At 45.9% G+C, this 144,179-nt stretch overlaps 2 protein-coding genes and 1 non-coding gene across 6 annotated transcripts; 2 read left to right on the top strand and 1 right to left on the bottom strand.

The window, feature by feature from the left end:
* The first annotated feature begins 15,822 nt into the window (after window positions 1–15,822).
* TRNAV-UAC (transfer RNA valine (anticodon UAC)) lies at window positions 15,823–15,895 on the top strand. The gene has a single exon. It is a non-coding gene; the product is annotated as a tRNA-Val (tRNA).
* A 34,902-nt stretch (window positions 15,896–50,797) lies between these two features.
* On the top strand, window positions 50,798–53,930 carry LOC138649585 (transmembrane emp24 domain-containing protein 10-like). The gene is made up of 5 exons (XM_069740108.1): window positions 50,798–51,029; window positions 51,741–51,861; window positions 51,956–52,029; window positions 52,207–52,333; window positions 53,788–53,930. The coding sequence occupies exons 1-5, from the start codon at window positions 50,826–50,828 to the stop codon at window positions 53,907–53,909; spliced, it is 648 nt and encodes a 215-aa protein (XP_069596209.1). The 5' UTR covers window positions 50,798–50,825; the 3' UTR covers window positions 53,910–53,930.
* Window positions 53,931–64,767: 10,837 nt separating this feature from the next.
* On the bottom strand, window positions 64,768–129,623 carry LOC138649584 (USP6 N-terminal-like protein). Of its 4 annotated transcripts, XM_069740106.1 has the most exons (16): window positions 129,487–129,586; window positions 123,941–123,994; window positions 99,371–99,454; window positions 87,355–87,428; window positions 85,810–85,895; window positions 84,653–84,692; window positions 81,973–82,053; window positions 81,691–81,798; window positions 80,735–80,844; window positions 80,342–80,390; window positions 77,510–77,630; window positions 71,858–71,952; window positions 70,716–70,781; window positions 70,352–70,451; window positions 69,972–70,124; window positions 64,768–66,383 (listed from the first exon to the last, which is right to left on the bottom strand). In XM_069740106.1, the coding sequence occupies exons 4-16, from the start codon at window positions 87,418–87,420 to the stop codon at window positions 64,933–64,935; spliced, it is 2,526 nt and encodes an 841-aa protein (XP_069596207.1). In that variant the 5' UTR covers window positions 87,421–87,428; window positions 99,371–99,454; window positions 123,941–123,994; window positions 129,487–129,586; the 3' UTR covers window positions 64,768–64,932. The 4 variants fall into 4 exon arrangements, with proteins under 4 accessions (XP_069596207.1, XP_069596206.1, XP_069596204.1 ...); XM_069740105.1 differs by lacking the exon at window positions 123,941–123,994 and having other exon boundaries at window positions 129,487–129,623; XM_069740103.1 differs by lacking the exon at window positions 99,371–99,454 and having other exon boundaries at window positions 129,487–129,604.
* Window positions 129,624–144,179: the final 14,556 nt, after the last annotated feature.

Below are 144,179 nucleotides of genomic sequence, written 5' to 3'. Positions count from 1 at the left end.
CGGCGTCCCGGTGTCCGTCCGGCCGTCTTCTCCCTGGGCGCCGCCATCTTGCAAAATGGCGGGCGCATGCGCAGTGCGCCCGCCGAATCTGCCGGCCGGCAGATTCGTTCCAAAGTGCATTTTGATCACTGAGATATAACCTATCTCAGTGATCAAAATAAAAAAATAGTAAATGACACCCCCCCCCCCCTTTGTCACCCCCATAGGTAGGGACAATAAAAAAAATAAAGAATTTTTTTTTTTTTTTTTCACTAAGGTTAGAATAGGGGTAGGGGTAGGGTTAGGGGTAGGGTTAGGGGTAGGGTTAGGGTTAGGGGTAGGGTTAGGGTTAGGGTTAGGGTTAGGGGTAGGGTTAGGGGTAGGGTTAGGGGTAGGGTTAGGGTTAGGGGTAGGGGTAGGGTTAGGGTATTTTCAGCCATTTTAACCCTAAAAAAATTCCTAGAAAACACACAGACTCTGGCTAGAAAACTGCATCAAAAAAACGCATCAAAAAACGCATCAAAAAACGCATCAAAAACGGACCAAAAAAGGACCAAAAAAAGGACCTGCGTTTTCTGCCAAGAGCTGCAGTTTTTTAAAAAACAGTCAGGAAAAAAAAAGGATGGAAATCCTGAACGTGTGAACATACCCTTAACATAACAATCTGGTTTAAGCATTAGGTGATTTTTTTGATTCTACTTTCCCTTCAATGACCGGACATTTCTTTTTGTAGGTTTTGCACATGGTGATTTGGGGAAAATCCCTTTACTCATCATACAGGTCTGAGTCATTACTCACTTACATGGCTTATGTTGTACAGATGCTGAGTTACAGCCTGCACCCTAGTCTAGAGCTACATTCACAATTCTGGTGACTTCAGAGCTGAAATCTCCCATTATTCCTGTTTACACTGGAAATTGAATAGAAATCTGGTGAAGGAGAAACTCACCATGGATTATAGGGGTTCAGCTAATCATGTGTCTGCTGACAAGCTTGTGGACTGTTTCCAATAACAACTAGCTGAATTATGAATTCAGCTCCGGGCTATAATATTGCTGTAATGGATTAACTAAACTTCCGTGTAGATTTTGTCTATATTTATGACCTGTAAAATGGAGTCCACATGTGAATATAGACTTTATGTTGAGTCCTGCACCCTGGATCACTGGGGGTCCCAGCGTTTGGACCCTGGACATTCCGTATGTATATTTCAGATCTAGAGCCGCCATCACATGGTTGTGTTTCTGCGCTTATAACAAGAACGTCAAATCCTACAAGGAGCAGGAAAGTGAACTAACGATCCTTCCAATTTTCATTGATTATTTGTTAATGATTTGACATTTGCTGGAAAGAAAGTGAAAAAACTCTCGTAATTGCTTGTGTATAACTAGAAAAAACAGCCGAAAACTGCACTATCCTGAAATGCTGGGAAATACACACAACTAATAACCATCACGTACACATTCCTAAGTCATTCTCTGCCTCGGGAGCCCTCAGTGCTCGCCCCAGGGGGTCTTATTTAGTGCTGTTACTGACACACCTAGCCGCATACTACCCTGCTCCTACTGTATGTACTGTCTAGGTTATCATACAGCCTACAGTCACGGCCAAAAGTCTTGGCACTCTTTAAATTGTTTCAGAAAATTAAGTATTTCTCCCAGAAAATTATTACAATTACCCATGTTTTGTTACAGACGTGTTTATTTCCTTTGTGTGTATTGGAACAACACAAAAAAATACCCCGAAAAAAGGCAAATCGGACATAATTTCACACAAACCTCCAAAAATGGGCCCGATAAAATTGTTGGATCCCTCAACGTAATATTTAGTTGCACACTCCTTGGAATAAAAAACTGCAATCAATCGCTCCCTATAACCATCAACAAGCTTCTTACACCTCTCAACTGGAATTATTAATTATTATTATTATTATTATTATTATTATTATTATTATTGTTATTATTATTATTATTATTATTATTATTATTATTATTATTATTTTTGTTATTATTATTATTATTATTTTTATTACTCATTATTATTATTATTATTTATATTGTATTTTTAATTTATTATAATTATTATTTTATATTACTATTAATGCTATTTGTTTTATTATTTGCTATTATTATTATTTATTATTATTATTATTATATTTTTAATTTATTATAATTATTATTTTATATTACTATTAATGCTATTTGTTTTATTATTTGCTATTATTATTATTATTATTTATTATTATTGTTATTCCTGTTTATTTAATATTATTTATTATGTTCTTCCGATGTACACCACAAGACACTGACCAGTCAGAGTAATTGTCGAAAAGATCGGACCTGTGATCTATGGGATGTTCAATCTCTTACCAAAACTGAGATTAAGGCCGGATTTACACATCATTTTTTTTTTCTTACATGTCAAGAAAAAAATGCAGATTTTTTTTTCAGGGTGCTGGACCCAATTTTTGGTCCATGGGTCACTGATTGCAATTCCAATGACATCTGTTTTTCTTATATGAAGAATATAAATATTTTTTAGCTTTTCCTGCCCATTAAACAGTAAAATACAGATAGCACATAGATGACATTTGCCTGCCATCCGCCTTTTTTTCATGGTGCCATTGACTTGCATTGGCGATTTTGATCGGTAGCACGGATCGAAGTAGGACAGGTCTCCGCCAATCTGTCCACAATCTGCAAAAAGGTGCAATCATTATAATGGGTCCAGCAACTATCTGTAATAATAAAAATAATAATAAAAAAAAATACAAAATAAAAAAATGGATGTGTGAAGGAGCCTTAGGTGTCAGCTATCAGCGCTTGCATCATCCATGTACAGCTATAATACATAGTCAAGTATTGACTGACGTCTCGGACTCTGGCCCCACTGGCCATGATTTTGATGTGCCGCCTCCCTTTTCTCCCCTTAGGCGTGGGCCTCATGTGTCAATAAAAAAAATATGTCTCTCATATAAAAACTCAAATGAAGTTAAAGTATTCTAATCTTGACTCATCCTAATGTGCCACATCTTTCACTGCCTAAAAATGTGCCATGCAAATTGAACTTTTGGCCCATCTGCCACCAAGTACCAAAAGGCACTTTGTGGTGGCATGGTGTAGCCAGGATGGCTGCAATTCTTTAAAGGAGTTGTCATACAACAACCCTGTATAAGATAACAGATCTGTACAATCCACACTCTGTCACCTCCCCCCACTACACATCCATCTCTCCTTTCACATGGATGCTCATTTCCAATTAATGCGCACGTGTTCTGTAGGGGGAGAGTGAAGCCCCCTATACATGTTAAGTTAAAGTTGATTTCGCTGGGACCAGGCACTAGCAGGTGATGTCTGGGGATATAAGGATAAGGCGGTGTATATGGGGAGGGGGCTCCAGAGAGTTAGCGAGAGTACGGTGCATGGACTCCAGCAGTGGGTCATCTCCAAGGAGCACAAAAAGATCAGAGGACTAAACCCTTCTCCCTTCTGACTTCATCTAGCAGGGAAAACTTGGATGGTCGCCATGCACATTGGATGGTCAGCTGGCCCATGCTGAAATTGACCGGCTCGGCTGACTTCACGGTTTGCTTTAATGGCTGTCCTCCTATGGCTGTGGCTAGACAGTGACACCGGTTAGGCCACCAGAGATCACTCTGTTCAGCGGCTACTTCACAGTGTAATGTAGATGAATGGGGTCGCATTGTGACCTAAGGCCGGGCTGGCCAGTCGGGTGGCAATTGCCAGACTATATAGGGGGCTGTTGGGTGGACCATCATACTATATAGGGGACTGTTGGGTGGACCATCATACTATATAGGGGACTGTTGGGTGGACCATCATACTATATAGGGGGCTGTTGGGTGGTCCATCATACTATATAGGGGCTGTTTGGTGGACCATCATACTATATAGGGGCTGTTTGGTGGACCATCATACTATATAGGGGACTGTTGTGGGGACCATTCTACCATATAAGGGGCTGTTGGGTAGACCACCATACTATATAGGAGGCTGTTGTGGGACCATTCTACCATATAGGGGGCTGTTGGGTGGGCCATCATACTACATAGGGAGCTGTTGGGTGGACCATCATACTATATAGGGGGCTGTTGGGGGGACCATCATACTATATAGGGGGCTGTTGGGTGGGCCATCATACTATATAGGGAACTGTTGGGTGGACCATCATACTACATAGGGAGCTGTTGGGTGGACCATCATACTATATAGGGGACTGTTGGGTGGACCATCATACTATATAGGGGGCTGTTGGGTGGACCATCATACTATATAGGGGGCTGTTGGATGGACCATCATACTATACAGGGAGCTGTTGGGTAGACCATCATACTATATAGGGGGCTGTTGAGTGGATCATCATACTATATAGGGAGCTGTTGGGTGGACCATCATACTATATAGGGGACTGTTGTGGGAACCATTCTACTATATAGGGACTGTTAGGTAGACCATCATACTATATAGGGAGCTGTTGGATGGACCATCATACTATATAGGGGCTGTTGGGTGGACCATCATACTATATAGGGGGCTGTTGGATGGACCATTATACTATATAGGGAGCTGTTGGATGGACCATCATACTATATAGGGGCTGTTGGATGGACCATCATACTATATAGGGGGCTGTTGGGTGGACCATCATACTATATAGGGGGCTGTTGGGTGGACCATCATACTATATAGGGGGCTGTTGGGTGGACCATCATACTATATAGGGGGCTGTCGGGTGCACCATCATACTATATAGGGGGTTGTCGGGTGGACCATCATACTATATAGGGGGCTGTTGGGTAAACCATCATACTATATAGGGGGCTGTTGGGTGGAGCATCATACTATATAGGGGGCTGTTGTGGAGATCATTCTACTATGCAAGGGCTGTTGGGTGGACTATCATACTACATAGGGGGCTGTTGGGTGAACCATCATACTACATAGGGGGCTGTGGGGTGGACTATCATACTATATAGGGGGCTGTTTGGTGGACCATCATACTATATAGGGTGCTGTTGAATGGACCATCATACTATATATGGGGCTGTTGGGTGGACTATCATACTACATAGGGGGCTGGTGGGTGAACCATCATACTATATAGGGGGCTGTTTGGTGGACCATCATACTATATAGGGGGCTGTCGGATGGACCATCATATTATATAGGGGGCTGTTGGGTGGACCACCATACTATATAGAGAGCTGTTGGGTGAAACATCTTACTATATAGGGGGCTGTTGGGTGGACCATCATACTATATAGGGGCTGTTGGGTGAACCATCTTACTATATAGGGGGCTGTTGGGTGGACCATCATACTATATAGGGGGTTGTTGGGTGGACCATCATACTATATAGGGAGCTGTTGGGTGGACCATCATACTATATAGGAGACTGTGGGGTGGACCAACATACTATATAGGGGACTGTTGGGTGGACCATCATACTATATAGGGGACTGTTGGGTGGACCATCATACTATATAGGGGGCTGTTGGGTGGTCCATCATACTATATAGGGGCTGTTTGGTGGACCATCATACTATATAGGGAACTGTTGGGTGGACCATCATACTATATAGGGGGCTGTTGGGTGGACCATCATACTATATAGGGAGCTGTTGGGTGGTCCATCATACTATATAGGGGCTGTTTGGTGGACCATCATACTATATAGGGGACTGTTGTGGGGACCATTCTACCATATAAGGGGCTGTTGGGTAGACCACCATACTATATAGGAGGCTGTTGTGGGACCATTCTACCATATAGGGGGCTGTTGGGTAGGCCATCATACTACATATGGAGCTGTTGGGTGGACCATCATACTATATAGGGGGCTGTTGGGTGGACCATCATACTATATAGGGGGCTGTTGGGTGGGCCATCATACTATATAGGGAGCTGTTGGGTGGACCATCATACTACATAGGGAGCTGTTGGGTGGACCATCATACTATATAGGGGACTGTTGGGTGGACCATCATACTATATAGGGGACTGTTGGGTGGACCATCATACTATATAGGGGGCTGTTGGGTGGGCCATCATACTATATAGGGGGCTGTTGAGTGGGCCATCATACTATATAGGGAGCTGTTGGGTGGACCATCATACTATATAGGGGACTGTTGTGGGAACCATTCTACTATATAGGGACTGTTAGGTAGACCATCATACTATATAGGGAGCTGTTGGATGGACCATCATACTATATAGGGGCTGTTGGGTGGACCATCATACTATATAGGGGGCTGTTGGATTGACCATTATACTATATAGGGAGCTGTTGGATGGACCATCATACTATATAGGGGCTGTTGGATGGACCATCATACTATATAGGGGGCTGTTGGGTGGACCATCATACTATATAGGGGGCTGTTGGGTGGACCATCATACTATATAGGGGGCTGTTGGGTGGACCATCATACTATATAGGGGGCTATCGGGTGGACCATCATACTATATAGGGGGTTGTCGGGTGGACCATCATACTATATAGGGGGCTGTTGGGTAAACCATCATACTATATAGGGGGCTGTTGGGTGGAGCATCATACTACATAGGGGGCTGTTGTGGAGATCATTCTACTATGCAAGGGCTGTTGGGTGGACTATCATACTACATAGGGGGCTGTTGGGTGAACCATCATACTACATAGGGGGCTGTGGGGTGGACTATCATACTATATAGGGGGCTGTTTGGTGGACCATCATACTATATAGGGTGCTGTTGAATGGACCATCATACTATATATGGGGCTGTTGGGTGGACTATCATACTACATAGGGGGCTGGTGGGTGAACCATCATACTATATAGGGGGCTGTTTGGTGGACCATCATACTATATAGGGGGCTGTCGGATGGACCATCATACTATATAGGGGGCTGTTGGGTGGACCACCATACTATATAGAGAGCTGTTGGGTGAAACATCTTACTATATAGGGGGCTGTTGGGTGGACCATCATACTATATAGGGGCTGTTGGGTGAACCATCTTACTATATAGGGGGCTGTTGGGTGGACCATCATACTATATAGGAGGTTGTTGGGTGGACCATCATACTATATAGGGAGCTGTTGGGTGGACCATCATACTATATAGGAGACTGTGGGGTGGACCAACATACTATATAGGGGACTGTTGGGTGGACCATCATACTATATAGGGGACTGTTGGGTGGACCATCATACTATATAGGGGGCTGTTGGGTGGTCCATCATACTATATAGGGGCTGTTTGGTGGACCATCATACTATATAGGGAACTGTTGGGTGGACCATCATACTATATAGGGGACTGTTGGGTGGACCATCATACTATATAGGGGGCTGTTGGGTGGACCATCATACTATATAGGGAGCTGTTGGGTGGTCCATCATACTATATAGGGGCTGTTTGGTGGACCATCATACTATATAGGGGACTGTTGTGGGGACCATTCTACCATATAAGGGGCTGTTGGGTAGACCACCATACTATATAGGAGGTTATTGTGGGACCATTCTACCATATAGGGGGCTGTTGGGTGGGCCATCATACTACATAGGGAGCGGTTGGGTGGACCATCATACTATATAGGGGGCTGTTGGGTGGACCATCATACTATATAGGGGGCTGTTGGGTGGGCCATCATACTATATAGGGAGCTGTTGGGTGGACCATCATACTACATAGGGAGCTGTTGGGTGGACCATCATACTATATAGGGGGCTGTTGGGTGGACCATCATACTATATAGGGGGCTGTTGGATGGACCATCATACTATATAGGGAGCTGTTGGGTAGACCATCATACTATATAGGGGGCTGTTGAGTGGACCATCATACTATATAGGGAGCTGTTGGGTGGACCATCATACTATATAGGGGACTGTTGTGGGAACCATTCTACTATATAGGGACTGTTAGGTAGACCATCATACTATATAGGGAGCTGTTGGATGGACCATCATACTATATAGGGGCTGTTGGGTGGACGATCATACTATATAGGGGGCTGTTGGATGGACCATTATACTATATAGGGAGCTGTTGGATGGACCATCATACTATATAGGGGCTGTTGGATGGACCATCATACTATATAGGGGGCTGTTGAGTGGATCATCATACTATATAGGGGGCTGTTGGGTGGACCATCATACTATATAGGGGGCTGTTGGGTGGACCATCATACTATGTAGGGGGCTGTCGGGTGGACCATCATACTATATAGGGGGTTGTCGGGTGGACCATCATACTATATAGGGGGCTGTTGGGTAAACCATCATACTATATAGCGGGCTGTTGGGTGGAGCATCATACTACATAGGGGGCTGTTGTGGAGATCATTCTACTATGCAAGGGCTGTTGGGTGGACTATCATACTACATAGGGGGCTGTTGGGTGAACCATCATACTACATAGGGGGCTGTGGGGTGGACTATCATACTATATAGGGGGCTGTTTGGTGGACCATCATACTATATAGGGTGCTGTTGAATGGACCATCGTACTATATATGGGGCTGTTGGGTGGACTATCATACTACATAGGGGGCTGGTGGGTGAACCATCATACTATATAGGGGGCTGTTTGGTGGACCATCATACTATATAGGGGGCTGTCGGATGGACCATCATACTATATAGGGGGCTGTTGGGTGGACCACCATACTATATAGAGAGCTGTTGGGTGAAACATCTTACTATATAGGGGGCTGTTGGGTGGACCATCATACTATATAGGGGCTGTTGGGTGAACCATCTTACTATATAGGGGGCTGTTGGGTGGACCATCATACTATCTAGGGGGTTGTTGGGTGGACCATCATACAATATAGGGAGCTGTTGGGTGGACCATCATGCTATATAGGGGGTTGTCGGGTGGACATCATACTATATAGGGGGCTTTTGGGTGGACCATCATACTATATAGGGAGCTGTTGGGTGGACAATCATACTATATAGGGGCTGTTGGGTGAACCATCTTACTATATAGGGGGCTGTTGGGTGGACCATCATACTATATAGGGGGTTGTTGGGTGGACAATCATACTATATAGGGGCTGTTGGGTGAACCATCTTACTATATAGGGGGCTGTTGGGTGAACCATCTTACTATATAGGGGGCTGTTGGGTGGACCATCATACTATATAGGGAGCTGTTGGGTGGACCATCATACTATATAGGGGGCTGTTGGGTGGACTATCATACTATATAGGGGGCTGTTTGGTGGACCATCATACTATATAGGGTGCTGTTGAATGGACCATCATACTATATAGGGGGCTGTTGAGTGGACTATCATACTACATAGGGGGCTGGTGGGTGAACCATCATACTATATAGGGGGCTGTTTGGTGGACCATCATACTATATAGGGTGCTGTTGGATGGACCATCATACTATATAGGGGGCTGTTGGTTGGACTATCATACTACATAGGGAGCTGTTGGGTGAACCATCATACTATATAGGGGGCTGTTGGGTGGACCATCATACTATATATGGGCCTGTTGGGTGGACCATCATACTATATAGGGGGCTGTTGGGTGGACCATCATACTATATAGGGGGCTGTTGGGTGGACCATCATACTATATAGGGGGCTGTTGGGTGGACCATCATACTATATAGGGGGCTGTTGGGTGGACCATCATACTATATAGGGGGTTGTCGGGTGGACATCATACTATATAGGGGGCTGTTGGGTGGACCATCATACTATATAGGGAGCTGTTGGGTGGACAATCATACTGTATAGGGGGCTGTTGGGTGGAGCATCATACTATATAGGGGGCTGTTGTGGAAACCATTCTACTATGCAAGGGCTGTTGGGTGGACTATCATACTACATAGGGGGCTGTTGGGTGAACCATCATACTACATAGGGGGCTGTTGGATGGACTATCATACTATATAGGGGGCTGTTTGGTGGACCATCATACTATATAGGGTGCTGTTGAATGGACCATCATACTATATAGGGGGCTGTTGGGTGGACTAACATACTACATAGGGGGCTGGTGGGTGGACTAACATACTACATAGGGGGCTGGTGGGTGAACCATCATACTATATAGGGGGCTGTTTGGTGGACCATCATACTATATAGTGTGCTGTTGGATGGACCATCATACTATATAGGGGCTGTTGGTTAGACCATCATACTACATAGGGAGCTGTTGGGTGAACCATCATACTATATAGTGGGCTGTTGGGTGAACCATCATACTATATAGGGGGTTGTTGGATGGACTATCATACTACATAGGGGGCTGTTGGGTGAACCATCATACTACATAGGGGGCTGTTGGATGGACTATCATACTATATAGGGGGCTGTTTGGTGGACCATCATACTATATAGGGTGCTGTTGAATGGACCATCATACTATATAGGGGGCTGTTGGGTGGACTAACATACTACATAGGGGGCTGGTGGGTGAACCATCATACTATATAGGGGGCTGTTTGGTGGACCATCATACTATATAGGTGTAACAGCAAAACGTAATGGTGACCACTCTCTGCTCATTCTTCTCGACCTTTCTGCAGCTTTTGACACTGTTGACCACCCTCTCCTGCTCTCTAGGCTCCAGTCACTAGGCATTAAGGACACTGCTCTCTCCTGGTTCTCCTCCTATCTTTCCGACCGCTCCTTCAGTGTTCTGTTCTCTGGCTCCACTTCATCTCCTCTTCCTCTCACTGTTGGGGTACCTCAGGGCTCAGTCCTTGGCCCCCTTCTGTTCTCTCTCTACACGGCCCCAATTGGACAGACCATCAGCAGATTTGGCTTTCAGTACCATCTTTATGCCGACGACATACAACTATATACGTCATCCCCTGACCTTACCCCCGCTGTACTACAGAATGCCACTGACTGTCTGTCCGCAGTCTCCAACATCATGTCCGCTCTCTATCTGAAACTCAACCTCTCCAAAACTGAACTTCTTCTGCTCCCACCATCTACTAACCTCCCTAAATCTGACATTTCCCTCTCCGTGGGTGGCACCATAATAACACCCCGGCAGCAGGCGCGCTGTCTGGGTGTTATGTTTGACTCCGATCTCTCCTTCACCTCCCATATGCAATCTCTTGCCCGCTCGTGCCGCTTACACCTAAAGAACATCTCTAGAATCCGCCCTTTTCTCACCATGGAGACAGCTAAAACCCTCACGGTCGCCCTGATCCACTCCCGCCTGGACTACTGTAACGCTCTATTAATTGGCCTCCCCCTCACTCGACTTTCCCCTCTCCAGTCCATCCTTAATGCAGCAGCCAGGGTCGTCCATCTGGCTAATCGTTACTCGGACGCGTCCGCTCTTCGCCAGTCGTTACACTGGCTACCCATTCATTACAGGATACAATTCAAAGTACTTGTTCTCACCCACAAAGCTCTCCACAGTGCGGCACCCCCTTACATCTCCTCTCTCATTTCTGTCTATCAGCCTAACAGACCACTGCGCTCTGCAAATGACTTTCGGCTAACCTCTGCACTAATCCGTACCTCCCACTCCCGACTCCAAGACTTCTCCCGTGCTGCGCCAATCCTCTGGAATGCTCTACCCCAAGATATTAGGACCATCCATAATTTGCATAGTTTTAGGCGCTCGCTCAAAACACATTTGTTCAGAGCGGCCTATCACGTTCACTAATCAAAGTTATGTTATGTTTGTGTGTGTGTGTAGCCCATTCACTATCCCCATCTATTCCCCAACCCCTGAAGATGGCTGGACCATGATTGTAAATACATCATTGTAAATACACACCTGTACCTTGTATCTCCCCCACCTCATTGTAGATTGTAAGCTCTCACGAGCAGGGTCGTCTTATTTTGCTTTAATTATTGTATTGTTAACGTTGTTACTTATGACTTTTGTGTTTGAAACTGTTAAACTGTAAAGCGCTGCGGAATATGTTGGCGCTATATAAATAAAGATTATTATTATTATAGGGTGCTGTTGGATGGACCATCATACTATATAGGGGGCTGTTGGTTAGACCATCATACTACATAGGGAGCTGTTGGGTGAACCATCATACTATATAGAGGGCTGTTGGGTGGACTAACATACTACATAGGGGGCTGGTGGGTGAACCATCATACTATATAGGGGGCTGTTTGGTGGACCATCATACTATATAGGGTGCTGTTGGATGGACCATCATACTATATAGGGGGCTGTTGGTTAGACCATCATACTCCATAGGGAGCTGTTGGATGAACCATCATACTATATAGGGTGCTGTTGGATGGACCATCATACTATATAGGGGGCTGTTGGATGGACCATCATACTATATAGGGGGCTGTTGGATGGACCATCATACTATATAGGGTGCTGTTGGGTAGACCATCATACTACATAGGGAGCTGTTGGGTGAACCATCATACTACATAGGGAGCTGTTGGGTGAACCATCATACTATATAGGGGGCTGTTGGGTGGACCATCATACTATATAGGGGGCTGTGAGGTGGAATGGTGGGATTATCAATGCTGCAAATATTTGGTTATGGTTTGTTGTGATTTATTGCTATATTATTATTATGTATTGCTGTTCAATCTTTTATAGAAGCTTAGGTCTATTAGTAAATCTTGATTACCTCCAGGCAGGGTGATACTAGTAATATATAATCCCATTTAAGGTTCGTGGGTGGGCAGCGTGGGCCTGTGTGCTGTCAAATGCCAGGGCTAAATTTCAGTCCAAGTCCATCCAATTTTTTTTGCAACTTGTTAACTTTCCTGCCATTTTTCTTTTATTATTATTGCTTATTTACTATTAAAAAATGTATTTTTATTGTATTTTTTTATTTATTTTATTTGTAGAATATTTTTGTTTTTACTTTTTTAATCCTTTAATGAGATTTTTCTCTTGGTGTCTGGTATTAAAAACATTCTCATTCTAGGTTTCCTCCATTGAGTTGTAGAGATGAGAAGGGATACAAGGAAAGTTCCTCTCTGTGCATTACACAACAGCACATTGATTTGAATGGGCAGTGACATTTTTCACTTTTCCTGTTGTGGTCCCGAAAGTACGGTAAATTAAGCATGGGTTGTCATGTAGACTGATCTTAAAGTGCCCCTTTAATAATAATAATTATTATTATTATTATTATTATATCCCTGTATAAATGATGCTGAGTGGTGGGGCTATGGATCCTGAGACCCTTGAAGGATCTCTAAATAAAAACAAACAAAAACAAAAAACAGCTCACGAAGCTAAAACACTGCATGCAAAATGCACATGTGTACAGGGGGCACTGTATGGACTCCGTGAGCCAGTGCACAGAAAGTCATTATAGATATATACAGGGTGGGCCATTTATATGGATACACCTAGGTGAGCCGTATATATATAGTTGGATCCAAAATGGCCGACTACAAAATGGCCGCCATGGTCAACACCCATCTGGAAAAGTTTCCCCTTCCCGTATACTAATGTGCCACAAACAGGAAGTTGATATCATCACCCATTCCCATTTTATTTAGGTGTATCCATATACATGGCCCACCCTGTATATATATATTGGTATAAATCGGGGGCGGACATAACATTGGTGCAACCTGTGCGTCCCATTTCAACCCCAAAAGCAGGTACAATTTTGCATTTTTAGGAGCTCTTGTGCTGCAAAGGGCAAACATATTGTTCTTGCACAGGGGCCTTTCCTGTCTGTGTCTGCCAGGGGTATTCATGGTATACAGTATACATATATATATAGTACATATTGTCTTCTGGAAGTCACTAGACCAGGACTCATCCATCGGGTGCCATATACAGAATTATGATCCGTCCCTCCACGGGACATTCTAGTTTTTGCCTTAACTGTTTTCGGACTTTTTAGTACAAATAGTGATTCGTTGCAAAAATGTCACACATATGGGGGGGGGCACGTTTACACAAAAATGTGAACTAATTAGCCGTAAACATCTTGAAGTCCTCAAACCGACCTCCTCCATAATGACGAACTTAGAAGAAAAAAAAAGAGAAAAGGGGGTGAAGCCAGGGCTGCTTATGGTTAGAACGCAATATATAAAGTGCACATGCACATATTGATTTCTAACTGTATTTCAAAATGAGACATTTAGCAAACAATTGATCAGTTCTTTGAGCCACCCCGCCACGTCAAGGCATTCTCATAATGGGGCAGTCCTACTCTATACGTTTTTTAACTTGCCCTTTCTGCCACCATGGGAGTAATTCAGAAACGCTTCAGGTACAGTTTGCATTTAATGTTGTCTTTTAATACATTATCAAAAAACGTAGTGTAGGACTGCCCCATTACGAGAATGCCTTGGCGTGGCGGGGTGGCTCAAAGAATTGATCAATTGTTTGCTAAATGTCTCATTTTGAAATACAGTTAGAAATCGATATGTGCATGTGCACTTTATGTATTGCGTTCTGACCATAAGCAGCGCTGGCATCTCCCCGTTTTTAGAAAAAAAAGAGGGAAATCCATATAAAATAGATTAAAAAAAAAAAAAGATGAAGCTTTAAAAAAGAAAAGGCGCACATGAAAAACAGGCAAAAAAAAAAAACACTGAAAATTACACCAAAAAAAGTGAAAAAATGTAATAATGAATAAACTTGATTTTTTGGTTTATTTGTTGCAAAAGAGAAAAAAGATCTGAGTGTGCGCAAGGGGCAGAGTGCTGTGAGCTGAGCGCTGCATTGTTCCTGGAGGTGGACCCGGCTTTGTGTGACGTGGAAGCTTCTGGACTGTTCGGCACAGATACTCTTCCGAATTTCCAAGCATCCAATATGTCGGTCTGTCCTTCCCCTCGGACTGCGCAGGTCGCGTTTCCTCGCTCACGATTCCCAGGCCCCTTCCTCCCCCTCTCGGCTCCACCACTCCCAGCTGTCTATTTCTGCTGTCTCACCGTCACGTGCGTCTCTCTAATTTCCCGTAATTGTGACTCAGCTCGCTGTCACCTCTGAGGGTTCTTTGTCTTAAAGTGGCAGAGGCGAGAGTGGCGCAGGCGGGAGCGGCCGGCCGGGTGCCTGTAACTGCCAGCTGTCGTTTGGGATAAAGGGAAGGTTTATTGGAAATGTTATACGGGGGAATATAAGCGGGAAACGTCCCATAGTCCTAGAGAATCCTCCCGAATATTTGCATTTCTAATTATTGCTTGCATCGGGATTCGGTTTATTGATGATAATTAGAAATAAGGAGTCAGAGTTTCAGTTTGTTGTAATTATATATTAGATTCTATGGGACTTTTCACACTTTGTTTTTTTTTGCAGGCAAATAGTTTAAAAAACAAAACAAACAAAAACAAAACGTAAAGACATCTTGCTTGTTGCTCGCCTATTTAAAACTGGTGAACAAAAAACGACGGAGAGCATCTGTACGATGTCCGTTTTTTTGAGGGCTGATCGGAAAGGGACACTTAGGAAGTAGCCATCCAATTTTTATTTTATTTTTATTTTTTTGCACATAGGGAACATTGGATGACACACGGAATGTTGAAAGTGACGGAATGCTAACACATGAAGAAAAGAAATGTAATGTTAAAAAACAAGGTCCTGGGAGCATCTAAAGTTAGAGATTAGTGATGAGTGAATGTGCTGGGATAAGGTGTTATCTGAGCATGCTCGGGTGCTAACAGAGTGTCTTCGGCGTGCTTGAAAAATATGTTTGAGTCCCCGCGGCTGCATGTCTCGCGGCTGCTTGACAAACCGGCTAGCACTGCATGTCGCAGTGTAAGTTTTCCAATACATTGAACGGTAAAATGAATGGTGTCATTCAAAACTGCAACTTGTCCTAGAAATATAACGTGCCCTCGTACTGTTATGTAGAAGGAAAGTAAAAAAAAAAAAATGTCAAGGTTTCATAGTGTAGTGGTTATCACGTCTGCTTTACACGCAGAAGGTCCTGGGTTCGATCCCCAGTGAAACCAATTTTTTTTTTTTTGTAGTTTATCCAATAAAATGCTACCAGCGATGGCGTCCTGCAGACTCATTCACAGGGGGATTCTGCATTTCATTTGTAACTTACAGAACAACAACATGCTGATTGGCCTTGTTCACACAGTGCACTATTGGTGGAGGGTTTGTTTATTTTACTGACCTCTCTTCATGGGTATGGCATTCCTTGGTGACTATGGCCTCCACAAGAATCCTGATCAAAGATAATACGGGACAAGAAAGTAAAGGGTTAAAATACCTTTATTAGCAGAAGTGGTAAGGAGTAGCACCACATACAAGAGGTGCCGGCACCATAAAAATGGACAACAAAACAGTATATATAATAAAAAAAATCAATAAAAAAGAGAGACAACTTCCCATGTAACAATACAGATAATCTACTTTCACTGGAATCTATCAAAAAATGAAAACATTTATACCCCAATAAAAAATTTACCAGTGAATGACAAAAAATATGAATCAATTTTTTGAAAAAAAATAAATAAATAAATAAATATATATATATATATATATATATATGTATATATACATATATATACACACACACACATATATATATATATATATATATTTTTTTTTTTTTTTTTCAAAAAATTGATTCATATTTTTTGTCATTCACTGGTAAATTTATATATATATATATATATATATATATATATATAAATATAAATTTATAGATATATATATACACACACATATGCATAACCATGTGCAAAAGAAATACATTACTGTGAACCATAAGAGACATGTCCCATAATAGAGATAAAAAAATAATACCAAACATATATTGTAGGGGATGTATTTCTTTCAAAAGTGCAAAAAAGTGCAAGTAAAAATATATAAAAAGGCTATACAAGATTCACTTGATTCATACTGAGTAAAATTTACTTACACCAAAACTGAACTGACAAGTGTCACTAATAGTGAACACAAAAAAAACAGTGAATGAAGTGTTAAAAAGAAGAAAAAGACACCAGGGAAGGAAGTAAATGTGGCTCCTGTGGGGACAATGGCTGCCATATATCTAAATAATGCCCAAATGAAAGAGGTATGCTACCTGATAGGGAATGCGCTCCGATGCGGCGCACACCCCGACGCGCGTTTTGGACTGCGTCTTTCGTCAGGGGTATATGACAAAGATTGTAAAATGTGTTTCCCTCCAAATTCCCTAGATCTCACTCTGATCAAGTATTTGCGGCTGTCCTGGAAAAACAAGTCTGATCCACGGAGGTCGCACCTCACAACTTATAGGATCTGTGGTGCCAGATACCACAGGAACCTTCAGACATCTTGTGGAGTCCATGCCTCCATAGAGCAGAGCTCTTTGGGGGCACAAGTAAGGCCTACACAAAATTAGGCAGGTTTTTATAACGTTCTGGCTCATCAAGTTGTGGGTGGAGATTCATAATGAGGACAATAGTATTTGGCCCCACATCTTACTAATTGACTTCAAGGTTTACTTTCAGTCCCATTGCCCCAGTATATATCACCTAGCCCCTCATCCCCCAGTGTGTAACATCCGGCCCCTCATCCCCCTGTGTATAACATCCGGCCCCTCGCCCCAGCTGTATGACATTGGAGTCTTTGTGTATAATATCCAATCCCTCACCCCCGGTAAATAACATCTAGCCCCTCGCCCCACCCCCTGTGCATAATATCAGGTCCTCGTCTCCAGGTGTATAACCTCCAACCCCTCACCCCGTGTATAACCTCCGGCCTCTCGCTCCTGGTGTCTAACACCCGTCCTCATTTCCCCTAGTGTATAATATTCACATCCGGACTCTCGCCCCTCGGTATATAACATCCAAACTCCCACCCCTGGTGTATAATATCCAGACCCTCTCTGTGCCGTCTGTCTTTACTACCATGTGACAGTACGGCCGGTGGTGCAGAGCTCACTGATACCAGCACGGTCCTGTAATAGGAGCCACCGGGGTAACACGTCCATTCATGACATTTCTTTCTCCTAAATCTTCCCCCTTCACCTGTGAGTGATATTATTGAGAAGTGGAAGCAACAGCAGCAACTCAGCCACAAAGTAGAGACCACATAATGTTACAGAGCGGGGGGCCGAGTGCTGACGAGCAGAGGGCAGAAAAGTCACCAACGCTCTGATGACCCCATAACTGCAGAGTCCAGACCTCCTATTAACATCAGCACAAACACTGCGCCCCCACCAGTAATTTCATTGCCGAGCAGCTGCAGGCAGCTTTACATCACCAAGCACAATGATGAGCGTCAGATGGAGTGATGTAAAGTCGCCACCGCTGGACTTTGGAGGAAGCGTGTTCTGTGCAGTGATGGATCACACTTCTCGATCTGATGTCTGGGTTTGGTGAACGTTTCCCTCTGATTGCATTGTACAGTTTGGTGAAGGAGGATAATGCTACGGGCTTGTTTTCAGGAGTCGCCGACTAATTCCAGTGAAGACAAATCTTAATTCTTCAGCTCAATATATTTTGTACAATTATAGCTTCTACCTTTGTCTGAACATTTTGGAGAAGACCCTTTTTCGTTCCCCATCACCGTGCCCAGTGCACAAGGTCCATACAGCCATGGTTGGGGGAGTTGTGTGGAAGAACAGGACGCACATAGGGAATTGGGTGGAAGACCATGATGCACGAGGGGAGTTGGGTGGAAGACCATGATACACGTGGGGAGTTGGGTGGAAGACCATGATGCACAAGGGGAGTTGGGTGGAAGACCATGATGCACGTGGGGAGTTGGGTGGAAGACCATGGTGCACGAGGGGAGTTGGGTGGAAGACCATGATGCACGTGGGGAGTTGGGTGGAAGACCATCACGCACGTGTGGAATTGGGTGGAAGACCATGATGCACGAGGGGAGTTGGGTGGAAGACCATGATGCACGTGTGGAATTGGGTGGAAGACCATGATGCACGAGGGGAGTTGGGTGGAAGACCATGATGCACGAGGAGAGTTGGGTGGAAGACCATGATGCACGTGATAGTTGGGTGGAAGACCATGATGCACATGGGGAGTTGGGTGGAAGACCATGATGCACGTGGGGAGTTGGGTGGAAGACCATGATGCACTTGGGGAGTTGGGTGGAAGACCATGATGCAGGTGGGGAGTTGGGTGGAAGACCATGATGCACGTGGGGAGTTGGGTGGAAGACCATGATGCACGTGGGGAGTTGGGTGGAAGACCATGATGCACGTGGGGAGTTGGGTGGAAGACCATGACGCACGTGGGGAGTTGGGTGGAAGACCATGATGCACGTGGGAAGTTGGGTGGGAGACCATGATGCACAACCACGTGAACCAGATCGGAGATTGTGAGCCCGGCCTCCCTTCTGGATGAATGGGCAAAAAAGTGTCATGTGGAGGGGGGTCCTTATACTTCGATGTACGAGGTGTGACCGTACAGTAAAGCCGCACCGCTGGTCATATTCCAGATCTGTAACTGACTTGTGGTTTCTGGATTCACTTTAGCACGTTGAATTATGGTCTGTTACACATTCCAGTGGTGTTTTTATAGACCGGTGTAAAAATCCCCTTTGTGCTCCTGGATAAGAAACGCATTCCACTACGATGAGGGTCCCGCTTCCCTCACAGCAGAGGAATCCTCTATATCCTTATGATTATTTAATCCTGTGCCAAGGAAAATGACTAAAAACGAGGGGAAACCAGAGAAAGGAAGGGAAATCTGGCAACAAGACCACAAGGCAATGAGCTGGAAGAGCAACGGCCTCTTTAACGGCATTGGGTCACAGTTTCTCTAATGAGATTTCATGGTGTTGGGTTTTACTGGGAGAACGTTAAAGGCATCACTTCTGGTAGGGTTGAAGTCAGACCCGGCTGCACTTTCCTCCATTGATCCCCTCAGTACACGTACCAAATGCATGTGTGCACATACATTAGATTTTTTAAAATTAATATTTTTATGGGATCGATAACATGTCTGATATGAAAAATGCAAAGAAGTACATTTCACAAAGGCAGGAAATGTGATAAAATGAAAAGTATAGCTCCAGTGCCACCACTATGGTGGTCAGTCTTCGACCTGTCCTGCAGATATGACGTGCAACATAGCTTACAATGAGCCTTGTCCCAACCTAACCATCACCACTGAGCAGTGATTGACTGCAGCGGTCACGTGTGTATGAGTAGCATATCATCATTACAAGACAAGTGAGAGATCCAAGTGTCCACCAGAGAGGTAGCACTGGAATTAACATGCACAAGTTTTTATTTTTTTTTAACTTTAGCATGTTTCATGCCTAAGTACATTTTTTTTTTTGTTTTAGCCCCGACAGCCCTTTAAGACTGAAATCATGCCTTTAGTAATTTTTTGTTTTAGTCCCAACAGCCCTTTAAGACTGAAATCATACATCTCTATTATAAGGTCCATGCTCTGGCTCCAATTCCCAGACTGCACACGGGTCTACAAACCTGAACTAAAAGTCTAAGGGCTTGTTTAGACAAGTGTATTACAAGGATCTGTCACTTGCTAAAAAAAAAGAGTGAAATACCTTGTAAAAAAAAACCCTGAGCTCTCCTAATTTTGCAACTTTTTTTCCATTTTGTGCTGCGTCGCTCTATTGCAGAAAAATTTGCACTTGTTGCTTTTGGAGCTCAGTATGTGAAATCTCTGCATGCAGTCCAACTAGGTGTTTCTTCAGAGTCTTCTGTGTAGGCGTGCACCTTCACACCTACAATCACAACTGATCAAGCACTCTGTAGATGTGATTGGCAGCATCTGGTAGGTGTGAAAGCGCACACCTCCAGAGAAGACTCTGAAGAAATGCCCAGTTGATCTGCAAGCAGAGATTTCACATGTTGAGCTACAAAAGGAACAAATGTGAATATCTCTGCAATAAAGCGGCGTAGCGCAAAACGGAAAAGCCCGGCAGAATCAGGACAGCTCGGGGATTTTTACAATCTATTTAGCTCAATGTTTTTAGCAATTGATGGGTCTCTTTTCATACGATCATGTGCAGTCAGTATGTAAAATAGGTAAAGTACGGGCAATGCAATTCAACATGGTCATTCAAATGAACGTTTTCACACATGGACTGATAGTCTGCGTGTAAAAAATTTTTTTGCAGCGTGAGCTACTGTGATCTGTATTCTTGATCAGACTAAGTCAATGGGTGTGCAAAAACGGATCACATATGGGATACCATCAGTACGTCACGTGTTTTTACGGATTTGCATACAGACAGCACATGGAGATTTAATACTTGCTTTGGTGGAAGAGGATCCTTCGCAGTTTTTGCTCTTTTGTTTTTTTCAGCGCAGATGCGGACGTTGATTTTCCGTGTTTTCGCATCTCCTCTGCTGGCAGCTAGACAATGCATCAAACATTATCCTACTCTGTGCATGAGTAACGCACACCTACTCCTACATAGATAATGGAGGGAGAAGCTGCGGCGACTGCCTCCACCTGTCATGGTCTATCATTTCATCAGTACCGGAGAGGACATGGGGCACAATGGCATTTATTTCTACGCCGCATTGTTGAGCTCTGAGTAATCTTCCTTCATTCACTTTTTATGAGTCACTTCCACAAAGTGAAAGTTTGAAACCAATAAAAGAAGAAGTGAAAGATTCAATCACTCGTACAGATCCGCACGCTGCTTATTGAAACGAAAAGAAACAATGTTCGGTATGCAGATCTGTTCATGGTAAATTCCTGAAATTCTGCATCTGATCATCCAGAAAGACTGATAATCCAGCATCTGACAACAAGACCGAGCAAAGACAACCAATCAGAAGACTGCCTTATATACTTTTTCATGACCAACTAATAATCCAGAATATTTGATGATCTGACATTTATCAAGTCCCAATTAGGCCGGCTTCACACTTGCGAGTTTTACGGACTTAAGAGCGCAGAAACTACGTCCGTAAAACTCGCAAAACATACGGCACAATTATTCTCTATGCCCCTGCTCCTATCTGCCGTATTAAACTGATCAGTATTATACGGGTTTCTACGGCAGTAGAAAATCGCAGCATGCTGCGTTTGTCACCGTATTGCGCAAATAAAACGTCAATGAAAGTCTATGGAAGCCCCAAAAATACGGATTACACACGGACCAGCAGTGTGACTTGCGAGAAATACGCAGCGGTGTTAGCGAGAAAAGCCGGTAATTCATTGCGGTGTACGGTAAAATCACACTGACAGCTTACAGTAGAATAGGTAGAATAAATGTGTACACATAGAATAGGTATATATATATATATATATATATGTCAGTGAGACACAGATATGTATATATATTATTACTTCATATAGCGCTAGATAGCTTTAAAGCCGGTAATTCAATTACCGGCTTTTGCTTTCTCCTTCCTAAAACCCGACATGATATGAGACCTGGTTTACATACAGTAAACCATCTCATATCACCATTTTTTTTGCATATTCCACACTACTAATGTTAGTAGTGTGTCTATGCAAAATTTGACCGTTCTAGCTAGTAAATTAAGGGGCTAAATGGCGGAAAAAATTGGCATGGGCTCCCGCACAATTTTCTCCGCCAGAGTAGTAAAGCCAGTGACTGAGGGCAGATATTAATAGCCTGGAGAGGGTCCACGGTTATTGGCCCCCCCTGGCTAAAAACATCTGCCCCCAGCCACCCCAGAAAAGGCACATCTGGAAGATGCGCCTATTCTGGCACTTGGCCACTCTCTTCCCATTCCCGTGTAGCAGTGGGATATGGGGTAATGAAGGGTTAATGTCACCTTGCTATTGTAAGGTGACATTAAGCCAGATTAATAATGGAGAGGCGTCAATTATGACACCTATCCATTATTAATCCAATACTAGTAAAGGGTTAAAAAAAAACCACACACACATTATTAAAAATTATTTTAATGAAATAAAAACAAAGGTTGTTGTAATATTTTATTGAACGCCCAATCCAATCACTGAAGACCCTCGTTCTGTAACAAAAAATATAATAATAAAACATAATAAACCAACAATAGCCTTACCTTCCGCAGATCTGTAAAGTCCAACTATGTAAATCCATCTGAAGGGGTTAAAATATTTTGCAGGCACGAGCTTTGCTAATGCAACGTTGCTCATGTCTGCAAAACCCCGGAGAATGTAGGTAAAGTAGGTCAATGACCTATATTTACCTGCATTTGCGGTGAGGCGCCCTCTGCTGGCTGTTCCTAGATCGTGGGAACTTTCCTAGAAAGCTCCCAGGCTCAAGATCATAAGAGGCGCCCTCTGCTGGTTGTCCTCATATGAACTCGAGCCAGGGAGCTTTCTAGGAAAGTTCCCACGATCTAGGAACAGCCAGCAGAGGGCGCCTCACCGCAAATGCAGGTAAATATAGGCCATTGACCTACTTTACCTACATTCTCCGGGGTTTTGCAGACATGAGCAACGTTGCATTAGCAAAGCTTGTGGCTGCAAAATATTTCAACCCCTTCAGATGGATTTACATCGCTGGACTTTACAGATCTGCGGAAGGTAAGGATATTGTTGGTTTATTATGTTTTTTTTGTTACAGAACGAGGGTCTTCAGTGATTGGATTGGGCGTTCAATAAAATATTACAACAACCTTTGTTTTTATTTCATTAAAATAATTTTTAATAATGTGTGTGTGTTTTTTTAACCCTTTACTAGTATTGGATTAATAATGGATAGGTGTCATAATTGACGCCTCTCCATTATTAATCTGGCTTAATGTCACCTTACAATAGCAAGGTGGCATTAACCCTTCATTACCCCATATCCGACCGCTACACGGGAATGGGAAGAGAGTGGCCAAGTGCCAGAATAGGCGCATCTTCCAGATGTGCCTTTTCTGGGGTGGCTGGGGGCAGGTGTTTTTAGCCAGGGGGGGGGCAATAACCGTGGACCCTCTCCAGGCTATTAATATCTGCCCTCAGTCACTGGCTTTACTACTCTGGCGGAGAAAATTGTGCGGGAGCCCACGCCAATTTTTTCCGCCATTTAACCCCTTAATTTACTAGCTAGAACGGCCAAATTTTGCATAGACACACTACTAACATTAGTAGTGTGGAATATGCAAAAAAAATGGTGATATGAGATGGTTTACTGTATGTAATCATGTCTCATATCATGTCGGGTTTAGGAAGGAGAAAGCAAAAGCCGGTAATTGAATTACCGGCTTTCTGCTATATCGCGCTGGATGAAATATTAATATATATACATATATGTGTCTACTGATATGTATATATATATACTGTATAGACAGTATATATGTTTTTTTTTTTTTTTTTACACATGGATCCCTTGTATAGCCGTATGTCGGTTTTGCAAGCCTGCGAGAAAAACACGCAGTACGGATTACATACGGAGGATGCCATGCGCAAAAAAACCCTGAAACACCCTGCCTACGGAGGAGCTACGGACCACTATTTTCGGGACTTTTCAGCGTATTACGGCCGTAATATACGGACCGTATTTTCATACGCTGAGTGTGAAGCCGGCCTTAGGCTGAGGTTTACATAGTGATTTTCTTTACATTTTTGGTGCACAGATCCAAGACTTGTGCAGGACCTTTTACTCCAGAAGGTCCTGCAGCCATGAGACCACATGACTGTATCCGTGTAGGTCCCCAAGCCTGGGAATAAAGCTGAGAAGGACATTGGGGCCATTCCATGTGTCTTTAGGAAGGTCTCTAACATCCACCAGCTCCGTGATGTCGTCATGGAAGAGGATTCCAGTGGCCACCTTTGAAGCTCTAGTGACCTCCAAGCCCAAGAGAGTTAAAGGAGTGCTCGAAAATAATGGTGGTCACACAAAATGTCCACACTTTGGGCACCCTCTGGCCATTTTCACTGGAATTTGATGACACTACTCAAAACTTTCTGTCCATGTAGCAGGAACCCTGCACCCTCATATATACTTGTAGAGCACTGATCAGAATGTTAGGGTACATCCTATTGAGATGTGACAAGGTAGAAATGCCCCTGGTTCCACCAGCTGACGAACATTCTATGTGCACAGAACGATCATTAATAGGATAGATCAGTGCACATAGACTGTCCTTGTTCTCGGCAGCACATTTCCTGTTTACACAGAGCAATGTGCTGCCGAGAATGATGATTTTTAAATCATCACACCTGAAGAATGAGCGTTTTCTCATATTGGAAGGATTTTGCAGGCCTGGTCCCCAATTATTGGATCGGCTAAATGGTCCATTAGAAGTTATTGTGCTTAGGGAGAATTCAGTCTTTCCCCGGCAGCAAGAATGCAATTAATTTGACTTTTTCTGCACGGCGGACTTGTTGCTGTCTGTAAATTTTTCAAAACTGATGCACAAATACACACAAATGACCTGAGAGAACGTTGTATAACCGATCTGACAGATTCCTTATCGTCACTGAATATAGAGCTTATATACTGTATCTGTGAACACAGCCTCAGACAATTACCAGTCTATAATTGCCTTTCATGCCCTTTCCCCGACTGCTGATAAACAGGTTAGGGGAATTGAGTTACACATTTAGAAGGCCGCCTTGTGGTTGTTTGTAGCCACAGGTCACGGAAATGGCACAGCTCAAAGCAGTCAGAATAAAAGGACGGAAACATGCAAATGTAATCAACACCAGAGAAAGGAAAGCATAAAAACAAAGCAAAACAATCAGTGTTCACATACAGTATATATTAAGATTTTCTTTTGGCCATAGTGGTAAATACGAAACTACATTATATGGATCAAGATCAATATTAAATAACTATGTCAGCCGGTATATGGAAATTGATTGGGAACAGCTTGTGGATCCAAACGACGTTTTATCCCGATGTCAATCAGCAGAAGCACAGGTGTAATAGCCATGCCGGTACCGGTCTCATCTGTTTCCGCTTCGGAAGTCCTCTTTATTCCAGGGACTTGTATTGTGGCCCAGTTAGGGAGCTTTGGAGTGAATTCCTGGCTACAAATACGGTAGGTGTAAAAACTGCTATTTACATGGTTCACACCTCAGTGCTCAGCTCCTTGAGTTCTAGACGTCATTACTGTTTTTTTTACTTTTGCCTGTTTTCTGATGTTTCTAATGTTCCATCATTTTGCCCATTTTCTGCCCTTCTGATTCTGACTGATTGTATATGCTTCTGACTCCTGTGATGTATATGCTCCAGCACCAGTGTCTCCTATTCTATATAATCCATCTCCAGTGCCTTTTGGGATGTATATGCTCCAGCCCCAGTGTCTCCTATGTGATGTATATGCTCCAGCCCCAATGTCTCCTATGTGATGTATGTGCTCCAACCCCAGTGTCTCCTATGTGATGTATGTGCTCCAGTCCCAATTACTTCTATGTGATTTACATGCTCCAGCCCCAGTGTCTCCTATGTGACGTATGTGCTCCAGCCCCAGTGTCTCCTATGTGATTTACATGCTCCAGCCCCAGTGTCTCCTATGTGATTTACATGCTCCAGCCCGTGTCTCCTATGTGATTTACATGCTCCAGCCCCAGTGTCTCCTATGTGACGTATGTGCTCCAGCCCCAGTGTCTCCTATGTGATGTATATGCTCCAGCCCCAATGTCTCCTATGTGATTTACATGCTCCAGCCCCAGTGTCTCCTATGTGATTTACATGCTCCAGCGCCAGTGTCTCCTATTCTATATAATCCATCTCCAGTGCCTTTTGGGATGTATATGCTCCAGCCCGAGTGTCTCCTATGTGATGTATGTGCTCCAGCCCCAGTGTCTCCTATGTGATGTATGTGCTCCAGCCCCAGTGTCTCCTATGTGATGTATGTGCTCCAGTCCCAATTACTTCTATCTGCAGACTGTGAGCCCTCGCGGGCAGGGTCCTCCCTCCTTATGTACTCGTGTGCCTTGTTATCTGCTCATGTTTAATGTATTTGTCTATATTTGCCCCGTATTCACATGTAAAGCGCCATGGAATAAATGGCGCTATAAAAATGTATAATAATAATAATAATAATAATAATGTGATTTACATGCTCCAGCCCGTGTCTCCTATGTGTTGTATGTGCTCCAGCCCCAGTGTCTCCTATGTGATTTACATGCTCCAGTCCCAGTGTCTCCTATGTGATGCATATGCACCAGTCCCACGTAAGCAGTGATGAATTTCCCACTGTGAGGAGACAAGCAGTGCAACATACATCTGTCTTCAGAATAAGTTACTGCTGCAAGTTCTTTACAAAACCTATCACCAAGAGTCAACTGTGCTCAAGACCGATGCAAATCTCATCCAACACTCTGAAGAGATTAGTGCGTGCTGTAATTTTTTTGACATGAAGGTTCAATCCATGTGAAAAAAGCCTGTAATCTGAACAGCCCTATTGAGTTACATTGATTAGTCTGATTTTTACCGTATCATACGCTCATCTGAATGAGCCCTAATTCTGAGACTAGAGTAGTAATTAAAAGTTGTATTTTAGTATGAATTTAGAGAAACCACTTGTTATATTAGTTGTGTTGTGCTATTATTCTTGTTTGTGTCACACTGGTAACTTGCATGCTTTCTTAGTGCCATCCTACTCACTGCACTCACCGCTCTGCTCCTACCAGTGTCAGGCCATCATGCTGAACTACCTCTAGCAGCACTCCCAGCACTGCTGCATCCTCATGTGACTGGAGAGTCTCCACCTGGGTATAGGGAGGCTCGGTCAGACTCTGCAGGGATTTAAACCGCTGTGTCCTGCCTAGTTTTGCCTCCCTGGCCTATGCTATGCCAGCAGGGGATATATTAAGGCAGCTCCTCCCTCCACACCTTGCCTGAACTTAGGTTTCTAGTTTTAGTCAATCTCAAGTAATCTGTCAAAGTGCATGTTTGTTTTGACTTTCCTATAACCGACCCAGCTTGTTCACCCGTTTTGTCTGACCTCTCCGCTCCTGACACCAGGTTCGTATTTTGATCCTGTGCTGCCCGTCCTGACCTTGGACTGTCTGATCACATCTCTGTCTTTGCCCTTGTCACTTCATGTTGTGCCTCTGACTCTTCGGTCAGCTGCTGCCGGCCCGAGCATTGGCCTAGAGTGGTACCTGGTGGCTATCCTAATGGCCCAAGCCTATCCTCACTATCAGAGGCCCTAGTGAAGACCAGGTAGCCACTTATTTACACTCTTTCTGGGTAAGCCTAGCCAGTGGCGCAGTGGGTCCACACCCACCGCCATTACAGTTTGTTTTTTTTAAACTGAAGAAAATGTTGTACATTTTGGAATAAGGTTGAAAAAGAATATTTATAATATAACTTTTTTTTAATGAGATGTATAATATTCCTAAAATCGAGTTTCACGTAGGTTAGGATGACTTAGCAATATAGTTGGCATTTGTAAAAGGGAAACCTCACCCTGCCAGGCTTTTATTAGAGATTAATTATGACTCATAGTCAATGTTGTAATAAGTGGAAATCAGTAATAGTCTCAGGTAACACGCGCCACTCACACGGTATGCACAGTATATGAGTTTCAGGTTTAGCACTATAGGGGACTATGTACGAATTCATAGTTGCAGGGGGCTATACGGAGGCTCATATTGTGTATAGGGGGTATGAGTAGTTACCCCAAGTGTTCTTCTTTTTGAGACGTCTCTCCATATTCCCCTTTAATGTTTTGCAGAAGAAGGGGGAACGTTGGCTTTACTAGAGAGGTTAGAGGTCACCTACTGGGGTGTTTCAGGACCCGCTCATCCTCATGGTATTAGGACACCTTGACGCAGAAAATATTTGCTTTTCATCGCACATCCCAAAAACTAGGGGTATAAGGCGTAAAGACAGATCTGACCTTGTGGATTGTGAGCCGTCGCGGGCAGGGTCCTCTCTCCTCCTGAACCCGTTGTGACTTGTATTGTTCAAGATTATTGTACTTGTTTTTATTATGAAGACCCCTCCTCACATGTAAAGCACCATGGAATAAATGGCGCTATAATAATAAATAATGATAATAATCTGACACAGTGACACAAAGCCAGCATTATACAAGCCTGGGAATAATCCGGCCGCAGCTGATACATACAGACCAGGGTGTGTAATAAGGTGAAGGGAAGCGTCTTCCTCGCAAAGTTCAAGGCAGTTCGTGAAAAAGGACGTTACAGAAAAGTTACATCATTATCGTGACTCATAATTAAACTCGCATTTCCCTTCCAAATGATGAGTGACAGTACCGGGTAACTACTAGAGCTCAGGGCGGATTTATAACCAGGTTTTGGTTTCTTTAATAAGTTGGAATAACGTGGACATCTGGTGCTGATCGGGTGACCCGCTAGTAGCATCTTTCATCCTGCTCTACAAGACGTTCAATGCGGACAACCCCCTCTATGTTGAGAGGATCCCCCCATATTTGGTCCCTACATAGCATGGGTCAACTGACCCATGCTATGTAGCTCAGTAATTTAGCAGTTCTGGCGGCCGTCGACACCGGGAACAGCTGATCGGCGGAGGTGCCCTGTGTCGAACCTCCACCGTTCAGACACTGGTGACCTATCCTAAGGATTGTCCATCAATGTCCAAGTCCCGGACAACCCCTTTAATAAAGGTTTTCATACCTTGTAATGTTTTTACGAATGATCCGTGGGATAGGAAATAAGTTCCCGATCGCTGGGATCCGAACATGGCGAGCCACACCGATTCTGAGATCCAGAGCTCCGTATGAATGGAGCAGTGGTCGATTGGTTGATGCTCCATTTACTCTCATGGGAATTCCCGAAGTCCAGCCAAGCGCGGCACTCGGCAATCTCAAGAACAAATGGAATGGAAGTGCTCTTGATCGACCCCCGATCAATTCACACGGAGGTCTTCAGAGCCCCAGTTCTCAGGATCGTAGAGGTTGGACCTGCAGCAATCGGGAAGTTATCCCCAATCAATTGGACAGTGGAAAACTTTCAGATTTTGAGAATACCCCCTTAAAGAAAGCATTGGGTGCTGCAGCCACCTGTCACCGCGCTTATTAGCCATAGCCATTTTTAAGGATAAGTTCACAAGTTACATATTTGGAGCAGATTTTCTGTGTTAATTTGCATGCTGAACAGGATGACCTGTTGAAGCGCAATGTAAGCGTGAAACGATCGTCGTCTGTATTTGCTCCACTGTTTTATCTGCCTGCTCTTGGTATGATGATGCCACAATAAAGGATTTTGTTGCACAGGACGGTATGTGCCAATCTGCTTTCTTTTATGGACATACAGATTCTTTTTCTTTGGAAGTGGCACCCGGAATCCCTGGAGTATGTGCAGCTTCATCAATCCGAGGTCATACAGCTGTGCCTTCATCCTGCTTCTCTTCCCAATTTTTGTGCAGTGCATCATGTCTGTTATGCGGAGAGTTGGAGCACCAGAGACCGGAGCAGAGCGCCAGAGGAACGGGAGGGAGGTATGTGTATATATATATATATGTATGGGATGTGTACCTGTACATAGGTGGCTATGTGAGGGCTCATACTGTATATAGGGGACTATGTGAGGGCTCATACTGTATATAGGGGACTATGTAAGGGCTCATACTGTATATAAGGGACTATGTGAGGGCTCATACTGTATATAGGGGACTATGTGAGGGCTCATACTGTATATAGGGGACTATGTGAGGGCTCATACTGTATATAGGGGACTATGTGAGGGCTCATACTGTATATAGGGGACTATGTGAGGGCTCATACTGTATATAGGGGACTATGTGAGGGCTCATTCTGTATATAGGGGACTATGTGAGGGCTCATACTGTATATAGGGGACTATGTGAGGGCTTATACTGTATATAGGGGACTATGTGAGGGCTTATACTGTATATAGGGGACTATGTGAGGGCTTATACTGTATATAGGGGACTATGTGAGGGCTCATACTGTATATAGGGGACTATGTGAGGGCTTATACTGTATATAGGGGACTATGTGAGGGCTTATACTGTATATAGTGGACTATGTGAGGGCTTATACTGTATATAGGGAGGCTAGAAGGGAGCTCATATTGTATGTAGGGGGCTGTATGGGCACTCATACTGTTTGTAGAGGGCAATATGGATTCTCATACTTTATATATGTGAGGGCTCCTACTGAATATAGGGGGTATATTTGAGCACTCATACTGTTTATAGGGGCTATATGGGGGCTCATACTGTATATAAGGGGATGTTTTGGTGGCTCATTCTGTATATAGAGGTTATGTGAGTACTAATACTGTACATCAGGTGACTGTGTGGGCTCATACTGTACATAGGGGACTATGTGAGGGCTCATACTGTATATAGGGGCTAGTTGCAGTCTTATGTTGTATATAGAAGAGGAGCTCATACTGTATTTTTGGGGCTATGCGGGCTAATACTGTATATAGGGAAGCTATGGGGGACTCATACTGTATGTAGGGGGCTATATGCAGGCTCAAACTTTATATAGAGGGTCTTTGGGTGCTTATAATGTGTCTAGGGGCTGTGTGGGCTCATACTGTACACAGGACATATGGGGCTGTGTGTGGGCTCATATTGTATATGGAGGTGTCAGCATACTTACAGTAATTCTATTAAGTGATACAATTAAAATAAATATTTGTAATTAATATGTTAATATTAATATTGAGTATAATTAATTTCAGCCTATTAGTTCGGCCCTCCACAACAGTCACGGTCCGTCATGTGGCCCCTCAGGTAAATGAATTGCCCACCCCTGATATAAGGTGATGATATTCTCATGTTACCTGATCGGATGTGAGATTGTGTTACACAATCCGCCTCTGTAATTAACCAACTGGGTGGGTATGGAAGATTGGCAGGATATCGTCACGTCTGGCGTGCGTACAATGTACACTAAGGAGCGCTATCCACGCAATAAACTTAGTTGAACTTGGCATTTAGTGATTCATTTCATTGCACAATCTCATCGGAATTAGGTCACATGCTCGAGTAATCAAATTTTCTAATGGTATCATTTAGTCTACCATATAACAAAATATGGGGCGGTAAAATGGTTAAAAAAAAAAACAAAAAAACAGCAATTCTGTTCACCGTGCGGGATTAACAAGTAATTATTTTTATAGTTTGGTCTTTTCCGGACGCTTAAAGTGAAGTTTATTATTTTTATGGTTAGAATTAATTTAATTTAGCAAAAATGAAAACGTGAGTGATTAAAACTTTAATATATTGATTTATTTAACATCCTCCTACTAAGCCTTGACTACCCGTCGGCAACTCACAATCACGCTGCTGAGAGAAGTTACAGAAGACCCTAGTCTAAATTTTTAGATGCCGTGTTTCGCTAGTGACTGTGGTCAACACTTAAAGGGTTTCTCCAAGAATGTAATAAAATAGCCTTTTTTAATGTACTTCAAAAGGCATTCCCGACATGTGATGTACATGTACTATCTCATACATAGGGTTCTCCATCAATGTAGTAAAATGGCCCCCATCACATAATTCAAACATCAGCCAGTCCTAGAAACGCGGCTCCCGAGACTTGTGTCTCAATGACAGAGGAGCTAAATTGTCAGCACACATATTGGTGAGAAGCCGGAGGATGGTTGTGACTAAGAAAATAAATAAATCTTCTCGGCTGACTTTGGAGGACTGAGGCTGAAAAAAAAAATCCTTTGTGCTCAATCAGCCGAGGAGAAGATTTATTTCTTCTCCTGTCACAGCTTTTCTCCAGCAGCTAGTGCTTATGATACAGCTTCTCTGTCAGTTGAGACATCGGCCTGAGAACTGTGCTTCTTCAAACTGCAGCCCATCCTGACATGGGACTACAACAGGCTGCCGTTTCGGGGGACATTTTATTATATTTTTAGAGAACTCCTTTAACATGTAGGAGATAGTACATGTACATCACATGTTGGGAAAAGAGTTAAACGTAGCCGGTCATGAAACCGTGGTCATCATGATTTAGTAGCAAGTGCCATAATTCTATTGAACAATGTTTTACTCTAATGCATTGCTGTTCCCAGTTAGTGTCACATGCTTTTTTCATAATTCAATAGTATACTTGGAAATAAGAAAATTTTTAATATATCTTATCAGACAAATTTGCTTCTTTCTCCTCCTGGATCAATCACTTATTCTCAATTCAAAAGGTAAAATCTATCTTCACTGAATACAGATTTTACAAATTTAATTCATGAATTGGGAGTGAAAGATCAGTCCAGGAGAAAGAAGGTCATTTCTCTGATAAGATATTACTTTCTTGTGCACTATTGATTTATGAAATAAAAATTAAAAACAGTGACTCTTAAAGGGGTTTTACAGTCTTATGATATTGATGACCAATCCAAAGGATATAGAATGAATATCATCTGTTTTCACAACCAGCAATGACTGGATATAAACAGTGTATGGAGCCAGGACAGCTCTGTATACTGCTTAATGGCTGTGGTCCAGAGCGGTGGTTCTGCTCTGGTTCACTTCAATAGGAGATGAGCTGCAGTTCTTGACAATGGCCAGTGCAGTGCATGATAGCTGGAGCTGTGCTGTTTGGCTCCATTCACTCTTTACATCTGACCATCGGTGACGCCAACAGATCTGATGAGGAAGACGTATTGACATCACTCTTGCGGCCTTCTCACCCAGTTACAGAGTTTCAGTCCTTTATTCTCAGGCTCCGGGCTGCATCTGGTATCACAATGCACAATATCATTGCCCTGTTTCAGATAATCTTTGACTTTAGCCCCCATTCACACATTTCTGTGTCACGGCCCGAGTATGGATCGTGATGCATGGATCGGCCACGGGTCTCCTGACCTGAACTTGACGGCCTCATATATCCCTTTGGGGCTGTCAATTAAGGGGTAAGTAGATCTGTAATTACAATATGCACTCGGACTGTGACACATGGATGTGTGAATGTGACCTAATATTGGGTGCACTCTTCAGTCACAGGAATAAGCCTCCTCTATTCCCCTTGGTGATGGTCTTAGGCAGGTGGACACTTCTTCAACTGCAGCTGAAGCTGGAGCCTTCTTATGCTTCTCTATGGCCTCTCTGCTGCACCATAATAGTGAGTGCTACTCACCCCCACTTGCTAGCTAGCTGTGGCGCAAGTGCTGTTCTGCTGATGCAGAGCTCTCCTCACTGTATTATTTAAAACAAAGGAACTTTCTGCTTTCTGGGACGCTACTAGGTGACATGGAAGCACTTACAGCGCTGATCTCAAGCACTCGAAAAGAGGCTTGTGACAAGCTTACATCTTGTACTTTATTGCATTTTTTATGGAACCATGAAGAAACAAGCCTGATTTTGGAGAATGCTGATGTACTTTTGCAATTTGCTGGATATTAGAGACTGGATGAGACTGACCCGGAAGGACTATCAGCTGTATTCCATGGGAAACCTTAGGACCATGTGTTCTATTTACAACTGCAATTTAAGCATGTGCACATGGCTATTACTTCCATAGACTTCCATGAAGAAATCCTTGTACTTGTGCCATTTCTCCATATGGTCTCCTTATTTCTCCATATGGTCTCCTTATTTCTCCATATGGTCTCCTTCTATATGTATCACTGGCCAGTTGTCATTACGTAAGGAAACCGCCATGTACAGTATTAGACTTTGTAGCATTTGTATATTATATTCTGGTGCTCAGGACATGAATCAAACATGTCTAAATATAATGTAGGAATCCATTAGACGGCGCGTGAGAAACGGAGCCTTTTTTGTAATTAGCTTATGTATCATTGTGAAATAAACTGTGATGAGCAAGTGGAAAGGAATTCTGCTCTAAACATCCAGAGCCTGTGTAATGCAACACATTATTCATTCATGTCTCCCCCCTGGTGGTTGATCACTTTCATCAGTAAATTACATTGTACTGGAGCTACTGTCACCGCATGTTGTCATGTCTGCTGTTGTGGATTCTGTTTTTGGGCTCCCTCTGGTGGTTACAGATGGTACTGGGTGACTTGTGTTCTCTGCGGTCTCTGGTGTCCACCTGTTCTATCAGGATATGGGAGTTTCCTATTTAACCTGGCTTTCTTGTCATTTCCTCGCCGGCTATCAATGTAATCAGTGTGTCTTGTTACCTCTGCTTCCCGCTTCTGTATTCTTCAGGACAAGCTAAGTTTTTGATTTTCCTGTTCCACGTTTTGCTTAATTTTTGTCTTAGTCCAGCTTGCAGATATGTGATTCCTTTTTGCTGGTTGCTCTAGTGGGCTGATATTACTCCTCATCTTCCATGAGTTGGAACATGAGTTCAAGTAATTTCAGGATGTTTTTTTGTAGGGTTTTTCGCTGACCGCGCAGTTCACTTTTGTATCCTCTGCTATCTAGTTTTAGCGGGCCTCATTTTGCTGAATCTGTTTTCATAACTACGTATGTGCCTTCCTCTCATTTCACCGTCATTACATGTGGGGGGGCTGCTATTTCTGTGGGGTGTTTCTCTGGAGGCAAGAGAGGTCTGTGTTTCTTCTAATAGGGAAAGTTAGTTCTTCGGCTGGCGCGAGACGTCTAGGAATCATCGTAGGCACGTTCCCCGGCTACAGCTAGTTGTGTTTTGAGGTTCAGGATCGCGGTCAGCTCAGTTTCCATCACCCTAGAGCTTGTTTTGTTTTTTGTGCTTGTCCTTTTGTGATCCCCTGCCATTGGGATCATGACAGTATAGCCGGCCAAAAAGTGGTAATCGTATTGGCTGAAGTAGGAGGAAAAGTAGTCTGAGGAAGTTTTTTTTTTTTTTTTTTTTCCCCCCCTCAGAGTTTGCTGCATAGCCTAAATTGCAGCCTGGCTGCGTCTTACCTCCTCTTAATCCTTGAATGGCTCTGACCTCAGCTGTTTATCATGGACGTCCAGAGTTTGGCTTCCAGCCTGAATAATCTTGCTGCTAAGGTTCAAAATATACAAGATTTTGTTGTACATGCTCCTATGTCTGAACCTAGAATTCCTATCCCAGAGTTTTTTTCTGGAGATAGATCTAGTTTTCTGAATTTTAGGAACAATTGTAAGTTGTTTCTTTCTTTGAAATCTCGCTCTTCTGGAGACCCTGCTCAGCAAGTCAAGATTGTTATATCTTTCCTGCGGGGTGACCCTCAGAATTGGGCATTTGCATTGGCACCAGGGGATCCTGCGTTGCTCAATGTGGATGCGTTTTTTCTGGCATTGGGTTTGCTCTATGAGGAACCTAACCTAGAGATTCAGGCTGAAAAAGCTTTATTGGCTCTCTCTCAGGGGCAAGATGAAGCAGAAATATATTGTCAGAAATTTCGGAAATGGTCGGTGCTTACTCAGTGGAATGAGTGCGCCCTGGCTGCAAGATTCAGAGATGGCCTTTCTGAGGCCATTAAAGATGTCATGGTGGGGTTCCCTGCGCCTACAGGTCTGAATGAGTCTATGACTATGGCTATTCAGATTGATCGGCGTTTACGGGAGTGCAAACCTGTGCACCATTTGGCGGTGTCTTCTGAACAGGCACCTGAGACAATGCAATGTGATAGAATTCAGTCCAGAAGTGAACGGCAAAACTATAGGCGGAAAAATGGGTTGTGTTTTTATTGTGGTGATTCAGCTCATGTTATATCAGCATGCTCTAAACGCACAAAAAAGGTTGATAAGTCTGTTGCCATTAGTACGTTACAGTCTAAGTTCATTCTGTCTGTGACTCTGATTTGTTCATTATCAGCCATTTCCGTCGATGCCTATGTGGATTCAGGCGCTGCCCTGAGTCTTATGGATTGGTCATTTGCCAACCGCTGTGGGTTTAGTCTGGAGCCTCTGGAAGTCCCTATTCCTTTGAAAGGAATTGACTCTACACCTTTGGCTATGAATAAACCTCAGTACTGGACACAAGTGACCATGCGTATGACTCCCGTTCATCAGGAGGTGATTCGCTTCCTGGTACTGTATAATTTACATGATGTCTTAGTGCTTGGTCTGCCATGGTTACAAACTCATAACCCAGTCTTGGACTGGAAAACGATGTCTGTGTTAAGCTGGGGATGTCAGGGGGTTCATGATGATGCACCTCCGATTTCTATCGCTTCATCTACTCCTTCTGAGGTTCCGGTATTTTTGTCTGATTATCGGGATGTTTTTGAGGAGCCTAAGCTCAATTCGCTTCCTTCTCACAGGGATTGCGATTGTGCTATAGATTTGATTCCTGGCAGTAAATTTCCTAAAGGACGTTTGTTCAATCTGTCAGTGCCAGAGCATACTGTTATGCGGGATTATGTTAAGGAGTCCTTGGAAAAGGGACATATCCGTCCATCTTCGTCCCCTTTGGGAGCAGGTTTTTTTTTGTGGCCAAAAAAGATGGTTCCTTGAGGCCTTGTATAGATTACCGTCTTTTGAATAAGATTACAGTTAAATATCAGTATCCTTTGCCATTGTTGACTGATTTGTTCGCTCGCATTAAGGGGGCTAAATGGTTCACTAAGATTGATCTTCGGGGTGCGTATAATCTTGTGCGGATAAAGCAGGGTGATGAGTGGAAAACCGCATTTAATACGCCTGAGGGCCATTTTGAGTATTTGGTGATGCCTTTTGGACTTTCTAATGCTCCTTCTGTCTTCCAGTCCTTTATGCACGATATTTTCCGTGAATATCTGGATAAATTTATGATTGTGTATTTGGATGATGTTTTGGTTTTTTCGGATGACTGGGAGTCCCATGTTCAGCAGGTCAGGAAGGTGTTTCAGGTCCTGCGGGCCAATTCTTTGTTTGTAAAAGGTTCAAAGTGTCTCTTTGGAGTCCAGAAGATTTCTTTTTTGGGGTATATTTTTTCCCCTTCTACTATTGAGATGGATCCCGTCAAGGTTCAGGCTATTTGTGACTGGACGCAGCCTACATCTCTTAAGAGTCTACAGAAGTTCTTGGGCTTTGCTAATTTTTATCGTCGTTTCATAACTAATTTTTCTAGTGTTGTTAAGCCTTTGACGGATTTGACTAAGAAGGGTGCTGATGTTGCTGATTGGTCTCCTGCGGCTGTGGAGGCCTTTCAGGAACTTAAGCGCCGGTTTTCTTCTGCTCCTGTGTTGCGTCAGCCAGATGTTTCGCTTCCTTTTCAGGTTGAGGTTGATGCTTCCGAGATTGGAGCGGGGGCGGTTTTGTCACAGAGAAGCTCCGATTGCTCAGTGATGAAGCCATGTGCGTTCTTTTCTAGAAAGTTTTCGCCCACTGAGCGGAATTATGATGTTGGTAATCGGGAGCTTTTGGCCATGAAGTGGGCATTTGAGTAGTGGCGTCATTGGCTTGAGGGTGCTAGACATCGTGTGGTGGTCTTGACTGATCACAAAAATCTGATTTACCTTGAGTCTGCCAAGCGTCTGAATCCTAGACAGGCTCGTTGGTCACTGTTTTTCTCCCGTTTCGATTTTGTGGTTTCATACCTGCCAGGTTCAAAGAATGTGAAGGCGGATGCTCTTTCTAGGAGTTTTGTGCCTGACTCCCCTGGAAATTCTGAGCCCACTGGTATCCTTAGGGATGGGGTGATTTTGTCGGCTGTCTCCCCAGACTTGCGACGTGCTTTGCAGGAGTTTCAGGCGGATAAACCTGATCGTTGTCCGCTTGAAAGACTGTTTGTTCCGGATAATTGGACCAGTAGAGTCATCTCCGAGGTCCATTCTTCTGCGTTGGCACGTCATCCTGGAATATTTGGTACTAGAGACTTGGTGGCCAGGTCTTTTTGGTGGCCTTCCTTGTCGAGGGATGTGCGTTCTTTTGTGCAGTCTTGTGAAGTTTGCGCTCGGGCTAAGCCTTGCTGTTCTCGGGCCAGTGGATTGTTGTCACCTTTGCCTATCCCGAAGAGGCCTTGGACGCACATTTCCATGGACTTTATTTCGGATCTCCCTGTCTCTCAAAAAATGTCCGTCATCTGGGTTGTGTGTGACCGCTTTCCTAAGATGGTTCATCTGGTACCCTTGCCTAAGTTACCTTCCTCCTCTGAGTTGGTCCCTCTGTTTTTTCAGAACGTGGTTCATTTGCATGGGATTCCGGAGAACATCGTTTCTGACAGGGGATCCCAGTTTGTGTCTAGATTTTGGCGGACGTTCTGTGCTAAGATGGGCATTGATTTGTCCTTTTCGTCTGCATTCCATCCTCAGACGAATGGCCAGACGGAACGAACTAATCAGACCTTGGAAACTTATTTAAGGTGTTTTGTTTCTGCTGATCAAGATGACTGGGTTACCTTTTTGCCGCTTGCCGAATTTGCCCTTAATAATCGGGCTAGTTCTGCTACCTTGGTTTCTCCTTTCTTTTGTAATTCGGGGTTTCATCCTCGTTTTTCCTCTGGTCAGGTGGAGCCTTCTGATTGTCCTGGAGTGGACATGGTGGTGGATAGGTTGCATCAGATTTGGAGTCATGTGGTGGACAATTTGAAGTTGTCCCAGGAGAGGGCTCAGCAGTTTGCTAATCGCCGTCGCCGCGTGGGTCCTCGACTTCGTGTTGGGGACTTGGTGTGGTTGTCTTCTCGTTTTGTTCCTATGAAGGTCTCTTCTCCTAAGTTCAAGCCTCGGTTCATCGGTCCCTATAGGATCTTGGAAATTCTTAACCCTGTGTCGTTTCGTTTGGATCTCCCGGCATCGTTTGCTATTCATAATGTGTTCCATCGGTCGTTGTTGCGGAAGTATGAGGTACCTGTTGTTCCTTCGCTTGAGCCTCCTGCTCCGGTGCTGGTGGAGGGAGAATTGGAGTATGTTGTGGAGAAGATCTTGGATTCTCGTGTTTCCAGACGGAAACTCCAATATTTGGTCAAGTGGAAGGGTTATGGTCAGGAGGATAATTCTTGGGTGGTTGCCTCTGATGTTCATGCTGCTGATTTGGTCCGTGCATTTCATAGGGCTCATCCTGGTCGCCCTGGTGGTTCTCGTGAGGGTTCGGCGACCCCTCCTCAAGGGGGGGGTACTGTTGTGGATTCTGTTTTTGGGCTCCCTCTGGTGGTTACAGATGGTACTGGGTGACTTGTGTTCTCTGCGGTCTCTGGTGTCCACCTGTTCTATCAGGATATGGGAGTTTCCTATTTAACCTGGCTTTCTTGTCATTTCCTCGCCGGCTATCAATGTAATCAGTGTGTCTTGTTACCTCTGCTTCCCGCTTCTGTATTCTTCAGGACAAGCTAAGTTTTTGATTTTCCTGTTCCACGTTTTGCTTAATTTTTGTCTTAGTCCAGCTTGCAGATATGTGATTCCTTTTTGCTGGTTGCTCTAGTGGGCTGATATTACTCCTCATCTTCCATGAGTTGGAACATGAGTTCAAGTAATTTCAGGATGGTTTTTTGTAGGGTTTTTCGCTGACCGCGCAGTTCACTTTTGTATCCTCTGCTATCTAGTTTTAGCGGGCCTCATTTTGCTGAATCTGTTTTCATAACTACGTATGTGCCTTCCTCTCATTTCACCGTCATTAAATGTGGGGGGCTGCTTTTTCTGTGGGGTGTTTCTCTGGAGGCAAGAGAGGTCTGTGTTTCTTCTAATAGGGAAAGTTAGTTCTTCGGCTGGCGCGAGACGTCTAGGAATCATCGTAGGCACGTTCCCCGGCTACAGCTAGTTGTGTGTTGAGGTTCAGGATCGCGGTCAGCTCAGTTTCCATCACCCTAGAGCTTGTTTTGTTTTTTGTGCTTGTCCTTTTGTGATCCCCTGCCATTGGGATCATGACAGTCTGCCACCGATATAACAAAGGTGCAGTCATCTGTCACACTGCACTGTGCTGGGCCGCACACTACACTGTGCTGGGCGGTATACTACACTGTGCTGGGCAGTATACTACACTGTGCTGGGCAGTATACTACACTGCATTGTGCTGGGCGGTATACTACACTGTGCTGGGCGGTATACTACACTGTGCTGGGCGGTATACTACACTGTGCTGGGCGGTATACTACACTGTGCTGGGCGGTACACTGCATTGTGCTGGGTGGTATACTGCACTGTGCTGGGCGGTACACTGCACTGTGCTTGGCGGTATACTACACTGTGCTGGGCGGTACATTACACTGTGCTGGGCGGTATACTACACTGTGCTGGGCGGTATACTACACTGCTGGGCGGTACACTGCATTGTGCTGGGCGGTATACTACACAGTGCTGGGCGGTATACTACACTGTGCTGGGCGGTATACTACACTGTGCTGGGCGGTACACTGCATTGTGCTGGGCGGTATACTACACTGTGCTCGGCGGTATACTACACTGGTGGGCGGTACACTGCATTGTGCTGGGCGGTATACTACACTGTGCTGGGCGGTACACTGCATTGTGCTGGGTGGTATACTGCACTGTGCTGGGCGGTACACTGCACTGTGCTTGGCGGTATACTACACTGTGCTGGGCGGTACACTGCATTGTGCTGAGCGGTATACTACACTGTGCTGGGCGGTATACCACACTGTGCTGGGCGGTATACTACACTGTGCTGGGCGGTACACTGCATTGTGCTGGGCGGTATACTATACTGTGCTGGGCGGTATACTACACTGTGCTGGGCGGTATACTACACTGTGCTGGGCGGTATACTACACTGTGCTGGGCGGTACACTACACTATGCTGGGCGGTACACTGCATTGTGCTGGGCGGTATACTACACTGTGCTCGGCGGTATACTACACTGGTGGGCGGTACACTGCATTGTGCTGGGCGGTATACTACACTGTGCTGGGCGGTACACTGCATTGTGCTGGGCGGTATACTATACTGTGCTGGGCGGTATACTACACTGTGCTGGGCGGTATACTACACTGTGCTGGGCGGTATACTACACTGTGCTGGGCGGTACACTACACTGTGCTGGGCGGTACACTGCATTGTGCTGGGCGGTATACTACACTGTGCTGGGCGGTATACTACACTGCTGGGCGGTACACTGCATTGTGCTGGGCGGTATACTACACTGTGCTGGGCGGTATACTACACTGTGCTGGGCGGTATACTACACTGTGCTGGGCAGTATACTACACTGTGCTGGGCGGTACACTACACTGTGCTGGGCGGTACACTGCATTGTGCTGGGCGGTATACTACACTGTGCTCGGCGGTATACTACACTGCATTGTGCTGGGCGGTATACTACACTGTGCTGGGCGGTACACTGCATTGTGCTGGGTGGTATAGTGCACTGTGCTGGGCGGTACACTGCATTGTGCTTGGCGGTATACTACACTGTGCTGGGCGGTACACTGCATTGTGCTGAGCGGTATACTACACTGTGCTGGGCGGTATACCACACTGTGCTGGGCGGTATACTACACTGTGCTGGGCGGTACACTGCATTGTGCTGGGCGGTATACTATACTGTGCTGGGCGGTATACTACACTGTGCTGGGCGGTACACTACACTGTGCTGGGCGGTACACTGCATTGTGCTGGGTGGTATACTGCACTGTGCTGGGCGGTATACTACACTGTGCTGGGCGGTACACTGCACTGTGCTTGGCGGTATACTGCACTGTGCTGGGCGGTATACTATACTGTGCTGGGCGGTATACTACACTGTGCTGGGTGGTACACTACACTGTGCTGGGCGGTACACTGCATTGTGCTTGGCGGTATACTGCACTGTGCTGAGCGGTATACTACACTGTGCTGGGCGGTATACCACACTGTGCTGGGCGGTATACTACACTGTGCTGGGCGGTACACTGCATTGTGCTGGGCGGTATACTATACTGTGCTGGGCGGTATACTACACTGTGCTGGGCGGTACACTACACTGTGCTGGGCGGTACACTGCATTGTGCTGGGTGGTATACTGCACTGTGCTGGGCGGTATACTACACTGTGCTGGGCGGTACACTGCACTGTGCTTGGCGGTATACTGCACTGTGCTGGGCGGTATACTGCACTGTGCTGGGCAGTATACTGAACTGTGCTGGGTGGTATACTTCACTGTGCTGGGCGGTATACTGCACTGTGCTGGGCAGTATACTTCACTGTGCTTGGCGGTATACTACACTGTGCTGGGCGGTACACTACATTGTGCCGGGCGGTATACTACACTGTGCTGGGCGGTACACTACGTTGTGCTGGGCGGTATACTACACTGTGCTGGGCAGTACACTGCATTGTGCTGGGCAGTATACTACACTGCTGGGCGGTATACTGCACTGTGCTGGGCGGTATACTACACTGTGCTGGGCGGTATACTACACTGTGCTGGGCGGTATACTACACTGTGCTGGGCGGTACACTGCACTGTGCTTGGCGGTATACTTCACTGTGCTGGGCGGTATACTGCACTGTGCTGGGCAGTACACTGCACTGTGCTGGGCGGTACATTGCACTGTGCTGGGCGGTACACTGCACTGTACTGGGCGGTATACTACACTGTGCTTGGCGGTATACTACACTGTGCTGGGTGGTACACTGTATTGTGCTGGGCAGTATACCTCACTGTGCTGGGCGGTATACTACACTGCTGGGCGGTAACTACACTGTGCTGGGCGGTAACTACACTGTGCTGGGCGGTAACTACACTGTGCTGGGCGGTACACTGCACTGTAACAAGGGATACACTGCACTGTGATGGACGGCATACTGCACTGTGCTGGGCGGTATACTGCACTGTGCTGGGCGGTATACTGCACTGTGCTGGGCGGTACACTACACTGTGCTGTGCGGTAACTACACTGTGCTGGGCGGTACACTGCACTGTGCTGGGCGGTATACTGCACTGTGCTGGGCGGTATACTACACTGCTGGGCGGTAACTACACTGTGCTGGGCGGTACACTGCATTGTGCTGGGCGGTATACTACACTGTTCTGGGCGGTATACTACACTCTGCTGGGCGGTACACTGCACTGTGCTGTACACTGCATTGTGCTGGGCGGTATACTGCACTGTGCTAGGCGGTATACTACACTGCTGGGCGGTATACTGCACTGTGCTGGGCGGTACACTGCACTGTGCTGGGCGGTATACTACACTGTGCTGGGCGGTACACTGCACTGTGCTGGGCGGTACACTTCACTGTGCTGGGCGGTATACTACACTGTGCTGTGCGGTAACTACACTGTGCTGGGTGGTACACTGCACTGTGCTGGGCGGTATACTGCACTGTGCTGGGCGGTATACTACACTGCTGGGCGGTAACTACACTGTGCTGGGCGGTAACTACACTGTGCTGGGCGGTAACTACACTGTGCTGGGCGGTACACTGCACTGTAACAAGGGATACACTGCACTGTGATGGACGGCATACTGCACTGTGCTGGGCGGTATACTGCACTGTGCTGGGCGGTATACTGCACTGTGCTGGGCGGTACACTACACTGTGCTGTGCGGTAACTACACTGTGCTGGGCGGTACACTGCACTGTGCTGGGCGGTATACTGCACTGTGCTGGGCGGTATACTACACTGCTGGGCGGTAACTACACTGTGCTGGGCGGTAACTACACTGTGCTGGGCGGTAACTACACTGTGCTGGGCAGTACACTGCACTGTGCTGGGCGGTAACTACACTGTGCTGGGCGGTACACTGCACTGTAACAAGGGATACACTGCACTGTGATGGACGGCATACTGCACTGTGCTGGGCGGTATACTGCACTGTGCTGGGCGGTATACTGCACTGTGCTGGGCGGTACACTACACTGTGCTGGGCGGTATAATACACTGTGCTGGGCGGTACACTGCATTGTGATGAGGAACGCACTGCACTGTGACGAGGGATGTACTGAGCGGTGATATGTAATACACCATGCTGTGATGGACGGTACACTGTATTGTGATGAGTGATACACTGCACTTTGCCGCAATGCACAATGCTGTTATGGATGATACACTGAACAAGTTATGGCTCCTAGATTTTTGCAGATGGGATATTGATCCCGGCATTGATTCTGGTTATCAGCCTCAGTAATGATGCATAATCGCCCTCCATAGAATGTCACCTGCTCATCACGTGGCAGCGTTATTGGGCGCTCTGTGATGCATTACACTTGCTGTATATGATAGTATTATTTGGCATTAGATGGCGCCAGTATCATATAGTGGTGAGCAGTTTATTCCAAAAAACCCAACTTCCATTTTGCAAATAAACTCATACAATAAAGTGCCTTCAGTGACACCGGCACCGCTACTGTCCGTTGTTATCAGCTCTGGCAGTGGATGGAGCAGAAAAGCTGCAGACAATCTATTGAAGAGTATAGGAGCTGAGCTGCAGTTCTGGGCAATGGGAAAACCAGTGGATCTAACAGCACCCGATGCCACCAGGTGTCAAATCTATACCGATCTGATACTGACAACCTGTCCTAAGAAAAGGTCATCAATATTTTATGTCCAGACAACCCCTTTAACTAATATTGCTGTATAATGATGATCAGACAGATGCCCCAACATAACAAGATCTGTGATAGGGACTTGAAAAAGAAAGTTATGAAAACCAGAGCAAAGGAAAAGTTGGCAAAAATCACCAATCAGATCTGTTCTACATAGAGCACAAAAAGCTGCCACATAGACTAGTATTGTACTGCAGTGCCACCTGGTGCTCAGTAGTGGTGTGACATTCCTTGTTACAGCTTTATTCCCTATACAATCCCTGATCACTGAGGACGATCCTGTCTGCTCCCGACAAACTCTATTTAAAGGGATTGTCTGATGACAACAAGTTGGATATGTGATAACTTGCTGATCACTGGGAGTCCCACCAACGTGACCAGCAGAATGGAGAATTTTATTCCAGTGGCATAACTAAATTCCGATCGGCCCCAGTGCAAAATTTGGCCCTGGGCCCCCACCTGCATGTAAGTCAGCTTTATGGGCCCTTGTAGTGTTCTCGATCCTATAAATACATGCGTGTTCACTCCACATGTAATAAAGCCCCCCCGTCCTGGCTCCTTCCAGTAATAATATCCCAATCATAGGCTCCTTCCTGGTATAATGTCCCCATCCTGGTCCCTTCCTGGTATAATGTCCCCTATCTTTGGCCTCTTTCGTCATCCTGGGCTCCCTCCTGGTATAATGCCCCCTCGATCCTGGGACCTTTCCTGGTAAAGGACAACATCTGCAAGGAGTTTGTATGTTCCGCCCGTGTTGCGTGGGTTTCCTCCCACACTCCAAAGACATACTGATAGGGAATGTAGATTGTGAGCCCCAATGGGGACAGTGATGATAATGTCTGTAAAGTGCTGCGGTGTATGATGGCGCTATATAAAGATTATTATTAAAATGCCCCCTCGATCTTGGGCCACCTCCCAGTATAATGTACCTCATTCTGGGCCCTCTCTTGGTATAAGGCCCCTTCATCCTCAGGGCCTTCCCGGTATAATGCCCCCCATCCTTGGCGCCTTCCTGGTATAATGCCCCCTCCATCCTCGGCCCCTTCCTGGTATAATGCCCCTTCCATCCCCGGCCCTTTCCTTGTATAATGCCTCTTCCATCCTCAGCCCCTTCCTGGTATACTGCCCCCTTCATCCGGGTTCCCTTCCTGTTATAATGCCCCTCCATCCTGGACCCCTTCCTGGTATAAGGCCCCCTCCATCCTCGGCCCCTCCCTGGTATAATGCCCCCTCCATCCTCGGCCCTTCCCTGGTATAATGTCCCCTCCATCCTCGGCCCTTCCCTGGTATAATGCCCCCTCCATCCTCAGCACTTCCCTGGTATAATGCCCCCTCCATCCTCGGCCTCTTCCTGGTATAATGCCGCCCCCATCCTGGGCCCCTTCCTGGTATAAAGACCCCTCCGTCCTCGGCCCCTCCCTGGTATAATGCCCCCTCCATCCTGGGCCCCTTCCTGTTATAATGTCCCTTTCATCCTCAGCCCCTCCCTGGTATCATGCCCTCTCCATCCTCGGCCCCTTCCTGGTATAAGGCCCACTCCATCCTCAGGTCCCTTCCTGGTATAATGCCCCCTCCATCCTCGGCCTCTTCCTGGTATAATGCCCCCTCCATCCTCGGCCCCTTCCTGGTATAATGCCCCCTCCATCTTCAGCCCTTTCCTGGTATAAGGCCTCCTCCATCCTCAGGCCCCTTCCTGGTATAATGCCCCCTCCATCCTCGGCCCCTTCCTGGTATAATGCCCCCTCCATCTTCAGCCCTTTCCTGGTATAAGGCCCCCTCCATCCTCAGGCCCCTTCCTGGTATAATGCCCCCTCCATCCTCGGCCCCTTCCTGGTATAATGCCCCCTCCATCCTCGGTTCCTTCCTGGTATAATGCCCCCTCCATCCTCAGCCCCTTCCTGGTATAATGCCCCCTCCATCCTGGGCTCCTTCCTGGTATAATGCCCCATCCATCCTCGGCTCCTTCCTGGTATAATGCCCCCTCCATCCGGGGCCCCTTCCTGTTATAATGCCCCTCCATCCTGGGCCCCTTCCTGGTATAAGGACCCTTCCACCCTCGGCCCCTCTCTGGTATAATGCCCCCTCCATCCTGGGCCCCTCCCTGGTATAATGCCCCTCCATCCTCAGCCCCTTCCAGGTATAATGCCCACTCCATCCTCAGCTCCTCCCTGGTATAATGCCCCCTCCATCCTCGGCCCCTTCCTGGTATAAGGCCCCCTCCATCCTCGGCCCCTTCCTGGTATAAGGCCCCCTCCATCCTCAGCACTTCCCTGGTATAATGCCCCCTCCATCCTCGGCCTCTTCCTGGTATAATGCCGCCCCCATCCTGGGCCCCTTCCTGGTATAAAGACCCCTCCGTCCTCGGCCCCTCCCTGGTATAATGCCCCCTCCATCCTGGGCCCCTTCCTGTTATAATGTCCCTTTCATCCTCAGCCCCTCCCTGGTATCATGCCCTCTCCATCCTCGGCCCCTTCCTGGTATAAGGCCCACTCCATCCTCAGGTCCCTTCCTGGTATAATGCCCCCTCCATCCTCGGCCTCTTCCTGGTATAATGCCCCCTCCATCCTCGGCCCCTTCCTGGTATAATGCCCCCTCCATCTTCAGCCCTTTCCTGGTATAAGGCCTCCTCCATCTTCAGGCCCCTTCCTGGTATAATGCCCCCTCCATCCTCGGCCCCTTCCTGGTATAATGCCCCCTCCATCTTCAGCCCTTTCCTGGTATAAGGCCCCCTCCATCCTCAGGCCCCTTCCTGGTATAATGCCCCCTCCATCCTCGGCCCCTTCCTGGTATAATGCCCCCTCCATCCTCGGTTCCTTCCTGGTATAATGCCCCCTCCATCCTCAGCCCCTTCCTGGTATAATGCCCCCTCCATCCTGGGCTCCTTCCTGGTATAATGCCCCATCCATCCTCGGCTCCTTCCTGGTATAATGCCCCCTCCATCCGGGGCCCCTTCCTGTTATAATGCCCCTCCATCCTGGGCCCCTTCCTGGTATAAGGACCCTTCCACCCTCGGCCCCTCTCTGGTATAATGCCCCCTCCATCCTGGGCCCCTCCCTGGTATAATGCCCCTCCATCCTCAGCCCCTTCCAGGTATAATGCCCACTCCATCCTCAGCTCCTCCCTGGTATAATGCCCCCTCCATCCTCGGCCCCTTCCTGGTATAAGGCCCCCTCCATCCTCGGCCCCTTCCTGGTATAAGGCCCCCTCCATCCTCGGCCCCTTCCTGGTACAAGGACCCCTTTATCCTCGGCCCCTCCCAGGTACAAGGACCCCTTCATCCTCGGTCCCTCCCTGGTATAAGGCCCCCTCCATCCTCGGCCTCTTCCTGGTACAAGGACCCCTTCATCCTCGGCCCCTCCCTGGTATAATGCCCCCTCCATCCTCGGCCCCTTCCTTGTATAATGCCGCCTCCTTCCTAGGCCCCTTCCTGGTATCAGGACCCCTCCATCCTCGGCCCCTCCCTGGTATAATGCCCCCTCCATCCTGGGCCCCTTCCTGGTATAATTTTCCCTTCATCCTTGGCCCCTCCCTGGTATAATGCCCCCTCCATCCTCGGTACCTTCCTGGTATAAGGCCCCTCCATCCTCAGCCCCTTCCTGGTATAAGGCCCCCTCCATCCTCTGCCCCTTCCTGGTACAAGGACCCCTTCATCCTCGGCCTTTCCCTGGTATAAGGCCCCCTCCATCTTCAGCCCTTTCCTGGTATAAGGCCCCCTCCATCCTCAGGCCCCTTCCTGGTATAATGCCCCCTCCATCCTCGGCCCCTTCCTGGTATAATGCCCCCTCCATCCTCGGTTCCTTCCTGGTATAATGCCCCCTCCATCCTCAGCCCCTTCCTGGTATAATGCCCCCTCCATCCTGGGCTCCTTCCTGGTATAATGCCCCATCCATCCTCGGCTCCTTCCTGGTATAATGCCCCCTCCATCCGGGGCCCCTTCCTGTTATAATGCCCCTCCATCCTGGGCCCCTCCCTGGTATAATGCCCCTCCATCCTCAGCCCCTTCCAGGTATAATGCCCACTCCATCCTCAGCTCCTCCCTGGTATAATGCCCCCTCCATCCTCGGCCCCTTCCTGGTATAAGGCCCCCTCCATCCTCGGCCCCTTCCTGGTATAAGGCCCCCTCCATCCTCGGCCCCTTCCTGGTACAAGGACCCCTTTATCCTCGGCCCCTCCCAGGTACAAGGACCCCTTCATCCTCGGTCCCTCCCTGGTATAAGGCCCCCTCCATCCTCGGCCCCTCCCAGGTACAAGGACCCCTTCATCCTCGGTCCCTCCCTGGTATAAGGCCCCCTCCATCCTCGGCTCCTCCCTGGTATAATGCCCCCTCCATCCTCGGCCCCTTCCTGGTATAATGCCGCCTCCTTCCTAGGCCCCTTCCTGGTATCAGGACCCCTCCATCCTCGGCTCCTCCCTGGTATAATGCCCCCTCCATCCTGGGCCCCTTCCTAGTATAATTTTCCCTTCATCCTTGGCCCCTCCCTGGTATAATGCCCCCTCCATCCTCGGCACCTTCCTGGTATAAGGCCCCTCCATCCCCAGCCCCTTCCTGGTATAAGGCCCCCTCCATCCTCTGCCCCTTCCTGGTACAAGGACCCCTTCATCCTCGGCCTTTCCCTGGTATAAGGCCCCCTCCATCCTGGGCCCCTTCCTGGTATAATGTCCTCTCCATCCTCAGCCCCTCCCTGGTGTAAGGCCCCCTCCATCCTCGGACCCTTCCTGGTATAATGCCTCCTCCATCCTCAGCTCCTCCCTGGTATAAGGCCTCCTCCATCCTCAGCTCCTCCCTGGTATAATGTCCCCTTTATCCTCCGCCCTTCCCTGGTATAATGTCCCCTTTATCCTCGGCTCCTTCCTGGTATAATGTCCTCTCTATCCTCAGCCCCTCCCTGGTATAATGCCCCCTCCATCCTCGGCGCCTCCCTGGTATAATGTCCCCTTTATCCTCGGCCCCTCCCTGGTATAATGCCCTCTCCATCCTCAGTCCCTTCCTAGTATAATGTCCTTTGTCCTCGGCTCATCCCTGGTATAATGCCCCCTCCATCCTCGGCCCCTTTCTGGTATAATTCCCCTCCATCCTCAGCACCTCCCTGGTATAATGTCCCCATCCAGGCCGTTCTTCTCCAGCACATTTTACAAAGAATCAGACGATCCTTCTCGCCTTCCCCCACAACGCGCAGTGCCCTCCTCTTTTGGTGCAGGAGTCGGCAGCCGACGTCAGTGGCTTTCACCAGCAACGCATGATGTCACTGCCAAGCCCCGCCCATTAAGCTGCCGTCCTCTGATTGGCTAGCAGTGTGTACTGCAGTGCAGGGAGCCGCTGGGTCTCTGCGCCGCCATACACTCCAGCTGAATGTGCGCCGTAGAACGGCCGTCCAGGTGACATTGGCGCTGGTCACATGCATATCACTTATCGATCTCGGGGGGGGGGGGGCATTTCCTGTGTACCCCATCCCACCCACCATAAAAGCAGCTGGAGAACGGCAGCAGATAGCAGAGAGCTGGACTCATATTTCCATCAGTCTATTGACATTTTTGAACCCTGTTTCCATGAATTCCCCCCTTACACACGCACGCTCGGTTCCGCTGAGCACTCAGCATGATAAATGTGCTCCGACTCCGCACTTCTCCTGCCCCGCCCCCGCACCACGTCCTCACATAGCGCAGCTTTCCTCAGCCAATAACAAGTAAGCGTAGACTCACGTGACCTTCCCCACTACATTTGACTGCGTCTATTGGCCCAGAGAAGACGTCTCACGTGCTGGCCCCGCCCCGTCTCCTCGGCCGCTAACCCCGCCCTCTTATACCCGGATGCAGCACCTTTTTTCAGACATGGTCGGTCTACCGCTGCTTCTGCTCGTCGGCGCCTGCGCTCTGCTGCCCGGTACCGGCGCCATCTCCTTCTACCTCCCCGCAGACGGCAAGAAATGCCTGAAGGAAGAGATCCATAAAGATGTGCTGGTGACCGGGGAGTACGAGGTGGCGGAGCTGCCGGGAGCCGTCACACACCTGAGAGTAAGTGACGTGTCCTGCAGACCCGGGGGAGCCCGGAGTATTAAAGGGGTCCTCCACCTTCCAAGCTTGTGTCTGGGGCCTCTGCGCGGCGGAGGGAGTTAGCTGGGAATCTGTCAGTGAGCTCTCTTCTCTTTTTTTTTTTTTCTCAGTTTTTCTCCGCTCATTTATAACCACTGATTGTTGCAGGGAAACCAAGGGCCTGTAAAAAGCCGATCGGTGCAAAGTTTACAATGAAACCCAACAGCAAACCCTAATTTAATGCAGTTAAGTAAAAAAAAAAGTGTCCCCCAAAGGTGAAGACCCCCTTTATTGCCAGTGACTATTCTGCCTCTGTTGTCCTCCGATTGCCCCTTTTTCCATGGCGGATGGAAGTGTCGTCATCGCTTCCTGCTCTCCGGGGTGGGGGAGGCTGGAAGTCTGGTTTTATTCTGACATTAAAGTCTCTTAAAGGGATGTCCAGTGATGACTTCCTGATAGGCGCGGGACTTCCCTCTGTTACGTGATGGCTGGGCCGACCGCTGCTGCGGGGGCAATGTTCCCTGGTGGCCAGAGCTTTTCTTACCGCAGCCTCCTCCGTCGCCCCCAGTGATGTCGGCTGCAGATTTCCTCCTGGCTTAGTAACCCCTGTGACCGGACGTCGGTGTTGGGGGGTCCCCAGATTCTCGCCGTGCAGGATCTTCTCACTGTCGCTGCCCTTGGCGCCTCTTGCAGGTCACAGACTCGGTCGGACACATTCTGTTTTCCAAAGAAGAAGCGAAAAAGGGCAAATTCGCCTTCACCACCGACGACTATGATGTGTATGAAGTCTGCTTTGAGAACAGCGCCTCCTCTGGTCAGTGTTAGGACATACAGAGAGGGGCTTTGTCCCCCAGCGATTGTATTTAATGGTGGTCTTTTCTTTTCTCAACCCCCCCCCCCCCCCCCAGATTCATCGCGATCTCCGGAGCAGCTGATTGTCCTCGATGTTAAACACGGCGTGGAAGCGAAGAACTATGAAGACGTAAGTGTCCTCCGAGTGTCCCACGCTCCTCACCCCAGACATGGGCGTTTCAGGGTTGGCGGTCCTACATCCAGACCCCCAAGCGTCTGGGCAGCTGAGATGTGGGGTGCTGTGGAGCTGACGGGAGCGGCCGCCCCGTTGTGTAGACGCTTCATGGTGGTCTGTGTCTTTCTTTAGCTGGCGAAGGCAGAGAAGCTGAAGCCCCTGGAGGTGGAGCTGAGGCGCCTGGAGGACTTGTCCGACTCCATCGTCAAGGATTTCTCTTACATGAAGAAAAGAGAAGAAGAAATGAGGGACACAAATGGTGAGTAAATGTAAAGACGAAGAAGAGGCGCTGCAGCAGCATTGCCGTCTTTTGTTTCTGCATCTTTGATCCCACGTTAGGCTACGTTCACATTTGCGTTGTGCGCCGCTCCGTCGGCGACGCAACGCACAACGCAAATAAAAACGCACAAAAACGCTGCGTTTTGCGACGCATGCGTCCTTTTTTGACGAAATTTGGACGCAAGAAAAATGCAACTTGTTGCGTTTTCTGCGCCCGACGCTTGCGGCAAAAAAAAACGCATGCGTCGCACAACGCAGCACAACGCATGTCCATGCGTCCCCCATGTTAAATATAGGGGCGCATGACGCATGCGTCGCCGCTGCGTCGCCCGACGCAAACATGCAAAACGCTAATGTGAACGTAGCCTAACTGCCTCCTCTGCCAGTGATCACGTGATTGTCGGAGCCATTATTGCCTGTCCCCAAAATATGGATGGGGCTTCCCAATGGGAACAGTCACCCCCACCTATAGATTTGGCCCTATGGGGTCGAGATAATCATCTTAACTAGCAGAAAACATTCAGGGATTGCCTGACATACACCCCATTATCCCGATCTGTGCGGGTTCCAGCCGTCAGACCCTCACCAATAAGTTATATAGGGCAGCCTATGGGTGTCTGATCACTGGGACCCGCAGTGATCGTCAAAATCGGGCGTTTTTATCTGTGACGGCCCTTTAATCTCAGAAATGGAATATAGTGCCAGGTCAGATGTTCGACCATCGCTTCGTCATTCTACAAGGGGCTGCCAGAATAGCCGCACAACGCTCTGGGAATGAATGGAGTGATGGGGATGTGTCCTGTGCTGCTGATCAGTGCGGATACCAGTGGGTGGACCCCCATCAATACGTTATCACCAGACAACCCCTTTAACTGTCGGGAATATCTTTGTCATATACGTAGATGTAACTTTTTCCCTGAGCCTAGTTCAGACGTCTGTAATAGGAATACATGAGGCTGTCAGGTTCATGTTAGGAGACCCCCGCAGCCCCCTATCCCGCGGCCTGTCCCTGCGTACGCAGATGTCTGTATTTTCAGTTTACCTTCGTGAAAGGGCGAGTTCACACTTTCCACATTTAGTGCAGATTTTTTTTTTGCTTGGCAGATCTGCAGCAATAATCTTGTAGATTGTCACATTTTTGGAAAATTTTCAGCAACGTGATTTGTTGAAATGTCATCTCCTTAGCTGGGGCGATGTTCTGCTTGCAAATCGACTTGGACAATGTGCATTGTGGGAACCCGGCCTTAACGAGTAATCCCAGTCATGTGATCAACAGATACAGATCCGAAGATTAGAATAAAAGGGACGTAAACTATATAGGGGTCCGGGAAGATGGAGCGCGGGATGATGTTCTGCCTCCCCATCCTGATCGTGCTATGGAGCAGGCGGGTGACGAGAATTGCTGAAAACTGATCACTTTCTTCTTCTCCCCAGAGTCGACCAGTCTGCGTGTCCTCTACTTCAGCGCCTTCTCCATGTTTTGTCTCGTCGCTCTCGCCACGTGGCAGGTCGTCTACCTGAGGAGGTTTTTTAAGTCTAAGAAACTTATTGAATAACTAAAATGTATTAAAACAGTTTATTCGTGTCAGTGGTTTTCTTTCTAAAATGTGTGTAAAGCCTGGTGGCGAGGAAACCACGGGGTGGACACATCTATGGAAGACACAGGACGTAAGATCCGGTCGTGATCTTCTATAAAGAGCTGGCTTCAAGTCTTACCAAGGACAACATCTGCAAGGAGCTTGTATGTTCTCCCCATGTTTCCTCCCACACTCCAAAGACATACGGATAAGGAATGTAGATTGTGAGCCCCAATGGGGACAGCGATGTAAAGCAGGGGTGTCAAACTGCATTCCTTGAGGGCTGCAAACAGGTCAAATAATCAGTTGGTGATTAAATTATCACCCGTGCAGTACAAGGAAATCCTGAAACCATGACCTGTTTGCAGCCCTCAAGGAATGCAGTTTGACACCCCTGATGTAAAGCGCTCCAGAATATGATGGTGCCATATGAGCCTGCGTAAATAAACACTGTCCAAAGCTCGAACGTGGCATATGGTGCTGAGCGGGTGCCGGCTGTGCTATATACAGCTGGCACCATCTAATGGCAGCAGTCGGAGCCAGCTGTGATCACTGCTGTGTAATAAATGCGGCAGCACATTGTGAATCTGGGATCGATGGTCTGTTACATTGTCGTTGTAGCCAGCAGCCTACGAAACAACCTTCACTGCAGCCATCTAAACCTAGCCGGTAGTTAATTGTGCTGTAACTTTTTTTTTTTTTTAGCCACTAAATAAAGGTACATATTGGGGATTACAGGAATCGTACTGAGTTGGAGAATTACGGTAATTTTTATCTGACACTAAAATACAAGGCAAAATTGCTAATTTATTTTGTGCAAATTGCCTCTTCTGAGAAAAAGAGGACTTAACTCTATAGCGCCACCTGTTGGAAGTAGCGATTCTACAAGTCACAATCAACCCTTTAACGAGTCGTGCAATATGACTTAGGATAAAAGCCGAATCAGTATCTTAATTCGCAGGCACGGTGTTTCGGGCTGTTGGCCCTCGTCAGTGCGAAGCATGAGAACTGATTTGGCTAGGTGAGAGGCTCTGGACTGGGGTCTAAGGGGTAATGTTTCTTCTTATAGAGAGTGACATACCAGCTCTGGCATGTCAAGGTAAGGAGGCTTATTCGCCGTGCAATGCTCCTCTGGGAAATATAATATGCAAAGTGCCTCTTCTGAGAAAAAGAGGACTTAAACTCTATAGCGCCACCTGTTGGAAGTAGTGATCCTACAAGTCACAATCAACTCATTTATTTTGAACATTTTTCTTTCTTTTTTTTCTAATTTTTCCAATATTTTATGGTTCAAAACTACAACTCATTCTGCAAAAGGAAACTCCTCCGCTGGTTATGGATGGGGATATGAGAAAAAGTTGTGGCTCTTCGGTGGGAAAATAAATTGGTTAGCACAGAAAAGGGCTATGGACAGGCTCTTATGACCGTTTTCTTTGGCAACCGGTTTACATTTTTTGTGCTTTCATCCAACCCCCCCTCCCACCCCTTGTAAGAGCCCAAACTTCTGTCCAGCTCCTTATAATCTGCCCCTGTCCATCATAGCAAATTCGTAATTTCTTTTTACTACATTTTATGCTGTTAACCCCTTACTGACCTCCGCCGTACTAGTACTGCACATGTTGTGTCTCCCCTTTGAGGCAGGGCTCCAGGAGTGAGCCCGCATGAAAGCTGGGATATGTCAGCTGCTTTGTACAGCTGACATGTGCCCTCAATAGCGGCAGGTGAAATCGCGATCCACCCACCGCTATTAACTAGTTAAATGCTGCTGTCAAACGCTGGCAGCGGCATTTAACTACTGCTTCCGTCCGGAAAGGAGCGCATTGCTGACCCTGTCACAGGATCGGGGGTCAGCGATGCGTCAGCATGACAAACTGAGGTTTCCTTCAGGCCTCTATGGTTGTTGATGCCGCATTGCTGTAAGTGCCACCCTGTGGTCAGCGCTCATAGCAATACAGCTACATAGGAGCGATCTGAGCTTCGCTGCTATGTAGCTGAGCCGATCGAGTTGTGTCAGCTTGTAGCCTCCCACGGAGGCTATTGCAGCATGGCAAAAGTAAAAAAAAAAAAAGTTTTAAAAAATGTGAAAAAAATAAAAGTTTAGATCACCCCCTCCCCTTTCCCCCCATTCAAAATAAAACAAAAAAATCAAACCTACACATATTTGGTATCGCCGCGTTCAGAATCACCTGATCAATAAAAGTAAGGATTAACCTAATCGCTAAATGGTGTAGCAAGAAATAAAAAAATCGAAACCCCAGAACTACGTTTTTTTGGTAGCCACGACATTGAATTAAACTGCAATAACGGGCGATCAAAAGAACATACCTGCACCAAAATGGTATCATTAAAAACAGCTCGGCACGCAAAAAATAAGCCCTCACCCAACCCGAGATCACGAAAAGTGGGGACGCTATGGGTATTGGAAAATCATATTTGAAGTCATTTTGAGGGGTCTATATGATAGAAAATACCCAAGTGTGACACCATTCTAAAAACTACACCCCTCAAGGTACTCAAAACCACATTCAAGAAGTTTATTAACCCTTCAGGTGCTTCACAGGAATTTTTGAAATGTTTAAAAATATATGTTCCAACAGGTGGCGCTATAGAGTTTAAGTCCTCTTTTTCTCAGAAAAGGCAATTTGCATATTATATTTCCCAGAGGAGCATTGCACAGCGAATTAGCCTCCTTACCTTGACAAGCCAGAGATGGTATGTCACTCTCCATAAGGAGAAACGATACCCCTTAAAAAAATATGAACATTTAACTTTTTTTTCACAAAAAATTTACTTCAGCTCCAATTTCTTTTATTCTACCAAGGGTAAAAGGAGAAAATGGACCCCAAAAGTTGTTGCACAATTTGTCCTGAGTACGCCAATATGTGAGGGTAAACCACTGTTTGGGCGCATGGCAGAGCTCGGAAGGGAAGGAGCGCCGTTTGACTTTTCAATGCATAATTGACTGGAATTGAGATGGGACGCCATGTTGCATTTGGAGAGCCCCTGATGTGCCTAAACATTGAAACCCCCCCACAAGTGACACCATTTTGGAAAGTAGACCCCCTAAGGAACTTATCTAGATGTGTGGTGAGCACTTTGACCCACCAAGTGCTTCACAGAAGTTTATAATGCAGAGCCGTAAAAATAAAAAATCATTTTTTCACAAATGATCTTTTCGCCCCCAATTTTTTATTTTCCCAAGGGTAACAGAAGAAATTGGACCCCAAAAGTTGTTCAATTTGTCCTGAGTATGCTTATACCCGATTTGTGGGTGGTAAACCACTGTTTGGGCGCATGGCAGAGCTCGGAAGGGAAGGAGCGCCGTTTGGAATGCAGACTTAGATGGATTGGTCTGCAGCCGTCACATTGCGTTTGCTTAGCCCCTAATACCTAAACAGTAGAAACCCCCCACAAGTGACCCCATATTGGAAGCTAAACCCCCAAGGAACTTATCTAGATATCTTGTGAGAGCTTTGAACCCCCAAGCATTTCACTACAGTTTGTAACGCAGAGCCGTGTAAATAAAAACTTTTTTTTTTTTTCCACAAAAATTATTTCTTATCCCCCAGTTTTGTATTTTCCCAAGGGTAACAGGAGAAACTGGACCACAAAAGTTGTCCAATTTGTCCTGAGTGCGCTGATACCCGATATGTGGGGGGAGGAACCACCGATTGGGCGCATGGCAGAGCTCGGAAGGGAAGGAGCATCATTTGGAATGTAGACTTAGATGGAATGGTCTGCGGGCGTCGCGTTGCATTTGCAGAGCCCCTGATATACCTAAACAGTAGAAACCCCCCACAAGTGACCCCATATTGGAAACTAAACCTCCCAAGGAACTTATCTAGGTGTGTTGTGAGAACTTTGAACCCCCAAGTGTTTCACTACAGTTTATAATGCAGAACCGTGAAAGTAAAAAAACTTTTTTCCCCAAAAAAGGGTTTTTTAGCCCCCCAAATTTTTATTTTCCCAAGGGTAACAAGAGAAATTGGACCCCAAAAGTTGTTGCCCAATTTGTCCTGAGTACGCTGATACCCCATATGTTGGGGTAAACCCCTGTTTGGGCGCACGGGAGAGCTCGGAAGGGAAGGAGCACTGTTTTACTTTTTCAACGCAGAATTGGCTGGAATTGAGATCTGACGCCATGTCCCGTTTGGAGAGCCCCAGATGTGCCTAAACAGTGGAAACCCCCCAATTATAACTGAAACCCTAATCCAAACACACCCCTAACCCTAATCCCAACTCTTCCCATAACCCTAACCACACACCTAACCCTGACACACCCCTAATCCCAACCGTAAATGTATTCCTAACCCTATCCCTAACTTTAGCCCTGACCCTAACCTGAAAATGGAAATACATTTTTTTTTAATCTTATTATTTTTCCCTAACTAAGAGGGTGATGAAGGGGGGTTTGATTTACTTTTATAGCGGGTTTTTTAGCGGATTTTTATGATTGGCAGCCGTCACACACTGAAAGATGCTTTTTATTGCAAAAAAATATTTTTTGCGTTACCACATTTTGAGAGCTATAATTTTTCTATATTTTGGTCAACAGAGTCATGTGAGATCTTGTTTTTTGCGGGACGAGTTGACGTTTTTATTGGTAACATTTTCGGGCACGTGACATTTTTTGATCGCTTTTGGAGTTGCAAACAGGAATACTCTTTTAAACAGGAAAGAAACGTTTTGGATATATCGTTTGGGAACATTATTTCCAAATGGATTGAATGATATCATAGAGAGAGTTTAAAGTTTTTTGTTTTGTTTTTTTCTCTCTTTCTTGCATCAATGTTAACAAGGCTGTATCAATCAGTGGGTGTTTTCCTGAACTTGGTCCACACCCCAAATCAAGTTTCTGAGGCTGGGATAAAAGGTTTGATACTACATATAAGTCTAATTGAATTTTATACTAGTAGGATTTGTACTGTGTGTTTATGATACCTGAAGAAGGATATATACTGTATCCGAAATGCGTTGTATCTCTTCTATTTTAAGTTATGAAATAAAAAAACAAAATATCATCTTTGGATGCGAGTCCTGGGAAGCACTGCCATTTATGGGCTGGATGTGCTTTTCTTGAATTTTTTGTTTGGCAGTATGATAAAGCGTTTTTTGCCTCTTTTTTTTTTTTTTTTTACAGTGTTCACTGAAGGTTTTGTAAGTCGGGTTGTACTAAATATATGTACTTTTATTGTTTTTTTATATTTATATAGAAATTATTTATGGGAACAATATTTTTTTTTCTTTATTTAGGAATTTTTTTTTTTACACTATAACATTGTCCCAGGTGGGGCATCATGTTATAAGGTCAGATCGCTGATCTGACACTTTGCACAGCACTGTGTCAGATCAGCGCTTTGACAGGCAGGGCTCCTGGCTTACCAGCGCTTGCTCTGACCCGGAAGCCCCCCCCCCGTGGTCATTTTGGATCCGGGGCCTGCAGGGAGGAGGAAAGAGACCCTCAGAGTAACGCGAGCACATCGCGTTGCTACAAGGATCTCAGAGAAGCACACAGGGAGCCCCCTCCCTGCGCGATGCTTCCCTATACTGCCGGAACACTGCGATCATATTTGATTGCGGTTTTCCGGGGGTTAATGTGCCAGGAGCGGTCCGTGACAGCTCCTGGCACATAGTGCCAGATGTCAGCTGCGATAATCAGCTGGCGATCAGCCGCGCTCCCCCCGTGAGCGCAGCCGATCGCATATGACGTACTATCCCGTCGGTGGTCATACAGGCCCACCCCACCTCGACGGGATAGTATGTCATATGTCAGAAAGGGGTTGTGAAAAGTGTAAGGAGCTGGAATAGTGGAATAGTAGCACAGTGCTGGATACTGTTTAGTGGCCACTCCCAAGTACTGCACTTTAGATCACTGATGCAAATAGGGACTGAGTTGCAGCACACAGCAGCAGCTACTACACCGTATACAGCGCTGTGCTGTTTCAGCTCCATACACAGTTTACAACCAGCCAGAGCTGATCAGTGGGAGTTGTCGGATGTCAGAAAACCACAGATCTGATATACTGATTACAGATCTTAAGAATAGGTTATCGGTCTCAGAATAGTGGACAGCCCCTTTAACTGAGTAGTAGATGATGTATGGATTGTTGGCCATCACATAGCTCAGACTTAGCACCTCTGGCCGGTTAGCTCAGTTGGTTAGAGCGTGGTGCTAATAACGCCAAGGTCGCGGGTTCGATCCCCGTACGGGCCATGTTACATTTTGAGTCCCTTTATCTTTATAAATGTTTTTAGACAAAAACCTGTTGATATTCCGCACCTATATTATTTTATATGAGCATTAAAGGGACACAGTACTTGAATAACCATTAAATTTTTCCATAAATCAAAAGTACCCAAGAAACTTTTTAATATATTATCAGGGAATCTGGTTCTTTCTCCTCTTAATCTGATCTTTCATTCTCAATTCATGGTTAACATCTGTCTTGCCTGAACTACTGATCTTGAGGACAATTGGTGCTCATAATGTTCTATGGAGATTTTTTTTTTTGGATAATGTCTCTGTTTGCCTCTAGCTTCACTTCCCCCCTAGTCAGATATTTAAAAGCACCAATTGATATCTAAGTAATAGGAAAAATACACTGAACTGAATACAGATTTTACAAATGAAAGAACAATGAAGGAGGAGACAGGATTAGATTTCTCTGATAAGATCAATTAAAAAGTTGCTTTGTTTCATGTGTACTATTGATTTACGAAGTCATTAAAACGGAGGTTACTCGGCTGTGTATGGCAGACGGGCAGCTGAACGATCGTTGTACAATTCTGTGCATATAAAGGAACTTTTATGTAACAGTTCAACTAATAAAAAACAAACACTGTCTCACAACTTAAAGGGAACCTGTCAAACTATTTAAGGACGGTGTAGCCCTTTAAAAGATAAGCAAGTTGATCCCTTTCTGATCCCAAAAGCCAGAATTGCATTGTGAAGTTCTGTATATAGGTGTCTTTAAGTGCACTGTGGTGGGATGATGCACTTCCAGCTCCTGAGCCTCATGCTGTATTCCCTGCGTGTGTGGGAGCCAACAACCTGTCAATCAACCAGATGAGAGGGAATCAAGCGTGAGGCTGCGGAGCTGGAATCAATTCTGTATATATAGAACTTCAAAACGTCATTTCTCACTGCCGGAGAAGGTCTATAGAGTCGTAAAGTCAACTCGCTTATCTTTTAAAGGGCTACACAGACATATAAATGGTTTTAGGTATAGACGTTTCTAACATGTTCCCTTTAACCAGAAGAAATCAGGTTCACTTGCTGATTAAAAGTGCACTTATTGAAAGGACGAATTGTCAAAACCCCAATAATGTAAACTTACCAAATAATAAAAATATACCCATGTTATATAAGCAGTCAGCATTAAAACAAAAGTCAGAGGATACAGCTCATATACGGTAAAAGAAATAGAACATCAAGAATCCTGCCTTTCAGACGCAATGTATTTAAAGAGAACGTGAGGGCTGATACAATGTGCGTAAACTGCCCGCACCAGGTATCAGACGCTGATTCCACCATTTCAGCCAGACAGGTTTTACTCTGAAACATTAAGCTGCTCAGGTCACTTGTCCAAGCGGCCGATGCCCAGCAGCTTCTCTCCGCTGCTTCCCTTGACCGATGGCTGTGTATAATGTGGAGAGTCTAGGAAGAGACTTGTCACTCTAGGGGAGAAGCCGCAAGGGCCAGCCTCGTAGACTAGTGATCCAAGATCAATTTTTACCAGCCTACTTCTTACTTTTTAAAAGCTAGTGTTTCAGAGTTAAAGCAGCACTCCTCCTCCAATCAAAGTTTTTATCCCCTTAATATATTGCAGTCATCATATTATATAGCACTGTGTACTTACAATTGCTCATTTTGCCTTTCTCCCCAGCTAATTCTTCTCTTTTCCATTAGGGCTATGACATCACGTGATTAAAAACTGACTAGCTGAATCCTTCGAATCTCTATGTAGAAACAGGAGGTCAATTTTTCCTGTACGAGTCATAAAAGTTACTACAAAAGTCAATGGGAGGAGGGAGCAGCTGCGCCAGGAGATGAAGAGGGGAGCGATTCATCCAAGGAAAAAAAGAAACTTCCTGTTTCTTCATAGAGCAGGGGGAAAAAAAGAAGAATTTACTGGGTAGAAAAGCAAAATGAGCAATTGTAAATACACAGCGCTGTATAATATGATGACTGCAATATATTAAAAGGATAAAAATGGTAGAACCGGTGTCTGGACCATGTTACCTGTGGTACGGGAAGCATGTATCAGCTGCCGGGTTCACTTTAAATGGAATCTGCAGGCACAAAATTATGGTTCAAACCAAGCCCAAGCGCTCCATGCACATTTGCTGTGACCGAGCAATTCACTGCACCTTCCCACTTACTTGCATTCTAGCTCCGCTCTCTTCTTCCTCGATTGACTATTCTGACTTTAGTGGAGCCAGAGGAGAGCGGAGTTCAGTGGAAAACAAGTAGGTGGAAGAGATGCACTGAACTGCTCGGGCGCGGCAAAGGTGCACCGAACTGATCTGTTGCTGCAAAGGTGCACCGAACTGATCCGTCGTGGCAAAGGTGCACCGAACTGCTCGGTCGCGGCAAGGGTGCACCAAACTGCTCGACCGCGGCAAGGGTGCACCGAACTGCTCGGGCACAGCAAAGGTGCACCAAACTGATCTGTTGCGGCAAAGGTGCACCGAACTGCTCGACCACGGCAAGGGTGCACCGAACTGCTTGGTCGCGGCAAAGGTGCACCGAACTGATCCGTCGTGGCAAAGGTGCACCGAACTGCTCGACCACGGCAAGGGTGCACCAAACTGCTTGGTCGCGGCAAAGGTGCACCGAACTACTCGGTCGCGGCAAGGGTGCTCCAAGTGCTTGGTTTTAACAATAATTTTGTGTCAACAGACTTCCTTTAATTGGAATAACCGGTACTCCTCCCTCTTCTTATAAGAACCTCTTAAACAAGGATCGATAGCACTTTGGATGGATTTAGAAGGACTATCCACTGCCTCTCACTTCTGGATCGAGAGGCGAGAGGTAGTGGCGATGTGGCCCACTCGCCCGGTATCTTGCATTTTAAATAATAGGATTGGTAGGTACTATTGTAAATCTTATTACTTGGCAAGTGGCAGATGGATGTCCATCATCACCTCCCCAATTTAGAAATGAGAAAACTTGGGTAACCCATTGGGAAAGGACCAGGAAGGCCCAAAAGCCAACAAAGTATGTAAAAGTTCATAATCAATAAAAAGAAAAAAAAAAAAAAAGTGTCAGCACGCAGAGGATTATACCACTACTATGAAGCTGAGCGATACATCGGCATCCAACTGGAAAGGGCACAAGGGAGGAGCATTGTCAGGAAAGTCCTCTCAGTCAACCACTGGGCACATTTGACTGACTGTGGATTTCTCAGAAGTGGGACCAGCACACATTAGTTCTATTTAGATCCCGTGGATTAAACCACAGAGAGATTTACTAAGAGTGGAAGGAAAAAACTAGTAATAAGTCACTGCTCAATTTCATGAGGTCACTGCTATAATTAGAGTGGGAGCTATTATTTTTCAGAAAATGACAGTGGTCCAAAAAATACTTTGAAGAAGCTATAGTGTGATGAAACACACAAGAGTGTCTTTAAGAGGGCTGTGGGCACAGAATGACTGTCCAAACCAAGCACAGGCGCTCGGTGCACCATGGCGGGGACGAAAAGTTCGGTGCACTTTCCAGCCAGCTCTGCTGACAGTAACAGTGGGACTAGCGGAAGAGACTCACCCTGGACTAAGAAATGCCATAATACATGTTGCAAATGGAGGACTTTTTATGGGATGTAAAACAAATGAAAATAAATCCAATATTAAATAATAATTAAAAAAAAATAAGTTTATAGAACAAAAAACCTGGAAAAAAAAATCTGATTTACAATCCTTTAAAGGGATAGTCACCCGAATTTGGAGGGAACAATCTTCAGCCATATGGGCGGAGTTTTCGGGTGTTTGATTCACCCTTTCCTTACCCGCTGGCTGCATGCTGGCTGCAATATTGGATTGAAGTTCATTCTCTGTCCTCCATAGTACACGCCTGCGCAAGGCAAGATTGCACTGTGCAGGTGTGTACTACGGAGGACAGAGAATGAACTTCAATCCAATATTGCAGCCAGCATGCAGCCAGCGGGTAAGGAAAGGGTGAATCAAAAACCCCAAAACCCCGCCTCCATGGCTGAAGATTGTTCCCTCCAAATTCAGGTGACAGTGTCCCTTTAACATAGGAACAATTTTCCGCTTGCTTGCGGATACGTACACGAATCAATGATCGCTCATCTACATAATCGTCAGATTGTGAATCCAAGCAAAAATAGTCAAAAAGTGCAATAAATGACTAATAAATGTGTAAAATTATAGTAAAATCCTGCAAGAAAGTGATTAGTGGATCCCGAGATCTCTTATAGCCAAAAAAAAAAAAAGAAACTATATGCTCCCCAATATGGCAGATGGTTTTACAATAATGCCAACCGCCAGGACAGTTACGATAGGAGAAGGACAACATGCCGACAAAGGTATCGACATTTTTTTCTTCTGTCGATATGTCTCGGTTGGGTCGCAACGATTTTATGAATGTTCTCAGAGCAGATTCAGTGGCATCACTTTATACAGGTCATACAGACAACTTCAGTAATACATGACTGTGTGCAAGCCTTTTTTTAAAGATAGAAATGAAATAATAAATAAGCACTTTGTGATAAAAAACTAACATAAAAAAAGAAAAAAAAAGAAAATTATATTATATATATATATATATATATATATATATATATATATATATATATATATATATATATATATATATATATATATATATATATCGAGCCAACGAAACCAGTGCAGCTGGTCGTCGTCTTCTCAAGGCTGTGCTATGGACCGGGCCTATTTTTTATGTCCTGCATAAAAATGGCTAATACACCTCAAAGCACGATGAAGCAAATACAAAGGAGGGAGCATGCACCTCGCTCGGTCAGAATGTGATGGATTTGGACATCTGCGACACAGTTTGATCGGATGAGTAGAAATTGTTATCGGAAAGGGCTTTGAGGATAAGGGGTCTTTCGGATTGCTTTAGATTGGATGTTTGGGGAGAAGTTGGGAGATCTGTGCTTGGACTTATGGGGCCGTTTATATACTGGTCTAGTGGTATAGGACTTTGTTCTTCCCGTGTCTGGATACCACATGTAAGCGCATGTTTGAGGCTATGGGACAAGGGATGTGCTATGCGCTTCACATCCTGGAAGCCTTGCTTACTAGCGTGAGACACCTGGATGGCTGTAACGGTTGTAACGACTTGGTAGGCGCTAAAGGTATGAGTTAATGATGGCGATGACTTGGTAAGAGAACTCCTATTTTCTTGCTGGTCAGGTTGGGTAGCAAGTAACGTAGGAACACTGCCCGAGGGTCCTTGTTGGCAAGACACGGAAGGAGAGAATTGCGGGAACTTGGCCAAATCAGTTGGCTCCTCTGTTGACAAGTCAAGAGCATTACATATGCTCGACTGCCATGTGTCCGTTTCCAGTTCACCCAAGGACGAGTCTGTAGGGCACGGTGGCCATTCTTGATCGAAATCTGACATATTATCATACTGGGAAGAACATCTTCTAATGTCCAATTCTGGCGGCAGAAGAGAGGTCAGTTGTCCGGTCGGAACAGTGCTCTCGTCTTCGGGAGTAGAAAGGTCACATTCGCTTCCTTGCGTGATGGGCAAAGGATCACAAGAAGGAGGGTCATCACTTTGTGACTGTGTAACCTCCACAGAACATGGTCGGAAAGGACTTGTTTCTGAATCTGAAAGCAGAGGAACATCTCCTTTTCCTTCATACGGCAAATGCTGCTGCCGTTGGTCCTCGCTCGTTACATTCCCAATTTTTGCCTTTTTAGTACAATCATCATTACAGTCCACAACGTGAGAACTGGCATCTGGTACATTATAGTTTTCAGGTTTCATAGTAGACGGGGAATCTTGCGCTGCCTTGTCACCTATAATACTTTGTTCGGAAGCTACTTTATTGCACTCCTTATTCTCGAGCACACTGTCCGGTTGACTTTCACGACCCGTGCTGTCATTCTGTTTGGCATCATTTTTGTTTTCGGCTATTTTTGCTACATCTGACTCGAGTTTTTGCTGCTCCACCATCTTGTGGCAATCGGCTGTTACTGGTTGTGATTTGACAGGTTTATTGGCCTCATTCCTGGGTCTAGATCCGCCATTGTGTTGAGTAGCGGATACGATATTCTTGCTTTTATCACCCGTGTTTGAGTTGTTCTCATTGACATCTGCAGAAGGCTTCGAGCTTTGTGACGTGCCGCCGTCGTCCGTTCTGTCCATCATATTACACTCTACCGTTGTTTTAACAGGAAGCAGATGAACAGGGATATCCTGACCCAAGGTCTTCTTGGGGAATTCTTCAGCCTTTCCTAAGATTAGATGACAAATGTAAAGAAGGTTGCAATTATTACTTTTTTCTGCAAAGTTTCAGTTTTGACAAGTAAAGTCAAAATATTGTGGACAGAAAATTTGTTCTTATTAAACCGTCAAGTACTAAAAGGTGTACAAAAAAACCCTACCGGTAACTAGCAGCGGCCACTACAGGGCTTTGTTCCACATTCTACATTACTTACAATTGTCAGAGCAAGTTTTGCCTGATAATTTTGGGATGTCGGGTGTCGGACTGATCTCATTAGAAAGGACAGGGCATTAATTGTTTTAGCCCTGGACAACTTCTTTAAAACTGTGTAGCAGGAGCTGTATAGTCATCATCAGTAACTGTTCTAGGAAGACCAGTCGACCGTCAGTGGTACACACCATACAGGTTCATCAAACAGGAAGTTCTGTTAAATAGTTGCTCACTGCTGATTTTAATGGTAAGTTCTAGTGGGCAGTTATTAAATTAGAGAGGAGGAGAAAGAGAGCGAAAGAAAGGGAAAGAGGGGTAGAGAGGAGAGAAAAGGAGTGAGAGAGAAAAGGAGTGAGAGAGAAAAGGAGAGAGAGAGGGAGGAAGAGAGAGAGAGAGAGGGGGAGGAAGAGAGAGAGAGGGGGAGGAAGAGAGAGAGAGAGGGGGAGGAAGAGAGAGAGAGAGGGGGAGGAAGAGAGAGAGAGAGGGGGAGGAAGAGAGAGAGAGAGGGGGAGGAGGAGAGAGAGAGGGGGAGGAAGAGAGAGAGAGAGAGGGGGAGGAAGAGAGAGAGAGAGGGGGAGGAAGAGAGAGAGAGAGAGAGAGAGAGGGAGGAAGAGAGAGAGGGAGGAAGAGAGAGAGGGAGGAAGAGAGGGAGGGAGGAAAAGAGGGAGGGAGGAAAAGAGGGAGGGAGGAAGAGAGGGAGGAAGAGAGAGGGAGGAAGAGAGAGAGGGAGGAAGAGAGAGAGGGAGGAAGAGAGAGAGGGAGGAAGAGAGAGAGAGAGGGGGAGGAAGAGAGAGAGAGAGAGGGGGAGGAAGAGAGAGAGAGAGAGGGGGAGGAAGAGAGAGAGAGAGGGGGAGGAAGAGAGAGAGAGAGAGAGAGAGAGAGGGAGGAAGAGAGAGAGGGAGGAAGAGAGAGAGGGAGGAAGAGAGGGAGGGAGGAAGAGAGGGAGGGAGGAAAAGAGGGAGGGAGGAAGAGAGGGAGGAAGAGAGAGGGAGGAAGAGAGAGAGGGAGGAAGAGAGAGAGGGAGGAAGAGAGAGAGAGAGGGAGGAAGAGAGAGAGGGAGGAAGAGAGAGAGGGAGGGAGAGAGAGAGAGGGAGGGAGAGAGGGAGGAAGAGAGAGAGGGAGGAAGAGAGAGAGGGAGGAAGAGAGAGAGGGAGGGAGAGAGAGAGAGGGAGGGAGAGAGGGAGGAAGAGAGAGAGGGAGGAAGAGAGAGAGGGAGGAAGAGAGAGAGGGAGGAAGAGAGAGAGGGAGGGAGGAAGAGAGAGGGAGGAAGAGAGAGGGAGGAAGAGAGGGAGGAAGGAAGAGAGAGAGGGAGGGAGGAAGAGAGAGAGGGAGGGAGGAAGGGAGGGAGGAAGGGAGGGAGGAAGAGAGAGAGGGAGGAAGAGAGAGGGAGGGAGGAAGAGAGAGGGAGGAAGAGAGAGAGGGAGGAAGAGAGAGAGGGAGGAAGAGAGAGAGGGAGGGAGGAAGAGAGAGGGAGGGAGGAAAAGAGGGAGGGAGGAAGAGAGGGAGGGAGGGAGGGAGGGAGGAAGAGGGAGGGAGGAAGAGAGGGAGGGAGGAAGAGATGGAGGGAGGAAGAAAGAGAGGGAGGAAGAGAGAGGGAGGAAGAGAGGGAGGGAGGAAGAGAGGGAGGGAGGAAGAGAGAGAGGGAGGAAGAGAGAGAGAGAGGGAGGAAGAGAGAGAGAGAGAGGGAGGAAGAGAGAGAGAGGGAGGAAGAGAGAGGGAGGAAGAGAGAGAGAGAGAGAGGGAGAGAGAGGGAGGAAGAGAGAGAGGGAGGAAGAGAGAGAGGGAGGGAGGGAGGAAGAGAGAGAGGGAGGGAGGAAGAGAGAGAGGGAGGGAGGAAGAGAGAGAGGGAGGGAGGAAGAGAGAGAGGGAGGGAGGAAGAGAGGGAGGGAGGAAAAGAGGGAGGGAGGAAGAGGGAGGGAGGGAGGAAGAGGGAGGGAGGAAGAGAGGGAGGGAGGAAGAAAGAGAGGGAGGAAGAGAGAGAGGGAGGAAGAGAGGGAGGGAGGAAGAGAGGGAGGAAGAGAGGGAGGGAGGAAGGAAGGAAGAGAGGGAGGAAGAGAGAGAGGGAGGAAGAGAGAGGGAGGGAGGAAGAGAGAGAGGGAGGAAGAGAGAGGGAGGGAGGAAGAGAGAGGGAGGAAGAGAGGGAGGGAGGAAGAGAGGGAGGGAGGAAGAGAGGGAGGGAGGAAGAGAGGGAGGGAGGAAGGAAGAGAGGGAGGGAGGGAGGGAGGAAGAGAGGGAGGGAGGAAGAGAGGGAGGGAGGAAGAGAGAGAGGGAGGAAGAGAGAGAGGGAGGAAGAGAGAGAGAGGGAGGAAGAGAGAGAGGGAGGAAGAGAGAGGGAGGAAGAGAGAGAGAGAGGGAGGAAGAGAGAGAGGGAGGAAGAGAGAGAGGGAGAGAGGGAGGAAGAGAGAGAGGGAGGGAGGAAGAGAGAGGGAGGGAGGAAGAGAGGGAGGGAGGAAAAGAGGGAGGGAGGAAAAGAGGGAGGGAGGAAGAGATGGAGGGGAGGAAGAAAGAGAGGGAGGAAGAGAGAGAGGGAGGAAGAGAGAGAGGGAGGAAGAGAGGGAGGGAGGAAGAGAGGGAGGGAGGGAGGAAGGAAGGAAGGAAGGAAGGAAGGAAGAGAGGGAGGGAGGAAGAGAGAGAGGGAGGAAGAGAGAGGGAGGGAGGAAGAGAGAGGGAGGGAGGAAGAGAGAGGGAGGGAGGAAGAGAGGGAGGGAGGAAGAGAGGGAGGGAGGAAGAGAGGGAGGGAGGAAGAGAGGGAGGGAGGAAGAGAGGGAGGAAGAGAGAGGGAGGGAGGAAGAGAGGGAGGGAGGAAGAGAGAGGGAGGGAGGAAGAGAGGGAGGGAGAAAGAGAGAGGGAGGGAGGAAGAGAGGGAGAGAGGGAGGGAGAGAGGGAGGGAGGGAGGAAGAGAGGGAGGGAGGAAGAGAGGGAGGGAGGAAGAGAGGGAGGAAGAGAGAGGGAGGGAGGGAGGAAGGGAGGGAGGAAGAGAGAGAGGGAGGGAGGAGAGAGAGGGAGGGAGGGAGGAAGAGAGAGGGAGGGAGGAAGAGAGAGGGAGGGAGGAAGAGAGAGGGAGAAAGAGAGAGAGGGAGGAAGAGAGGGAGGGAGGAAAAGAGAGGGAGGGAGGAAAAGAGAGAGGGAGGGAGGAAAAGAGAGAGGGAGGGAGGAAAAGAGAGAGGGAGAAAGAGAGAGGGAGGAAGAGAGGGAGGAAGAGAGAGGGAGGAAGAGAGAGGGAGGAAGAGAGAGGGAGGAAGAGAGAGGGAGGAATAGAGAGAGGGAAGAAGAGAGAGGGAAGAAGAGAGAGGTCATAATCATTCTATTACAGTCAGCAGCATGAAAAAGTACAGTAGACAATGCAAAAAAACCCCACAAAAAAGGTGATATTATAAGACAACCGTACCCGGCGGCGGCAGCTCTAGTTTCATCTTCCTCAGTTCCGCCATAGATGTCTGCAGCTGCTCTACCACAATATCATCATCATAGCTCAGAGACCGTGCTATCTTTTCCTGCAGAAACTCCCGTAGATCCTCCATGGACATCTTCAGCAGACGCTCTGCCCACGAAGACAAGAAATGACAATGATTGGCACCGTAGTGCAATGCCAGGTGCTGGGCACTACAGTGTTAAGTATGATAATGATGTTCGGACCCCTACACTACACAGTCAGCATTTTTTTTTCTTACAAAAATGTTTTAAAACTTTACCAGAATACTAACAACTTTTGCGACACCAAGCCCTCCATCATCATCTGGCCTAGAAAGAAACAGCAATAGGTCTTACTTTTGTGCAGTTTCAGTATAGTGTACGCCATGGCAGGAAGCACGCGCTCGCCCTCCAAGATATAGATGTCCCATAGTCTCAAGGTGAGAGTAAAAGGTGTCTGAAAAAAATAATAAAGGGCAAACTGTGAAAAACACAATATTGAAGGTGACACGGACTATCTGGACTTGGGAGATAATGGTGACACATTGTCATTCAAAACTACATCTCCCCCGCCAAAAAAACAACCCCTCGTATGACAATGTAAGTGCAAAAAAAAAAAAAAAATGAAGAGGGAAAAAACATGAAAGTGGAAAAATGAAAAATTGCCTGATTCTTAAAGGGTTAATGCAGATAATACTAGGAGAAGGTTTACAGTCTTTACCCGATCTAAGAAGCATTGCAGAAACCACTTTGTTGTGTAAATCCCGGTGGACATGTCTTCTTTATCCTATGAAACACAACCATGAGATTGGATGGATCGGTAAAAACAGAAATTCACATTTAGAGAGACATTTTGGACATCAAAATCTAGAATTTTACATGAGAATTGTAGATTGAAACAACCTATAATTAATTTACTCAATCCGGCGGACCATCATTTTTTACAGCTAATATTGGACATTTTCCATCAACCTTGTTCTAATCTGTATGGGAAGCTATAGTAAGAATCTGCAGCTGCATCTCCCTCCTCTCCCATCACTTGCTTTTTATTTCCTGACTTAAAGACACATTAGGCAAAAGTCGTCCGAGCCTGCTGACACGAGCAGATTCAGCCTTCAGTGTGTGTATGTGGTCTCCTGACCGAGATATGATGTTGGGGGAGAGTAGGATCAGGTCTGATGGATTTCAGCAGCCGATCACTGGAGAAGAACGACTTCTAGAAGTATGTGGCAGCGGCTCTCTCATAAAGAACTGTGTGTGAGGGCGGATGGGAGCGGATAGTACAGCTATCTAATGTGTATGAGCAGCATTGGAGTTTAATAGGGTATTGAGGCCGGAACGACTAAATCAGAGGGGGTCTGACTGTGTCCAGAGTACTTTAATGGGGTATTGAGGCCGGAACTACTAAATTGGAGGGGGTCTGACTGTGTCCAGAGTACTTTAATGGGTTATTGAGGCCGGAACTACTAAATCGGAGGGGGTCTGACTGTGTCCAGAGTACTTTAATGGGGTATTGAGGCCGGAACTACTAAATTGGAGGGGGTCTGACTGTGTCCAGAGCGGGACACGGTGATCACTAGTAGAATGGCAATGTGCATGCTCCACCTATCCTCTATGGGACTGCTGGCAGCTTTCTCCAGCAGTTCCACAGTTGATAAATGGAGCGGCGGTTGAGCATGTGCCCTTGAGGTGCAATCTAACTAGAATTGACTGGTGCAGGTCCCTACGATCAGACCCCCAACAGTCTAGAAGTTGTCAGTGATTAAGGGAAATTCTCTTGCAAGAAGACTAAAAAAAAATAACCAAAAAGACATTCAAAAGCAAAGATACCAAGGAAATCCCAACCACAAATCAGAAGGTTACCATGTGTTTTTTTAACTTGGGGAACAACTTGCTGAGAATTTGCTCATGATGACTTTGAAATCTTTGAAGTTTGGGGAAGCCGGGGATGAAGAACCCTAGAAGTGAAGAGACCTCTGTTAGTCACAGGATCGTACAATGATTCATTTGCTTTTCTCTGGAGAACGTGATCAGGTTTTCAGATGCCCAACATTCATCCGATGCTCACCCTGCAGCTGAGCGTTACGTCTAGTAATGTCAGCAAAACCAGAAAGTCATTTCTTCCCAAACTATTCCACAAGTTTAGATTGTAGACCGATCCAAGATCTGTGATGGGGGCAACAGAAGGGAGGGCTCGGCTACCAGCTAGCACAGATGAGGTTTATGTAAGCCATGCCCAAAGCGGCCATTTCTGGGGACATTACTGCATCAACCAATGGGACTTAGAGGGGGTGTCCACTTTTATAAATTAAAGGCATGTATTTGGGGGGCTAAAAAATCATTTTATACATTCTATACATTCTGTTTTGCGCTGTCTATTGCCGTCTGCAGAATAAGTCAACTGAGAATCTGCCAGTGAGCTCATTCAGATCGAATGACAGGCGAGTTTGTAACTCTTATATCTGTCTTTTTCGGAGCTCTTCTCAGCTGATTTAGGGCCACAGGCCATATTTTAATAACACTCAAGTGCAAAAATATGTTCTAGCTCCAAACACATGCATAAATTGTCCCGAAAAGTAGAGAACTCCGTTAAATGGACTCCTGGACCAGCGCCACAACTATACATTCTGTACTGTGTCCAACGTCAGTGCACTGGCATTACCAGCTGGCGTGGGGTGTTTATGTGGCCACAGCTGGCAATCGGTAGCCACTGCTCAGCTGCAGGCTTCAAAGAGTTTTTTTTTCTGTTTGGATGGAGAATGAGCGCTGCAGCCGATCAGTGTGACATCATTTAATTAAACCCCCCTCCCTGCTTGTTGATGCCTGGGAAATCGGTGGGGGACATAGTACAGAGTGGGCAGGAGCAGCATCTGTCTTAGAGGCGAGTATAGGTTGCTTTTTTCTTTCGCCACTCTGGGCCCATAAAGATGAACTTTTATAATAATAGACAACCCCTTTAATAGTGCTGATATTTAAAGAGGACCTGTCATATCTAAAGTGGCTGCTTTCTGCCCTATTTTATTCCCATTGCTCCTGCGTATTCAGTTCCACAGACCTGGGCATTTTCATTTAGTGTTAATTTTGTATGGTCTTTCCTAGGGGGCGTGGCTTACAGGATCCTCTGGGGCGTGTCTTTACACTGCACTGTGAGCTACCGCCCATTTGGCAAAGACCATAAAAATTAGCACTAACTAAAAAGGCCCTTATCTGTGAAACCATATGGCACATTTAAAAAAAAAAAATGGATTACTTAGGGGAGTGGTGGGAACAAAGTAAGAGCAAAAAGTGATCAGGTGACAGGTCCTCTTTTGCCTATGTTTGAAAAAAAAATAGAAATCTTAATTTTTACACTGGCCACTGGGGCTTTTAGGTTCTAAATTCTTGTTTCAGGAAACAACACATGTACAGAGCCACAATGATCAGTCCCCGACTTTATCTTTTGTTTTGAAGCATCTAATGAGCGTGTGCAAAGGTCATTGGGAAGAGAGGTGGATGACGTCAGCTGTGACATCGCCTATTGTGAATGGTGGATTCTTTTTTATCAGCTGTGTATAGAGACATTCTAATCCTGCCTCTGATGATAATGAGACTGCTGAAAAATCTTATATACAGAACAAAAAAGGTTAAGTGTACATCTTGCAAACTTCATACTGGCCACTGGGTTTAAACAAATTCTTTGGGTAATTATGGTCATATTTATATAAATTTGAGTATTTTTTATCAGATGTAGCAAAATGAATTTTAATTTATTGAAAAAAAATAGATTTTCCATATTTGTATTTATTTTTCAGGAGGTAGGTGCACTTTTTTTTTCTATGTGTGTGTAGTACAGAACACTTCCATTGCCTTGGCTCCTTCCTCCATTCACAGCTTAATTCCACCCGTAACTAGGTTATAAGCATGCGGCAGCAGCGCTGTCAATCACTTAGTGGGGGGGAGGAGTTAGGCTTAGGTGGTGGAAGTACTCTGTCCCGACCCAAAGCACTTCCAGCCTCATTTGCATATCAATTTTAAAGACGATTTCTCTGCAGAATAACAGCGGGTTTTGTTTCACTCACTTGTGTTCTAATCTACACACGTGTGATCAGTTTGGGGTGTAAAGGAACCGACAGTTGCCACGTCATCCTTATAAGACAACATACAACTATATCAAGCCTCTCGGATTTTTACAAAATTGGGCTGGATGCCCGAAACAGTATTGGTTGCTGTGATCCTATAAATGATGGATGTGTTGGCATTGATGCAGACATGGCAGGGATTGAAGAGAGGAGTAATTTATATTTTCATTATTTGATTCCGTTTTCCTGCTTTTATTATTTAGGAATGGTAATTACTACTGACATAATACTTACATTTATTTATTTACATTTATTTTTTTTCATAAATCAATAGCACTTGTGAAAATAAGCAATTTTGGACTATATCTTATTATAGAAATCTTCTTCCTTCTCATGGACTGATCAATCATTCTCAAGATTCTTAATTTTGAGAATGGATGTGGGGGATACAGATTTTACTATTATGGGGGCTGACAGTTGAAGCATATAAAGTTCTATGGAGAACTGTACCCGCCATTTTAGGAGAACTTGGAGGAAAATGTTCTGTTTCTGTCTCTAGCTCCTCCCTCCATAATATCTTACGGGCACCAACTGTTGTGGAATGTTTCTGCCTCTAGCTCCTCCCCTCTCCATAATATCTTACGGGCACCAACTGTTGTGGAATGTTTCTGCCTCTAGCTCCTCCTCCCTCCATAATATCTTACGGGCACCAACTGTCGTGGAATGTTTCTGCCTCTAGCTCCTCCCCTCTCCATAATATCTTACGGGCACCAACTGTTGTGGAATGTTTCTGCCTCTAGCTCCTCCCCTCTCCATAGCATCTTACAGGCACCAACTGTCGTGGAATGTTTCTGCCTCTAGCTCCTCCTCCCTCCATAATATCTTACAGGCACCAACTGTTGTGGAATGTTTCTGTCTCTAGCTCCTCCCCTCTCCATAGCATCTTACAGGCACCAACTGTCGTGGAATGTTTCTGTCTCTAGCTCCTCCCCTCTCCATAGCATCTTACAGGCACCAACTGTTGTGGAATGTTTCTGCCTCTAGCTCCTCCTCCCTCCATAATATCTTACAGGCACCAACTGTTGTGGAATGTTTCTGTCTCTAGCTCCTCCCCTCTCCATAGCATCTTACAGGCACCAACTGTCGTGGAATGTTTCTGTCTCTAGCTCCTCCCCTCTCCATAGCATCTTACAGGCACCAACTGTTGTGGAATGTTTCTGTCTCTAGCTCCTCCCATCTCCATAGTATCTTACAGGCACCAACTGTTGTGGAATGTTTCTGTCTCTAGCTCCTCCCATCTCCATAGCATCTTACAGGCACCAACTGTTGTGGAATGTTTCTGCCTCTAGCTCCTCTCTCCATAGTATCTTATAGGCACCAACTGTTGTGGAATGTTTCTGTCTCTTGCTCCTCTCTCCATAGTATCTTATAGGCACCAACTGTTGTGGAATGTTTCTGTCTCTAGGTCCTCCCGTCTCCATAGTATCTTATAGGCACCAACTGTTGTGAAATGTTTCTGCCTCTAGCTCCTCCCGTCTCCATAGTATCTTACAGGCACCAACTGCTGTGGAATGTTTCTGTCTCTAGCTCCTCCCGTCTCCATAGTATCTTACAGGCACCAACTGTTGTGGAAAGTTTCTGTCTCTAGCTCCTCCCCTCTCCATAGTATCCTACAGGCACCAACTGTTGTGGAATGTTTCTGCCTCTAGCTCCTCCTCTCTCCATAGTATCTTACAGGCACCAACTGTTGTGGAATGTTTCTGTCTCTAGCTCCTCCTCTCTCCATAGTATCTTACAGGCACCAACTGTTGTGGAATATTTGTCTCTAGCTCCTCCCATCTCCATAGCATCTTACAGGCACCAACTGTTGTGGAATGTTTCTGCCTCTAGCTCCTCCTCTCTCCATAGTATCTTACGGGCACCAACTGTTGTGGAATATTTGTCTCTAGCTCCTCCCATCTCCATAGCATCTTACAGGCACCAACTGTTGTGGAATATTTGTCTCTAGCTCCTCCTCTCTCCATAGTATCTTACAGGCACCAACTGTTGTGGAATGTTTCTGCCTCTAGCTCCTCCCCTCTCCATAGTATCTTACAGGCACCAACTGTTGTGGAATGTTTCTGCCTCTAGCTCCTCCCCTCTCCATAGTATCTTACAGGCAACAACTGTTGTGGAATGTTTCTGCCTCTAGCTCCTCCCCTCTCCATAGTATCTTACAGGCACCAACTGTTGTGGAATGTTTCTGCCTCTAGCTCCTCCCCTCTCCATAGTATCTTACAGGCACCAACTGTTGTGGAATGTTTCTGCCTCTAGCTCCTCCTCTCTCCATAGTATCTTACAGGCACCAACTGTTGTGGAATGTTTCTGCCTCTAGCTCCTCCTCTCTCCATAGTATCTTACAGGCACCAACTGTTGTGGACTGTTTCTGCCTCTAGCTCCTCCTCTCTCCATAGTATCTTACAGGCACCAACTGTTGTGGAATGTTTCTGCCTCTAGCTCCTCCTCTCTCCATAGTATCTTACAGGCACCAACTGTTGTGGAATGTTTCGGCCTCTAGCTCCTCCTCTCTCCATAGTATCTTACAGGCACCAACTGTTGTGGAATGTTTCGGCCTCTAGCTCCTCCTCTCTTCATAGTATCTTACAGGCACCAACTGTTGTGGAATGTTTCGGCCTCTAGCTCCTCCCCTCTCCATAGCATCTTACAGGCACCAACTGTTGTGGAATGTTTCGGCCTCTAGCTCCTCCCCTCTCCATAGCATCTTACAGGCACCAACTGTTGTGGAATGTTTCGGCCTCTAGCTCCTCCCCTCTCCATAGCATCTTACAGGCACCAACTGTTGTGGAATGTTTTGGCCTCTAGCTCCTCCCCTCTCCATAGCATCTTACAGGCACCAACTGTTGTGGAATGTTTCTGCCTCTAGCTCCTCCCCTCTCCATAGTATCTTACAGGCACCAACTGTTGTGGAATGTTTCTGCCTCTAGCTCCTCCCCTCTCCATAGTATCTTACAGGCACCAACTGTTGTGGAATGTTTCTGCCTCTAGCTCCTCCCCTCTCCATAGTATCTTACAGGCACCAACTGTTGTGGAATGTTTGTCTCTAGCTCCTCCTCTCTCCATAGTATCTTACGGGCACCAACTGTTGTGGAATGTTTGTCTCTAGCTCCTCCTCTCTCCATAGTATCTTCTAGGCACCAACTGTCATCTATTTCAGTAATGGGAAAAATCCATCTTCACTGAATACAGATTTTTCATGAGTGGAGAAAGACTGATCAGTTCCAGGAGGAGACAGAAGCAGATTTATCTGATAAGTCGCTCATTGCCATGTGCATTATTGATTTATGAAAGGCATAAGCCTAATATTTTAAATTTTGTCTACAGTAACGACGACTGCCTTGTATGCACCAGAATTCTGTGACTGAGGATCAGTAAGTGTGGGATTGTGCCGTGGACTCACCGTGCATGGCGTGCCTCTGGTTGGTTAAGAGCTGAGCCAGGGCCCAGAAGGCGTCCTCCTCGTTCAGATACATGAGCAGCACAGCTGCAATTTGACTCATCCCTTGACAATAACTAACTTCCTGCGGAGATCACATACATGTCATTAGTGTGACGCGCGCAGCAGAATACATGGAGGCGTCGCTGCGTTCTGCGGGAAGCTAATGATTTCTATTTATACACGGCACAATCTATTCTGCGGAGCCGCACACATTATATGTGTCATAGGAAGGATCAGAGTGATCGATCCCCTGTAGGTGAGAACCCACCTAAACCAGAAAACGCAGGCGCTAGATATAAACCCAGAACCCATTAACCCTTTCCCACTGAGTCAAATTTTTCATCTTTGCATTTGTGTTTTTTTTTTTTCTTTCCCTCCTTCCAAAAGCCACAACTATTTTATTTTATTTTTTTTGCATTTTTTGCTCTTTTTCTGTGTGGGATGTGTTATAGTTTTGAAAGTCGCCATTATTTTTTAACCATATGATGTACTGGGAAAATGGCGAAAAATTGCAATGTAAAAAAACATTTAAAGACCCCACAACAGGATTCTCCAGGTCATTTTGACTACAGCAATACTATAATGAAACACAAAAATTCAGAAATTAGAAAAAATAAAATAAAATTGTGAGACCTGTAGCTTTCTTTCATTTCTCCTTTGATCAGGGCATGGCGTTTTTTTTTTTACTTGGTGAGCTTGTGTTTATACTGGTAGTATTTTGGTGTAGGAAAAAAAATGTTTACATCACTTTTTTTTTTTTTTAAATTGGAGATGAGCATATCATGAAAAATTTGCATTCGCCTGTTTGTGCAGATTTTCCCGGGAAATTCAATAAGCGGAAAAGTTATTCTCCGGGCATTTAATGCCTCTTATTATGCTCTGGGGTCTCTCCATACGATAGAGCATAATAAATGTAATAAGTAGAAAAAGAGAAAACAATATTTATACTCCACTTGCCGCTCACCTCTCTGGTCCTCGTTGCATCTTCTGACCCACCGCTGCTCTATTTGGGATCTTCAGTCCTCTTACACTGTGCCGGACTTACGGCGGTCATGCCACCCAGGATCGTTCTGCGCAAGTACGTAGGAAGACGCTGTGACCTTCCTTGCTTGCATGCACAGAAGCCCACCGGGTGCCATAACAGCTGAAAAACCAGCACAGTGTGAGAGGCCAACGTGAGTAACGAGGGGGATCAGAAGATGAAGCAAGAACTGGATGGATAGCGGTAAGTAGCGGAAGGGAATCAGAAGATGCAGCAAGGACCGGACGGGTAGCGGTGAGTAACAGAAGGGGATCAGAAGTTGCGGTAAGGACCAGAAGGGTGTGCGGTAAGTAGCGCAAGGGGATCAGAAGATGCCGCAAGGACCGGAAGGGTGAGTGGTAAGTAGCGCAAGGGGATCAGAAGATGCGGCAAGGACCGGAAGGGTGTGCGGTAAGTAGCGCAAGGGGATCAGAAGATGCGGCAAGGACCGGAAGGGTGTGCGGTAAGTAGCACAAGGGGATCAGAAGATGCGGCAAGGACCGGAAGGGTGTGCGGTAAGTAGCACAAGGGGATCAGAATATGAGGCAAGAACTGGACGGGTGGCGGTGAGTAGTGGAGGGAGATGAAAAGATGCAGCAAGGACCTGATGGGTGTGCGGTGAGTAACAGGGGGATCAGAAGATGCGACAAGGATCCAACGGATGTGCGGTGAGTAGTGAAGAGGGATCAGAAGATGCGACAAGGACCCGACGAATGTGCGGTGAGTAGTGGAGGGGGATCAGAAGATGCGACAAGGACCAGACGGGTGGCGATGAGTAGCGGAGGGGGATCAGAGGATGCAGCAAGGACCGGACGGGTAGCGGTGAGTAGCGGAGGGGGATCAGAAGATGCAGCAAGGACTGGTCAGGTAGCGGTGGGGAATCAGAAGATACAACAAGGACTAGACGGGTGGCGGTGAGTAGCAGAGGGGGATCAGGAGATGCAACAAGGACCGGACTGGATGTCTGTGAGAGGTGGAGGGTGATCAGAAGATAAGACAAGGACTGGACAAGTCTGCGGTGAGTAGCGGAGGGGGATCAGAAGATGCGATTAGGACCAGACAGGTGGTGGTGAGTAGTGGAGGAGGCCGGAGAGATGAGCAGCGAGATGAGTATAAAGATTTTTCTTAAACCTTTTAAATTGTCCATCATGATTCAGAAAAATATTGACCGGCGGCCTCCGTTCTGCAGAATCCGAGAGGAAGTGAATTACAAAAATCCACATTTTGGTGAATGTGGATTTTGGTAAAACCCGAGTAGTCCACTCTAATTTATTCACTCATCTCTACTTTTTCTGAATTTTTCGACAGAAGGAGCAGTGAATCGTTTTTTGGGTTTTTTTTTTTGCTTTAGGCCATTTATGAAGGTGGCCATACCATGATTTTTTTCTTAATTTTTTTTAAACGGAGAAAAGGGAAATGACTCAAATTACTATATTTAATTTTTCATTAAAAAAAACAAAACCTTTAAGTATGTTTTTTTAAAGTTTTGCTCATCGGATCACTTTTACTGTTGCTTGTTCTGGGCTTCATGGGAGATAGCAGCCAGACTTATACCGGGGGGAGGCTGATCGATGCCAATATGGCACAACCTTGGGATTTTACGCCGTAAATACTGCTGTCCAGAGATGGAAATCGGCATTTAACAGCAGAGATCGGAGCTGATCCCCCCCATAATTCCTACATGATCTTCTACAGGAATGCGCCTCTTGTGCCTGGTGGAAAACAAGACTGTGACAATTGGATATATTTTGTAAGATCCGTTACTAACTTACCGTATTGTAGACAGAATAGGCCGATAATACATCGAACAAGGCCGTCTGCCTGCGGGGAAATACATTTATAGAGTCACTTCGCACAAAATAGGACAAAATGTGCAACATATTCACAATGCGAAAGCACGACCCCAAGGCCAATTACTCAGGGCCTCAGCGGCACATAACAGAGCACTAGGTTACGGCATCAGGGAAGAGTCTAATTAGCAGCCGCTGGATCACTATACATTTAAAGGGGTTGTCAACAACTGGGCGATACCTTATTATTAGGCACAGGGAGGTAAAAAAAAAAAAATGCACAACTCGCATGGAAACTGCAGTCAATCAGTGGACGCTGATCAGCTGCAGCGCTTCCGTTTCGTCAGATTATCATTAATGGCGGTTAATACTCACTTGACACCATATCGCTCCCGGAACATAATGTGATTGCGGAACGTCCGGTTCACGTCCAAGTCGATCTGCTTGATTTCCGTTGAATACATCTTGGCCAGATCTTTCATTTTCTAAGGATCGGAAAAGGAAGTGTAATTGTGGAAATGGTCGGCTTAAAGAAGTTTTCCGGAAATTTGGTACTTATGGCCCATAATTAGGATCAGCCGCGGAGAACTGCCTTCCAGGCACAGCGCCATACATTTAGTAGTGGCCGCGCTTGGTACTGCAGCTCAGCGCTAATCAAGTGCGTGAGACGGAGACGCAGGACCAGGAATGGTCACTACAAAATGTGCAGAGCTGTGTTGGATAAAGGGGATGTGACCGGAGCACCAGGGCCCATTCAATCAGCTGATCGTGGGGAGTCCAGAACCAGGGGGCGAGCGTTCACCGAGCTGAAATCCTAAGAATAAGTCATCAATATCAAAGTCTTGGAAAACTTCTACCTTTCCAGCTTTCTGATACACCAAGTCCTTTCTTTTTTGTCATTTCCCTTTGGTCCAATCCCTCCAACCAAAATTCATGCAGGTAAATATCATAGAATTAAGTGACTGCTATTCATGGAATTCCTTAAAGGGATTTTCTAGTTTCGGAAACAAAAAACAAACAAAAACACACCCCAGATCTAGCGCTGAGTCTCTGCTGCTGTTACTGGTGTCTGCAATTGTCTGCATAGCTGACGTCACCGCTGATAGCGCTCAGAAGTTCTATGCCACTGTGCTCATTGATTGGCTGACATGACGTCAGCGCTGCAGACAGTCACAGACACCGGAAGCAGCGGCGGAGACTCGGCGATGGGTCTGGGGAATGCGAGTTGCGCAGACAGGGGCACCGGCTCTCCTATCCCATCAGTCAGTGTTAATGTGTGGAAAAATCAAAACTTTTCCCAAAAATGAAACGGGAAGTCCATTTTGACAAACCTCGTATTTACCGCCATTCTCGGACTTCATCGCCTCAACATCTAAAAGCAGCGACCACACCTGCCCCCTGACTTGCAGAGGGATTCCTTTATAAACCCTGCGAAACATCTAAAAAAAAAAAAAAAATACGGAGATAATAAATCAGCTTTCCACAATGACTACTAAACCACATACAATAGGGCGACATCACTTTTCAGCCGAGCTGCGTTCTCGGATGGGTCCGGCCACCCCATTATTCTGACCATTTTATACCGGTCCTGGTTCTCTTTCCCTTGCACGCACCTTCTCGCTGTTCCTGTACTTTGTCCACTTCTTTAACATCTTCAGCCACTTGTCCACGCGCTCGATTTCCTGCAGTTTTTGCTGATTATTAAATATTAAGTGAGATAATGAAAAATATATAAGTCGCAGGAAGGCAATCATAACAATGAGATTAGCGAAAAAGGAAGAACAAAAGCCACACCATCACATATACAATGAAAAACAAGAAAAAAGCGTAAAACTGCATTCACAAGGCCGTGGTTGTTCCATATTCCTTCTGCTAACTTTTACTTAAAGGGATGAGTCATTAGAAAATGATCTATTGCTGAAATAAAATTTTCATCAAAATTATTTTTTTACCATTTTTTTTAATGTTTATCTCAGTTTTACATGTCAATATAATTCCATAAAAAAAGCACCACCCTGAAATCTTGTTATAGTGACCACTAGTGTTGAGCATTCCGATACCGCAAGTATCGGGTATCGGCCGATACTTGCGGTATCGGAATTCCGATACCGAGATCCGATACTTTTGTGGTATCGGGTATCGGTATCGGATCAATAGGGATGTGTAAAATAAAGAATTAAAATAAAAAATATTGATATATTCACCTCTCCGGCGGCCCCTGGACATCACGCTGGTAACCGGCCGGCTTCTTTGTTTAAAATGAGCGCCTTCAGGACCTGCGAATGACGTCGCGGCTTCTGATTGGTCGCGTGCCGGTCACATGGGCGGCACGCGACCAATCAGAAGCCGTGACGTCATTCGCAGGTCCTGAAGGCGCTCATTTTAAACAAAGAAGCCGGCCGGTTACCAGCGTGAAGTCCAGGGGCCGCCGGAGAGGTGAGCATATCAATATTTTTTATTTTAATTCTTTATTTTACACATCCCCATGGATCCCAGGGCCTGAAGGAGAGTTTCCTCTCCTTCAGACCCTGGGAACCATGAGAATACCTTCCGATACTTGATGTCCCATTGACTTGTATTGGTATCGGATATCGGTATCGGCGATATCCGATATTTTTCGGGTATCGGCCGATACTATCCGATACCGATACTTTCAAGTATCGGACGGTATCGCTCAACACTAGTGACCACTCATCTAATATATAACTTTTCATCAGTTTCCTTATCTCAGACAGGATTAGAATGACTGATAACACCTTAAATATACACTACATAACACAGGATCCACCATTCACAATAGATAAAACAGGATTGATGTCACATCTCACCTCCTCCTCCTGTACAATGACTGATAACACCTCTATATACAGTAGATAACACAGGATCCACCATACACAATAGGTGATGTCACAGCTCACCATCTCCCCCTGTACAATGACTGATAACACCTCTATATACAGTAGATAACACAGGATCAACCATTCACAATAGGTGATGTCACAGCTCACCTCCTCCTCCTGTACAATGACTGATGACACCTCTATATACAGTAGATAACACAGGATCCATCATTATATATAGGTGATATCACAGCTCACCTCCTCCTCCTGCACAATGACTGATAACACCTCTATATACAGTAGATAACACAGGATCCACCATTCACAATAACTGATGTCACAGCTCACCTCCTCCTCCTGTACAATGACTGATAACACCTCTATATACAGTAGATAACACAGGATCCACCATTCACAATAGGTGATGTCACAGCTCACCTCCTCCTCCTGTACAATGACTGATAACACCTCTATATACAGTAGATAACAGGATCCACCATTCACAATAGGTGACGTCACAGCTCACCTCCTCCTCCTGTACAATGACTGATAACACCTCTATATACAGTAGATAATACAGGATCCACCATTCACAATAGGTGACGTCACAGCTCACCTCCTCCTCCTGTACAATGACTGATAACACCTCTATATACAGTAGATAATACAGGATCCACCATTCACAATAGGTGACGTCACAGCTCACCTCCTCCTCCTGTACAATGACTGATAACACCTCTATATATAGTAGATAACAGGATCCACCATTCACAATAGATGATATCACAGCTCACTTCCTCCCCCTGTACAATGACTGATCTACTGTATATAGAGGTGTTATCAGTCATTGTACAGGGGGAGGAGGTGAGCTGTGATATCATCTATTGTGAATGGTGGATCCTGTTATCTACTGTATATAGAGGTGTTATCAGTCATTGTACAGGAGGAGGAGGTGAGCTGTGACATCACCTATTGTGAATGGTGGATCCTGTTATCTACTGTATATAGAGGTGTTATCGGTCATTGTACAGGAGGAGGAGGTGAGCTGTGACATCACCTATTGTGAATGGTAGATCCTGTGTTATCTACTGTATATAGAGGTGTTATAACACAGGATCCACCATTCACAATAGGCGATGTCACAGCTCACCTCCTCCTCCTCTTGTACAATGACCGATCACACACACACAAAGGGTGATGACACATTCCCCTTAATACTAAGATAAATGGGGTTGTAGAAAAGCGATTTTTTTTTTTTTAACATTTTTAAATCTAGTCTTGGTTATATATGAATGACTAAATGGATCTAGTTCAGTGCGTTGATGGTGATTGTGGCACGAGTGACGAGTTCCTGCTGCTGCTTCAGTTATTGACTTGGCTACAGATTTATTTATTGGATTCCTTCTAAGAAGTCGGGATAATTAATAAATAATAAAAAAAAAAATGCCGATACCTTCTCCTCAGCAGCGGTCCGTGAAGGCAATTCATGTTCACTAAAGAAAAAAAGAAAAAATATATCAGTGGATGGGTAATGCCCCGTGAGATGATGAAAATATGGAGAACAAGATTTGATCACTTGACACAAGCCCCATGTACTTTTCTTAGGGTCCTTTACAAGAGTTGGCCGGCCAGTGCCTATTTAAGGGCTGGCCAAATGGCGCATGCCTTAGGGTCAGCCATGGCCCGCCAAAGAGCTGGCCAACCAACACCCTCTGTCTGACTGGCAACTGCTTAAGGGCTGACCACCTGGGCTTGCCTAAGGGCCAGCCGGCACCCACTAAAGGGCTGGCCAATTGTAGCTTGTCTACGGGCCAGCCGGAGATCACCCAAAGGGCTGGCCAGCTGGTGCTTGCTTAAGGGCCAGCCGGCACCCACTAAAGGGCCGGCCAATTGTAGCTTGTCTAAGGGCCAGCCGGAGATCACCCAAAGGGCTGACCACCTGGGCTTGCCTAAGGGCCAGCCGGCACCCACTAAAGGGATGGCCAATTGTAGCTTGTCTAAGGGCCAGCCGGAGATCACCCAAAGGGCTGACCACCTGGGCTTGCCTAAGGGCCAGCCGGCACCCACTAAAGGGATGGCCAATTGTAGCTTGTCTAAGGGCCAGCCGGAGATCACCCAAAGGGCTGACCATCTGGTGCTTGCCTAAGAATCAGCCAGCGTCTGCCCAAGGGCTGGTCAATTGGCGCTTGCCTGAGGGTTGGCCGTATCACTGGTAATATGGTAGACCATCATCCATGCTGCCCACAGAGATTTGCTGCTGGTGGTGATATTTTTGTAGCCAACGGGCCGGATCTTGTGTTGTTCAATGTCCTCATGTAAAATTAATAATTGTGAGGTCAATCAATCAGTGTTCTGATCACACATTATTTGCAAAATGGGAAGAACCCACAGGTCTGCTAATGTTCTCCTCTGTTTTGTAAGGTCGACAGAGCTGCAGCCAATCTCTGAGCTTAACGGCTCACGCGTCTATATCAGTGATTGGCTGCAGCGGTGATGTAAGCTGTTGACATGACATCACTGCGGCAGCCAATACACAGAGACGGGGTGGCAGTAGATAGGGGAGGGAGAGTACTATATGGAGATACCATTAGACCACTGGGTCGCACTTACTGTAAGAATCCAAATCTGTCAGTAACTTTGTACAGTGCAAAATCCGCATCTTCCCACGGGTCAATCTCCGCGCCCGTCTGCCTCCCCTGAAAAAACAATGGTGACAACAATGTATGCAGCTCCAATGCGGAGCCATGTCTCTGGATCGTCCTGGTTACAGTCCACAAACAGACCTCATGTGTAGTTTGATCCTTCAGTTATGTGCCCCCTAGACTCCGGTTTGCGGGGGGGCAGAGGGTCTAGGATGACAAATCGCTACAGGATCCGACTTCACAAAGTAGTGGGAACTCACTATACGCCGATACATAACTGTGGTGTATACACACAATGATGCAACATTTCTAAAGCTTTCTTATTAGACTACACTGACATCAAGGCGAGGGTATCCGCTGCTCGGGACCTCCCAATATAAGCAAGATCAGAGGACCGCTTAGCTCCAGCAGCTTCATTTCTGCCAGACTCGAGCCGTCATTACGCTACATGGACGGTCATTCATCGTAATGGATGGCCTGAATACATCCGCCACTCTGAGGTCGCCGCCACAGGGAAATGCCTAGCTGGCTTGAAGCGAAATCAGCTGCATGCTTCTGATTGAATCACCCCTTTAAAATGTATTTTAAAAGAGGAGGCCGGCCCCTTTATGTTAAATTTTACTAATGTGTTAAATACAGCACAAAGTCATTCACTGCGAGGCTGACCTGACTTGTATGGTGCCACCCCCTTGTTATCGGCAAGCCTCATCCCTTCGTGTAGGTCTCTCTGGTCCGAACATGGCAGCTGATGAAGGGGAGTATGACCAAGCCCAACCATCAGCCACCTCCATTTAATTATATTGTACACAGTACATGGACCCTCATAAGTGGCCAAGTTGGGAACATAGAGGTCGTGATGAAGATTGCAGATAAAAGGGTTGTCCAAGGCCAACATTGAACTAGTCTTTCGGATACATGATAAAAGTCAGATCGGTGGAGGTCTGAGCACATAGTGGCTGACGGAAGTACACAGTGTAAGGTACTGAAATCCCACAGCTCCATACACTACATAGTGGCCATTCCCAGTACTGCAGCTCAATTCGTAAGATCTATGGGCCGGACATAGATCTCCCTAAAAATCCACCTCCAGAGATTATTGTAAATAAAAGTGGGTGTTACCAGAGTGGGACATGTAATGGCTGACAGTCCACTCTTCTGATCTACGCCCCCTTTCATTTCAAATAAGCTCTGGAGGCAGATTCTCGGGGAGATCTATGTCCGGCCCAGAGATCTTAACAGCTCATTTACATATTAAGAAAAACTTGGATTTCTCTGAAACAAAACATTGGATCAAAGATATCGAGGCGTTATATAATTCCGCTTCCTATGACCTTACGTGCCCACGTAGACGTCTTAGGAAGGTTGATCTTAGCGACAAACTCACTTTAGAAGATAAAACGTCTGTATATATGTTACTTTACATCAGAAATAGTAGCAAAACCACAGTGTGCGGTAACTGGTAGCCATGGCCTTGGGGCTGCGCTCTGGTTTCATGCATCTATTGAACACATACCCGCTCATACTTGCTGATTATGTCGGCTCTTTCCTGTGCTATTAAAGCCTCAATGTCTTTCTTCATGTCAGAGCCTTGAGAAAAAAAACCAAAAAAACAAGATAGGAGTTACCATAATGTTATCCCATTATGAAAGTGCATGTACTGATAATATCGCGCCAATTCTCATTCGCTATAATAACCTAGGAGCTGTGGAAGCCAGAAAGTATAATCACATCTTACAAATAATAACCTGTTCACCTGGTATGGGACACAACACTTTCTGCCACTTTCCCTACTTAGGAGAAAATTATTGGTTCTTAGTATTGCTCTGGAGAAGATAATCATTTTCTCACCTAATAATAGTTGACCAGTCATGTCATGTCCCAGCCTGTACAGATAAGCAATACATGCTCGAGAGTCCCCGCGGCTGCATGTCTCGTGGCTGTTCGGCAGCCGGAACACATGCTGGATTACCTGCTTGTTACACAATCCCGGCATGCGTTGCGGCTGTCGAATATCCGCGAGACATGCAGCCGCAGGAACTCAAACATATTATTCGAGCACGCCAAAGCTATTTGGTTAGCACCCGAGCATGCTCAGATAACACCTTATCCAAGCACGTTGGATCATCGCTAGCGGTAACTTTAAAGTTAGAAATTTCATTCCTATCCTGAGTGTCAAAGCACTATACCCCATCTATTAATTATGAAGAAGGACCCTAGAGAGATCTCTGTTGATTGTTAGGTCATGCTTTGCTATTTTACTGTTTTTGTCAGTACATCACGTCGTAAAAAAAATAATGATCAATACATGAAAATAAATACAAAAAGTTAAAGTAGCACTCAATTTTTTTTTAACTTATCCTCAAAATATATAAATCACTTTGTACTACTTTATTTAGTTCATTATATAATTCTCATTTTGATCAGATTGTGATCCCCGGAAAAATACAGTGTGCAAATTAGTCATCAAAGCCAAAGGTGGCTACTTTGCAGAATCTAGAATATAAGACATAATTTCAGTTGTTTCACACTTTTTTGTTAAGTATATAATTCCACATGTGTTAATTCATAGTTTTGATGCCTTCAGTGTGAATGTACAATTTTCATAGTCATGAAAATACAGAAAAATCTATAAATGAGGAGGTGTGTCCAAACTTTTGGTCTGCACTGTAGATGCCTTCACGTTCACTGTAGAAAGTTACCATCTCAGGAACCAGAAATGACGGTGAAATTGCATGATAAGAATTCCATTATCACATTTAAATGTTGGCCTCCACATTAATCCTACATAATAACACAAAACTGCATGAGTGTAAAGTGGCTGGAGGAAATGAGGAATAAAATAGTATGAAATAAAAAGAAATCTTTATTAAATAACAATGATAAAATCTTGAACATAGAATTTAATAAGACAGGGGAATTTCGCCTTTGAGGGGCACAGCAGACCACCATATGGATGAAAAGATTTTAAAACACCACCCGCTGGAAACCAAATTGGATCACTATAGCCTGCTAATGACAAATTGGATTTCTGAACCAGGAAAAACATATACGATTTAGGAAGGCGTCTTTCACACTTCTGTTGGTACGGGTCCGTCGCAATGCGTCGGGCCGACGGTCGTTGTGAAATTTGTGCACGACGTGGGCAGCGGATGCAATTTTTCGAAGCATCCGCTGCCCATTCTGCAGTCCGGGGAGGAGGGGGTGGACAAAAATGGTGGACGCGACGCACAAAAAAAACTTTACATTGAACTTTTTTTGAGTGACGACGGTCCGCCAAAACACGACGGATCCGTCGCACGACGGACACGACGTGTGGTGATCCGTCGCTAATACCAGTTTATGGGCAAAAACCGCATCCTGCGAGCACATTTGCAGGATCCGTTTTTTGCCCAAAACGACGGATTGGGGCGGATCTAAAAAAAAAACGGAAGTGTGAAAGAGGCCCAACACCCACTAAAGGGGAATCCAAAATGACATGATCCACATGTAAGGTGTGTGACTTTTTGGAATTAAGACAAGATTTACACATCCCTCAAGGAAAAAAGCCCAAATTCAAGTGGATCCAGGCTGTTTACAATCAGAAAACACCTTACGTGTGGATCATGTGGAGTCATTTATCATGTAGCCTGCCCCTGTAACCTTACATTGGTCTAACAACACGGGAATTTAAAAATCAGAATAAGAGAGCACATTAGAGACATGGAGAAAGCTAAAACCGTTGAAACCTTACCCCGTCATTTCAAAACTCATCACAATTCTAACCCCAGGGGCCTTATCTTCATGGCAATTGACCAAATTGATCTGGGTATACGAGGAGGCGATTTAGGAAAAATATTGGCACAACAAGAAGGCAGATGGATCTACCGACTAGATACGATGACTCCTGGAGGCCTCAATGGGTTTCAATTCCTTTTTGTAATAATTTCTTCTTTCAGTAGTTTCCGTTTTTGGAGCACCGTCCTTTTTAACCTCTTGTCCGAGGCTTTTAGGTTCTAAGGTTTTATTTTTCTATCTACCCTACACTTTTTCCTCCATTCAAAATTTCTGTACTGAACTTGAATTTTTATCTACCGCAGGCAATAATAGGTATCGATGATGAGTGCTGGTTTTACATGATACTATGATAAGGCCCATGTAACACGTTTCAGTGATGGCGCCCTTCTGGATTCGCTCTGGGGACCAACATGGAGATTGTGAGCCTTCGCGGGCAGGGTCCTCATTCCTCCTGTACCAGTTATGACTTGTATTGTTTAAGATTATTGTACTTGTTTTCATTATGTATACCCCTCCTCACATGTAAAGCGCCATGGAATAAATGGCGCTATAACAATAAATAATAATAATAATAATAATAATAAGGATATCGACATGAATGAAATCTACTTGGACTCTTGTGGACTTACAGACTTGGGATATGATACACATTCTTTTGCCAACTGTATATTAAAACATTTTTCACCTTCTTAATTTATTTTATTACTTTTTATTATTTTTCAATATACCGTATATTCTCACATTACTATATGTACTTTATAGTACACTTACCGGTGCATCCCTCATATATGTATTTTTATACAATATATTTACAACTTTTCACTTCAATTTTATATTATATAACATAGTGTTCAGCCCTATTGCACACATGCACTTTATAACCCGTGGCTGTTTATTATCATGGCCCTTTTTACCCACTTAACTGCAGCACCTTTTTGGCACTTCCCCCTTTACTTCCCTTTCACTCTTCCTTTATACATGCTAACATCTATATTTATTTTTATTTATTTATTGTTTATTTTCTTAATTTATCTAGCATATCCTGTTCCATGCCACGGTTTGTAATCCCAGTTTTTTTTCGTTCCTTTTATACCCCCCTAATATTTATCTGTTCCTGTAAGAACTCCCACATAGTTCTCTTATGAAGCAAAGGCGTTCCTTTCCTTTCATTCCTTTCTGCGATACACGCAGTGGCCAGCACGTTCAGTGCGCATGCGCGGTTTCTTTTATCTCCCTCTGACTCCCGGCAGTGCTCCACACGTGACCGCAATGCGGTTCACGGAGCGCCGTTCCGGAAGTCCCATCAGCAAGGGAGTCAGATCCCGGTGACACGTGCCGCAGTAATGCCCTGGCAACACTGTGTAAACATCCGGTCCTCCTCATTTCATTAGTCGGCACCTGCTGTAAAGCAAACACGCGGTATGTTTAAAATCCCCTTCCACCTTAGTACCCGTTTCGCCCCATTAAGAAGAAGCATCAGCGAAACGGCGCTCGTCGGGCGTAGGAAGCGCCACGCAGCACCCCCTCCTCTCTGCACCACACCGCGGCACTTTACCAACACTTTTGTTCCAGGAAAAAATCATATATTCTTTGCCGGTTTTCTCTTTATTGTTGTGTGCATTGTCTTAACTGAATTGTCTCTGGCGGCAATTGATTTAATCTGACCATTCAGACGTTTTGGATTCCCCTTTACTGGGTGACACTAAATCATATCTTTTTTCTGGTTCAGAAATCCAATTTGTCATTAGCAGGCTATAGTGATTAAATTTGGTTTCCAGCGGGTGGTGTTTTAAGATCTTTTCATCCATATGGTGGTGTGCTGTGCCCCTCTTCCTGAAATTCCTTTGGAGGTTTTTTTTCATCCCCTGTCTTTTTAAATTCTATGTTCAAGATTTTATCATTGTTATTTAATAAAGAATTCTTTTTATTTCATACCATTTTATTCCTCATTTCTTCCAGCCACTTTACACTGGCATGAAAACTGCATGCAGTGAAATTGCATGGACTGTACCACACACTTTCTCCACACTTATCACTGTTACTGATGATGATTGCACAGCTCCTGTCACACAGTTTTAGTGGCGAAAATGACAGTTCAGCCTCCTGGACGGTGATCTTATAACAGTCAGTAATATAGTAGAAGATAGAGGAAATGATAATCAGAGTCATCCCAGAAGGCACTTGCTCTACCAGATCATTTGATGCTCTGCATCATGTGATTTTTTAGCAAAGCGTAGAAAAGGAATAAAATGCAGGATGAGAGCTACGGATCAAGATCGAGCCTGAAGGAATAAAAATGGGGTTGTAAGTAAACTATAAATAAAAAAAATAAAATAATGGACCTCACTCCATTTACTTCAGATGAAAAACGTTAGACTAAGAATGCAACTTACATATAAAAAACAACTTTTATTGGGTTACAAAAAGAGGAGTTTGGGAAAAATGGCCCCAAATTATAGCCTTGCAGAAGGGGTTCGAATCAAAACAGGAAAATACAAGACAAGCAGTGACCACAAATTATATATTAGAAGGACTGCAGCAGGGCGGCCTGCTGAGCCATATGGTCTTGTTATATAAAATGCAGAAATATATCTAGAAAACAGGACGTGTGTTACCCTGGTGTTGCTGGTTGGTAAACCCACAGAGTTTGCATGGATTCTTTCAGTTACTAATCCATGTACTTATTACATTCTTTTTCTTGTAAGTTTCAGTTTGCCATCTTCATTCCGCCATTCATTTTCAGACCTCCTGATATGCAGTTTGCAGCTTGATCCGAGTTTCTGCTTTTTCCTCTGGTGGTCATGTCCCTCCTAGTAATATACACTGAGGTTTGTGTGTGCTCTCATGTACCATCTGCTTTCCCCCTATCTGCAGCCTATTTTGACAGCCCTCCTTTAGAACATACATGCTTTCCTCACTCTCCGCACTCTCATCTGCTGTATAAAATCTCCTCCCCATTGCCATCTCTAACACTAAGAGAAGTGAGGGGGACAGCAGAGAAAGCCTAGTCCCAGAAGGAGAGTGCGGATGAAATTTTCTGGTTTGGTGAGCAGAAACCAAATGTCAAGTACAGTGTGGGAAGACTAAGTGCAACATGAAGGGATGAGGGGAAGGAAGCCCAGACACTAGGGAAAGGGTGAATCCGATAACACCATATCTGCCCTACCATCCCTAAATTGGTTCCTCACCAATCGCCGAGCAGGAACCAAAGCAATGTATATCCCTAGAGCTAGGCCCTGGAAAGGGAGGGGATTATAAATGGTCTATCCCCACTATAAACTAAAGATAAAAAGGTAGACAGATAAGGGGAATGAATTTAGCTCACTCAGAGGTAACACCAAATGTCCTCAAACCGCTCCAGAAAGGAAGTTAGCCAACTGCTATAGCTCTTAACTTTCACAAGGGAAAAATGTGAATATCACCGGCGACTCTCTGCAGCAGACTGGGGATTTATAAACCCCCAAGTCCAGGTGTGTCAGCTAGAGCTAGAGGGAGGTCGCCGCTGGGTCCAAGAGTCAGAAGGATTAAGGAGGTGTCTACAATGCCAAACGCAGAGGTCTTCTGCAGCCAGATGCAGAGCGACAGTCTGTTGCATCTGACACATCCGTGACACCAAACTACAACTTTTGCTGAGCAGTCAGCTAGGTGAAGCAGTTACACAAGCTCTACAGCAGCAAAATGATAGCTAATGATTATTATTAATGAAGATTTTTTTAGGAAGTTGAGGTATCCTGCATTTACCTCTGCAAGAGCTCTAATAAATTTAGGGCATGTTCACAAGTAGCATTTTTGCTGTGGATTTTGCCAGGAAAACCACTGTGTAGAGTATGCATGGTATTATGAATTTTTCATGAGTCTTTGCAGCCATTTTACCATTAATTTGAACATTGCAAAGACGTGTCCACGAACTGAACCGTACAGGTTTTCAGCCCTGAAAGCAAACGGTCGAAGTTCTTATTCATGACTGCAAGCAGAGATCTGGAAGACTGAGGAATCCGTGTACTAAGTATATCAGGGAGTTGCAGAACTTTCCATTAGATCAGCGTTTCTCAACTCCGGTCCTCAAGACCCCACAACAGGCCATGTTTTCAGGATTTCCTAAGAATTGCACAGGTGATAAATTCATCACCTGCTCAAGCATTAATTCCATCGCCTGTGCAATCCTAAGGAAATCCTGAAAACACGACCTGTTGTGGGGTCTTGAGGACTGGAGTTAAGAAACACTGCATTAGACAGTGGCTACGCTTCATTTGTAGACAGAGGAAATGCTTCGCTCCAAGCCTCAAGAGCCGACCCTGACCAACAGCATGGACTTCTTAAATGAAGTGATGCTCTGTTAAACCATTCCTGCAAATAATGACATCATGGCCGCTCTATGCTTTGTATCGATGCCAGCGCCGAGCTGCTACGTATGTATGAATGTCTAATATACACAGTGGTTTGGACTTTTCCCAAGTTCCCTTTTTCTCCCAATCTGTAATTCATCACAATGAAGAATCCAAAATCCTCAGACGGCAAAAGACATTTTGCTTAATATCCTTGGCTCTTGACGCTTAACCCTTGCAATGACCGCCATCATTCTTTCATGTTTAATGGGACAAAGTGACCGCTTCAGCCTCGTTCACAATGGATCCATTTCTCTCATAAGAAAAAGTCTCTTGTTAAATTTCTGCTTGTGGAAACAGCTCAGCAGATGTGGTCTAACATGTTACCAAGCTGTGTCTTCAAGGAGGGGCAGCCTCAAAATACTGCAAACATTTTGTCCCTCTTCGGATGGAAGATCTTGTCCGGGTGAATTTGGAATATACAGACACTTAGAAATGACACACAAAAGCGCAGAAAAGTTGACTCACGGAATAAAACTTTTATTTCAGTATTCCTGGCTGGAATCGTGTCTTACCATGAGCAAGTCTCTTTACATTGTGCATTTAAGAACACAGATTTCTGGACATAACCCTGTGTTTACAATTGGTCTCCTAATTCCAGTCGCTAACTACTCTCTCTGCTTTCACCCTCCAAGTACACAACAGATCAGAAAGTGGAGAGTGGGGAATGCATCTAAGTTCTTAAGGAGGGCTGACATAATATGCGGCAGATAGGGAGGAAAGCATATGCAAGGAAATCACTTTAGTAATTCATTGAGGTTCAGCTCTCCTTCCCATCTGGATTGTAGAGATCATTGGTGAGCAAGGACAGAGAAAACTGCACGACTAATATTTTTCCTGCTTACTGTCTAAAAATCAATTTTACGGAATTTAAAGGAGTACGTGTTAATTTTTCCTCTTATTTTATTCTAGCCGCTCCCCAGAATATTCCATTGTTTAAATATACCACGCTTTCAGCGGTCACATAACACAATAATGTGATATCATCCGCCGGAAACTGCAGCTCTGATATTGCTGGAACGGCGTCGCTGAGGTAGGAGAGTATACGGTACATTGTTTTACGGTTTTCTACTGGGCCGCGAATTGATTAAGCATGGGTTGTGCAGTAATGGGCAACTCCTTTTTTGTTACATGTATATTTTTATTTTTCCATTTTTGGCAATGTTCTTTATTAAAAATGAAAATTAGAAATCGTGCAATTTTTTACACTGGCCATCAGGGCTTTTTTAAACTCAACTTTCCTGCTGTTGCAGGAAACAACACATGTACATAGCCACAAAAGAACAGACTCTGTAGTATTGAGGCATCTAATGAGAGTGTGCAAAAGTCACTGTGAAGGGAGAAATCGCCTATTGTAAACAGTGGATGCTGTGTTAACAGCTGTGTGTAGAGGTGTTACCTGTCATTGTAATCCTGCCTTTGAAGATAATGAGACTGCTTCCTCAAAGGACAAAGTAGGAGTCTAAAAAACCCAAGTCGTGAGTGTGAAAGTGAAAGATTACTAATATATGTAACACAAAAAAATATAGATTTAAACAGTAGGTCCTTTTTTAATGAGAAATTCCTTTAATTGTATCGTTATGCTGCAGTGTAAGGTCCTCTGCAAACAGAACTCCTAGCTGCTCATAATGCAAATGTAACATTTCACGGCGTCCCGAGCATCTGTACACATCAATGGTTAAGCAGGACCAGACTGTGGAGAGGGGGTAATGGACGCAATGAATCACTGGACAGAAATGTGTGTGGGATGATTCCCGATGTGACAGGACATAATGGACATCAGAGAGGGCCGGGATATAAACAGACGACTTTCATCTCATTTGTGCTTATTGGGCAGAACGTAATTCTCATGATGAAACGAGTTACAAGAAACGGTAAAACCACAGAAATCTGACGGACGCGTCTCGCAGCAACGTGTAACACAGGGAAAAGGGGAAACTTGGATGTTGGATCTACTAGTATTAGGATGTTGTATCTCTTCTATGTTTTCTGTGATGTCTCTGTGTGTTACTCGTGCATTATGCTATTTTATCACCACTCTACTGTGACATCACTGTGTGTATTCTCCCTCTACTGTGACATCACTGTGTGTATTCTCCCTCTACTGTGACATCACTGTGTGTATTCTCCCTCTACTGTGACATCACTGTGTGTATTCTCCCTCTACTGTGACATCACTGTGTGTATTCTCCCTCTACTGTGACATCGCTGTGTGTATTCTCCCTCTACTGTGACATCACTGTGTGTATTCTCCCTCTACTGTGACATCGCTGTGTGTATTCTCCCTCTACTGTGACATCAATGTGTGCATTCTCCCTGTACTGACATCGCTGTGTGTATTCTCCCTCTACTGTGACATCACTGTGTGTATTCTCCCTCTACTGTGACATCACTGTGTGTATTCTCCCTCTACTGTGACATCACTGTGTGTATTCTCCCTCTACTGTGACATCGCTGTGTGTATTCTCCCTCTACTGTGACATCACTGTGTGCATTCTCCCTGTACTGACATCGCTGTGTGCATTCTCCTTCTACTGTGACATCACTGTGTGTATTCTCCCTCTACTGTGACATCACTGTGTGCATTCTCCCTGTACTGTGACATCACTGTGTGCATTCTCCCTCTACTGTGACATCACTGTGTGCATTCTCCCTCTACTGACATCGCTGTGTGCATTATCCTTCTACTGTGACATCACTGTGTGCATTCTCCCTGTACTGTGACATCACTGTGTGCATTCTCCCTCTACTGTGACATCACTGTGTGCATTCTCCCTCTACTGTGACATCACTGTGTGCATTCTCCCTGTACTGTGACATCACTGTGTGCATTCTCCCTCTACTGTGACATCACTGTGTGCATTCTCCCTGTACTGACATCGCTGTGTGCATTCTCCTTCTACTGTGACATCACTGTGTGTATTCTCCCTCTACTGTGACATCACTGTGCGTATTCTCCCTGTACTGTGACATCGCTGTGTGTATTCTCCCTGTACTGTGACATCACTGTGTGTATTCTCCCCGTACTGTGACATCGCTGTGTGTATTCTCCCTCTACTGTGACATCACTGTGTGTATTCTCCCTCTACTGTGACATCGCTGTGTGTATTCTCCCTCTACTGTGACATCACTGTGTGCATTCTCCCTGTACTGTGACATCACTGTGTGTATTCTCCCTCTACTGTGACATCACTGTGTGCATTCTCCCTGTACTGACATCGCTGTGTGCATTCTCCTTCTACTGTGACATCACTGTGTGTATTCTCCCTGTACTGTGACATCACTGTGCGTATTCTCCCTGTACTGTGACATCGCTGTGTATTCTCCCTGTACTGTGACATCACTGTGTGCATTCTCCCTGTACTGACATCACTGTGTGTATTCTCCCTCTGCTGTGACATCGCTGTGTGCATTCTCCCTGTACTGACATTGCTGTGTGCATTCTCCCTCTACTGTGACATCGCTGTGTGTATTCCCCCTCTACTGTGACATCGCTGTGTGTATTCCCCCTCTACTGTGACATCGCTGTGTGTATTCTCCCTGTACTGTGACATCGCTGTGTGTATTCTCCCTGTACTGTGACATCACTGTGTGTATTCTCCCCGTACTGTGACATCGCTGTGTGCATTCTCCCTGTACTGACATCACTGTGTGTATTCTCCCTCTGCTGTGACATCGCTGTGTGCATTCTCCCTGTACTGACATCGCTGTGTGTATTCCCCCTCTACTGTGACATTGCTGTGTGTATTCTCCCTGTACTGTGACATCGCTGTGTGTATTCTCCCTGTACTGTGACATCACTGTGTGTATTCTCCCTGTACTGCGACATCACTGTGTGTATTCTCCCCGTACTGCGACATCGCTGTGTGCATTCTCCCTGTACTGTGACATCACTGTGTGTATTCTCCCTGTACTGACATCACTGTGTGTATTCTCCCTCTACTGTGACATCGCTGTGTGCATTCTCCCTGTACTGACATCGCTGTGTGCATTCTCCCTCTACTGTGACATCGCTGTGTGTATGCCCCCTCTGTGACATCGCTGTGTGTATTCCCCCTCTGTGACATCGCTGTGTGTATTCCCCCTCTGTGACATCGCTGTGTGTATTCCCCCTCTACTGTGACATCGCTGTGTGTATTGTGACATCGCTGTGTGTATTCTCCCTGTACTGTGACATCACTGTGTGTATTCTCCCCGTACTGTGACATCGCTGTGTGCATTCTCCCTGTACTGACATCACTGTGTGTATTCTCCCTCTAATGTGACATCGCTGTGTGCATTCTTCCTGTACTGACATCGCTGTGTGCATTCTCCCTCTACTGTGACATCGCTGTGTGTATTCCCCCTCTACTGTGACATCACTGTGTGTATTCCCCCTCTACTGTGACATCACTGTGTGTATTCTCCCTCTACTGTGACATCGCTGTGTGTATTCCCCCTCTACTGTGACATCGCTGTGTGTATTCTCCCTCTACTGTGACATCGCTGTGTGTATTCTCCCTGTACTGTGACATCACTGTGTGTATTCTCCCACTACTGTGATATCACTGTGCGTATTCTCCCTGTACTGTGACATCGCTGTGCGTATTCTCCCTGTACTGTGACATCAATGTGTGTATTCTCCCCGTACTGTGACATCGCTGTGTGCATTCTCCCTGTACTGACATCACTGTGTGTATTCTCCCTCTACTGTGACATCGCTGTGTGCATTCTTCCTGTACTGACATCGCTGTGTGCATTCTCCCTCTACTGTGACATCGCTGTGTGTATTCCCCCTCTACTGTGACATCACTGTGTGTATTCTCCCACTACTGTGACATCGCTATGTGTATTCCCCCTCTACTGTGACATCACTGTGTGTATTCCCCCTCTACTGTGACATCACTATGTGTATTCTCCCTCTACTGTGACATCGCTGTGTGTATTCCCCCTCTACTGTGACATCACTGTGTGTATTCTCCCTGTACTGCGACATCACTATTTATTATCCCTGTACTGCGACATCACTGTGTGTATTCTCCCTGTACTGTGACATCACTGACTGTGACCGACCGTTTATATTACCTCTATGGGGTTGTGCTCACTCTGCCGCCACAGCAGATGTCCAGGGAGAGAAGGATCGGACATGTTGGATTCCAAAAGGCCCAATCTTTTGCTATTATGGAAGATAAGCCACTGGCTGCAGTTATATCTCTCTCCTCATTGTTCATTTGTCCGAATGTCAGTGACAATTTTTCCACAATATGGCAAATAGGAAAATACAACTTTTACCAACTGGACAACCTAGAAGACGTTATTGAACCATAATGTCATGTGAAGGCCTCATTAGTGAAGATTTATAAGACACAATTGGTAAGAACAATCTCATACCTGTATTTTTTGCTGTCCATAAGAGAAACGGGCTAATGTGAGACTGTACACAATCGTGGGACTACGAAGAAACTCAAAAGAGCCCTAAAAGAAAAATGAAATCAAAACTTTGAGACCATAAAGAACGAAAAAATATTCTACATGAGGGTAACAGTCAATGGAAGGACAGTCAACACAGCATGCTGGGATAACACCTTATCTGAGCACGTTCGCTCATCAGTACTTACAAGCTCTTTGCTTTACAGCTTGTAAGTGCTGCTCTGATGCTGGCTAGTTCCACCTACGCACCTCCGAAGCTGGAGAGGCAAAGCTTCATCTTTTTGCAGTATTACAGGGTGCACAGTTCAGGGCAAATGGTTAAGCCATGTCGCTGATCCGATCTGTCAATCTTCAGGAGTGCACTGCCACTAGTAAGCAAGAGGCCAGGAGGAGGTGGAGCAGTGCACTCCCGACCATACAGTAGACCAGTGTTCCCCAACTCCGGTCCTCAAGAGCCACCAACAGGTCATGTTTTCAGGATTTCCTTAGTATTTCACAGGTGATGGAATTCCTGCCTGTGCAAGTGATGCAATTATCACCTGGGCAATACTAACCCCTTTCTGACAGACGTACTATCCCGTCGAGGTGGTATGGGCCCATATGACCATCGCGCTCACGAGGGGAGCGCGGCCGATCGGCGCAGAGTGTCAGCTGACTATCACAGCTGACATCCAGCACTATGTGCCAGGAGTGGTCACAGACCGCTCCTGGCACATTAACCCCCAGAACACTGCGATCAAACATGATCGGAGCGTTCTGGCGGCATAGGGAAGCATCGTGCAGGGAGCGGGCTCCCTGCGTGCTTCCCTGAGACCCTCGGAGCAACGTGAAGTGATCGCGTTGCTACAAGGGTCTCCTACCTCCTCCTCCCTGCAGGCCCCGGATCCAAAATGGCCGCGGGAGTGGCGGGGAGGGGGGCTTCCAGGACCTGCAAGGAGGTGGCTTCACAGCGCCTGCTCAGAGCAGGCGCCGGGAAGCCTCCTGCAGTGCCTGTCAGATCGCTGATCTGACACAGTGCTGTGCAAAGTGTCAGATCAGCCATCTGACACTATAACATGATGGCTCCCCCCCCCAGGACAATGTTGTAAAGTTAAAAAATATATATTTACATATGTAACACAAAAAAAATCCTAAATAAATAAAAAACAAACAAAACAAAACATTGTTCCAATAAATACATTTCTTTATCTAAATAAAAAAAATAATAAAAAGTACACATTTAGTATCGCCGCGTCCGTAACGACCCAACCTTTGAAACTGTCCCACTAGTTAACCCCTTCAGTGAACACCGTAAAAAAAAAACATGAGGCAAAAAACAACGCTTTATTATCATACCGCCGAACAAAATGTGGAATAACACGCGATCAAAGAGAAGGATATAAAAAAAATGGTACCGCTGAAAACGTCATCTTGTCCCGCAAATAACGAGCCGCCATACAGCGTCATCAGCGAAAAAAAACAACAAAGTTATAGTCCTCAGAATAAAGCGATGCAAAAATAATTATTTTTTATATAAAATAATTTTTATCATATAAAAGCACAAAAACATAAAAAAATGATATAAATGAGGTATCGCTGCAATTGTACTGACCCGAAGAATAAAACTGCTTTATCAATTTTACCAAACGTGGAACGGTATAAACCCCCCCCCCCCCCCCAAGAAATTCATGAATAGCTGGTTTTTGGTAATTCTGCCTCACAAAAATCAGAATAAAAAGCGATCAAAAAGTGTCACGTGCCCGAAAATGTTATCACTAAAAACGTCAACTCGTCCCGCAAAAAACAAGACCTCACATGACTCTGTGGATCAAAATATGGAGAATTTATAGCTCTCAAAATGTGGAGACGCAAAAACTATTTTTTGCAATAAGGCTGCGTCACACGATCAGTATTTGGTCAGTATTTTACATCAGTATTTATAGCCAAAACCAGGAGTGGGTGATAAATGCAGAAGTGGTGCAGATGTTTCTATTATACTTTTCCTCTAATTGTTCCACTCCTGGTTTTGACTTACAAATACTGATGTAAAATACTGACCAAATCCTGATAGTGTGACGGCAGCCTAAGAAGCGTCTTTCAGTGTGTGACGGCTGCAAATCATAAAAATCCGCTAAAACCCCACTATAAAAGTAAATCGAACCCCCCTTCATCACCCCCTTAGTTAGGGAAAAATAATAAAATAAAGAAAATGTATTTATTTCCATTTTCCCATTAGGGTTAGGGTTGGGGCTAAAGTTAGAGATGGGGCTAAAGTTAGGGTTTGGATTACATTTACGGATGGGATTAGGGTTAGGAGTGTGGTTAAGGTTGGGGTTTCAGTTATAATTGGGGGGTTTCCACTGTTTAGACACATCAGGGGCTCTCCAAACGCGACATGGTGTCCGATCTCAATTCCAGCCAATTTTGCATTGAAAAGTCAAACGGCGCTCCTTCCCTTCCGAGCTCTTCCATGCGCCCAAACAGTGGTTTACCCCCACATATGGGGTATCAGCGTACTCAGCACAAATTGCACAACTTTTGGGGTCCAATTTCTCCTATTACCCTTGGTAAAAATAAAACAAATTGGAGCTGAAGTAAAAAAATTTGTGAAGAAAAGTTAAATGTTAATTTTTTTTAAACATTCCAAAAATTCCTGTGAAAACACCTGAAGGGTTAATAAAGTCCTTGAATGTGGTTTTGAGCTCCTTGAGGGGTGCAGTTTTTAGAATGGTGTCACACTTGGGTATTTTCTATCGTATCGACCCCTCAAAATGACTTCAAATGTGATGTGGTCCCTAAAAAAAAAAAAATGGTGTTGTAAAATTGAGAAATTGCTGGTCAACTTTTAACCCTTATAACTCCCTAACAAAAAAAATGTGGGTTCCAAAATTGTGCTGATGTAAAGTAGACATGAGGGAAATGTTACTTATTAAGTATTTTGTGTGACATATCTCTGTGATTTAAGGGCATAAAAATTCAAATTTGGAAAATGGCAAAATTTTCAAAATTTCCGTTTTTTTCACAAATAAACGCAGGTAATATCACATAAATTTGACCACTATCATGAAGTACAATATGTCACGAGAAAATAATGTCAGAATCACCGGGATCTGTTGAAGCGTTCCAGAGTTATAACCTCATAAAGGGACAGTGGTCAGAATTGTAAAAATTGGCCCGGTCATTAACGTGCAGACCACCCTTGGAGGTAAAGGGGTTAAGGAAATCCTGAAAACATGACCTGTTGGTGGCTCTTGAGGACCGGAGTTGGGGAACACTGCAGCAGACGATAAGAATAACCTTATAAGGCCCAGATTCTTAATAAATGGCGTTTTGTACACAAGTCTTAGTGAAGGATGTACTGGGGTAACTTGCCGGTTAATTGGGGTTTGACAGCGGTGATCCCCAGCAATCCACAGATCGGAGCTTTACAGCTAGATCTTGAATTGAGCAGAGCTGTGCATGGTCCAATTATTGTCCATGGGACTGCTGGAAAATGGCCCTCGACTTTATCAAGTAGTCCCATAGACAATGAATAGAGCAGAGATCAAGCATGCGCAGGTCCTCTCCACTGAAGATGAGGAGTCCTGCTCTCGGATCACTGGGGTCCCCAGTGGGTAGCCAAGTTACCCCCTATCCTTTTTTTGCACTCGGTCGTGCCCCCTCCTTGTTAAGCTCTGACTACTTTTCTCAAAGTTGTCGGCGTTGGCCAGTACTGCCATAAAAATGCCAAAAGCAACTAGGAATTTTGTAAAAGTGTCGCAATAACCGTTTTACTCCAGAATTTTAAAGAAAACTTGTTAGAGGAGTCGGAGCCGAAAACCTTTTTACAATTCATCCACATTAAAAAACCACTGAGATTCTCTCCATAAAAATAGATTGGCCTTTTAATGGAAAATTCTCAATTTAGTAATTCTAGAAACCTCTTTCTCTAAGGAAGACAAAACTATGACCCTAAGTATTCTATTTTCTAAAGAAATTCTGCCTAAAAATATATACAAGCCTAAAAAAAGCAAATACATGTAGATACAGACATGAAGAACATGGGAGAAAAGCCAGAAGTTCCTTATTTGAGGCTGGTTAAACATTAAGTAATGGAAAACAGAAAGTTGGAGGCTTTTTGGTCTTTTTTTGTTTTTTTCTATAAACAGGGCTTGTTCCCATGAGAATGATTTACATTGTTTGTCGGGGCTATAGATAGTAAATTCAGCGGTCAATATGGATTTGTAAAACAACTACTTACTATCCAATTACAAATCCTTAAAAGGGAATCTCTCACCAGCTTTTTCTACCCCATCTGAGAAAACCATGATGCAGAGACAGAGACGCCGATTCCAGCGATGTGTCACTTACCTGGCTCATTACTGCAGTTTTGATAAAATCCCTGTTTTCTCTGCTGCAGATCTACCAGTTCTCTGAATGCTGAGCTCTGTATAACCCCCGCCCACACCTCTGATTGGCAGCTTTCTGCCTATGCCCAGTGTACACAGAAAGCAGCCAATCAGTGGTGTGGGCGGGGTCATAGAGCTCAGCATTCAGAGAACTGGTAGATGTACAGCAGAAAAAAAAAACATTGATTTCATCAAAACTGCACCAAGCAGCCAAGTAAGTGACATATCGCTGGAATCAGGGTCTCTGTCCCTACATCATGCTGCACTCAATTACATAGCAAAAACTTGGTGACTTTAATGGATACGTTTCAGAGCAATTTGCTTAGTAAAAGTTGCCATTGTGCCAACGCAACAGTTTGAAAAAGTAAAATTCGATTTACGGAAAACTTGCGTCCATACAAAGTTAGTTTCTACTTTTCTCATGTTTGTCTTACTGACGGCATGAGTACAGCAGCAGCATACAACCCCCTTAACCAGTTCAAGCTCCATTTGCTTTTTGTTTTCTTCCCTCTCCTTCTACAAGCAATTACTTTTCTATTTTTTTTCCATCAACGTTCAAATTTTTGCACCTCTGCGATGGAATTTTTGCACAATTCCGGGATGCATATGAATGACTTCTTGATCGCTTATTACTTCGAATTTCGGAAGGTGAAAGGAATGAAAAATACAAATTCTGGCATTCGGTTTTTTTTTTTTCTTTACAACCTTTATTGTAGATATTCTGTGTCAAATATGAAGTGAGCTCGCTCCGTCCATGCACACTACGTTCCCCGTACATGGGCAGAAAGGACCGTGAAAGGGTTAAATTGATCCTCTCATGAACCCCCTAAGTCACATTGTGTATTATAGGTAAATTGCAACTTTTTTTTTTTTTTTTTTTAAATCACAAAACTTTGGCGCAAATGTACTCCAGTCCGCCCTTAGACTGATTTTATGTATGAAATTTTGGGCAAATTTTGCAACATTTTCGTGGAAAATTAGGCTTTTTTTTTGGCATAAAATGACAAAAAAAGGTTAAAGACAAAAAAAAAAAAAGAAGAAATAGTTTTAATTCTGCTCAAAATTCCTCAGCCATATGCGCCATTTTGAAGAATTTGGGCAAAAAAAAAAAAGTGACAAAAATCCCAAAAGATGAACTGGGATCTAAGTCTTAAGACAAGCAGGATAACAAATGGTCGAAAAAGAAATAAAAAATGTACGGTGCATCACCGACATCCCTATGTTTAAAATTAAGGAAAGAACATACTTTGTGGTTACTCGTCATTGCCAAGTACATTCTGAACACAGGGATGAATAATAATGTCTAATCGTCGACATCCTGAACTTTGCGTGTCCCTTTGTTTGCTAAATTCTTACTTTTGAGTTGACATACGTTTTTTTTCTTATACTAGTCCATGGAGTGAGATAGCGCAGCGACCAGACAGCTCTCCTGTCTCCAGGGGAAGAAGCCATCACTGTAGGATCACATTACATTCTTCAGTACTGGTCACTGTAGGATCACATTACATTCTTCAGTACTGGTCACTGTAGGATCACATTACATTCTTCAGTATTGGTCACTGTAGGATCACATTACATTCTTCAGTACTGGTCACTGTAGGATCACATTACATTCTTCAGTACTGGTCACTGTAGGATCACATTACATTCTTCAGGACTGGTCACTGTAGGATCACATTACATTCTTCAGTACTGACTCCAACACTTGAGATGGGAATCTCCGGATACTATCCGCTCCACGCTTTTATCTTGATTGGCGATCCAAGCAATTAATTACGGTAGCTTTTAACGATAGAACTTCTCACACCTCTAAAATATCATATGCAGAATATTACCTCCCCCCCAAAAAAAAAACTGCTAGGGAAGGAAGTAAAGTGGTTGAAAACGAGAAAACTAATACTGAAAACAGGCTAAAAATTGACATACAAGTATTAGAAAAGTCTTTATGGGGAGAATAAATACTCAATCATCGAAAAAGTACAAATTGTGACCGATAGAGATAAGCAAATAATCAGTGAACGAGCTTTCGTAGGAGCTGATTGCTCGTCCAAACAGGCCGAGAATCAACCAACGAGTGAGAAGAAGGTGTGAGATTTTTTTTTTTTATTCCGGCTGGTCTGACTACGGAGATCAGTGGTTTGTAGTCTGTTACCATGGAGACACCAGTCTGCTCTGCAGTGAGAAGCACAAGAAAGGAAATTTGCAAGGTTCCTTTTTATTATTATTTTACATCCACGGAAGCAATAAAAGCTTTGACTTCAAAGGGTAAATATTCATACTTGAAAATGAAAAGATAAATAATAATGTAAAGTATGGAAATAGCAAAAAAAAATAAAACGAAAAAAGCTTTTACATTGCGAAGGGTTAATTCTGGAACCATAGCTCGGCACACACCTTAGAAGCATCAACTTAGCTGCTGTTTCCTCCTTAACAGGATGTTGCTAAAAACCAAAAGAAATGTATCTGTGCTTGTAGTTTTACAAAGTAAAGACTGTGGTTTTTACACTGAGAATTACCAGCCGCTCACAACCCATCAGCAGTTTACAGAGGAGACAAAGGAGCAAGGAGAAGCCCCAATTCTTCTAAAGGGCTAGGACTGACATTCAACCCCAGGATCATTTTAGCCTTCAGTTTAGAAATCCTACTTATAAAGTGAACTTGTCTACAGATTTCCAAATGCATACATTTTTAAATAGACCTGATGAGGCAGGTGTACTTACAACCATGTGTCCAAAGCCTTAGAATTGCTCAGTTGTTTGAAGACAGTTTTACTAGTAATTTCTGCAAAGTCAATGTTATATTGTGCACATATATAAATGCGATGGGCCTTTACGGTCACCTGATCGCTGCAGACAATCACAGGCCTCAGCGGTAGGTAACAGAAAAACAAAACCTCTTCGCTTCTGGTCCACACAACAACTACCGGAATGACCTGTGCTGGACAGTGTGGGGGTGACAACAGGGGAATGGGCCCAAATTTATTATTTTTAAGACATTGACGTCATCTATAGAACTAGATGTTGAAGTTGAACGACTAAGTATAATTTTTTTTTTTTTTTTGCAAATAACTTACCATCTACAGTGGTGTGAAAAAGTGACAGAGCCAATTTGGTACTTAATGACCGGGCCAATTTTTGCAATTCTGACCACTGTCACTTTATGAGTTTATAACTCTGGAACGCTTCAACGGATCCCGCTGATTCTGAGATTGTTTTTTCATGACATATTGTACTTCATGTTAGTGGTAACATTTCTTCGATATTACTTGCGATTATTTATGAAAAAAACGGAAATATGGCGAAAATTTTTAAAATTTTGCAATTTTCAAACTTTGTATTTTTATGCCTTTAAATCAGAGAGATATGTCACGAAAAATAGTTAATAAATAACATTTCCCACATGTCTACTTTACATCAGCACAATTTTGGAAACAAAATTTTTTTTTGTTAGGGAGTTATAAGGGTTAAAAGTTGACCAGCAATTTCTCATTTTTACAACACCATTTTTTTTTAGGGACCACATCACATTTGAAGTCATTTTGAGGGGTCTATATGATAGAAAATAATGAAGTGTGACACCATTCTAAAAACTGCACCCCTCAAGGTTCTCAAAACCATATTCAAGAAGTTTATTAACTCTTTACGTGCTTCACAGGAACTGAAACAATGTGGAAGGAAAAAATGAACATTTAACTTTTTTTTGCAAACATCTTAATTCAGAACCATTTTTTTTATTTTCACAAGTGTAAAAACAGAAATGTAACCATAAATTTTGTTATGCAATTTCTCCTGAATACGCCAATACCCCATATGTGGGGGTAAACCACTTTTTGGGCGCACTGCAGAACTTAGAAGTGAAGGAGCGCCGTTTGACTTTTTCAATGCAGAATTGGCTGGAATTGAGATCGGACGCCATGTTACGTTTAGAGAGCCCCTGATGTGCCTAAACAGTGGAAACTCCCCACAAGTGACACCATTTTGGAAACTAGACCCCTTAAGGAACTTATCTAGATGTGTGGTGAGCACTTTGAACCCCCAAGTGCTTCACAGAAGTTTATAACGTAGAGCCGTGAAAATAAAAAATCGCTTTTGTTTACACAAAAATGATCTTTTTGCCCACAAGTTCTTATTTTCACAAGGGTAACAGGAGAAATTAGACCACAAAAGTTGTTGTGCGATTTCTCCTGAATACGTCGATACCCCATATGTGAGGGTAAACCACTGTTAGGGCGCACCGCAGAGCTTGGAAGTGAAGGAGCGCCATTTTACTTTTTCAATGTTGAATTGGCTGGAATTGAGATCGGACGCCATGTCGCGTTTGGAGAGCCCCTGATGTGCCTAAACAGTGGAAACCCCCCACAAGTGACCCCATTTTGGAAACTAGACCCCCCATGGAACTTATCTAGATGTGTGGTGAGAACCTTGAATGCCCAAGTTATTCACAGAAGTTTATAATGCAGAGCCGTGAAAATAAAAAATATATTTTTTTTCCACAAAAAAGATTTTTTAGCCCCCAAGTTTTTATTTTCACAAGGGTAACAAGAGAAATTGGACCCCAAAAGTTGTTGTCCAATTTGTCCTGAGTATGCTGGTACCCCATATGTGGGGGTAAACCACTGTTTGGGCGCACGGCAGAGCTCGGAAGGAGCGCCGTTTTGGAATGCAGACTTTGATAGAATGGTCTGCGGGTATTATGTTGCGTTTGCAGAGCCCCTGATGTACCTAACCAGTAGAAACCCTCCACAAGTGACCCCATTTTGGAAACTAGACCCCCCAAGGAACTTATCTAGATGTGTGGTGAGAACTTTGAATGCCCAAGTGCTTCACAGAAGTTTAGAATGCAGAGTCGTGAAAATAAAAAATATTTTTTTTTTCCACAAAAAAGATATTGTAGCCCCCAAGTTTTTATTTTCACAAGGGTAACAGGAGAAATTGGACTGCAATAGTTGTTGTCCAATTTATCCAGAGTACGCTGATGCGCCATATGTGGGGGTAAACCACTGTTTGGGCGCACGGCAGAGCTCGGAAGGGAAGGAGCGCCTTTTTGGAATGCAGACTTTGATAGAATGGTCTGTGGGCATTATGTTGCGATTGCAGAGCCCCTGATGTACCTAAACTGTAGTAACCCCCCACAAGTGACCCCATTTTGGAAACTAGACCCCCCAAGGAACTTATCTAGATGTGTGGTGAGAACTTTGAATGCCCAAGTGCTTCACAGAAGTTTAGAATGCAGAGTCGTGAAAATAAAAAATATTTTTTTTTTTCACAAAAAAGATTTTGTAGCCCCCAAGTTTTTATTTTCACAAGGGTAACAAGAGAAATTGGACCCCAGAAGTTGTTGTCCAATTTATCCCGAGTACGCTGATGCCCCATATGTGGGGGTAACCCACTGTTTGGGCGCACGGCAGAGCTCAGAAGGGAGGGAGCACCATTTGACTTTTTGAGCGCAAAATTGGCTGTCGTGTTTGGAGACCCCCTGATGTACCTAAACAGTGGAAACCCCCCAATTCTAGCTCCAACCCTAACCCCAACACACCCCTAACCCTAATCCCAACCTGATCCATAATCCTAATCACTAACCCTAACCATAATCACAACCCTTACCCCAAAACAACCCTAATGTCAACCCTAACCATAACCCTAATCAAAACCCTAAATCCAACACACCCCTAATCCTAATCTCAACCCTAACCTCAAACCTAACCCTAATCCCAATACACCCCTAATCACAACCCTAACCTTAACCCTAATCCCAAACCTAACCCTAATCCCAAGCGTAACCCTAATGCCAACCCTAACCCTAATACCAACCCTAATCCAAACCCTAACCCTAATCCCAGCTCTAACCCTAACTTTAGCCCCAACCCTAGCCCTAACTTTAGCCCCAACCCTAACCCTAAGGCTACTTTCACACTTGCGTCGTTTGGCATTCCGTCGCAATCCGTCGTTTTGGACAAGAAACGGATCCTGCAAATGTGCCCGCAGGATGCGTTTTTTGCCCATAGACTTGCATTGCCGACGGATCGTGACGGATGGCCACACGTCGCGTCCGTCGTGCACTGGATCAGTTGTGTTTTGGCGGAGCGTCGGCACAAAAAAACGTTCAATGAAACGTTTTTTTGTACGTCGCATCCGCCATTTCTGACCGCGCATGCGTGGCCGTAACTCCGCCCCCTCCTCCCCAGGACATAGATTGGGCAGCGGATGCGTTGAAAAACTACAGCTGCTGCCCACGTTGTGCACAATTTTCACAACGTGCGTCGGTATGTCGGGCCGACGCATTGCGACGGCCCCGTACCGACGTAAGTGTGAAAGAAGCCTAACCCTAAGTTTAGCCCCAACCCTAACCCTAAATTTAGCCCCAACCCTAGCCCTAACCCTACCCCTAACCCTAATTTTAGCCCCAACTGCTGTTCTCCTGCCAGCCGGCAGATGGAGACAGATGGCGGGCGCACTGGGCATGCGTCCGCCATGTTCTTCTGCCGGCGGCCAGGAGGAGCAGCAAGAGGATCCAGGGACCTAGGTGAGTATGCTAGGGTCCCCGAATCCCCCTATTTCTCTGTCCTCTGATGTGCGATCACATCAGAGGACAGAGAATTACACTTTACTTTTTTTTTTTTGCGGTCGCCGGTAAACAGTTAATTACCGGCGATCGCAAAACAGGGGTCGGTAATACCGACCCCGATCATGCTCTTTGGGGTCTCGGCTACCCCCGGCAGCCGAGACCCCAAAGATTCTCCCGGTGCCGGCCGGCGGGCGCACTGCGCATGCGCCCGCCATTTTGAAGATGGCGGCGCCCACCGGGAGACACGAGGAGCATCGGGGGAGCTAGGTGAGTATTGGGGGGCCACCTGGGACCCCTTTTCTCTGTCCTCCGATGTGCGATCACATCGGAGGACAGAGAAATTAAAAAGAGATCGCTTTTTTTTTTTTTTGCGATCGCCGGTAAACGGTTAATTACCGGCGATCGCAAATGCGGGGTGGGTTAAAAACCCCCCGAATCATGTTCTCTGGGGTCTCGGCTACCCTCGGCAGCCGAGACCCCGGAGAAAATGCCTCTGGGGGGCGCTATGGACTTTTTCCACAGCGCCGTTAATTAACGGCGCTGTGGTTTAAGTAACTTAGCGGCCGCCGTTAAAAGGCGTATCGGCGGTCGCTAAGGGGTTAAATGTTTCAGATCACCAAACAAATGTAAATATTAGACAAAGATAACACAAGTAAATCACAAAATGCAGTTTTTAAATTAAGGTCTTTATTATTAAGGGAAAAAAGAAATCCAAACCTACAGGACCCTGTGTGAAAAAGTTATTGCCCCCTCCCTTAAAACATAAATTAACTGGTTTATCCACACCCAGGCCTGATTACTGCCACACCTGTTCTCAAATCAAAAAATCACTTAAGTAGGACCTGCATGACAAAGTGAAGTAGACCAAAAGTTCCTCAAAAGCCAGACAACTTGCCACAGTTAAGGTCATTGTTCATAACTCCACTATAAGGCCTGGGTGCAACTTGCGTGTGCAATGCGAGAACCTCAAACGAGTCTCTCGCATCCATACCCGGCTCTGCCGCTGGCACTCGGGATCGGAGTGTGCGGCTGCATATAAATACATGCAGCCCCACACTCCAGCGGCAGTGCCGGGTATTGATGCGTGAGTTTCTCGCATTTGCACGCACAAGTCTGACCCCGGCCTAAGAAAGGGACTGGGCAAAAATGGCCTGCATGGTAGAGTTCCAAGACGAAAACCACTGCTGAGCAATAAGGACATAAATGTTCGTCTCAGTTTTGCCAGAAAACATCTCGATGATTCCCAAGACTTTTGGGAGAATGGTCTGTGGACTGACGAGACAAAAGTTGAACTTTTTGGAAGGTGTATGTCCCATTATATCCTCAGCAACACAGCATTTCAGAAAAAGAACATCATACCAACAGTAAAATATGGTGGTGGTAGTGTGATCGTCTGGGGCTGTATTGCTGCTTTAGGACCTGGAAGACTTGCTGTGGTAAATGGAATCATTAATTCTGCTGTCTACCAAAAAAAATCCTGAAGGAGAATGTCCGGCCATCTGTTTGTGACCTCAAGCTGAAGCGCACTTTGGTTATGCAGCAGGACAATGATCCAAAACACAGCAGCAAGTCCACCTCTCAATGGCTTAAGGAAAACTAAAAACTTTGGCGTGGCCTAGTCAAAGTCCTGACCCTAATCCGATTGAGATGCTGTGGCATGACATTCATAATGTGTTTCATGCTCGAAAAACCTCCAATGTGGCTGAATTACAACAATTCTGCAAAGATGAGTGGGCCAAAATTCCTCCAGAGTGTTGTAAAAGACTCATTGCCAGTTATCGCAAATGATTGATTGCAGTTGTTGCTGCTGTGGCTGGCCCAACCAGTTATTAGGTTTAGGGAACAATCATTTTTTAACACAGGACCCTGTAGGTTTAGATTTCTTTTCCCCTTAATAATAATTTTGTGATTACTTGTGTTATCTTTGTTTAATAGTTAGATTAGTTTGGGATCTGAAACATTTATGTGTGACAAACATGCAAAAGAATAGGAAATCAGGAAGGGGAAAAACACTTTTTCACACTACCGTACATTGAACCCTGGTTTCTGATTTCCAAATCACATTTTTTAGTCTAAAAGCACAATCTTAGAAAATTTGACCTGATGAGGCGGGTGTACTTTCTTTGAAAATTCATGTAAGAATTGCTGTAAAAATCTGTTAATTTTAATAGAAGACAAGGAAAGTTTAAAAGTCTGCAAATCTGTGGAGTTCAGGCAGAATCTGTACTGAATTCGACCTAACTTGAGGAGGATCTTTGACGACAGTTCGATTTAGAAAATAAACGGTTTGTCCCATAACATTCCAATTTAGGAGCATATTGTGACTCAGAGTTGAGCCATTTCTCCTAGAAACTGTTGAATAAATTGACAACTGGGTGTATTCCGTTGGGGGAAGGAGTCCCCCAAATCAGTGTGGACACTAAGACTGTGCATGGACATACGCCTATAAAATGGATAAGTGGATACACCCAGATGTCAATTTATTCATAAACTTAAATAGTATATCAAAGCAGCGCACAACTACAAGAAAAGATGGGGAATATACATATTTCCTAAACCAGACAAAGCAGGAGAGCGGACGGGTCCTCTTTAAATAGATGATCTTTAAAGAATATGTATTATCCTAAAATAAACTTAAAAATTTTTTTTATTACATTCTTAAAAGGGGTTGTCTTATGACCATTTTTCAGGAGTGCACTGCTCCCCTTCCTGATTGCCGAGTGACAGTGCGCTCCTGAAGATCGATAGTTTGTGTTGGCAGCATGGCTGAGCGGCTGGTCCATACTATTTCCTCTGAGAGAGACTAAATATGTCCGGATCCAGCTTGTAAGCGCCACACTCCTTGCCTAAGAGACTGGCCACCGCTGATAAGACTGCAGAAGTGGCCAGTAACTTAGGTAATGAGCAGTAAGTAACATAAGTACAAATCCATTATTCTTAAGAATGGAGATTTTTAATAAGAGGTAAATTGCAAAGTTCTTTCTGTTGACCAGCATTTTTCCAATTTTACCCATTTAAAAAGATGGGGATAAAAAGGAACTTTCTGGGACTTTTTTTTTAAATTTGTCAAGGAGAAGGGACCAATATACTAAAATAAAGAAATATGCAATAATTAGCACTTGACTCTCCAATGATAACAGTCCGGTGGTCCCCACTCTTACGTCCCCAGTAATCAGACACCGCTACAACTATTCAGTGGCCTTAATGTTTGCACTTAACCGCTGAGGTCAGTGATTGATACCATAAGGTGGCCCGCCATCACATCTGGAGCAGACGAGGACCACCGGAGAAGGAGGAGGAGATTTAAGGAGAGAGTACATTTTTTTTTAATTTGTTTTAAATTATTTAGATCCAAATTTGTGTTATATAAAAACGTTGTGACTTTTTGCACCCCCCAAAAGTGAATGACGTTTAGCAATAGGGGTGTGACTATCCGCCTTACAACAAAACTACAAGAATTAATGCCAGAAAGAAAATTGCTTTCAGCATATCAGCAATCGGGTCGTAGTTCATTTTCTGGCCCACGGGCCACCTAATAAGCTCACCTCTTAAAAAAAAAAACCTGGAGCATCTTTAATTCAAGGTGTTTTTATGATCAAAATTAGTGGTGTAGGAAACACCAGCAGTGATAAATTACCCCCAAATAAGAAGAATATAAGGGGCAATGTTTCTTCTTGTGTAGAGGGACCAGCCAGGCCTGGCATGTCAGAGTGAGGAGACTTATAGGCCATGGAAAAATTAAATATGGAAATTGCCTCATTGCAGAGCAACTGAACTCTAGTGCCGCCTACTAGAAGCGTTGCTACTTCCTTCAGAATACACTGGAGTTCAAGTTCTCGTCCTCTCTGAAGAGGCAATTTGCATCCCCAAAGAGTAATAAACTCCATACAGGTAGTATATATAGACAGGCTCCAGTAGAGCCTGTCTATATATACTGCTCCAAGAGCAGATCATAGGGACCCCCATTACCTGGAGGCTTTTCCGGTACGCAGGACCCACAATCATGCAGATAGAAGCCGCCTACACCAGGCGAGACCTTTAAAACTTTTCCGGCTCAATATTGTTTTTGCTAATAATGGTTCAGCCGGGAAAGGTTTTAAAAGGAATTCTCTAACTGTGTGTTAAATGTCAAGATAACATGTAGATGTAATGCTGAAGGGGGGCACAGAGGACACTGTCAGCGCGTCCATTAGACTGAGACCGCTCTGCTAAGGCTACTGTACGATAACAGCGGGGTAATCTGACATTCTCAGAGGTCCCGAGGTTATTAATGTGTCACTCACACTTATAAAGTAATCTATAGCTGTATCTGGTAATAAGAGATTATAGGTTCACAGACCCTTTTAAATTTTATCAAAAGGGTTCTCTGGTTAAAAAAATAATAATAATATATATATTCTTTATTCCCTCTTTCCATTACTTTGTTTGCCTTGTTTGATCACAGTTTTCAGGTATTCAGATTAAAAGCCCCAGATGAAGTCTTGAAAGCACAGCGAAACGCAGTGTGGAAAGCTGTAAAGGATCTTCAAGTCTGACCTACATATTTCTTGTACATGCATGTAGGTTAATGAAGCCAGTGGGCAATTACTGATATATATACATATATATATATATATTTCTGTGTTTTCATGACTATGAAAATTGTACATTCACACTGAAGCATCAAAACTATGAATCAATACATGTGGAATTATATACTTAACAAAAAAGTGTGAAAACTGAAATTATGTCATATTCTAGGATCTTCACATTAGCCACCTTTTCCTTTGATGACTGCTTTGCATACTCTTGGCATTCTCTTGATGAGCTTCAAGAGGTAGTCACCGGGAATGGTTTTCACATTACAGGTGTGCCCTGTCAGGTTTAATAAGTGGGATTTCTTGCCTTATAAATGGGGTTGGACCATCAGTTGTGTTGTGCAGAAGTCTGGTGGATACACAGCTGATAGTCCTACTGAATAGACTGTTAGAATTTGTATTATGGCAAGAAAAAAGCAGCTAAGTAAAGAAAAATGAGTGGCCATCATTACTTTAAGAAATGAAGGTCAGTCAGTCCGAAAAATTGGGAAAACTTTGAAAGTGTCCCCAAGTGCAGTGGCAAAAACCATCAAGCGCTACAAAGAAACTGGCTCACATGAGGACCGCCCCAGGAAAGGAAGACCAAGAGTCACCTCTGCTTCTGAGGATAAGTTTATCCGAGTCACCAGCCTCAGAAATCGCAGGTGAACAGCAGTTCAGATTAGAGACCAGGTCAATGCCACACAGAGTTCTAGCAGCAGACACATCTCTACAACAACTGTTAGGCCGGGATCACACACAGCGAGATACGGCCGAGTCTCGCTGGTTAAAACCAAGCTCTGGCACCGGCACTCCGGAGCGGAGCGTGCGGCTGCATAGCAATACATGGAGCCGAACACTCCGCTCCGGAGTGCCGGTGCCAGATCTTGGTTTTAACCAGCGAGACTCGGCCGTATCTCGCTGTAGTGTGACTCCGGCCTTAAGAGGAGATTTTGTGCAGCAGGCCTTCATGGTAAAATAGCTGCTAGGAAACCACTGCTAAGGACAGACAACAAGCAGAAGAGACTTGTTTGGGCTAAAGAACACAAGGAATGGACATTAGACCAGTGGAAATCTATGCTTTGGTCTGATGAGTCCAAATGTGAGATCTTTGGTTCCAACCACCGTGTCTTTGTTCGACTCCGAAAAGGTGAACGGATGGACTCTACATGTCTGGTTCCCACCGTGAAGCATGGAGGAGGAGGTGTGATGGTGTGGGGGTGCTTTGCTGGTGACACTGTTGGGGATTTATTCAAAATTGAAGGAATACTGAACCAGCATGGCTACTACAGTATCTTGCAGCGGCATGCTATTCCATCCGGTTTGCGTTTAGTTGGACCATCATTTATTTTTCAACATGACAATGACCCCAAACACACCTCCAGGCTGTGTAAGGGCTATTTGACCAAGAAGGAGAGTGATGGGGTGCTACGCCAGATGACCTGACCTCCACAGTCACCAGACCTGAACCCAATCGAGATGGTTTGGGGTGAGCTGGACTGCAGAGGGAAGGCAAAAGGGCCAACAAGTGCTAAGCATCTCTGGGAACTCCTTCAAGATTGTTGGAAGACCATTCCTGGAGACTACCTCTTGAAGCTCATTAAGAGAATGCCAAGAGTGTGCAAAGCAGTCATCAAAGCAAAAGGTGGCTACTTTGAAGAACCTAGAATATAAGACATAATTTCAGTTGTTTCACACTTTTTTGTTAAGTATATAATTCCACATGTGTTAATTCATAGTTTTGATGCCTTCAGTGTGAATGTACAATTGTCATAGTCATGAAAATACAGAAAAATCTTTAAATGAGAAGGTGTGTCCAAACTTTTGGTCTGTACTGTATATAATAACGGACTAGGCTGTTGTGTAACTTGAATCTTGTTGCCCCCAATACCAAATCTTCTACGGGCCCCCAATTATTAATGGTTTTTAACAGTCATAGTCTTCTCATATGTCCCAAATAGACCTTTAGGCCTCTCAATAGGATAGGACATCATTGTGTAATTGCTGGGACCCCGACAATCTGCAGAATAAAGGGGAGCACTGTGGCCGCTTCACCTCTAGGCACATCGGCTCATCTGTACCCACGACTGTGTTCACTACGACAGCTGAAATAACTGAAGGTACGGGCACACAGCTGCGCCTTAATGGCTTGCGTGTCACGTCAAAGTCGTAAAAAAGTGATCACAGTGCAGATTTTTGAAAGGTACTTTAAAAAAATAAAAATAAAAAAATACTAAAAAAACGTTTAAATTGCCGTTCTAGAAAGACAAAAAACAAAACGTTCACATCTAAGTGACTTACAGCCTGTTAAACCCAGTTTCGCAGACTTTTCCAGCCGGAGTGAGCAGTAAATAAATGCCTTTTTAAGTCTATTCTGAAAATTGCCTGTTTGATCCAATTCCATTATAAACACTTCTCGGCAATTCCTGAGTATCTCTAATGGGTAGATGCCGCTGTACTTGAACTGCTTAACCTCATTCTCTCGTAATCAGCAAATGTGATTATTCTCATTTGTAATTTTTTTTTCCATAAAAAAAAAAAAAGGGAGATGAACAAATAAAGGCTTTAGAAGCTATAAAACCACAGTCCTTAACATAGACCTGTCATCACTCCGGAACCTGTCCCTTTTAATAAATGGGTTTGCCAGAACATAACTTTTCTGGAGAATCTTTTCTTAGTTCCTCTTATTGTGCCAAGAAATGTATGACTATATTGACCAATCGTTACCATTATCTTGTCAAAGAGGTTTGTACCTGCACAGTTTAATGCTGTGGGACTCTTGTGGACTCAGGAGGAGAGGGACCATCCAGCTTGTTATCCACGCAGAATTCCTGTAACTGTGATGATATAGGGGCTGCATTAGGACTCAGCGCACACATGAAAGGCGCCAAAGCTGAGCAATACATAGAGGTGTTAGAACTACATATGCTCCATCCAGACAGGAAGGAACTTCCATATTTCAGTACGACGATGCTAAACCACATACTGCATCATCACAACAGCAAGACTCCGCGGAAGAAGAGTTCGGGGCCTGCAGTACAGACCTTTCACCAATAGAAAACTTTTGGCGCATCACGAAACGAAAAATCCAGCCAAGATCCCGGAGTGTGGAGTATGGAAGAAATTATACAACAGTACTGAGCAGTGTAGATGTGAACCCAGCACTGGGGTTAGGTGAAAAACTGGTTTCCTCAATCTGTTCCTCCTCATTCCACATTTTCTCTTCATAGAGTATAAAAGGAAGTGTAACCTGACCCTTCACTGTACCGGCAGCCCATCTTGTCCGAGAAAGACGGAAAAGAGCTGTATTTTCAAAGTAGATGACGAGGGGACAGTAGAAGTGTCACATAAGTGCAGAAAGTAGCAGAATTCTCTGATAAGTGACGCGGCCGTCTAGAGAGCACAACCTCGATCAATACAAGTGAGGCTGCGCCCGCTAGATGGGTTCCGGCAGGGAGTATAAGTAACACTTACGTACCGGACGGTCCCGGCTCAGACAACGGCGAATCCTCGCAGCACACAGTGCGTGAGCTGAAGGGATGCATTAGTCCGCAGTCACACGGAGTGACTGCAGATTTTTCAATTTAGAGCAGACAAATCCTTTAATGCAAAGTTTGTTGCATGAGCAAATCCGTTTTAATCAATTAATCGAAAAACAAGGATCGGAGGTAAGCTCCATGTCTGCGTCATAAAGAAATAAGAAGCGGCGGAGAGTATGAAATCAGTAACTGATGGAACAACTATTTAAATCGCATACTTTGATGACGTGTCAAGTGGAGCCAAACCCTATTGGTGTAAACATTACACACCGTTAGGGTTCAGGAAGCTGCAGGGTTTTCAAAATATTTCGTAAAGGATGCACAACTCCTTTAATATTAATTTGCAAAACATCCAAATTTATGCTGAATAACTAATATATTTACATAAAAATATAAATCCATATGCAAAAAAACCTCCAACATAATTACTATGGGGTAGAGGCCTTAGTACCCATTAGATAGGTTGGCCAAAGCTACCAATTTCAGTGGGCTCAGTTAAACATCTTATGTCTATGAGGCCTCTTGAATCTCCCTCGATTGAGGAGGACAGAAGAATGATCTGACCTGATTAATTTCTTGGTTTTAGTTGGGAAGATAAGCCACTTCCAGAGGAGTCCAGCAGAAGCTCTCTTACAGAGGACAAGAACACAGGCGCCGAACATTCTCGATCCCAGAGAGAGAGTTAACGTTTTGCCAACGGCCATCTAATGTGTATAAGACCTCCCGACACTCTCTCTCGATTGATGATGTCGAGGGAGAGTAGGATCTAACCTGTTGAATTTCCTTCTTTTTGTCAGAGAGGTAAGCCACTTCCATAGAAGCCAGCAGGAGCTCTTATAAAACACAAAGGCGCCGAACATTCCCGAGTCCAGAGAGGAAGCTGAAGTTTCGCAGACAGCTATCTAATATTTATGGCCGGTTATACCCCTAAAAAAAAAAAAAAAAGTCTCTACTACTGCAAAACCCCAACTCCCATTTCTTTCTTTGAGAAATCTAGCATAGGTTCCGCTACAGTTCTCATGGCGCTACGATACTCTGGCCACAGTTTAACATCTCTGCCCGAGATCACCGTCTGCATTCCGGACGCAACGACCAGATGTTCCTGCCAAAAACTGGAGTTCTTCTTTATTCGCGCAGACAGACAATACGGAGAACGCTGCTGCAGCCTTCTGTAAACTTCCCCCAACAACCCCCAGGTTTACAATTGCAGATGTAAATGTTTAAATCCCCGCGACATAATGATATCCAGAGAGAAACCAGGAGACATGATGTAAGGTCGGCTCGAATGCAGAAAACCTATTGAATTCTGGTTGGCAATAAGCCTTTGCTTTTATTATTTTTTGTTAACCCTTTCCAGCCACAGCTATTTTTCGCTTTACCCACCACTCACCCCCATCCAACTTACAATTTATGGTAAAACTTAGAAGAAATGAAAACTGGTTTATGTTGCCATATTCATTAACTTGGAGATCTGTAGTTTATATTGGGGTACATACGATTTGGCTTTTTTTACCATATTTTTGGGGGAGACCAGGTGACTGAAAAACGACATCTCTGGCATAAACGTGGGGTGATGGGAAGGAAAATTATCTAAAAGGCCTTGGCCCTAAAATGTTTTTATTTAAAATAGTGCCTACTTCTGACTGTTTGAATGACCATTGTAAAAACTAATTATTTCAAGATGGGGGTGGGGGGTGGCTATCTCCTATAAGGATAACCCTTAAAATGAGACTCGGAGACAACGGCAAACGGCAAATCTTGCCTGGAAAAAATTGGAGGTGGCAGTCTAAATTCGCTGCAGCACCTACCACAGGAAAAATGTAGTATTGCATGCAGCTATTGTAACTGCACATAATAATGGATGGTCGGAGTCCACCAGGACATAAGCACTTAAGTCTGTGTGCACCAAGTCATTCAGTGGCGCCGACATACTGTAGGAGCAAGGCCGCCGACATACTGGAGGAGCAAGGCCGCCGACATACTGGAGGAGCAAGGCCGCCGACATACTGTAGGAGCAAGGCCGCCGACATACTGGAGGAGCAAGGCCGCCGACATACTGTAGGTGCAAGGCCGCCGACATACTGGAGGTGCAAGGCCGCCGACATACTGGAGGAGCAAGGGCGCCGACATACTGGAGGAGCAAGGCCGCCGACATACTGGAGGAGCAAGGGCGCCGACATACTGGAGGAGCAAGGGCGCCGACATACTGGAGGTGCAAGGGCGCCGACATACTGGAGGAGCAAGGGCGCCGACATACTGGAGGTGCAAGGGCGCCGACATACTGGAGGAGCAAGGGCGCCGACATACTGTAGGTGCAAGGCCGCCGACATACTGGAGGTGCAAGGCCGCCGACATACTGGAGGAGCAAGGGCGCCGACATACTGTAGGTGCAAGGCCGCCGACATACTGGAGGTGCAAGGCCGCCGACATACTGGAGGAGCAAGGGCGCCGACATACTGGAGGAGCAAGGGCGCCGACATACTGGAGGAGCAAGGGCGCCGACATACTGGAGGAGCAAGGGCGCCGACATACTGGAGGTGCAAGGGCGCCGACATACTGGAGGAGCAAGGGCGCCGACATACTGGAGGTGCAAGGGCGCCGACATACTGGAGGAGCAAGGGCGCCGACATACTGGAGGAGCAAGGGCGCCGACATACTGGAGGTGCAAGGGCGCCGACATACTGGAGGTGCAAGGGCGCCGACATACTGGAGGTGCAAGGGAGCCGACATACTGGAGGAGCAAGGGCGCCGACATACTGGAGGTGCAAGGGAGCCGACATACTGGAGGAGCAAGGGCGCCGACATACTGGAGGAGCAAGGGCGCCGACATACTGGAGGTGCAAGGGCGCCGACATACTGGAGGTGCAAGGGCGCCGACATACTGGAGGTGCAAGGGCGCCGACATACTGGAGGTGCAAGGGCGCCGACATACTGGAGGTGCAAGGGAGCCGACATACTGGAGGAGCAAGGGCGCCGACATACTGGAGGTGCAAGGGAGCCGACATACTGGAGGTGCAAGGGCGCCGACATACTGGAGGTGCAAGGGAGCCGACATACTGGAGGAGCAAGGGCGCCGACATACTGGAGGTGCAAGGGCGCCGACATACTGGAGGTGCAAGGGCGCCGACATACTGGAGGAGCAAGGGCGCCGACATACTGGAGGAGCAAGGGCGCCGACATACTGGAGGAGCAAGGGCGCCGACATACTGGAGGTGCAAGGGCGCCGACATACTGGAGGTGCAAGGGCGCCGACATACTGGAGGAGCAAGGGCGCCGACATACTGGAGGTGCAAGGGCGCCGACATACTGGAGGAGCAAGGGCGCCGACATACTGGAGGAGCAAGGGCGCCGACATACTGGAGGCGCAAGGGCGCCGACATACTGGAGGCGCAAGGGCGCCGACATACTGGAGGCGCAAGGGCGCCGACATACTGGAGGAGCAAGGGCGCCGACATACTAGAGGCGCAAGGGCGCCGACAGAGGCGCAAGGGCGCCGACAGAGGCGCAAGGGCGCCGACAGAGGCGCAAGGGCGCCGACAGAGGCGCAAGGGCGCCGACAGAGGCGCAAGGGCGCCGACAGAGGCGCAAGGGCGCCGACAGAGGCGCAAGGGCGCCGACAGAGGCGCAGGGGCGCCGACAGAGGCGCAAGGGCGCCGACAGAGGCGCAAGGGCGCCGACAGAGGCGCAAGGGCGCCGACAGAGGCGCAAGGGCGCCGACAGAGGCGCAAGGGCGCCGACAGAGGCGCAAGGGCGCCGACAGAGGCGCAAGGGCGCCGACAGAGGTGCAAGGGCGCCGACAGAGGTGCAAGGGCGCCCCCGCACCAGAGAGGAGTGCAGGAGTGCTTTATTCTACATAGAGGAATATAGTAATTGAGAGGGTGTTTGTGTAGTTGACAACCCCTTTAATTTTAACATGTGAATAAGGTAGGTTGCGGCAGATGGGCATTTACTGGTGCATTTCTTAATTTATAGCCCTATTTAGTTGCCAGTATGGCACAGTGTGACGACCCCCAAAACTGTCCATGTGGTATAAAGTTAAAGTTATATACAGTTATTTAAGTTGCTTTAGAAAAGTCTAATGGGACATTGAGATCCGCCTGACAAAATATTCGATGTATTCTGACTTCAGCCACTTACTCTGGTGAAAGTGAAGGCTCAAACCTCGATGTTCTCAAGACGAGGGTCCGAGCTCCTTACAAAACATCAGCTCAACCTTTGGACCAGCTGCTCCTTATTTAGTAGCTAGTAAGTACTATTAATACGACCGCCTTTCAGTCTTCTCTATTTTAGTACGTCCTATCTTAGGTGGGATACTCTCATCGTTATCTCTGGGGTAAGGCTACACGAGATGACACTTCGTAAATGAAGGTCGTTCTATAAAACCACTTATGACATTACGTTGATTTATACGGCAGTTTTGCGTGTGAGAATAACGGCCAAGGTTCTGGTCCTCCTTCTCCTCTAGTTAGTTCGCTCACTGAATTTCCTTTCCATTGATCTGCGTAAACCTGCCATGATCAGCCAACTTGCTGATCTGAAAAAACTGATGGGTATACATGAAGAATAGCACTATTTCTACCTATATGACTTATATACTACATTTTCATCAAGTTTTCCCCTCTGCAGGTGCCATTTCGTAATTTCAGTTGTCGCTAAGCTAGTGGGTGTATAGTAGATGCTATGAGGTCTTCCGTGCACTGCCCACACAGAAAATAAGGAGTCTGGTTCTTCTGTTGTATGCAGCACATGTTTAGAAGCCACATGGAGGACATTATACATCATTACTGAGCAGTGTAGCTGTGAATCTAGTACTGGAGAGAGAAAATTACTAAAGCTGCGTGTCTATGCCTCTCACTCTCTGCTTCTTTCCCTTTTCACTCTCTATAAAGAAAAAAAGAGAAAGAGGGAGCGTACCCTGTGCAATACCGCAGAGTGATCAACATTATGGCAAGATGTATGTCCCTCACCTGGATGAGTTGTGTGCGGCACAACTCCGATGTAGACATAAAGCCAAAAGATAGAAGGCCTCTGCTCCACCAGCTGCAATCGCACCCAGCTGATGGAGGAGAGAATCAAGACGCGAGAAAAAATGGCGGCGGTGGTGTCCGGGCGCTACCAAAGACGAGCGGTGAACCAAGTGTAGAGGATCAGACTTACGGTATTTTAAAAAGCTTTAAAACAATAAGTTGCGAAGTTGGATCAACTACTTCTTCAGGTCCTACAGGTCCACCGTTACTACGCGGTAGCACCCTGACACCATAACCGCAAATTTCCTTTCGCTCTCTGTAGACTTCAATAGTCAGCTGTAACATGATCTCTCAGTGATCTGGCAATTCACCTTGTTTTGGCCAAAGTAGATTTTATCTGTGTCCCCCCCCCACACTTGTAATACTGATTGAGGCACAGCTTTTTGATTATTTAAAGGAATTTTCCAACTGATGACACTTATTCTTAAAAGGGATACAACTGATTAAAAAAGACAAAATCAAGGAAATTATAACTTACCCTCCCCGCGTCCCTGGTTGATTGGCTGAGCAGGCATTTCCAGCGGGTCAGGAGCTGGAAGCAAAGAACAGCGGGGACCCCCGTGTAAGCGTCAGGCATGGGGGGTCTTTGAGAGCAAGTATCATTTATGTGATTATTTTTAACCAGTTGGAGTCCTTTAAGGGTATGTTCAAACTGTGTCTTTTTTTTAATGATCTTTTTAAGTGGGTCCGCTCCGAAAAACGGTCTAAAAAGAGCGGCCCTATTAATTTGTCTGGGAAAAGACTCGCTGTTCATATGCTCAGGCTTTTGGATGTCTTTTAGAAGACATCAAGCTTTTAAAAGAAGTGGCCTGACCACTCTTCTGACATTTTCTGCAGGGAAAATGGCCAATACCTTATGGTAGAAGTTGATGGGAAGACTAAGAAGATGTCCGGGGCTTCTTTTTATCAACATTTTTTTCATTGTTTAATTTTTTTTTGTTAAAAAACAAAAAAGTGCCAAAAAGGTTAGAAAAACAAAATATATCCCCCTTAAAAAAACAACAACAAAAAACAGTAAAAAAAAAAAAAAAAGCAACCAAAAAAAAAAAAAAAAAAACACTTCTAGCTTACCAAACTCCAGAGAAAGTAAGCGATTCCTGATGCAACGGATGTTTTTGACTGCCAGAAAAAGACGCAGTCTGAACACATCCTAAGAATCAATTTTAAATTGGGAATAAACATGTTCTTACATCGAGTATTTGCTGCATTTTTGAAGTTGCAGATTTTCTGCACCTATGCTGTAAATTAGGTTACTTGGGCTTTTTCATTGTGTTTTTTTTCTTACATTCGTTTTTATTAAGTTTTTGACGCTGGGGTTTTTGGTCTCTTTTTGGTGTGTCATTTTTTAAATAAAGTTGCTTTATTTTTGATACAAAACTTTATTGATAAAGATGTGTGCGGATTACACATGCAGGGATTACCTGTTTGTTAGACAATCCATGCATGGTAGAGTCTGTCGAACAGCTGCAAGGACTCGAACATATTACTCGAGCACGCCAAAGTCACTCGGTTAGCACCAGAGCATGCTCAGATAACACCTTATCCCAGCACGTTCACTCATCACTAGTTTTTACTTGCAAATTTTTTTTGCATCTAATGCAAATCTATGGGAAAATCTGCACATAAACCTCATCGTACCCGCAAGAGAAATTGACATGTAGTGGATTTCAATCACACACCGAAGCGAAAAATAATTAAAAATAATAATTAACAAACATGATGCGAATATATAATTGGCTGGAAATCCCTTTTAATAACTCCGGTACATGTGGCATGCAAAGGCTCCAAATAATATGTGCATAAATCTGCTGCTAGAAATTTGTTTCCAATTTGTTCTCTCTGATGAAACGTGTGCAAATTTGGCCTAAAGCAAGTTACAAATGTATAAAAAAAAAAATTAAAAAAATCCTGAAATGTGTGAACACGGCGTTCCAGGCGGGAGAGTGTGCCAGAGCTACCCGAAAGGAAACTTCAGCCTGTATTCATGTGGAGGGTCCACGATGGCCGGTGTGTCGCCGCGGTTTTCCCACTGCTCCCCGGCACAATCACTTCATATTGAAAGGAAACAGTGTTTTGTCTGCAAAACTTTGCGACCATTCCGATCGGCCACTTTGGCTTGCAGGTAAAATGTCTATTTTCCCTATAGAAATAACTGATTGCGAGGGGGAGCGCTGAAATGATGGCAGCAAGACAAGTGCTTATGGTTGGAGACCCGAGAGTTGTTAAATGAAAGAAATAAGTAAAAATTCACATGTTGCGTTTTTATTGCGGTACTCTGCAAATCAAGGCAAAAAACGCTGTGGTTTTGCTGAAATTTTGGAAAATCGTGGCAAAAAATGCAACGTATGAACCCACCATCAGGTTGGAAAATCGATGCAGCAGTTTTTTTTGTTAGCCAAGACGTAAAAGTGTCAGGATAGAAAACCCAAAGTAATATTCCTGGAAAATCAAAAACGCAACTAGAGTTGGTGCGAATCGATTCACAGGACCCGATACACCAGCCACGCCAGTAATCAGGAGCCCCGAGAAACGCCTCCTACCTTCACACATCCGCGTCTCTTCTTCTGATTAGCCGGCCTGGCGCAACGTCGTGGTGGCACATCAGCTGCCATCTGCATGGAAGTCCTCACCAACATCGAATGGATTTGGTGCAGATTTCCCTGCACTAGCACAGCAACTCCAACCCTCGTGGATGTCCCATTATGTCGGATTCATGCGTATAACACTCGAGATCCAAGTACGGGCCACGATGTCCACGCCAGCCACAGGTCTCCTGATCTGAACTCAACAGGATCAAATAAGCCTATGAAACTTTTGAGTTTGAATCAGGAGAGGCAGCTGGTGGGGACTTCGTGGTCCATACTTGGCACAGACGTGGCTGCACCGTCTAGTGCCGGACAGGGTGGAGGCAGACGCGGCTGCACCGTCTAGTGCCGGACAGGGTGGAGGAAGACGCGGCTGCACCGTCTAGTGCCGGACAGGGTGGAGGAAGACGCGGCTGCACCGTCTACTGCCGGACAGGGTGGAGGAAGACGCGGCTGCACCGTCTAGTGCCGGACAGGGTAGAGGAAGACGCGGCTGCACCATCTACTGCCGGACAGGGTGGAGGAAGACGCGGCTGCACCGTCTACTGCCGGACAGGGTGGAGGAAGACGCGGCTGCACCGTCTAGTGCCGGACAGGGTAGAGGAAGACGCGGCTGCACCATCTACTGCCGGACAGGGTGGAGGAAGACGCGGCTGCACCATCTACTGCCGGACAGGGTGGAGGAAGACGCGGCTGCACCGTCTAGTGCTGGACAGGGTGGAGGAAGATGCAGCTGCACCGGCTAGTGCCGGACAGGGTGGAGGAAGACGCGGCTGCACCGTCTAGTGCCGGGCAGGGTGGAGGAAGACGCGGCTGCACCGTCTAGTGCCGGACAGGGTGGAGGAAGACGCGGCTGCACCGTCTAGTGCCGGACAGGGTGGAGGAAGATGCAGCTGCACCGGCTAGTGCCGGACAGGGTGGAGGAAGACGCGGCTGCACCGTCTAGTGCCGGACAGGGTGGAGGAAGACGCGGCTGCATCGTCTAGTGCCGGACGGATGAGGGGACGCGTCTGACACCGGCTAGTGCCGGATGGATGAGGGAACGCGGCTGACACCGGACGGATGAGAGGACGCGTCTGACACCGGCTAGTGCCGGACGGATGAGGGAACGCAGCTGACACTGGACAGATGAGGGGACGCGGCTGACACCGGCTAGTGCCGGACGGATGAGGGGTCGCGGCTGACACCGGCTAGTGCCGGACAGGGTGGAGGAAGACGCGGCTGCACCATCTAGTGCCGGACAGGGTGGAGGAAGACGCGGCTGCACCATCTAGTGCCGGACAGGGTGGAGGAAGACGCGGCTGCACCATCTAGTGCCGGACAGGGTGGAGGAAGACGCGGCTGCACCGTCTAGTGCCGGACAGGGTGGAGGAAGACGCGGCTGCACCGTCTAGTGCCGGACAGGGTGGAGGAAGATGCGGCTGCACCGTCTAGTGCCGGGCAGGGTGGAGGAAGACGCGGCTGCACCGTCTAGTGCCGGACAGGGTGGAGGAAGACGCGGCTGTACCGTCTAGTGCCGGGCAGGGTGGAGGAAGACGCGACTGCACCGTCTAGTGCCGGACAGGGTGGATGAAGACGCGACTGCACCGTCTAGTGCCGGACGGATGAGGGGACGCGGCTGCACCGTCTAGTGCCGGATGGATGAGGGAACGCGGCTGACACTGGACGGATGAGAGGACGCGGCTGACACCGGCTAGTGCCGGACGGATGAGGGGACGCGGCTGACACCGTCTAGTGCCGGACGGATGAGGGGACGCGGCTGCACCGTCTAGTGCCGGATGGATGAGGGGACGCGGCTGACACCGTCTAGTGCCGGACGGATGAGGGGACGCGGCTGACACCGGACGGATGAGGGGACGCGGCTGACACCGGCTAGTGCCGGACGGATGAGGGGACGCGGCTGACACCGGACGGATGAGGGGACGCGGCTGACACCGGCTAGTGCCGGACGGATGAGGGGACGCGGCTGACACCGGACGGATGAGGGGATGCGGCTGACACCGGCTAGTGCCGGACGGATGAGGGGACGCGGCTGACACCGGCTAGTGCCGGACGGATGAGGGGACGCGGCTGACACCGGACGGATGAGGGGACGCGGCTGACACCGGCTAGTGCCGGACGGATGAGGGGACGCGGCTGACACCGGACGGATGACGGGACGCGGCTGACACCGGACGGATGAGGGGACGCGGCTGACACCGGCTAGTGCCAGACAGATGAGGGATCACGGCTGACACCGTCTAGTGCCGGACGGATGAGGGGACGCGGCTGACACCGGACGGATGAGGGGACGCGGCTGACACCGTCTAGTGCCGGACGGATGAGGGGACGCGGCTGCACCGTCTAGTGCCGGACGGATGAGGGGACGCGGCTGACACCGTCTAGTGCCGGACGGATGAGGGGACGCGGCTGACACCGGACGGATGAGGGGACGCGGCTGACACTGGCTAGTGCCGGACGGATGAGGGGACGCGGCTGACACCGGACGGATGAGGGGACGCGGCTGACACCGTCTAGTGCCGGACGGATGAGGGGACGCGGCTGACACCGGACGGATGAGGGGACGCGGCTGACACCGGCTAGTGCCGGACGGATGAGGGGACGCGGCTGACACCGTCTAGTGCCGGACGGATGAGGGGACGCGGCTGACACCGTCTAGTGCCGGACGGATGAGGGGACGCGGCTGACACCGGCTAGTGCCGGACGGATGAGGGGACGCGGCTGACACCGGCTAGTGCCGGACGGATGAGGGGACGCGGCTGACACCGGCTAGTGCCAGACAGATGAGGGGTCACGGCTGACACCGGCTAGTGCCGGACGGATGAGGGGACGCGGCTGATGGAAGCGGCACACGTTCGGGTACATTTCAGGCGTTTCTGCCATGATGACTACTGGTATAAACCACAAAATGAGAAAATGACCGAAAATCGCGTTCTGCGCTCGGCCCATTTCTGCCACCTCAGGAACCCGCGGTAACGCCACATCCTCATTCACATCCTGAATACGCGGATAACCCGTCTCTGCGCCGTATCCGAGGACCACGTACTGGGGGGGGACCGTGGAGGACCGTCCTGGTGGCGCCCGTCACCTCCATCATTAACCCTTCGCCTCCAGGTGACAGGACGTCTGTCTTTCAAGTTGCACCAAACTGGTGAAAGATGCTACAAAGTTTTTCTGCCGCGTTTTGACGCGTGTTCAGACGGCGCGGTGGAATATGGCGCAGGCGGCACAACATGGCGCAGGTAACGGTGAATGTGCCGGGGGGTCGGCGCCATGTAGCTGCCGGTCAGTGTGACAGCACCGGGCCCTGAGGCCCCCACATACAGGGGATGGACACCATTCCGGGACGGAGCCATTGTTAGCCCCTCATCTGACACACACAGCGCTATACATAGGGGCGCAGCGATAACACAGGGTGGACCACCGGCCCCGCTCCTACCTCGCTACTCCCGGTCACAGAGACGGACACCGGGCTCCGCTGCTCGCATCCTCCTCCTCCTCCTCCGCCAGGCGCAGCTACAGCTGAGGGAGCAGCGCCCGACAGCGCTCAGAACCGACACAAAGCCACGCCCCCGCAGCTGCCAGTCACATTGGAGCATGCGCACAGCCAGGCCCAGCGTGCGGACTGCTGGCCTCCTATTGGTTGCCGGGATAACCCTCTTATTACTAAGCGCAACACAAAGTAAAAAGACGGGGAATTAGCTCAAATGGTAGAGCGCTCGCTTAGCATGCGAGAGGTAGCGGGATCGATGCCCGCATTCTCCAAAAAAAATTTTTTATTTTTTTTTTCTTCACAGTTCATATTCTCATCATTAAATTTGAGGAAATTACAACATATCGTGATATAAAGACAAAAAGTCGTGACTGGGCTCTTTTATAACTGGATTGAAGATTTTTTCAGTTATAAAAATCCCTTTAAACCTCTCCTCTCCAGGGCAAATATTTTTTTTTTAATTTTTTTGCGCTTTTCTTTTTTTTTTTGTTATGTTCTCCAAAATGTACGAGTTGATTTTTTTAAAATTATTTGTAGTTTTAATTTTAAAAAAAGTGAGGTGAAACCTCTCTTAACCCCTTCACCCCTGGGCCATTTTCAGTTTTAGTTTTTTTTCACTCCCCTTCTTCCCAGAGCCATAACTTTTTTTTATTTTTCGGTCAATATGGCCACGCGAGGGCTTGATTTTTTTGCAGGACGAGTTTAGTTTTTGAATGAATGATTGAATTTACCCTATGATGTAGAGATCGACAGCGACAGTTGACATGTTAACAGCCGCGGGTGGATCGTGATTCCACCCGCGGCTGTTAGGGGCACATGTCAGCTGATCAGGTCAGATGTAATGTGCCTGAAAAGATGCAGGCTCAACACCGGAGGCCGCACCAAATAAGGACCCCCGACATATGACATATATATACACGTCATACGTCATAAAGGGGTAAAAAAATATATATATTAATTTCGTTTTTATGGCAGCATTCATCGTGCCGTGAAAATGACCCGGTAATGATTCAGTATGGTGACAGCGATACTGAACTTGTACAGTTTTAAAACATATTTTTAGTTAAATTAAAAAAAAATTGTGTCACCATCCGACGAGGCTTCAATGGTGCCTGCGTGACAAACCTGGACAACCCCTTTAAATGGCTAAACAATAACAACTCAGCAGAGAGTATCACACATGATGGTTTTAGATACACGGCTCAGCAGATAGTATCACACATGATGGTTTTAGATACACGGCTCAGCAGATAGTATCGCACAGGAGAGGATTAGATACACGGCTCAGCAGACAGTATCACACAGATGAGGATTAGATACACGGCTCAGCAGATAGTATCACACAGGAGATTATTAGATACACGGCTCAGCAGACAGTATCACACAGGAGAGGATTAGATACACGGCTCAGCAGACAGTATCAGACAGGAGAGGATTAGATACACGGCTCAGCAGACAGTATCACACAGGAGAGGATTAGATACACGGCTCAGCAGACAGTATCACACAGGAGATTATTAGATACACGGCTCAGCAGACAGTATCACACAGGAGAGGATTAGATACACGGCTCAGCAGACAGTATCAGACAGGAGAGGATTAGATACACGGCTCAGCAGACAGTATCACACAGGAGAGGATTAGATACACGGCTCAGCAGACAGTATCACACAGGATAGGATTAGATACACGGCTCAGCAGACAGTATCAGACAGGAGAGGATTAGATACACGGCTCAGCAGACAGTATCACACAGGAGATGACTAGATACTCGGCTCAGTAGACAGTATCAGACAGGAGAGGATTAGATACACGGCTCAGCACACAGTATCACACAGGAGAGGATTAGATACACAGCTCAGCAGACAGTATCACACAGGATAGGATTAGATACACAGCTCAGCAGACAGTATCCGACAGGATAGGATTAGATACACGGCTCAGCAGATAGTATCTCACAGGATAGAATTAGATACACATCTCAGCAGACAGTATCACACAGGAGAGGATTAGATACACATCTCAGCAGTCAGTATCACACAGGAGAGGATTAGATACTCAGCTCAGCAGACAGTATCACACAGGATAGGATTAGATACACAGCTCAGCAGACAGTATCACACAGGAGGGGATTAGATACACGGCTCAGCAGTCAGTATCACACAGGATAGGATTAGATACACGGCTCAGCAGACAGTATCACACAGGAGATGATTAGATACACGGCTCAGCAGACAGTATCACACAGGAGAGGATTAGATACACGGCTCAGCAGACAGTATCAGACAGGAGAGGATTAGATATATGGCTCAGCAGACAGTATCACACAGGGGAGGATTAGATACACGGCTCAGCAGTCAGTATCACACAGGAGAGGATTAGATACACGGCTCAGCAGACAGTATCAGACAGGAGAGGATTGGATACACGGCTCAGCAGACAGTATCACACAGGAGATGACTAGATACACGGCTCAGCAGACAGTATCAGACAGGATAGGATTAGATACACGGCTCAGCAGACAGTATCAGACAGGAGAGGATTAGATTCTCGGCTCAGCAGACAGTATCACACAGGATAGGATTAGATACACGGCTCAGCAGACAGTATCACACAGGAGATGACTAGATACTCGGCTCAGTAGACAGTATCAGACAGGAGAGGATTAGATACACGGCTCAGCACACAGTATCACACAGGAGAGGATTAGATACACAGCTCAGCAGACAGTATCACACAGGATAGGATTAGATACACGGCTCAGCAGACAGTATCACACAGGATAGGATTAGATACACAGCTCAGCAGACAGTATCCGACAGGAGAGGATTAGATACACGGCTCAGCAGATAGTATCTCACAGGATAGAATTAGATACACATCTCAGCAGACAGTATCACACAGGAGAGGATTAGATACACATCTCAGCAGTCAGTATCACACAGGAGAGGATTAGATACTCAGCTCAGCAGACAGTATCACACAGGATAGGATTAGATACACAGCTCAGCAGACAGTATCACACAGGAGGGGATTAGATACACGGCTCAGCAGTCAGTATCACACAGGATAGGATTAGATACACGGCTCAGCAGACAGTATCACACAGGAGAGGATTAGATACACAGCTCAGCAGTCAGTATCACACAGGATAGGGTTAGATGCACGGCTCAGCAGACAGTATCACACAGGAGATGATTAGATACACGACTCAGCAGACAGTATCACACAGGAGAGGATTAGATACACGGCTCAGCAGACAGTATCACACAGGAGAGGATTAGATACACAGCTCAGCAGACAGTATCACACAGGAGAGGATTAGATACACGGCTCAGCAGACAGTATCACACAGGAGAGGATTAGATACACGGCTCAGCAGACAGTATCACACAGGATAGGATTAGATACACGGCTCAGCAGACAGTATCACACAGGAGAGGATTAGATACACGGCTCAGCAGACAGTATCACACAGGAGAGGATTAGATACACGGCTCAGCAGACAGTATCACACAGGATAGGATTAGATACACGGCTCAGCAGACAGTATAACACAGGAGAGGATTAGATACACGGCTCAGCAGACAGTATCACACAGGAGAGGATTAGATACACGGCTCAGCAGACAGTATCACACAGGATAGGATTAGATACACGGCTCAGCAGACAGTATCACACAGGAGAGGATTAGATACACGGCTCAGCAGACAGTATCACACAGGATAGGATTAGATACACGGCTCAGCAGACAGTATCACACAGGATAGGATTAGATACACGGCTCAGCAGACAGTATCACACAGGATAGGATTAGATACACGGCTCAGCAGACAGTATCACACAGGAGAGGATTAGATACACGGCTCAGCAGACAGTATCACACAGGAGAGGATTAGATACACGGCTCAGCAGACAGTATCACACAGGAGAGGATTAGATACACGGCTCAGCAGACAGTATCACACAGGAGAGGATTAGATACACGGCTCAGCAGACAGTATCACACAGGATAGGATTAGATACACGGCTCAGCAGACAGTATCACACAGGAGAGGATTAGATACACGGCTCAGCAGACAGTATCACACAGGATAGGATTAGATACACGGCTCAGCAGACAGTATCACACAGGAGAGGATTAGATACACGGCTCAGCAGACAGTATCACACAGGAGAGGATTAGATACACAGCTCAGCAGTCAGTATCACACAGGATAGGATTAGATACACGGCTCAGCAGACAGTATCACACAGGAGAGGATTAGATACACGGCTCAGCAGACAGTATCACACAGGAGAGGATTAGATACACGGCTCAGCAGACAGTATCACACAGGATAGGATTAGATACACGGCTCAGCAGACAGTATCACACAGGAGAGGATTAGATACACGGCTCAGCAGACAGTATCACACAGGATAGGATTAGATACACGGCTCAGCAGACAGTATCACACAGGAGAGGATTAGATACACGGCTCAGCAGACAGTATCACACAGGAGAGGATTAGATACACAGCTCAGCAGTCAGTATCACACAGGATAGGATTAGATACACAGCTCAGCAGACAGTATCACACAGGAGAGGATTAGATACACGGCTCAGCAGACAGTATCACACAGGATAGGATTAGATACACGGCTCAGCAGACAGTATCACACAGGAGAGGATTAGATACACGGCTCAGCAGACAGTATCACACAGGAGAGGATTAGATACACGGCTCAGCAGACAGTATCACACAGGAGAGGATTAGATACACGGCTCAGCAGACAGTATCACACAGGAGAGGATTAGATACATGGCTCAGCAGACAGTATCACACAGGATAGGATTAGATACACGGCTCAGCAGACAGTATCACACAGGAGAGGATTAGATACACGGCTCAGCAGACAGTATCACACAGGAGAGGATTAGATACACGGCTCAGCAGACAGTATCACACAGGAGAGGATTAGATACACGGCTCAGCAGACAGTATCACACAGGAGAGGATTAGATACACGGCTCAGCAGACAGTATCACACAGGATAGGATTAGATACACGGCTCAGCAGACAGTATCACACAGGAGAGGATTAGATACACGGCTCAGCAGACAGTATCACACAGCTCGTCCTACAGAGCAACCAATCACAGCGCAGCTCTCATCTCATCAAAGCCGTTGCTATGGATAACAGAGATGGTATCAGTCAGGCAGTGTAAGGGCTCGAACTCATCTGTGAGGAAAACAGCCGCGTGCAATCAGATAATAATAATCTTTATTTTTATATAGCGCTAGCATATTCCGCAGCGCTTTACAGTTTTGCACACATTATCATCAGATGAAAACATCGGACTGCGCTCGGACCATTGTTAATCTGTGAGTCTCTGCTCATCTGCGATTTTATGCTCAGCTGAAATCGGACTGAGGAAAAAATCACAGCATTCTGTGACTGTCCTCGTATATCGGACAAGCCTCGCCAATGCAAGTCACTGGGCGAGAGAAAAAAAAAATCACACAGCACCTGGACCATGTAAGTGTCATCCGATTTTTATGTATCAATGTCCTTGAAAACCCGACATTTCGTCTGCCGCGTACAGTAAAATCACAGCGTGACACAACAGAATAGATATATACACATAGAATAGATATATAGATGTCAGTGACACATATAATTAGTACAGTGCTTGTGTAGCTTACTGTACATGTATTTAATTATTAAATAAATTATTTTCAGAAAAAAAGATGTATTGATATCCCCTGACATTTTATTAAGCAGCAGAAGGAAAGCAGACAGTTGGAGGCAAATGTTTATAGCCTGGGAAGGGGGCAATACTCATGGAACTTCCCAGTCTATTAATATCAGCTCACAGCTGTATACCTAGTTATTATTAGTTATTACATTAGGGGAGCCCCCCAAAGAAAGACGTAGTGTCCCCCTAAAACTAATAACCAGCAAAGACTAAGCAGACAGCTATAGGCTGATATTAATAGCCTAGGAAGGGGCCATGGATATTGACACCCTCCCAGCCTAAGACAATCAGCTCTCAGCAGCCCCAGAAATGGTGCATCTATAAGATACACCAATTCTGTCACTTATACTTGCTCTTTCTACTTGCCCTGGTGCAGTGGCAAGTGGGGTAATAGTTAGGGGGGTTGATGTCAGCTTTATATTGTCAGGTGACATCAATCCCAGAGGTTAGTAACAGAGAGGCGTCTATATGACACCCCCATTACTAACCCCATAGTCAAGTTATAAAAATAAATAGCACCGAGAATTATGTCCTTTATTTGAAATGACACAGACTCCTTTATTGAATCTAAATTTACCAAAAACAAGTATACTCACCGCAACGCCCAATCCACTGAAGACAATGTCTCCTGTAAAAATAATTTAAATAATACACAACTATATTTCTCACCTGTTCGCTAAGAAGATAATAATCCAATTGTCCCGTGATGCGTCTATCTCTGCTACATCTATATGGCAGGCTGCATTGTTGCACGATGCGACTATACAGCCTGCCATCCAGCAGAGACACTGAGCTGCTCCTTGGAAAACGATGTGTAAATGAGAATTGTAAAAGCACATGTTAAAATCGCATTACAATCGGATAGCATTCGGATGTAAATCGGATGCTAGGTGTTAGGGTACGTGCCCACGATCAGGAAGTAGCAGCACTTTGGATGCTGCGTATTTTCGCTGCGTACAAAACACTGCGTTCTAATCACGCAGGTGAATCCGCATGTGATCATTAAACAATGCGGATTTACCACGTCCAGTACGTTCTATTGTGGAAATTTTTATTCAGGAGACTAGCATCTGCGCAACAGAAATTGACATGCTGCGGCTCGTAATCCCGCAGCGGGAGCGAGTGTACACAGCGTCAACTAGAAGCACAGTGGGCGTGGGAATTCTATAAATCCTATACACTGTGCTTGTACTGTACAACGCAGCATTTTAGACGCAGCACTGGTGAGCTGCGACCAAAGCGCTGCTGCTTCCTGATCGTGGGCACATACTCTTAAAAATCGGATTGTACTCGCATGAAAATCGCATAACACTTGTCCCATTTATCTGGACTGAAATCGGACCATTTTTTTTTAAAAACGGTGATGGGTATGAGCCCAAAATCTGTGAGGAGGACGAGGCCCCACATCAGTGCAGAGCATCGATTGTAGGTTCAGAGCGATGGATCTGAGACAACAAGAGTAGGTTTATTACTTGTCATATCTGACTATCGCATATCTCTGTATCTCTCTATCTGTGTCTCTGTCTATCTATTAAATAAGCTTTATTAGCAGGACCAAATGAACATTAGTTTTACCACGTGTGCTGTAGGGAATAAGAATAGGAACAATGGGGGCACATTCAGATTGGGGGCTATGGAAGTCTGATGAAAATCATAGTTCTCTTCCACCTGATGAAGACGGTTTAACCGTTGAAACGCGTTGTGGTTCAACACTAAATCCTTATTTTGGTCTCATTTCCAGCGCTCCTAGGACCGTTATTACTATTCTTTACTGCATTTTGTATCCTCCTAGAAGGTTAACGGCTGGAGCTGCAATGGACCTTTTGCTTTAAATTTTAACTGTGACCCTCACAGCGCTCCCTAGTGACTGCTTTCTTTTCCCTTGAATTTCATAGTTCTCTTTCTAGCCTATGGCATGCGCTCACATACTGCTCTGCTCTCTCCCCCGTGCTCACATACTGCTCTGTTCTCTCCCCGTGCTCACATACTGCTCTGTTCTCTCCCCGTGCTCACATACTGCTCTGCTCTCTCCCCCGTGCTCACATACTGCTCTCCCCCTGCACTCACATACTGTTCTGCTCTCTCCCCCGTGCTCACATACTGCGTTGCTCTCTCCCCCGTGCTCACATACTACTCTGCTCTCTCCCCAGTGCTCACATACTGCTCTGCTCTCTCCCCCGTGCTCACATACTGCGTTGCTCTCTCCCCCGTGCTCACATACTGCTCTGCTCTCTCCCCCGTGCTCACATACTGCGTTGCTCTCTCCCCCGTGCTCACATACTACTCTGCTCTCTCCCCAGTGCTCACATACTGCTCTGCTCTCTCCCCCGTGCTCACATACTGCGTTGCTCTCTCCCCCGTGCTCACACACTGCTCTGCTCTCTCCCCCGTGCTCACATACTGCTCTGTTCTCTCCCCGTGCTCACATACTGCTCTGTTCTCTCTCCGTGCTCACATACTGCTCTGCTCTCTCCCCCGTGCTCACATACTGCTCTCCCCCTGCACTCACATACTGTTCTGCTCTCTCCCCCGTGCTCACATACTGCGTTGCTCTCCCCCCACGCTCACATACTACTCTGCTCTCTCCCCAGTGCTCACATACTGCTCTGCTCTCTCCCTCGTGCTCACACACTGCGTTGCTCTCTCCCTCGTACTCACATACTGCTCTGCTCTCTCCCCCCGTACTCACATACTGCTCTCCCCAGTGCTCACATATTGTCCTGCTCTCTCCCCCGTGCTCACATACTGCTCTCCCCAGTGCTCACATACTGCGTTGCTCTCCCCAGTGCTCACATACTGCGTTGCTCTCCCCAGTGCTCACATACTGCGTTGCTCTCTCCCCCGTGCTCACATACTGTTCTGCTCTCCCCCCCCCCGTGCTCACATACTGTTCTGCCCTCTCCCCCGTGCTCACATACTGTTCTGCTCTCCCCCCCGTGCTCACATACTGTTCTGCCCTCTCCTCCGTGCTCACATACTGTTCTGCCCTCTCCCCCTTCACTCACACTGTTCTGCTCTCTCCCCCGTGCTCACATACGACGCTGCTCTCTCCCCTGTGCTCACATACTGCACTGCTCTTTCCCCCATACTCACATACTGCTCTCCCCCTGCACTCACATACTATTCTGCTCTCTTCCCTGTGCTCACATACTGCTCTACTCTCTCCCTCGTGCTCACATACTGCTCTGCTCTCTCCCTCGTGCTCACATACTGCTCTGCTCTCTCCCCTGTACTCACATACTGCTCTCCCCAGTGCTCACATACTGTGCTGCTCTCTCCCTCGTGCTCACATACTGCTCTGCCCTCTTGCCCGTACTCACATACTGCTCTCCCCGTGCTCACATACTGTTCTGCTCTCTCCCCCGTTCTCACATACTGTTCTGCTCTCTCCCCCGTGCTCACATACTGCGCTGCTCTTTCTCCCGTACTCACATACTGTTCTGCTCTCTCCCTCGTGCTCACATACTGCTCTGCTCTCTCCCCTGTGCTCACATACTGCGCTGCTCTTTCCCCCGTACTCACATACTGCTCACCCCCTGCACTCACATACTGTTCTGCTCTCTCCCCGTGCTCATATACTGCTCTGCTCTCTCCCCCGTGCTCTCATACTGCGCTGCTCTCTCCCCCGTGCTCACATACTTCTCTGCTCTCTCCCCCGTACTCACATACTGCTCTCCCCCTTCACTCACATACTACTCTGCTCTCTCCCCGTACTCTCATACTGCACTCCCCCTTCACTCACATACTGCTCTGCTCTATCCCCCGTACTCACATATTGCTCTCCCCCTTCACTCACATACTGTTCTGCTCTCTCCCCCGTGCTCACATACTGCGTTGCTCTCTCCCCATGCTCACATACTGCACTGCTCTCTCCCCGTGCTCTCATACTGCGTTGCTCTCTCCCCCGTGCTCACATACTTCTCTGCTCTCTCCCCTGTACTCACATACTGCTCTCCCCCTTCACTCACATACTGCTCTGCTCTCTCCCCGTACTCTCATACTGCTCTCCCCCTTCACTCACATACTGTTCTGCTCTCTCCCCCGTGCTCACATACTGCTCTCCCCCTGCACTCAAATACTGTTCTGCTCTCCCCCCCGCACTCGCATACTGTGCTGCTCTCTCCACAGTGCTCACATACTGCCTTGCTCTCTCCTCCACACTCACATGCTGCTCTGCTCTCCACCCATGCTCACATACTGTGCTGCTCTCTCCCCCGTGCTCCCATACTGCACTGCTCTCTGCCAAGATGTAACCATCCAGGCTCAGAACCATTGGTGAATGTGACCCACGGTTACATCATTGTGGTTACCGCCAGTCAGTGAGGCTGCGTTCCCAGCCGCGTTGAACTGCGGTGACCTCAGCACCGTGGGAAAAGTCAGTGATGAGGTCACCGCTTTTCAAGCTTAGTGTCTTCACAGAAGGTTATCGTGATAATTTTTCACGCTGATCTGCTGCGAAGATACTGAGCATGATCTGCGTTAACCTCATCACTGACATTTTTTCCACGGTGCTGAGGTCACCGCAGTTCAGACCGGCTGGGAAAGCAGCCTCACTGACCGGAGGTAGCCACAATGATGTCACCGCTGGTCACTGACGCTGCGCTCGCAGCAGCTTATTCATCAGTGGTTCTCATCTTGGATGGTCGCATCTTGGCACCTTCCAAGTTGAAAATTATTCATTCCCCAGACAAGGATTACGGCATGGGACAGAATGACATACAAGTGAGGGATATTGTTTTTTATTTTTGTTTTATTACAGGAGACGAGGGATTCAGTGGAATTACTGTAGGCGTTAGGTGAGTATAACAGCACTTACTGTACCTCTTCTTCCCTGGCGCCCGTCCGAGTGGTACTGATGCGGCACTCGGTTGCCACACGTGTGCCGCAAGTATTACACACATGGACACTGTCATCTCCAGTATCGTTTTTTAAGGTACCAGAAAAAAATGGACGTGTGAAATCCACCTTAGCCAGGAGTGGTGGTCGGACTTCAAGGCAACCAGCTGTAAACAGAAGGAAAGTATAATATCTAAAAAATGGCTGCAAATTTTAATAAGGAGTAAGTTGCAAAAAAGCTTGTTTTTACAAGCAGTATTCAAAAATATTCATCTATGAAGTTGGGAATAACCCCTTTAACCAGCAGGATTCTCAGCTCTCAGTTGTCTCTTACCGGCAGCTAATGAGGAATGTCCAGTTGCATCAGATCAAGTAGTCATGTTTGCAGGCGGAATCCATATCAGAAAGCAGATTGATGTCAGGTTGGCATCAGCAGGATATGGAAGCAGAAGTTGGAGCTAAAAGTCAAACCAGAACAAAACTAAAATAAGACCTTAAGGTGGAATGGAACCAAAACGGGAACCGTGGGCCGAAGTCAGAAGACAAACCGAATCAGAGAAGAAAGAGCAGTGGCCGGCTGTGTGGGGTAATAATGGCCACTCTGCTCCATTCAGGTGCCATTGTGGCTGGTGTATCATGCAATGTCCAGCCTCATATTTATGACCTTAGGATAGGCCATCAATGTCAGATCGGTGCGAGTCCACCGCCTGGAACCTATAAAGACCAGCTGTTTTCAGCTATGACCGGATGTAAGCGTGGCCCCATCACTGTATAGCGGCTGTAGCCGAGAACCGCAGCTTAGCTCCTATTCAGTTCAATAGGAGCTGATCTGCAGGTCACAGCAGTGAGCACCAAACAATACACAGCTCTCCTTTTCCCCCTACATTAACAGTTTTTTTTTTCCCCCTGAAGCTCTTTTGAAGAAGTTTTTTAAGCATTGTTTTCCATTATGTAGATTTTGAAGCACATCCCGCCAAAAATCTATATCAAAGAACAATCTGCGAACATAGCTTAAGTTTTTTTTTATGTTATTCTTGCGCCTGTTTTCTGCTTCACTCGATTCAGAAGTCAAATTTGGAACATTTTTTTTTAAGCAGAATCGCCTCAAGAATTGACACGCTGATTCTTTTTCGGAAAAAAAAAGCTCCATATGCACTACAGTGGTGTGTTCACACTGAGGCTTTTTTGCTGAGCTTTTGAGCAGGATTTTGGCGAGTTTCCATTCCAAACACTCTACAAAAACACTCAGTGTGAACATACCATTGGAGAGCTTCTGCTCTGAATACTCAGCAAAAAAAATCTTCGGTATGAACACACCTTTAAGGCTATGTTCACACATTGCGTTTTGTTTCTGCAGGCAAAACCTGCTCTCTTGGCAGCAAAAAAGTAAGCCGCTTACAAAAAGCAGGTTTTGCTGCGTGTTGTGCTATATTTCTATTGTCTCTTGAACATGCTAGCAAAGTTTAGCGTCACCCATAAAACATGATGCAACTTCCTTTGGTTTTTGCACCAAAAATGCAGCAAACCCCGACACTTGCGCTTTTTTTGCTGTGTTTTTGCACTTGCTCATTGCTTTCTAGGGGTGAAAAAAACGTTGCAGAATTGCCGAAAGAAGTAACATGTTGCAGTTTGCAAAAACGCAGCAGTTTTCCAATTTAGTCAGGAAAAATTTTTTGGGGGGGAACATGAGAATTCTGAAATCTCATAGCTTTCGCTGGTAAAACGCAGATTAAAATGTGCATTAAAAATTGCACTAAAAAGGTCCCGATTACGTCTGGTGTAAAATATTTTGAAAGGTCGCAAAATGTCGGCGCCTCTTGAAGTTGCGCAAAAGTTTTGCAACTTTTCACAACAGTGCCGACAAAGTGCATGGGACGTGGCGATGCCTGGCAGATAAATTCAGCAAAAGTTGTGGCATAACTTATGTCAGAAATGTTACTCCAGCTCCTGACTGGAGTAACTGTTCTGGCGATGCGCACGCTGCGGATTAAATACGGCAAATTCACTAAGTGGCGTGCACCTCTTAATGTATAAAGTGCATTTTCCTCCACCACTGGGGTCAACACCAATCTCAATGAATCAGGCCCATAGTTTGAAAAGCTTACCAGAGACTATATGTCTCGACTGACTAGTCCAAGGTGGGCTCCTGACCAGCTTCAGTTGACTGACAGGTCTCACCCTATGTGTACACAAAGGAAGGGATCTGTCAGTCAAAAGGACCAGCGTAGGGGCTGCATAGGACTAGACCTCTCCCTATGGAACCTGGCTGGTAGTGATGAGCACCAGTTCTCATTACCCGAGTTTTCCCAGGGTGCTCGGGTTCGCACCGAGTATCACGGGTGCTAAGGTGACACGTTCAAGTCCCGATGGTCGCATGTTTTGTGGCTATTAGGTTATGTGCACACGTCCGGATTTTTAGCGTTTTTTTTGCGGAATTTCACTATAAAAACGCTATAAATCCGGTAAAAAAAAACGCTAACATTATGCATCCTATCTTTTAGAATGCATTCCGCATTTTTTGTGCATATGTTAGCGGTTTTTTTCGCAAAAAAAAAAGCATTCCGCAAAATAAACGGACATGCTCATTCTTTTTGCGGATTTTTTGCGGATTTCCTATCAAAAAGGACATTCCGGAAAAAAAAAAAAACGCAAAAAATCCGCGCAAATTCCGCGAGAAATCCGCGCGAAAAAAGGACGCGGATTTCTGGCAGAATTCTCAGGATTTTGTCAGGAAATAATCCTGACGTGTGCACATACCCTTAGACAACAATGAAACATGCGCGGATTGCCTGTGCTTGTCAGACAATCCCCGCATGTTTTGTGGCTATTAGACAGCAATGAAACATGCGAGAATTGCCTGTGCTTGTCAATCCCCGCATGTTTTGCTGCTGTCTAACAGCCCCCGGCCGCGGGGACTCGAACGTGTCACCTGTGATACTCGGTGCGTACCCGAGCACCCTGGGAAACCTCGGATAATGAGAACTTGCGCTCACTACTGGACAACTCTTCTAAAGGGTCTCAAGACTTCAGTGCAAATCAGTCCAAGATCGGACCGTAAGGCTGGGAACACACATGCGACAAACACGTCCGTGTCTCGCATGTGAAATCCAAGCTCTGGCGCCGGCACTTCGGAGCGGAGCGTGCGGCTCCATGTGTTGCTATGCGGCCGCACGCTCTGCTCCGGAGTGCCGTCGCCAGAGGAGGGATTTCACATGCGAGACACGGACGTGTTTCTCGCATGTGTGATCCCGGCCTTATGCACAGGCTGGCCGCGTCTCTCCTAACTCGAGTGGGACAGTCTCATAGGAATACATGAAGCTGTCACACTCCTGGAGAGCCGTGGGCCAGGGCCAGTCTGTGGATTAGCGGGCTGTGCTCGGATCGATGTCTAAATGAACCTCAACTATTGGTGATGAGCGAACGTGTTCGGATAAGGTGTTATCTAAGCATGCTCGGGTGTCTTCGGCGTGCTGGCATAATATGTTCCAGTCCCTGCGGCTGCATGTCTCGCAGCTGTTAGACAGCCAAAACACATGCGGAAATTGCCTAACAAACAGGGTATCCCTGTATATGTTACAGCTGTCTAACAGCCACGAGGACTGGAACGTATTATTCGAGCACACCGAAGACACTTGGTTAGCACCCGAGCATGCTCAGATAACACCTTATCTGACCACGTTCGCTCGTCACTATTAACTATGATTACTCTAAAGTACCGCAGCGTAAAACATACCTGGATGCAGTAGAGCAGCTAGTGCCTGTGGTTCGCAGTATAAATCTAATGACTGGTTCCATTTTAAAAGTTTTTAAAACAAATATGAGACAAAAACCTTTTTTTCTTTAAGTGAAATATTTTATTTCCTAAACACTGTGAATGAAATAATCCTGTTACACTTGGACTATCCAGAACTGTAATGCAATCACCTTATGTTGGTATAGGTTTATTGTTTTATATGTATATATATAGTTCATACAGCGGCCTACACCGCCATATAGTGCACACATTATACAAGGCATCTTTTTAAAAGGCAGGGAGAGGTTTAGAAATGCTGTATCCACCT

The sequence above is a fragment of the Ranitomeya imitator genome, chromosome 9 (genome assembly GCF_032444005.1).
Source record: "Ranitomeya imitator isolate aRanImi1 chromosome 9, aRanImi1.pri, whole genome shotgun sequence".
NCBI classification, from domain to species: domain Eukaryota; kingdom Metazoa; phylum Chordata; class Amphibia; order Anura; family Dendrobatidae; genus Ranitomeya; species Ranitomeya imitator.
Note: the sequence above shows the minus strand (reverse complement) of the source record. Positions and strands in the feature narration are given on the sequence as shown.

Excerpts from the sequence above, each read along its gene's own strand:
- LOC138649585 (XM_069740108.1), top strand. The coding sequence starts at position 50,826 with ATGCAGCACCTTTTTTCAGACATGGTCGGTCTACCGCTGCTTCTGCTC. Across the intron at positions 51,862-51,955 it reads TGAGAACAGCGCCTCCTCTG|ATTCATCGCGATCTCCGGAG; the intron begins GTCAGTGTTAGG and ends CCCCCCCCCCAG. Across the intron at positions 52,030-52,206 it reads AAGCGAAGAACTATGAAGAC|CTGGCGAAGGCAGAGAAGCT; the intron begins GTAAGTGTCCTC and ends GTCTTTCTTTAG.
- LOC138649584 (XM_069740103.1), bottom strand. The coding sequence starts at position 123,977 with ATGCCTGCTCAGCCAATCAACCAGGGACGCGGGGAGG. Across the intron at positions 85,896-87,354 it reads TAATCAGCAAGTATGAGCGG|GGGAGGCAGACGGGCGCGGA; the intron begins GTATGTGTTCAA and ends TTGTTTTTTCAG. Across the intron at positions 71,953-77,509 it reads CCAGAGGCACGCCATGCACG|GGTTCTTCATCCCCGGCTTC; the intron begins GTGAGTCCACGG and ends CTTCACTTCTAG.